The sequence below is a fragment of the Strix aluco genome, chromosome 8 (assembly GCF_031877795.1).
Source record: "Strix aluco isolate bStrAlu1 chromosome 8, bStrAlu1.hap1, whole genome shotgun sequence".
Classification (NCBI taxonomy): Eukaryota; Metazoa; Chordata; class Aves; order Strigiformes; family Strigidae; genus Strix; species Strix aluco.
The window spans coordinates 10,702,668-10,841,863 of record NC_133938.1 but is presented as its reverse complement, the minus strand read 5'-3'; the positions used below and the strand labels follow the sequence as shown (position 1 = coordinate 10,841,863).

The 139,196-nt window shown below is 54.3% G+C and overlaps 5 protein-coding genes across 6 annotated transcripts in view; 2 read left to right on the top strand and 3 right to left on the bottom strand.

The window, feature by feature from the left end:
- Positions 1-61,121, bottom strand: part of PIK3R3 (phosphoinositide-3-kinase regulatory subunit 3) — an 81,840-nt gene extending 20,719 nt beyond the window's left edge. The window contains exons 1-7 of one of the 2 annotated variants that reach the window (XM_074832134.1): positions 61,043-61,121; positions 59,744-60,449; positions 55,172-55,267; positions 54,848-54,925; positions 46,324-46,455; positions 43,265-43,466; positions 42,906-42,991 (exon numbers count right to left, since the gene is read on the bottom strand). In XM_074832134.1, the coding sequence (XP_074688235.1) occupies positions 42,906-42,991; positions 43,265-43,466; positions 46,324-46,455; positions 54,848-54,925; positions 55,172-55,267; positions 59,744-60,059 (910 nt within the window). In that variant the 5' untranslated portion in view covers positions 60,060-60,449; positions 61,043-61,121. Of the gene's footprint in view, positions 1-11,791; positions 12,606-42,905; positions 42,992-43,264; positions 43,467-46,323; positions 46,456-54,847; positions 54,926-55,171; positions 55,268-59,743; positions 60,450-61,042 lie in introns of those variants that run through there. The other variant, XM_074832135.1, reaches the window with a different exon arrangement.
- Positions 61,122-68,086: 6,965 nt separating this feature from the next.
- Positions 68,087-73,191, top strand: TSPAN1 (tetraspanin 1). The gene is made up of 8 exons (XM_074833220.1): positions 68,087-68,126; positions 68,290-68,354; positions 69,526-69,732; positions 70,156-70,230; positions 70,952-71,050; positions 71,434-71,571; positions 72,062-72,145; positions 72,413-73,191. The coding sequence occupies exons 2-8, from the start codon at positions 68,298-68,300 to the stop codon at positions 72,464-72,466; spliced, it is 714 nt and encodes a 237-aa protein (XP_074689321.1). The 5' UTR covers positions 68,087-68,126; positions 68,290-68,297; the 3' UTR covers positions 72,467-73,191.
- Positions 73,192-78,966: 5,775 nt separating this feature from the next.
- On the bottom strand, positions 78,967-95,676 carry POMGNT1 (protein O-linked mannose N-acetylglucosaminyltransferase 1 (beta 1,2-)). Its single transcript, XM_074832133.1, has 22 exons — positions 95,528-95,676; positions 94,313-94,507; positions 91,119-91,227; positions 90,612-90,727; positions 90,248-90,313; positions 89,711-89,824; positions 88,920-89,037; positions 88,523-88,621; positions 87,890-88,017; positions 87,235-87,305; positions 86,854-86,929; positions 85,289-85,372; positions 85,115-85,156; positions 84,840-84,898; positions 84,228-84,300; positions 83,798-83,926; positions 83,342-83,467; positions 83,122-83,186; positions 82,696-82,740; positions 82,387-82,522; positions 81,764-81,873; positions 78,967-81,476 (listed from the first exon to the last, which is right to left on the bottom strand). Exons 2-22 carry the CDS (start codon positions 94,439-94,441, stop codon positions 81,374-81,376), a joined length of 1,998 nt encoding a protein of 665 aa, XP_074688234.1. The 5' UTR covers positions 94,442-94,507; positions 95,528-95,676; the 3' UTR covers positions 78,967-81,373.
- Positions 95,677-95,812: 136 nt separating this feature from the next.
- LURAP1 (leucine rich adaptor protein 1) lies at positions 95,813-102,237 on the top strand. Its single transcript, XM_074832132.1, has 2 exons — positions 95,813-96,082; positions 99,517-102,237. The coding sequence occupies exons 1-2, from the start codon at positions 95,882-95,884 to the stop codon at positions 100,204-100,206; spliced, it is 891 nt and encodes a 296-aa protein (XP_074688233.1). The 5' UTR covers positions 95,813-95,881; the 3' UTR covers positions 100,207-102,237.
- Positions 102,238-109,157: 6,920 nt separating this feature from the next.
- Positions 109,158-121,914, bottom strand: LOC141926815 (uncharacterized). Its single transcript, XM_074833219.1, has 2 exons — positions 120,555-121,914; positions 109,158-110,678 (listed from the first exon to the last, which is right to left on the bottom strand). The coding sequence occupies exons 1-2, from the start codon at positions 121,030-121,032 to the stop codon at positions 110,503-110,505; spliced, it is 654 nt and encodes a 217-aa protein (XP_074689320.1). The 5' UTR covers positions 121,033-121,914; the 3' UTR covers positions 109,158-110,502.
- Between the last annotated feature and the right edge of the window lie 17,282 nt (positions 121,915-139,196).

Sequence of the window (139,196 nt, the reverse complement as noted above, 5' to 3'; positions counted from 1 at the left end):
TGCAGCCCAGAACCTGTGATGACACAAGGGGAGCATTTTGCAATGGCACGGCAAGTTCACTGTAACAAGGCAGCATCCGCCCTACTGCTGTTCTCAGTGTTGGCCCAATGGGTTGCTAGAAAAGACATCCTAAAATAAGTTTTTACTAGTACCTAGTCAGTACTAACCACCCTGTTAGAAATCCTGTGATGTTTCTATGAGAAGCTACAAAGAGCCTTAAAGAATCTACAGCTTTGGGTGAAATTGAAAAAAATCGAGTTTTAGATACCTTACTTGATGAACATTAGAGCACTAAAATCCTACAGTAAAGTAAAATAAGGCTGGCTTGGAGTCAACAGAAATGTTTTCAAGAGCAGCCATGTTTCTTTCCATGTAACTGGGTCCAATTCTAATCTAGCCACAAGCACAACCTTACTTTATCTCAAAACAAGCTCTGATTAGAGTGAATAATCCTGATGGTTTCTTGCCTCCTTTTTCCTGGGAGAGAAAGAACATTGATCTCAAGTGATTAACAGCACAGTGGATCTATCTGTTCCAATAAAGAACTTGCTGTTAGCACCAGATACACAAGCATCCTTCCCCCTATGATGACAGCTAGGACAGCTTTACAGCACAGATCTTTCCAAAACCCAAAAGGCAGCAGCTCAGTTGGACCCTTCCACTCCCGCACGAGCACATTCCCAAGATCAGGTTCAGCCCTCAGTGACCGCCTGGCACACGGTGATGAGAGCAGACTGGCTCTCCCTCACGTACTAGCGGGCACCTCTAGTTTTTCTTTCTTTAGCAACTCTAGTCCCCTCTCTCTAGCTTCCCCAAGCAGCCTAGCTTGAGCTAAATCCCAATCCCAGATCAGTGTCACTTAGAAGGGGGGAAATAAAAAAGAGCTGGTGATGGAGTGGAGGCAGCGGCAGCCAATGCAGGCCAGGCCTGGGATCGGATGTTGCTGACGTCAGGGCCCGGAAGGCTGCCGTGCCGGCTCCAGCAGGTACCTTCAGCTGAGCCGCTCTGCAGAGCTGCAGCGCAGGTCCTTGGAGAGAAAAACCTATTGATTAGGCTTTGCCAAGGTAATTTTTCTGATGCTTTCTTGACTGAGTAGGATTGCTTTTTAAAAAGGCTACTCAAGATTTAACTGACACGATTCCCTGAAATTCAAACTCCCTCCAACACCAAGACAACCAAGCAAGCTGGCAAGTGTCTGAAGTTTAGCACCATTGTATTTTTTTAAAATTAAAGTATCTTGTAGAAAATAGTAGGCTATATTAATCCCAAATTTAACTTCAGCAAAATACACCATGACCTCCATGAGATATGCACTTTTCCCAGTCAGGTTTTGAATCAAAAACTTCACCAGTTTACACGATCTAAGAGCCACCGAGCCCTATGTGTGAGGACTTTCAATGGTACTAATTCAGGAGGAGTGAAAAAAGAAGAGCCTTGGGTCTCCAAGTGCTATATCCCACACAGCATCCAGTCAAGCAGCCTGTTTCTTCTTTGGCTGCAGTATTTGCATACAAGATAAATCTGCCAGTTATTTAAACTCTAATTTGCAGTTTTAAAGCAGATGCCACAGTCTTAAGAATGGCTCCATAACTTATTTCTTCCTGTACCTTCCAAGAGCCGCAGGCCAGATACTTAAAAGCATAGCAGGTTTAAATGCAGTATTAACTCTGTCTTACTGTTCTGAATAATCACAACCACCAAGTACTCTGATAAGGTCAATTTTAAGTCTCTCAGCACTTCCACGAGCTTGTTTACTAGCCTTCTTTCTGATGCCCTCCATCTACTCTCCCTCCACATTGTGACAAGCAGAAAACAGATCAGACAATTTCCGAGATGGTTACCCATCTTCAAAAAGGCTGATGTTCAGTAGATACCTTACAAGCTGTAATATAAAGCTCTAGAAAGTGTCATTACTATGGAAACATGCAAGTAATCCACAGTTAGGCCAGCTAACATTTTAATGACATAGTCCTTAAGGACAGAAGGGTTTTCCCTTTGGAGGTATGGATGAAGCCTTTGAATGAAAATGTAGGCTAGCTTTTTTAAAAATAAAAAATCTCCCCAATCTAACTCCTCTCTGTAGTCTTACTCAATTTCTCAAACACTTTTCTCAATTTCTCTAACACTTTTAAGGCACAGCCTCAAAATCTTTGCCTCCCTCAATGGTCCTGTACTAACAGTCCCTGCTGCACGCAAAATGCCCTCAAGACACCTGAGAAAAAAAAGCATATGCTGAATAGAGGTGCTTTTTGCACACCATCTCCATGAAATTGTGTACTATGTGTGCAAGCCAGAGCAGTAAGGCACCCAAAAACCTTTTGCAGAGATTTTCCAGCTGACAAAGAGGAGGGTCGTGCGCACCTGCTGACAGCAGTTCCTTCCCCACCACTGGCAGGTAAGTTATCTTGGCAGCTCCACATCTCAGCTTGTCAGTTCTCTTGCCAAGACCCCTTTCGCAAAGTACTGAGCACCAATGCCCTTCGAAGCTGCCCTTCCTCAAAGGGCAGCTAACACGCACTGAGAACTCCTCAAGGGACGGAAAAGGAAGCTACTCGATCACATTATTGCTGGCCACAGAACCTCAGGCATGCTCACGTTTTCACTCTCCTCCCCCAAAACAGGCAAGATGCCAAAGAGCAAGACATATTCAAAGAATTGAAGTCTTTCAATATCTCATTACAGAAAACAGCAGACAAGTTGGCAGAAAGCCAGGCAGGCTTCCAATGAAAACACTCCCATTATAGCTTTGCTTGTGTTTCTATGAACTTTCATAAAAACCAACACCTTTAAGAAATATTTCAGTTTTGATTAATTGGCTTTTTTGATAAAGATCTGTTTTGTTTGAAAACTCCCCAGCTATCCAGTCTTCTCCCACACCTCCCAACCACTGTTTCACCTCCTACAGCCTGCCAGACTTCTGCTGCACTCTGTCCTTCACGAGCATCCACAGCTACTGCACAGGTTAAAAGATTATCTGCTATGGGACACCTGCAGAATGGTGGACAACAATGTGCAAAGAAGAGGCTGGCTCAAATTCAGAATTCTTTGGGGCATTTTACAAGCATCTCTCACTACTTTCTTTGCCTGGCTTGTTACTTCACAGGCTGAGACAGAAGAAATGGAAGATGCTCACTGTCAGATAAATGGCACTGGGATCTGACTTCTGTATTATAAAGTAACACAGCACCTCTTCATTCCAGTCTTTGCATGAAGTTGCAAGCCAAAAAAAAAAAATCAACTTCCCAATTATTTTTACTGCTCGGTGAAAAATGGTTTTCCTTTCAACCCAGACCATAGTGTAACAGCTGCAAAGCTACAGCAGTATTAGAGGTTCCATCATTAACAGGGTTGAGATGACTGCCCCAAAGTTAACATGAGGAGGATAAAAAGGATAAGCTCTCTCTTACCTACCAAGCATAATTAGCACACTATTAATAAGCTGGATACATTTTAGAACTTTTGCCATGTTTCACCACTCGAAGATTGTCACTACCCAGCATCACATGCTCAGCTCACTTCAGGAAGGAATAGCTTTATCTCCTAGCCAGTAGGCCCAGGCTTTTACCAACTCTTTGGATGCAAGTCAGCAGCAGACATTTTATTGTCCACGAAAATCTGAAATATTCAATAAGAACAATTGTACTTGTATAAGAGTAAGGAAAACAAAATTTAGCATAAGAGCTACAGTGATCAAGAACAAAGAACTAGTTTTTCATTATGGAAGACGGAGAATGAAGTCAGGCCCAAGCGGTGACACACTATAGCTAGGAGACCTACCAAAGTGAAAAGAAAAAGCCATTTTAAATAAAAACAGCCAAGGGCTGTTTTCCCCAGATATTTCAAAGACTAACCATCCATCCAAGGCATCAGGTACAAACCTCACAGGAGAACCAATTCACAGAAATAATCAGCACCACTGAGAAGTTTGCTGCACAAGAGCCCACTTAAATAATAATAATAATAATACAGCTGTAAATACATGTGATGCTGCTCTAAGCAGCATTTTATTTCAGCTTACCAGTAGCTCACATGTTTCAGATCAGTAGGTAACATTGTTCCCCATGAAGTACCTGTCCTTGTGCTATGTCAAACTATTTTCTAGTTACCAAAGCAGAAATATTTCAAAACCACCTGAACTGCTAACAGAGAGGCATTTAAATCAAGATCAAAAGGTGCACTTCAAATCAACACTCCAGAAGAAATTTGAAGGTAGAACAGTATTCAGAGGAAAACTGTTGTACATTGTGTCATGTACCATCTTTTCTAAGAATCCTGATCCTGAAGGAAGTTCCACTGAGGCAGAAGTCCCAACCCATGCAGTCCCACGCAGTGTGCTCAGCAGAAGCTGAGATTCAGTGCAGGCATGGAGCAGTCTAGCCAGGCTCAGACTGCAGGGCCATTGCTCATGCTGAGATCTCAAGGTGGAACAAAAGAAATGGATTCAATCTCCTCACTCAAGTACGTTGTCATCTTCAAAATATTTCAATGAAATCCATTTCACAACAGCAGTTTTGACTTCTGTCACCATCCCCAAACTTAGTGAGACTATACAGTACCCCTCAAAATGGAAAGGATCTTAAACATTCATTGCATTGATTCAAGCTTCCTCGTATCCTTCAAGAGACTACTTTGGGAGACAGGAGATGAATCAGAGTAAAGATGCCACAAACACCAAAGACTTCTAGTTTGACACTTGGGAGCAGTTCCTTGGAGGGCCAACAATCTAGATTCCTGTAACGACCCCAAGATGACTATACGGGGCAGTGCAGCATGAGTACTGACAGCCTGAGAAATTTAATTGCAATGTACAAATTCAGGTTGTAACAGATAACAGATGAACTTCTCATCCATCTCACCTCTAAAACATTTTCCTGGGGCACGTGTCAGGAGTGTAAGCCCTACTGCCCACGCTCAAAGAAAAACACGCCTGAACAGTGGGCTGTGTTCCCTCATTGCAGCAATTTTTTTCTAGCTCCATTGCAGCAGTTCTGGTTTTGGGGTTTTTTGAGGGGAGGGATGCAAGGAAGGAAAGAATTCCTCCAGAAGCAAAACCGATCATGTGTAGCATCAGATTTTAGGGACTACAGAAGCTGAAATTTAGGATAAGGCTACAGAAGGTAAAAACCCTGAAAAAATGGCTCCTGTGGATATTTTCCTTTCATGGGGAAGAGCAGGAAAGTAACAGAGTAAGTAATAGCTAATGGAAGGAAATAGGAGGTTTATGTTTGGAAGGAGAAAACTGACTTGAAGTACAAGAGTTCAAATGTGACACCAACCCAAAACTGAAGTTATTCTGTAGCGAAAAAACAAACAAGAAAGGGATACTGGTTGATGCTTTTTGATTTGTCCAAACCCACCATTTTTTGTGCTGAGAAACATGACGTTTTTCAAGCGTTTCCTAAATAACCATGTGTCAGATTCAGGGATATCTGGTTTTAGAAGAAGTAACATTCCTATGAACTGCCACTAAAATAACATTTTTCCAGTTCACAAAAACTGGTAGAGAGCCTGGGCGAATATTGGAAACAGTCACAGGTTGAAGCAGTTGAAGCATTTAATCTTTTTCAGAGAGCACTGGATGGAAAGTAGCCATCTCGAGTGTGTCGCCAGACTCAAAGACAGAGAAGAACCTGGATCCTGCTCAGCCACAGGAAAGCTTCAGAGCACCGTGTGCTTCAGCATCAGGATTCACCAGGCAGCTGGTTGGTGTCCAGCAGGGCAGCTGGAGTCTGTTTTGGAAAGTGCTACAGCAGGCACCACTTGCACTCTGCTTCTTTCGAACTGTATGAATTCTTATAAAACTCCCTGTATGTAGCCACTTTTATTCAGGAGAACTAGAAGAACTTAAGGTACTGAAATATATTCATTGAAACATTGCAAAAGTCTGTCTATTGAGTGGAGGACACGGCAAAGATGAAGGACAATGAAAATCTCTTCTAAAGAGGTAACATCCACTCACATTGTTTGGGGACCCAGCACCAGCTCATATGCCTTAGTTTAGATTATGTGGAGAAGCAAATTCTTCCTTACTTAGCTATTATGCAGATTTTAACCTGTCAGAAGAAATGAAATAAAAAACAGAAGAAAAAAGAAAATCTGACTCATTTCCATAGGGGCATTTAGTACATGAGCAGAGTCTGTTCTTTAAGCATTACTCAGCAACCTACTTTACAAAAAAATGAATTTCCAAAAATCTGTCTAGAACACACCTATTGCTTTAATGGGGCCAAAGTTTTACAGCAACCTGTTTCAACACAGTTAACAGTCTTTCTGACAATAATAAAGCCTAAGCTCTAAAACATACAGAGAATACTGATAAAAGTATTCTTTATGCTGCTGTTTTCCAGTGTTCCCTAGTTCTCTGCCCAAAAAGTGACTCATTAAACAACCAACATGAGATGATGTAAGGCACCCAACTGCTTTCAGTACTGGGTGCAGATGCCTACGACCAGCTATGCCTCCCTCTTTTTCCCAAGCTGTAGAGCAAAGATAAGCCTGAATAGCTTCACTCTGGAATAAGATATCATGCAGGCAATGGCAAAGATAGAAGCCAACTCTGCTGCTTGGGAAGATGATACTCCCCAAAAGAAACTCCAAGAAGAGTCTTTTAAACAGGTGAGGTAGAAGGAAGCAACAGTGATTAACTCCTGTCAGGTATAGGCATCATGCAATACCCAAGATTGTTTGGAACAATTGCAGAGAAAACAAAACCTACAGCAAATGCCTTCAAACACATGGTGAAGAGCTTGGTTTCTTCTCACAACGTTCTCCCATGTTTTAGCTTGCATAAACCTCCAGCTTTACAGAACACAGAACTGAACAACTCCCTTCAGCAAGCTTTCCCTCCCCGACTATTTCTACATCATCTGAAAGCCTACTGATAAATAAAAACGTCAGCCTTTTAAAGCAGGCTCTCCCATCTCAAGCAAAGCATCATTTCACTTTATATTAATGATGCTATTTTTTGCATTCATGTATTTAATTGAAAGCTGATGAGTGATATTCTTTAACAGTTAGAGCCATCAAAATGAAAACCAAATGCAAGGAATGCAAAAGCAAGCCTGAAAATGCAACTGGAAATAAAAAATGGTTACAGGAGTCATTAAATAAGAAGGCCAGTAGAGAAATCTAGGTGTCACACAGCATAGAATACAAGCACTTCACATCACTGTCCTCATAGGAGGTGAGACTTCAACTCAAACCATTTTCCAGGTTATGCAGAATACAAGTGACTGAGCCTTATTTATTCCCTGCTCTATCCCAAAACAGTCTACACAAACTTCCTTTCTGTAATAAGGAAACTCTCAATCCCCAACATCTGCTTTTTTGGAAACCTGACTTTCAGCAAGACTTAAATTTGCAATGAAGACAGTTGCTGCCACTAGAACTACCTGTTTTTTTTTTTTTTTAAGACGTGTAGGAGCAGAACTTCGATAAGCTTCTGGAGTCAGCTCAGATAAGCTGAAGGACAATACTGACAATGCCATTAAAATTTGCATCTGTTCTCCCACTGGAAAACTAGTCAGGCATAGATATGTAGTGTTCACCTACATCTGGCTACTGCATACCACAAACCCCATTTGAGAAGCCACATTCAGTTTCCACTATAACATTGATAATGATACAGCATGACTGGTATCTGAGTAAACACTGCCCTTGAGATCAGAACCCTATGTTTTCCAAATTACAATTATAGTATCGCTCCCCTAAAACAAGGGTTGTCAAATTATATGAAAAGAAAATAGAAACTGTAATGAATAAATGCACTTTTTCCCATGAATAGTTGCCTCACTCATAGAATGGCAGTGCTGCTCTTGCAAAGTAGACTAAACTAAGCAGCCTATAGGTTATTGGTGCTCCCCCTTCATTATTAAAAGATTTTGTAACAAAGCATTGTTACAGTTGGTCTCAGCACATGAGGCAAGGAAGAGTAATATTCTTGAAAAAGATGGTTGGATCGAGTTATAAACATGGTTGGTCATATTTGGGCCTAACAGGCTTCAAAAAGGTAAGCTTTCATATAGCTTTAAGACACTTATTCTATTAGCTGCTCATAAATAGACAGAGCCCATTCTACATTAGTAAGCCTACTTCAAACTTGTGGTTTTCTTCATAACCCACACAAATGAAACTAACCTCTAATTTGTAGTTGAGCCAAATATCTTTGCTGACATCTGTGTCTGAAATCCCAGTGGAACACTCTTACTGATTTTCATCCAACTGTGACAAAATGTATTCAGTGATTACACATTTTATCATCAACACAACTGATAATATATCCCAGACCTACAGAGAAAAAGACATTACTTAGTCCTACTTATTAGAAGTGAGGATACATAGGTAGTTATGCTTTAGGTACTCCGGTAACTTTTGCAGTCAATTAACACCCTCCGTTCAAAAACTTAATTTATGGCAGTTAACAACTTTTTGCAGACCTGAACAGATGTCATTAAATAAAAACTAAATTCAATCCAGTAACCTATTTCCTTGTCTTTTCAGACAGCAAGACCCACAGCAAGAACAAACATGTGAGTGAACCACTGACAGTCAATTTCCTCATGTCAGAACCAGCATATGATGCTGCTATGGCCATAATTCTCTAAATTAATCCTGATTAGAAAATTTAGAAGCTACTATGATAGCTATATGTGACTGCAGGTTCCAGATTTGTCTTTAGACACTGGAAGTTATTTAGTTGCACCAAGTATTACTTGCCACATATAAAGCCTACCTTATGCCAGTGATACATTTTGTTATGCATTTATACATGCCAGCAGAAGGAAAAAGTTTTAGGTAACAGGAGTCACGCTGCTGGTTGTCACCACTGTTGCTCCTGTATTAGCTGTACTGCTCTTAAGGCATGCTTTGCAAGGCTGGCAGAACCAAATCCCTGCTTCCACCGCTCTATTTAGGAAAACTGTCCCACATCTATGTTTAGGATGGATTAAAAGATAGCAATCCCTTGTTGCCTGACCCTGCCTCTGCTGAAGTTGGGGGAAACTCATGTGTGAGAGAGGCATCAACTTTATTATTACTTTTGAACTTTTGAGCAAGCCTTCTAGCAGAGAGGCTTCAGGATCTGCTCTGAGCATCCATTTACACCTACAACCCCGGACAGAAAACATGGGCATACTGATAAGCTGGTGCAGGTGCACTGAGGCCTGACAGAAGCTACGGCTGCGCTGCAGGCTGCCTGCCATCGCAGGATTTTATTTCTGCATTATTATTGGGCAACGCTAAGGTGGGTATTAAGACAGCCTGCCAAGATAAATTAAAGGTCTGCTGGCCCGTAACAAGAAACAGTATCCCCAGCCTTGACTTAGAGGTTACGGGTGACACTGTACATTATGTTCACCTTGCTTTTGTCTTCTGCCTGAAGTTCAGACACACTAAAATGTAATCACCAGCAGTCATGCGTGATTTGAGACACTTGGCTCCTGGTATCAGTAGATGCCCAGTCCTGCAGCATAAAGACCAACCAGGGATCTCTTCATGCAAGTTCCGTGAACAAAAGATCGTGCTGCCTCCTTTGGCAGCGGGGACACTCGCTGCATATTGTTAGTTTGTGCGCTGCTGAGAAAACATATTGCCACTATTCAGCTGCTCAGGAACTCCAGCCATCATGCAGGGGAATGCTATACTGAAATCCTTCACAAATTTTTGTTGGAAGCAGGCCAAATGGAGTTGTGGTTGTTAACGGGTTCAAATGCAGTGACTTTATCCCAAGGCATGCTGAGTGTTTAAGCCTTCCAAATAAATATCTCCAAAGTCCCCTTAGGGATGACTTATCATCCCAGACCAGAAAATGCTTTTCCACCCCACCTCTAGATGAGGAAAAAGGAGACCACCTCTGCCACACTCTCCCTTGCCCTGCAATTTAAAAGTTATAGTTCTATGAAATCAGGACATACACATGGGGGTCATCCCATGCATCATTTCCAACTCTGGCCTTTCTAGTTTAAAAAAATGAAAGATAAAGTTAGTGAACGCTTCAGGGATCAGCTTATAGCATTAAGTCCTCTTGCTAACTGGTGTTTGGACTGTGCAGAGCCTTGATCCCTGACAATAGGGCTTCTTCAATGATGGAAATACTAGCATTATTAATGACAGAAGCTGTTTCTTAATGTAAACTTCATAAGGCTGCATGGCTGAATTCCTGCAGAAATACTGGAAAGTTGTTTTCTGACCAGTTCAGTTAGGCCAGCCCCTTTAAGCAGCCTCCTCACACTAAGCCATTCAAGAGGCTTTATTTTTTTTTAATAAAAAAACCTCACACCAATTGTTTTAAGTCACCTACAACGGAACTCGAATTTTTGTTCATTTGAATACAGATACTAACCTCATGAATAGTTAAAAATCAAAAGCATTTACAAGAAAGATATCCTTTGAAATTCACAGAAGCAAACAGATTTGACTGAACTTTATGCTTTCAGGAGTAGCATCTAAAAATAGGTAGTGTCAGCTACGCAGGAATTTAATGAGTAGCGGCCAGTATCGTGCATCTGAGAGATCTGTCCAATTTTTAAAGCATCAGAGTTAACAGAGGAAGTGAGTACAGGTCCTTGAGATCCCAAAATCTCAGAATGATCACCTCCTCCTCTTAATTAAAGAGCCACATACCTATGGAGAGAAAAAAAAAAAAGCTCAGTGCTGAAACAAAGAGACTAAACCACACTTGGAGACACAATCCTCAATTCAAGCAGATTGAAAAGCGCATTTTGAAAGTCTAACAGTACGTGCCACACAAGGTACCACTTAGAAGCGGTTATTTCCTATCAATGTCTCTGCAGACTAAGATTTTTGATGCATATTTTACTGTACCTTCTGGCTGTACAGAACAGAGACCTGAGAACATAAAGGCCCTTCAATTACCTTACTGCTCTCAGCCTATCAGACTCTTACAGGTTAGATACGGTTTCACCAGTACCCATTTATGCTTACTTTAATTCATTACCAAAGAAAGTCTCAACCTCTTCTCCTTGTAAGCCTTCCCTCACTCTTCAGACACAAAAGAAAGTTTCTGTCCTGTCTAAAAACTTCAGGCAAGTGAGGGACAACGCATTTCTCCATCTTCAGCACTGGCAATCCATGGGGGGAAAAAAAAAAAAAAAAGTTGCACCAAAGCCTTTGAACAAGGCTATTAAGCGCTATCAAAGTAACAGTGCCTCCAGGGATGGATTCCAGCCTGTTCCCAAGTATTATCCCCCCTGCACCGAAATCCAGCGACAACACACACCTCATCTGTCAATGCTGGAAGGGAGCTGGCGAGAAAACAGTCTCAGAGACTGTAAAAGCGATTAAACTGGAACTGAATGGAGGTAGGTAAATCACTACCATCAAAGTGTTACAGGCACATAAAGGCACACAGGTGAAGAGGCTAATAAAAACGCTCCTCTAGAAGTGAATACAGCCGAAATATACGGTTTTCAATAAAGGCTTAAAAAAAAGGAGACTCAGGAGAGGGGCTGCAAGCAGCTCTCCTCCTGCCTCCTTCCACCTCTCAAAAGGCGCCATAAATCGCAGTTATCCCCCCACACCCCCAAAAAACAGTATTAAAATACTTTTGCCCAGGAAACAACGGGATCAAGTCCCTGGAAAGTTTATGCAAAGTTTAACTACAGATTATTTTTTTTTCTTTTCCCTCCCCCTCTGCAGATTTCCCTTCCTTTTCCAAACGGAAAAGTCTTCAAGGAGGAGGGAGGACGGGCAGGGGAGAGAAGGCAGGAATGAAAGGCAGCCCCGACCCGCTGCGAGGGGTGCACAGGCAGGCGCACAGGCTTCGGCTCCCTACCTGGAGGGTCCATTTCAATGTAAAAGATCAGCTCAGTGGAATAGGGCATCATCACTTCCCTCCAGTCCGTGTCATCGCGGTCCATATCCCACACCGTGTTGTACATCGCGACAGTCAAGTCCCGGCAGGTTTATAAATAAGAGATTGGCTTTCTCGGCTTTTAATGGAGGGAGAAAAAAAAAAGGGGGAGTGGGGGGAAGCCGAGAAGAATCCACCCCGCTCTAAAATAACACTTCTAGCAAAAAAGAAAAATGATTTTTAAAAATCGTAAAATTAAACTTAATTAAAAAAAAACAAAACCCACCACAGAAGCTACCTCAGCAGCTGCCCTGCAGGAACTAAGACAGGTAGTTATATATAAAATACATAGAGAGAGTGCTTCTTTTTGTTTAAAAAGACACCTTTCCACAGAGAAGCCACTTTCCTGATTTCTCTCTAAAAATCGCCATTTTCGGGGTATTTTTAAAACACCGGTCTGAAAGCAAAACAAAACCCCCACACAAAAGGGGAGGGAGGGTGGGAACAAGCGGAGAAAAAGGGGAGATTTCGGTCTCTGGATGAATTCTTTCCGCCGGCGGAGGAGAAAGGAGAGGGCGGCGGGCAACAATAACGGCGGGCGCGGAGCCCGAGCGGGCGGGCAGCGCTGGGGGCCGCTCGGCCCGCGGTCCCCGCCGGCTCGGTTCAGCTCAGCTCAGCGCTGGGCGGGCAGCCCGCGGCGGCGTCGCCCGCCGTGCCTCGCTGGCAGCCCCGCGCGGTGCAGGCGGCGGCCCCGGGCGGCTCCGGCAGGTCGCAGCCCCGGGCTCTCTGCGGCGCGGCCGGCCCCGCTAGGTTTCATTTTAAGAGGCTCTGAGGGGCCCAACCGTCGCCAACCGCCTCTTGCCGAGGACCAGGCCACGCCCCCCGGGCGCCGCGCGGGAGGGGTCGCCGGGGCGGGGCTTCGCGCCGGCTTTTTAACCCCTTCGAGAAGGACGGAACGGGGGGGGGACACAGTGCGAGCGGGCGGTTCCACGAGGCAGAGGAGGGGGGGGCAAAAAAAGCAGAAGGGGGAAACGTCCGTCTTGACGCCGGCGGGACGTGCCCGGAGAGGAAGCTCGGCACGAAACAAAAACCTATTTCCCCACTTTCCTAAGTTTTACCCGGCTCCCTTTTGCCACTGCGGCCGCCCCTCTCGCCCCCCCAGCGACCGCCCCCCCCCGTCTGAGGAGAGCAGGGGAGGTGGTAGGTCCCTCGCTGGCCTGACGCCAAGGGGCTGCTGCGGCGGAGCACGCGCGGGGGGCGGGGGGAGTCGAGCCCCGTTGCCAGAGCTGCTGCCTTTGTCTGAGGGAGCAGCGAGCGCCGGGATTGGCAGAGGGGCCCAGGCGTTCCACCCAATCAGCGGGCGGCGGAGCCGGCCGGCTCGATGGCGATTGGTCGGCAGCCCCGGTTACTAAGCGGGACAAAGAAAGGCGAGCGCTGAGGCGGAGAGGGGGGACGGGGCTGAGGGGGCGCGGGGGCACCGCCGGCGCCGCACCCCCGGCCCGGGCAGCCCCCGGGCTGGGCCGTGCGGCCCCCGCTACAGCCGGCCCCAGCGCTACCGGTGGGGGAACGCCCCCAACCCACACCGACGGGGCGGGGGGCTGCACCCCCTCGGGCCGGTGCTCCTCAGCGCCGGGCCTACCTGCTAACCTCCAGCCAGGGCCGGCCCCCACCTTCGGGGATGGGGTCTGTAGGAGGGAGCGCGGAGGCCCAGGTCCCGGAGGCCCTGTGCAGGTAGAGCCACTGTCCCCATCTCCGGCTGCGGCCTGGGCTGGCCAACCCCAGCGCACCACCTCCCAGCAGCCTGCCCTGCTGCTGCTGTCAGAAACGTGGGCTCTCTGCCCCTGCCTCACTTCTGTAGGTCCCTGGCAGCTGCTTGCTGAGCATTCCAAATAATAACCTGAGCGTTTCAGAGGGCATCATAACCATCCGCTAACGAGAGTGTGACCCCGGGCAAACCCAGCACTCTTTCTAGGGACATAACCAGGAGAAGGACCAAACCGAACAGCTGCCTCTCACAAGCTTTGGGATAAGTCTGAGCTGCAAACACACCCAGAACTGAACCTCAGCCTGATGGCCAGACCCTGAGCCCACAACCCACAAGCACCGGCGGGAGGTAGAAATGCAGCCAGCTCGGCAGCCAGCTTTGGTCTTAGCACAGCAAAGCATCCTTAAAGAAAGGCAAAATGATAGCTGTTGAGAAATTAAGGAAAAGTCCTTTCTGCAGACTTCCAGCCAGTGTCACAGACACAAGGAGGGACAAGCACCTTGATCTACTGTGGAGATGTCAGGGAACATTAGAAAACCCAGCACTGAAGTTGTCTGCTCTATTTGCACTTTAAAGCATGGAAGAGTTACGAATAATTTCTCCTGACACCAGGTAGAAAGCTCCTGAAAACACTTCTGGCTTAGGTGAACTGAAAGATGACTGCAACACTAATAACTGAAAGGTTATACCCAACGTAAGAATATGTGGGAAGAGCTGGGCGCAGAGCATCTGAAGTTTGCTGATGTATCACAACTTCCATGACAAGCAATTGAGAGCAGTGCTGCTCCAGTAATGGAGCTCCTTGAGTGATGGACAACTGCAGAGGAGCACAGGGCTTTGATTCACATAACTCACTGTAGATAAATTAATTTTATATCCCCATCCACAAACTCCGATTAAGCCATGATAACCAGATACGATTCCTTTTTCTAATTTTTACATTAAATTTCTCAGGCCGATGCAATATATCAGCTTGAGCTTGCTCAAAGTGAAACGCCCCTCCTGAAGCACACCCCCTCCAAGTGAAATTTAAGTTGGTACCGTGGGTACAAACCATCTGCTGCCCACCGACTGTGCGTGAGGCAGGCCTGCAGAGCAGTCCTGCAAGGGTTGGGCAATGGGTGCAGGTGGAGATGCGGACATCTCTTTGCAGACCCCACAGTGCTGAGAAATGGGGCTGCCATCCCTACCACAGCCCCCAAACTTGGATTAGCAGCTCTGGCGGGGGGAGGAAGGAGGGAGGGAGGCTTGGGTTGAAATTCATTTTCCCCCTTCCTGCACCTCATTATAAGTTCCACCCACATAAGACCTAATTACTTGGCTTTTACACTGGCAAAGTGGATTTCGTCCTTGCTGTTTCCCATGGTGGTTGCCTTCATTTTCATGGCGGCACTGATGGTTACAGCTTATTGATGTTTTCACTTTAGTGATTTAAAGCAGAATACATTTTGTTATTAGCACTGGTTTCTTTCATTGCTACTTTAATCAAAGATGCAATTTAAGGCAAAGGATTGTGTGTAATGGTAAACAGTAGGATAATGCCTTGAGAGAACAGAATATTAATGTGTTTTTATTTCTCAAAACTGTGCTTATAATATATCCGGGATTACTTGACTCCCAAAATGCATGCATGGGGTGCTCCCTTTCCTGCCACAGCACCTGCCTTGCAATAGGGTGAGTGGTTGTGTGCATGTGCATGCCGGGGAGGGGGAGAGGGAGGCACATGTGCTGCCTTACACACTGCAAAATCCCCTCTGCCTGCGCATCTCTCCTCCACGGGCACAAAGTTGGAGCATCCAGTATCACAGCAGTGCCCTTGGAGAACAGAAACAAAACTGGGAGCACACTGAGCACTCAGGATGCTCAAGGTCTGACTGAGCGCTAGATCACCCAAAGTTGGGAAAAGCTACATTCAAACACGGAAATAAAATAATGGTGATAATGATAATGCTTGAGCTCGAGAAAGGGTGCCCCATGCTAAGGCTGAAAGGCAAGAAGTGAGCACAGCGTCTGCTGCCTCCCCGATGTCCCCACATCGACAGCCATGCATTCACTCGCTTTCATTTCCTTGGATCTGACAATTTGCATTTCAAGGCAAGATTAAATATTGAAGTTTTGAGCGCTTCCATGTGCTTCAGGAGGAGCCGAACGGACCCACGCTGGAACAGGCTGAACACAGAAAAGCCATTTGTGCCAAACTGCTTGGTTTCCTCTTTGCCGAGCCATGATAATGTGATATCCGACAGCTGAATGTAGGCCACAACAGGCTTTTATAGTTGGAGGGGTGGAGGAGGGAGGGGGACTGAATCCACAGTGCTGCCAGCCAAACGCACTAAAATGATGAGAGATTTTTGGGGCAGGCTGGAGGTTCCTGGCCACTCCCAAGCTCCAGATATTAGCTTCACCATTAGCACGAGCTCAGGGCCTGCTGGAAGGGAGTTTGTAGAAGGTAGAGCTGTGTTTGCCTCGGAAAGGACAACTCCTTGGCTGGCAGTAAATGCTCACAAAATTACTAGCCTTGCGCTGCGCAGACACTGGGATTTGTGGAGTATCTGCCGTAATTGGTGGCCAGCTTCCCAGGGGGCAGCCACATCTTGCAAGTAACAGCACGAGAACAACCAGTTGTGGTAGTTTGGTTTAGTTAATGGATTATTCCTGCCTGTTTCTCACCTCCTGGTGATGAGGAGATGAGGGAAGGCAGGAGGGTTGGTCTTCCTTGGCTCAGACGCTGCCTCTGGGGTCTCAGTGTGGCTCAGTTGCTGTAAGCTAAACCTGAGGCTTGCTGGCAGGAGAAGGGGTCATGGGAAAGACAGGGGTTCATCCTGTCTTCCTGAGCCATCTTTCCCTTGAACTGTACAATCTGATCCCCAAAAATACCCCAGGACCATAAAATGTTTGCCACCAGCTTAAAAGTATTAACCCCTGCAAGGGTGAAGTAGCATCAGTTTCACTCCCCACATCCTCCTGCACCTTCATGTCAAATGTAATGGGCGCTTTTAACAAGGACTGCGCTGCCTCCTCTGTGCTTTAGAGTCATTTTATGTCCTAATAGGCTGCAAAACAGTTGCCTCGCTCCACCCCAGATGCAGCCGCATTTCTGTGGTGAGGGAAAACTCTGGCAAGTGTGCTGAAGTTGGGTGCTTTGGTTTGAAAATTATACATTGCATTAAAAACCTGTATTAAAGAATAATATGCGGTCTGCAAGAACATTCAAATGAAACACTTCAACGTTAGGAAGTGTCTTATTTACAGCTGTCGGAGCAGCTCAGGCCTTCTTCCCTCCCATGTCCACACAACAAGGAAAGAGGTTGAAATAGGGGCTCACGTACGTAAAGGTTGTAGCACAGTGCATGCACACGGGGTTGAACTTGCGAGGAATCATACATTAGGCATTTCCTAACTTAAAAGCACTTGGCTTCACACTGTAAACAAAATTCTTTTAACATAGGAAATAACATTACAAAAAAAAAAAGAATAAGATCTTTTAAATAAATGTCTACAACGTAGGTTATTGCAGCTGGACCTAAAGTATTCCTCGGCAGGGTTTGGACTGGCCTGTCCTCACTGCTCCAGAGATTTCTGCCCCCAAAATTGCCAGGAGTAACGGTCGGGGCCGGAAGTGGAAAGCTGCTCTCCTGCGAGGGGAGAGGAGGTGTGTGTGGCTTTTGCAGCCAGGCAGCGGATGCCAACCCCGTACTCTGCCCAAAGGGTGCCTGGGGAGGGGTGTGCAAGGGGGTGGGCACAGGGGGGGTGAGGGAAAGGACACGCCGTGCTGAGCTGTGCTGAATTGCTGCTTTGGCAGACAGCACCGGGCCAGCTCTTTAGAAAGTTCACGTTCAGTTATTGTTTTGACAGGCTGCCAAAGTTTTCCTGAAGAATGCAGGCAGCAGAAGGGAAATGGCGATTTTCAAACTTTTTTTTTATAACTCAGCCAAACCAGAATGGAATTTCATGGGAAAAACGAAAGGTACATCTCTAGCCTCGGGGCAACGTCGCTGCCAAATTTCAGAGGCTGGCTGCGAACAATGGAGGTGTCAGAGCATCTCCAAAGCAGAGCACACTTGCACGCACTCACACGTGCTTGTGCGCACTCACACTCACACACACATGCTCTCACCCTACACCCAACCCCCCAGAGGACTGACATTAACCCATGGCGCTTAAAAAACCAAAGGAAGTATCCGTGGTGTAAAAGCAGAAGACAAAGCCGGTTTGCAGCTGATGAAAGGTTTGTGGCTTGGCGTTGGAAGGACGCTTAGGTCCTCTCCCCACCCCGATCCTGGCTGGCAGCCAGCTGTGCATGGTGCTTCAGGGACCCCACAGCCATGGGGGGGCCCCCCTCTTTCTCCCCACACACTCTTCACTATGTCAGTCCCAGAGCCGTGGGGTCTTTTTGCAGGTCTTCCTACCCCTAGGAAGGGCAGGTGGTTGCAAGCTCCCCTCCTTCTCCTCCACAGAGGTGGCAGAGCAGCCGGTGAGCTGGGCTCCGGCACTGCGGCACCCCGGGGTCTGCAGGGCCGTGGAACCGGGCGAGGGAGCTGCCAGTTACCTTATATTTTCCAGTACACTAATTTCTCTTGTCATCTTGCCAGTGACAAACAGAGAGAGTTAAACAGAGCAATCCATTAAAGAAGCAGCCTGACAGACCGATTGTTAAGGGTTTCAGCGATCCCCATTTACACTGGCTTGAAAAAAATTTCGCCTCGAGCAGCTCCAATTACAGAATTATCGGACCACACTCCGGTCCCTTTGTGCACTTCACATCTCTGTCATCGTTCCAGGCCTCTCTCTATTTAATCGCTTGGAAATGGTGAGCAAAATGGAAGGAGACTTGTAACAAGTTCAGAGAAATTAGAGTGGAAAAAAGAGGGAGAAAAAAGTCCCCCCCGCCCAGTTCTAATATCCTAAACCAGGACATTTTTGAAATGTAACACTGTAAAGGAATTTAAAATATTTTTCACTTCCTCTATTCATTGCTTTAATGCACTGGAACTACTTGCTCAGATTTTTTTTTTTCCCAAGGAATGTACAATAACCACTTTGTAAATTCCTCAGGTCTGATTTTAAGAAGAACTGTAGAACTTTATTCATGGAGGAAAGAAATAATCCCCAAACCTTCCTGCAATAACTTTCTTTTTAATAAACATGGCAGTGCATGTTTTGATCACAGTCAGTGATGCAAGCAGCAGGAAGAGGAAATCAATGGCATGTCTAGGAAAAGCAAGGTCTCGTCCCTGCTCTGCTGCCATCCCACTTGTTGACCTTCAGGCTGAATTGCCAGCATCGGTTTGAAGGTGGCACTGTTCCCGGTAGGAGGAATTCTGGAAAAACCAGATGAGTGGTCACTTCTGCAAAGGCAAAGTTTGAACTCTGTACATTTGTTATTATTATGAAAAAAACAAACCCAATACACTGTTTTTCCTGCCCTAGGATGCAAAGCTGATGGATTCCCTAACCCTTCAGCTGTGGCTGAGCCAGGCACTGTCCCTATGATGCATCAGCCACGTGATGTGGATGTTATGACCCCAACCAAACATGATCTCATTTTTTTATCTTCCAGCAAACTCTCCTGTTCCTGGCTTCCCGAACGATTTTACAATCCCATAGCTAGTGTTATCCTAGTACTAGTACCCTCGTGCATCCATAACATGCTACCCCACGGTAAGAAAATGCCCCCCTTTTCTTGCAACAGAGATTTATCTAGTTTCACAGGGAGGATAAGTGAGCAAAGCCATCCCTGTGTACTGCTGGGGGGAGGCTGAGATCAAGCTCCAGTGCTAACGCATGAGTGAATGCTGGCTTCACTCTGGCCCTAAACAGAAGGAAGTTTCTCACTGGTGAGTCCCCAGTTCTGCCATGGGCCTCCCTTGTGCCTGTCCCTTTCCCTGGGATGTGGTGGAGCTGACCCATCACTCTTCGGGTCCAGGGAACTTCGGTGCAACGCATCTATACTCAGAACTCTGTCCAGCTACAGCAATGGAGGCTCCCACCCAAGGTTTAAGTGGAGGTCGAAAGTGGGAGAAAAACCCCATAACAACCTAGGGAGCTCTTGCGAGTATTGAAAAGTCATCTCATTTCTTATTAATCTCTTAGGCCAAGAATTCAAACGTCGGCAGTGTGTTGGCTGGGGTTGTTTTCCTTGCAGTTATCCACATGCAATTCATGCCTTGGAAGATGACCCATTTACCATCATGCATTGTTGCTTAGCTACACGCGCTTTCCCTCTAAGTTTTCCCAAATGGAAACATGGCTCTATTTGCTTTGGAGATCATTTTCCCTGGCTTTCTTTGCTTTACAGTAAATAAGTGCAAGAAGAACAGCCTCTGAACGCTAAGCAGGGAAATAAAACAAACAGAACTGTGTAGGGCGATCATTTAAAAACCAGCACAGGCGATGCCTTCCTCATCAAGCCAAGGTGATGGGCAGGGAGGGCTTGAGCAAAGACAGCTTTCAGATCAGCTTCAAGACCTTTTTTTGTCTGTCTTTTGCATTAAGGTTCTTTCCCTGCTGAAGATTTCCAAACCCAAAGGGGGAATTTTGTTGAATAACACTGGTTCCCAAGACAAGAATATTAATTTTCTGGAGGGCAGGTGGACTTTAAGGCACCAAGAACTCACTCCATGTCTCTGTTGCCATGCTTGCCTTGTGCAGTCCTAGGCATCCTCTAGAAACATGCAGGAAAACACCTCCCTCATCCCTCCAAACCACCACACCACTTTGCACCGCCAGATGAGACTTTATCACCATCAAACCCCAAAATTTCACAGATTCACTAAGTCCCAGCTGCAGTGGCATAGCTGTCGGTGGACACATGCTGGCAGATCAGCCACCGCAGCATGAAGTTCAGCTTCCCAGCACACCAGGTAAATCCTTCGGCCATTTGCTGGAAGCCTGAGCCCATCAGTGCCTATGCTGCACAGATGTCCTCCAAACGTGCAACAAATCCAGAGCATTTGGAAGGCATCAGCTTTACTGCCCGTGCAGAGAGGGACTGTGCAGCACATGTGCAGCGCGTCCCCCGCCTCCCGGGAACGTTGGTCTTGCTAAGCATGTGCCTTAGGGCTGAGCTGTGCTGGCACAGTGCTTGCGTCCAGGATTTCCAGATGTCCAGCAGTTCTTTTGTTCCTCAAGGATCAGACAAAACTTGCAACATCTTCATAATTTACGAAGGACAAAACTTTTGGGTAAAAAGGTGACCGGGTCTCTCTCACAACACACAGGTTAGTAGAGAACAAAGTGCAAACCCTTTTATTTCTCAGTGCCAGGAACACGGGCTGGATGTGAGCTCTTTGCAGAGCGTAGGCAAAGCCGGCAGCTGCCGAAGCACTGGGTGCCTGCAGCTTCCAAGAGGAGTGGGACACCCCAAAGGGTGAGCTCTCGCCCTGCCTTCTGCTGACAAAGCATAAAATGTGTATTGTCTCCGAAAAGGGGAGAGACAAAGTAAATAGCGTGATACTGATTACGGGGCCAGCATACTGGTCTAAGGTTTAATACAACAGTTTCCAGGCCAAGAACCTGCCAGAAAGTGAAGAGGGATATTGTACCTATGCAAATCCTGGCCAGTGGGTTAACACATCCTGAACACTGTGTGCTCTGTGAGAGCTGCCAACACCTGAAGAAGCCACCTTTACTGCCCCGCCGCTTGGAAGCTCTTATCTCACTTTGACCAAACATACATAATACAACTTTGTTTTATGTGATACCTCCCAGATGAACAGCCTCTTAAAAGTGCTCTGAGGAATTAAATGAGAGAAAACAGTAGGAGAGGGAGAGGCAGGGGAAGAAGAGAAAATCTTGCTGCTGCCCTACAGGAGGCAAAGTTGGTGGGTACTAAAACCACTAAATAAGGAGTTAGGAGCAATGTCAGACTGAAAGAAGCAAACGGGTGGCCAGGTGCCCTGCCACCAGAGGCACCCCAAGACAGTGGCTCGGTCCCAAAGCAAGTATCCACTTCACTGTCCCCTCTGTCCCTACAGCAAGGATGGGGATGGTGTTGCCAGCAGATGCTGTCCGGGTCTGTGGTGCTCTGGCTAACCTGCCCTACCACCACACACACCAAGCTCAGGCACATCATCCTCTTGCTTATGGCACGGCCCCATGGCCCTGTCTCCCTGCACCGAGTGGGTTTCAGCACAGGCATTTTGGGGAGCCCTGCATGTGATGGGATCAGCCAACGTGTCTTCTCCTTCCCTTTGCTGTTGCATTCCTGCAACTGAGGCCAAATTCTGCTTCTTGCACTTGCCTCTGGTCTCTGTGGTTGATGGGGATATGCCAGATCTCTCTTGCACTGGGCAAAGGGGTAGAGACCTGCTTTTAGGACACATGAGAGTCTCCTAGCTGGAGCCACGGGCTCCTGCTGCAGGCAGTGGCAGGCAGCGGGGCATGGCTGGTGCAGAAGGCAGCAGGAGGACCAGCACAGCCATGCTTAAGGGACTGCAGAGCTCGGTGCCACCATGTTGTCAGAGGGGAGACAGCATGGATGGCCAAGAGCTGCATTTGTCACACCAGCTCACTGCAGGCTGGACACCCGCCTTACGTCCTGGAGCTGAATCAGGCCAAGGGCAGTTTTCATGAATAGAAATCCCTCTGGTTTTATTGTCTTTGAAAGCCTGGAAACACCTGCCTCTTGCTCAGAGAAAGGGCAGACAGGCAGGATAAGGGTCTGGCAGCACCGCCCCTTCATCCCGCTTCCTTCCTGGACACCCTTTGGGGCCCAGCCCCACCGGCACCCGGTGCCCCCCATGGTTGGTTTGGAGTTGGCCCTGTGAAAAATCAAACATCAAAAGGGCTCTTTCAGCAAGGGCTATTTCCACATCAAATGACTACCTCCAGTCCTGAGCCATTGGGGAGAGAGATCTTCATAAAAGGAGAGGGAAAATTAATATTATTTTTCAAAAGTATAATGGGAGGTTTCCACTCCCCAAGCACTCCAGAGTTGGTTTTTGCACAAAGCCAGAATAATTCCAACCCCAAAGAAAGAGAAAAAGAAAAAAACATCAGAGGGGGTTACAAATGCCTGAAAAAACGATTGGTCTGAATAGAAATGTTCACATCACCATCATTTTGGGGGCTGGAGGGGGCTGCCGCTGGGAGACCCTGACTTTTCCATGAGGATGCGTGTCCTCCATCCTCACTTGGAGCAGCAGGGTTGTTCTGGATGCCTGCTCCAGCACAGGGAGCACGGGGAGGTGGGGAGAGCCAGAGATGGGCTGTCAGAGTTGCAAACTGCTGGGAGGGGGAAGGAGAGGACAAAGGGTAGAGAAGATGCTGGTAGCACCCTCTTGGGCAAGTGGACCAGGGGAAAGCCTGCTGCCAGGTGCAACCCTCCTGTGGCTCCATGGAGAGAAAGGCAGCACAAATCCAGCCCAGCAACTGGCCAGCAGTGTGCCTGGACCACGGCATGGGTCTGCCTTGGAAAGGCACCTGCAGCCTCAACATCTTCCTCTTAGAAACATGCCATAGCATCATGGGCGAACCACATCCCAGCAGCCTCGACAGCTAGTTTCTGCTCTGTGGGCATGAGCCGTTGGGCCAGACGGGTGCATAAACAATTATTTGATCACTTCCACTGCAGGAACCAACTTGAAAAATACCTCCAATTCACAAGCTTGCAGCATGCTTCTGAAAAAACAGACTAGGAGCAAGCTCCCACCCTGGAAAATCCCTTGCCTATGTCTGCTTTGCATCCTTTCCCGTGCTGGGAAGGGTTGGGCCAAATGCAGAAGACGCCATGGGGCTGGCAGAGCTACTCTGGGGCAATGTCCCTGGGCTTCTGGGTCAGGGGTGGCAGGGCTTAGCGTCTGGGAGTTGGTCTGTCCTTGGGTGACTTAGTGCCTTGCTTGCTTTCTGCTTCTTGGTCATTCAACAGATAGGGCTGAATCTTTCACCAACACCTACCTCACCTTCCTCTGGACCTCGGGGTGCAAATGTGGAGTGAGGTGTGGAACAGTCCTTGCAGCCCCAAGCCTCACAGTCACCGGTGACATGAGACCCTCAGTGGTTTTCACTTAACAAGTGGGTAGGCAGAAAATCCTTGTGGATAATGGAGAGAAAAATGCAAAACCCAAGGGCTCAGAGAAACTCTTCTGGTTAAGCCAAATCTTGCTTTTTCCCAATGCTTGGAGTTACCCATCCATGAAGAGGGCTGGAGCAGACATCTTCACCATGTAAATCCCACTTAAGCCCTTAAAGAAATGCTTGAGTGGCCCTTCAGGTTCATCTGCTGGCCACTGCAGGGGCAAAGATTTCACATTCACCCAAGAAAGCAGAAAAATCCCCCTGTCTCTCCACCGGAGATTGCAGTTGATGGCTGGAGGGCAGCCATGGGAGAAAGAAGCAGCAAGAGGGTGGCCAGGCAGCGGTTTTTGGGACCATACTGGCATGTACCGAGTGCCCCAGTACCCGTCCTTGCTGGCTTTCCTGCACACCCAGAGCCAAAGCAAGGGGGGTTGACGGCAGATGTAGCTCCTTTCCCCGAGACATCGGCTGCCTCCGGGAAGGTGGGGAAGCCCTGGGAAAGCAGCTTCGTGTGGATGACAGGGGCTGACGTGCAGCGGGTCAGTGCTGGGAAAGCCAAGGGCTGCGCTGGAAACGGGAGACGCCTGCGGCAGATGATTGTGCCAGTAGGATACGGCTGGTTTGCTGCCTGTGGGACTTCAAATGCTCAGCCCAAAACAACTTACTCAGATTTACTGTAAGCGGCAGCCAGGCCATCTATAGCTTGTGGTGAACATACCAGCCCTGCCTGCAGAAAGGGCCGCGGGAGCCAAGCTGGCCCCTTGCCCGGCAGGCTGGAGGAGAGGAGCGGGGGGGCTCTGCAGTCCTGTCTGCCCGCCCCGGCCCGCAGGAACAGCGTTTCCCAGAGTTTGCTGCTGTTTGGTTGGGTGAAGGCATTGAAATTTGGTGGGCTGCTTGCTAGGGAGGCAGCGGACAAGGAATACAAGTGGTGAAACAGGTGTGGGCTCCTGGGTGTGTTTAACACACAGATACACACACATGTGCACACACACACATGCACACACACCGGACCCTGCTCACCCCACTCCGTACTGGCTGGAAACCCCTGGCTGGGGCTGGTTCTCACTATTTCTGCAGTACTCATCTAACTCTGGAGCCCATGGAGTTGCACCCACAGGCACCAGCCCTGCCAGGGCTGAGCAGGGGAGAGGGGCATGCATGGGGATACATACCCCCTCCTGCCTGCAAACCTGTTTCTCTCCATAGCCAGGTCCTGCTGTTCACATCCTGATGGCGCAGAACCACTTGCTACCTCATAACCTGGAAACACAATTGTTTGCCTCTGGTCTGTCCCCCCTCATTTGCGTGCTGGACCTCTTGGGGCACACTCACCTGGGGCTGGGTCGTGAGTGGGAGGAGGAGCTGGAGCAGGGGTGCTGCTGCAGGGATGGGATGCTGGGCTGTGGCCATGGAGCTTGTCATTAGGGATGGCTAATTTTCTGCTCACATTAGGGCTAGGTCACCATAAATTTGGGTCTGCCAGTGAGGAAGGAAACCTGGCTTGCCTTTCTGACCTGTGGTACTGCAATGGCCCCCCTTCCCCTCCTGCTCCTGCAGTGTGCAGTGCTGTTCCAAGGGGAAATTCAGGCAGTTTTTCCCCTGGGAGGAGGCTTTGGGGAAGCCAGTGGCTGGCAGGCATGGCAGAGCACAACCAGAGTTTCTGAGATTCAGAAACACTGTGTAGGTTCAGACAGGAGGGTCCCACCACTGCCCGTGGGCACCATCGCTCAGCCCTGTGCCAAGCAGCAGCTGACAAAGTGTGGCAGAGGCAGGAGCCCTGCACTTTGACTAGGAAAGCAACAATCCTAAGAGGATCTGTCTTCATCACCCAAAAGCTGTGGTGACCAAATCATACTTCCTTGTTCTCCAGCAATAACCCCCATCCCAGCATGGAGCTGGTTGCAAAGTGTCCTCATGTACCTGGTGACATCTGTGGAGCTCACCCACCGCAGGGGACAAACACAGGAGGTGGGCTTGAAACCTGCCTAGATGCCTTCAAGGTGCTAGGGGCACCTTTAATGTAGGATTTCAGGTGATTTCTGGAAGCTGGCATACAGGAGGCTGAAGGATACCACTGACGGGGACCTGCGCCTGCCACCAGAGCTCTACACACACTGTCCCCACCGGGACCCCACAGCCGGAGCAGCTGATTGCCCCAAGACACATCCTGAAGGGCAGCAAACCTCTCGGTGGGTCTGAGACCCACTGGGGGCCAATGTCCTGCCCCGTCAGTGCAGCTGCGGGTTCCGCCGCAGCCAGGGCCATTGTGGCCGCTCGCCCCGCCGCTGCTGACTGCTGCAGCCTGGCACCCGCAGCTCGGCGCAGGCCCCAGCACCAAGTTCGGAAACATATGAGGTGGATTTTCTCTTTCCAGGTGCTTTCTGCCACCCAGCTTAACACTGGATGGTGACGCTGTGAACATTAACCCTGGATGGAGCGCTTACAGCTGCTGCCATGCCCTGGGGAGTCCCCCACCCCCCCATACTGGTTCCACTGCAGCGGCACAGGAGCAGCTGGCTGTGCCAGCAAAGGAAAGGCAGGGAAAGCCCCGACTGTGACAGAAACCGCTTGAACAGCTCAGCAAAGGCACGCAGAGGCCAGGCTGGGCGCTGCTGGCTGGCAGCCGCTCCACCCCGGGGCTTCTGGGGCCGCGGCTGAGCCGGGAAACCCCCCGGCTGCACCCGCCTTCCGGCCTTTGTGCGAGGAGCCGGTGCCGGGGCGGTGGTGGTGGCATGGTGGCCATCGGTGTCACCCTGGCCTGGGCTGCGCTGGAGGCTCACACCCCTCTCTGCTCCCTGGGAGGTGCTGCTGGATGGAGGGAGAGCACGCGAAGTCTGGCTGAGGGGACTCGCCGTCCCCTCCTGTGCAGCCATGCCGGGAGGGAAATATCTGGCACTGCCGGGTTCCCAGAAGTCAGGGGAGGTTTCGGCCCTGGCTCTGCTGTCTCGGCTCACGCTTCCTTCCCGGCTCAGTCTGCAGACCTGGCACTCGGGGCTTAGCGCTGGCGACGCAGGGTGAGACCAAGGGTGTGCAGTCCTTCGGGCCAGACCCTGTGGAGCAGAGCCGGGCTCATGCCAGCGCCAGCGGCTGCTCCAGCCCTTCTCCTGGCCCCTTTCCCATCTGGGCCGTCTTTTCTGGCAGATTGCACTAGCGGGCTGTGGGCTGCCACAGAGATGCTTGTGCTGGCCACACTGTCAGAGCCATGTGCTGCCCGACACCAGCCAGCTCGGTGACATCAGCACACGCTGCATCGTACCCCTGTGCCCCAAAGACTCCCACCAAAATCCCTTAATGGGGCACTGCGGCCCCTGGCAGTGGCGCGAGGTCCCTGTGTTGTGGGATGCCATAGCGGTGTGCTGCAGGGCCAAGGGCTGGGACTTTTGTCTCTCCCCGCCCTGGCGTGGAGGTAAAGCATCCTGTGAGGAAATACTCATAAAGGGATGGACCCTGCTTGCATGCAGCCACAGTGCTGGTACCTACCAGCAGGCATCGGTGCCCTGGGCTCTGAGGACCGATGGGCCTGATCCAGCACAGGCGATGGAGGATATGGCTGCTCTGAGGTGGGGTGGGGGAGTCAGGGGAGCCAGGGGACACTGGTCACGGGTGTTGTGAGCACGGCCGTATCCTGCAGCAGCCTCCTCCCCCCGCCTGCCCCAGCCACCCAGCGCCGGCTGCGGATGTTTTCTGTTCTTGCAAGAAATCCAGCTGAAAACAAGAGGGCCTGCGCCTGCCAGGTGGCTCCTTCAGAGCTCTCTCTTCTGCTCTGCATTTAAACAGCAGTGATTTTTGATTGGAAATGTCCAAATTTTTGCTTTGCACAGGCTCTGATTTTGAAGCCACCAGCACTGAGCTCCCAGGGACCAAGGGGCTCTTGGCACCTACCCCTCTACTGCCTGTCCTGCCTGTGGGACTGGCTTGCCAGAAAAAAATTGAGTCTGGGGCTAAAACATCCAGCTCAAACCTGGTGTGTCTGGGGAGGAGCACTGACCCTGGCCCCCACAGCCTTTCAGCACTAGCTCGGGCTTAACTCTCTCCTCTGTGGGAAGAGTTCAAGCCTTCCAGTTAAATCCGGGAAGGAGTTAGCAAGTCTTTGTGGCAGGCGGATTAGAGGCAGAGGTAAATGCTTCTGCTAAATGTAATCTGGCTGGTTAAAAGCTCAGCCCAGTCTCTATCCCAGCATTGTCTTTGCTTCTTATAAATATAGGAGACACTTATGCAAACGGGTTTTTCCTTTTGCCTATTTAGAGACCCAAGAGATTGGGGAGACCCTGTCACCCTCCTCCTCCTCTCCCCAGGGTGTCATTAGGGTTTATTATCATCCCCCCTCAGTGCCCTCGTGTCTCTGGGATGGGTTTGGCACTGGCAGCCTCTGATCCTGCGGGTGCAGCAGGAGGAGGATTACAGCTCACGGGGCCGTGGGTCAGGGCAGGTGAAGGCAGCAGAAGCTCCCGGCATTGGGGAAATGGGGCTGGGGGCAGAGCCAGGGCCCTCTTTCACCCCACAAGCCGGGGGTTCCTCCACTTCTATGCCTTGGGGAGCCCCCATGGATGGGATGGGGCAGGGGTTTCAGGGAATGAGACCTGGGAGGCTGGGGGCTCTGATCACTGTGAAGCATATAGGAACCCAAAACAAATTAAAAAAAATAATAACTATATAAAAATAGGTAACAGTTACCTAGTTCTCTCTAAAAAACTTTATTCCAGAGCTGGTGGCACTAAGGCAGGTGCAGGAGGGTGGCTCCACCTGTGACCCCTCCTGCCCTGGGCATCCCATGATGCCATCCATGGCAGGAGCATCCCTGGGGGCCCTGTCCCCACCGTCCTCTGCAGGTGACAGAGGACTCACCGGGGAAGGATAACCAGCACCTGTGCACTGGCCCCAGGAGCTTGTAAGTGCCCTGGAGAGGGTCTCTTTTCCCAAGGACTGGAGGGTGTGCAGATGACCTCTCCCTGGGGATTATGGCCAGAGTGGAGGACTCTTGCAGGGAGCACGAGGCAGGCAGGGATCAGGGGTTTACCAGGGATTAAGGTATTTTCCATGCATTTAAACTAGTCATCATGAATCCAGAGCTATCTAGGAATGAGTGACCCGGAGCACAGCACCCAGGGGACAGGGGAGAAGTGGGGGGGAGAAGCTAATACCTGCCCTGGTCCCCCCCTCAAAGCTTGCAGGGGGCAGGGAGAAGATGCTCACAGGCTTGGAAGCCTCCAAAGCCCCAGGGATGATCTGTGGGACTTGATTTGGGGAGAGATGAACATGTGCTGCACAACTCTCGTGAGATGCATGCTGGTGGAGGAGAGGTTGGGGGGCTTGGGGGACACAGCAGCAAGTCCCAGGGGGAGAGCAGAGTGCTGTGCCCTCTCTGGGGCCAGGACAGAGTGGTCCATCCCAGGAGGCATGGGGGCTGGGTGGCTCCAGAGCTTGTTAACCTTAATCCTCCTTGGGATTAATGCTCAGGGGAGCTGGGGACAGTGTTTAAACCTGCAGGAGTGAGCCCTCATGTTGAGCGCAGCACTGCAGCAGGGTCGGGGGGACAGAGGGCACAGGTTAAGGGCAAGGAGAGGAACAGGCAGTCCTGTGGCCTAATCTGTCATATGGCCTCGAATTTTGTGGGCATGTTCCTGGGTCCTGCTCTCCCTGAGAGCAAAGGGATGGGCAGAGTGATGGCCAGCTCCATGCCAGGGTCATGTCTGGCCATGCTGCCCAGCTCCAAGAGGCTGCTGCTGGGTCTGGCTCTGCAGGGCCACTATGGGCTGAACCCCTTGGGATCAGAGCAGCCTAGAGGTGCCAGCCCAAAATGGACACTGTCTGCTCTTGGAAGGATGCTCTTCTGGGGGAATGCCTGCCTGGGATGAAGTCTCTGGGATAAAATCCCTTTCTCGGGCTGAGCTGGCTTCCCTGGGGCTGAGCTTTCAGCCTGGCTCAGAGGAGAGGTGTGAGGATGCTCAGGGATGCTCAGAGAGCACATGCTCCTACCCACACCAGGCTGATCCCAGACTCCAGCAGAGGACCTTCTAGCTTGTGGCATTAGGAGCCACCCCCCTCTGCAGCCACTGGCCATGCTGTGATGCTTGCAAGCCCACGCAGGGACAGAGCAGCCTGCCTGGCATCCCTGCAGAACAGGCTGCCTGTCCTCAGAGCAGCCCCAACCCTAGCACCCATGCAAAGCAAGTACCAAGAGCCCCATGCAACCCACGTCCCAGCCTGCCAGGGACCCCATGCCGGGTCCCCAGCCCCAGCTGAGCTGCAAATGCCACATGGATGCCCTCAGAGGAAGCTCCCATCTCTTCGCAGTGTGGGTGTAGTTCCCTTATGGGCATGCCCTGGTCTGAGCTGTTTTGCCAGGCAGCTGGCTTTGGCATGAAGGTGCCACTGAGTTACACCAATGTCCCCCGGACCCCGAGCACCAAGTACACCTCCTTCACCTCTCTGCAGGCTTGGCCCCTCATGGGAATCCCCTGCCCTGCACCTAATCCAGCCCGTAGCTCTGTGCTCTGGGGCTGGCACCACCCAAACCTGCTGCCTCTCCCAGGGAGATGCCACAGGACATTGTCACCCATCCTGATGCAGCTAGTGGCACCTTGGGCGCCTCTTCAGTGGGGCGGGGTAGGCCTTGCAGGGGCTTCGGGTGCCATGTGCTTGTCCCCTGGGGCAGCAAGACAGAATGGGATGTGCTGTCCTAAGTGGCATCTTAACTAGATCTGATCCAGTCTTGCAAAGCCACAGCGCCTTCAATTCCCTTAGCACTCCAAATCTGCTACTGTGCATCTAAGCGGATTATTTTAAATACCCCATGATGGACTGCTCCTTTGTAATATAATCCAGCCTCGTGTGTCCCATTCCCCTCCTATTTGCTGTGATTTAGCTGCAGCTGTGACAGCTAGAAACCTCCCCAGCTCCCCCTGCTCCCTAGGAAATGTCCCCCTTGTACCAGACCCTTCTCCAAATTTTTCTTTGCCCTGTGCAGCTGGATCCTGGGGATGGTCCCATTGCTTTCACACACCCCTAGCAGGCAGCCTTTGACATCTTGGGGTGAGCACTGGCCATGGGATGTGCTGCTCCAGAGCTGCTTCATCTGCACCCAGAGCTGAGCTCCTGCACTGACATTGCCCCCACCCGCACCTTGGAGCCAGATCCTACCTTGGGTGCTTTCATTCAGAGGGGGATCATGCAGGAGCCCTTTTGGGTGGGTTTTACTGGTTTTCAGGCCTCTTGCTCGAGCTGACTGGCTCTGAGCCATGCCATGAAGTCAGCCAAGTGAGAAAGCATCCTGCCTCCCACTCCGGCTGGAAAGGGGGGTTTGGGGAGGGTGGGGGTCGGCATGGAGCCCACCCAGCCCTGCTCTCGGCAATGGCAAAGAAGCCGCCGCTTTTTCCAAGCGCTTCCCTTTGGGGCTTGTCTGATTAATGAGGGCTTGTTATTTCCAAACTGTTTGAAATCGTGTTTATTTTATCTGCCGCCGGATTCCTCTGACTCAGGGCTCATCGTTAACTGCCAAAGATGAGTGACAGATCCCGCTAATTACAGCTAATGATGGCCTTAAAGGATCTCTGCGCGTGCACGTGTGTTTGTGTGCACACATGCCAAGGGCCATTTATAATTTAAAGTGGGGAGAGTCGTTAGCATAAAACATGCCCGGATTAATTGCAGAGAGCAGCCTCTCCAGGGAGGATGCTCACCGAGAGGTTGTGGTTTCAAGTCCTGGATGCTGAGGATGGTACAGGCTGTGCGGGCAGCAACAGAGTGGTCCCGAGCTGGGTGTCAGCCTGGGGGACATCAAATCAAAGCCACCACATAGGAAATGTTTGGCGCAGAGCCACGGAGCAGCCGGTGGGGACTAGGGGACCCTGACATGTGGCACAGGCATGACTGGCTCAGAGCTGTGTGGGCATGGGTGCTGACACCCACCCCCTGGCAGAGCTATGTGGGGTGTTTTCCAGCTGAGAGGAGCACCGTGCCCAGGAGACCCAGTTGTCCCACAGCTTCTGTGGGAACAGGCAGCGGGAACACTGGGAGGTGCTTTTTATGACCTCCCTGAGGACAAAGTAGCTGCAGGAGCACAACCCCTTACTAGATATCACTAGATATCACCTAGGGGACTGGGCTTAGCAGTGACCCTGCCCTGGGGAGAACTCTCCCCACTTTTATCCTGGGTGATCCAACCCTGGTGACGACTTCTTTGCTTTTACTTTTCTCCCTGTGAGAGAAAGAGGGAGGATGGAGAAGATGAGGCTTTCCCCTCCCCTGGGCTGGAGGATGCAGCATGAGGAGCAGTGGCTGCAGGAGCTCACTGCAACCACCCCGGTGAGGGGACAGGCAGGCAGCAGCTCAGGCAGAGCAGGCATGTCCCATGGAAGGGCTGACTGGGGAACTTCCATGACCAGCACAGTGGGGTTTGTTCCAAGTCCTTCCCTAAACCAGCTCTCCACTTGTCCGGGCTGACTTTCCCCCACCCCTGCAAAGAGGGTGCACAGGGACAGACCCATGTGTCCCCTGGCTCTATCTCCTCTCCCTTCTCCTCAGGGTCTGAGCAATGCCCTCTCCCCTTTCCCAGCCCTGCTGACACAGGTCGTAGAAGAGGCATCCAGAAGGAAACCAAAAGCTGTTCCAGATGGCAAAAGGCTCAGCAGAGCAGAACAACTGCTCCCCAGCCCTTATCTTTCTGCAAACCAAATCCACCCTTCTTGGAAAAAAGTAATTCAAGCTCCTCGGTCTTCCACAGAGCTGGCGAGCGGGAAGAGTGAAGTGCCGGCGCCGGCTCCCTGGGGAGGGGAAGCGCCATCCTGCAAAGTGCTTCTATATCGGTGTCTGCCATGAGAAGGTCTAAATTGGAAATGATGGCAGCAGCAAGCGTCGGGATGCCGAGATGGACTCTGGGGCCAGTGAGAAGGGATTTCAGGGGCTGGATGTGCTCGTCATGGGGGGATGCCTGCCAGCGCAGGACACTGCAGTTCTAATCCCACTAAAAGCTGGGAGGAAATGACTTGGATGAGGGCTTTTGGCTTTCTCACTGAAAAGACCAGATTCAGGTCAAGCCTGATGGCTCGTGAATTTGTCTTGGATCTTTTGAATTGTTCTGGACCCCAAAACACTCAGGTTTCTCTTTCTGAAACACTCCAGATGTTTCAATTTAAGGCTCTTGCAGAAACAGCTGTTGGAGGCTGCGGAGCAGAGCTCCCCTCAGAAATGTGCAACCACTCAACAGTTATGGCTGCTCCCGAAACAGCCCTTCCCCATAGCTTCAAATCCCAGTGTAGCAGGGTCAGGAGGCAACAGCAGAGATGCTCTGGAGAAACCACAGACTGGGAGCGGGAGGCACGGGCTTTGGAGTGAGAGGAGTGCCAGCAATGCTGGGCGCCTGCTTCAGCAGCTCAGCACCACCTTGCTGTGGACCGAGAGCTCTGGCAGTGTTGGTGACCTTGGGGACATCAGTCTGGGCAGTCCATGTCTGTGGTACATGGAGCCATACAGCCCATGGGAAATGGGTGGCTTTGAGGCTGCAGGGTGACTTTGGGGTGTGCAGAGCTGAATGGTCTCTTCCAAGCCAAAGTGAGATGTTTTTCCTCCTGTGCCATGGCCGGGGAAGGTCAGAGCCATCCGAGATGTGAGGTGCCTGACAGGGCAGGCCACCGTGAGGTCCTGGGTCTGGGCACCACGCTGCAATCTGCTTGCTCAGCGGCATGCTGAGCCCTCCCCAAATAACTGCCGCAATCACTGTCACCCAGTGAAAGAGCCCAGTTGCAAAGAAAACAGGGAAGCAGCTGAAAAAATAAAGGCACTGCCATGGCACTGTGCATGCCAGGTTGGGATTGTGGTGGAATTTGAGATGGTGCCGAAGCACGGCCCCGGATGCTCCTCCCACCCCAAGGCAGGAAGGGCCAAAGCAAGATGGAGAAATTAGGGGTGCCAGAGGCCAGTGGAAGGGCACCCTGCTGACAGCACTGAGGATGGGCAGCCAGGACTTGTGGGTCCTCCAGGTACTTGGGAAGAGCAGAGGATGCTTAGCAAGGATGCTGCAGCCACGTCTGTGTGGTGTGAGGTCAAATGGTCTAGCCCCAGCCCCGTGTCTCCTGGGGACGATGTGGCGGCAGGCTGCTCAGTGAGATGCCAGCCTCTGTGGGTACCCCAGCTCCTTCATCACCTGCACCCCTCCCCAAATGTCAGAACTTTCCAAAAGATGGAGGAATCTGCTTGGTGACCCCAAAGCACGTCCACAAGCTCCCAGAGATTTGGTGTAGTCCCCAGGCTCTGACCATGGGGCAGTAACTCTTTCAGCTGAAGGAAAGGATGAGTGGAGATGAACTGGGCAGACACAGTTTTGCTGGGAGAACTGGAAGGTCACTGAGTCTTGAGGTCGGGATAAGAGGCAATGCCAGCACCTGCCTCCCAACCCTGCACGTACTACTGTGAGAGACTGAGAATGCCAAACTCATTGCACCTCTGCCCTGGGCCTCTGGTCATCTCCAGCATCAGCTGGCCTGGGGAGAGCAGCAGGTCATGGCACAGCTCCCTGCCTCTGGCCCTGCCAGTGCAGGCAGGGTGTGGGTGGAGGCAGCAGTCCCTGCCCTATCTGGCAGCCTTTGAGTTTAGCTGTGCAGCATTAGGAGCAGCTCTAGCAGTGGCTGGGTAGGAACAGATACACACAGATAAGGCAACCTGAACCCTGGGGACAGCAAACCAGCTTTGTTAATCCCCGCGCTGATGGAGATGTTATTGTCCCCTTTTCCTCCCCGGCAGCTCGTGTGTGGCCATCAGGCCTGGATCACACAAAGACAAAACCTGCCGCTTGCATGAGTGACCCCTCTCTTCTGGAGCTGCTAAGTGTCCCCCATGTCCCCCTGGGGACACTGCTGGTACAGGGACCCAGCCAGTGCAGGGACACACAGCCTGCATGGGGACAGAGCTGGTGTAGGTGTCCACAGCCACTGTGGGACCCCACAGCCAGTACAGAGAGCTAAGGATGGAGCAGGGACACGTAGCAGGATGGAGACAATATGGGGACAAACAGCCAGGGTGGAGACCTAGCCAATAAAGGGACACGCAGCCAGCATGGGGACCTTGCCAGTCCAGGGGCACAATGCAAGGGATGGAGACCCATGAACAGTGTGGGGACACACATCCAGGACGAGGACCCAGACAGCATGGGGACACATGCAGGGGGGACCTGTAGAGCCCTGGAGCACAGCGATGCTACAGGGCAGAGGATGACCAGCAGTATTGCCCACCCCTCTGATGGCCTGGGCCCCATCTCCATCCCCACATCCCTTCCCGGCTGGCTGCAGCTGGCAGGAGGGTCCAGCACCATGCGGGCACATCGAGGGAGAGAAGCACTGCCAGGTCCCTGCCCTCATCCCCATTGCTGGCATCCTGCCGGCTGCTCGGGGACGGGTGCAGCCCAGTACTCCCCATGCCGTTAGCTCTGGCATGAAAGCGTCTGCCGCAGCGGCAGCCGGGCCTGGCCACGATCTCCACTTCCAGGTAAACAGATGAGGCAAGCGGCTCGCCTTCCCTCCCTGCCCGGCAGCCCCAGCCGCACAGACCCGCCATTCAGCCCCTCCACCCAGCACAAACCCCGCAGTGTTCCAGAGAGGGCTCGTGCTCCCTGGGGGGCACCGGGGGGGACATGCCGTGGCCAGGCAGTTGACACTCAGCCAGGCTGGAGCAGGGCCAATGGGCACAGAAAGAGCTGCTGTGTTTTGGCCAGCTGCTGCCACGCTGGGGTGGGGGCAGAAAGGGCCCCTTGTGTGTGCGGGACCCAGGGGGTGCCCCCATGGCTTGGTCACATCCAGGGTCCCGCAAGGCCGTGGCGGTGATCACTAGTGGGTCTGTGGGCTGGCAGTGAGGAGCTGGGGGTGGGAGCTCGAAGGGGTGAGGGGGTCAGAGGTGGCAGGCAGAGGACCTCAGCCAGCACACTGACATGCATGGTGCTGCTGCTGCCCTGCTGCCATACTATGTATGATACTTTGCAGCCCCAGACTATGTGAGACAAAAGCAGTGGGGGGGGGGGGGGGGGGGGGTGTTCAACAGGGACACATTCAAGTGGTGACAGAGGCAGGAGCAGGAGGCAGCTTGCTTTGGGTGTCACCCTGTAAGCATCCTCCCCAGCGGGTGGGAAGGGTGGACAAGCTCCTGGTATGTTCACCTTGCACTCCCGCATGGTCTTGGCTGGCACAGATGGCAGGTCATGCACTGGAAACGTGCCTGTGGCACTTCTCAACAGGACCACATCAGGCATTTACAAAGATGGGAGAGGAGGGTGCCAGCTCCTGCCCCTCCAGGGCTTTTCTCCCCCTCCAGCCTGCTGCAGTGGGGCTCAGAGGGCTGCTCATCGCTCCAGGGAGCCTAGCACTGAGCTGAGCACATCCCTGCCTCAGCCATGAGCATCCCCACGGTGCCAGGCTGAAGGGGAAAGGGGAAAGCAGGAGGCAGATCCGTGATGCTCCAGCATCCCAACTGTTCCTCCTGCTGCCTCTATCATCTACAAGTGGCCATCAGTGGCTTCGCTGGGGACAATGTCCCCTCTTCCACGTCTGGCACCTTCCTCCCTTGCTGCTCCCCTGAGAAGGTGGCTTTCTTCCCCAAGGAGCACAGGGAAAGCATTTTCCACCACGGCAGATGAAAATGGATTCACAATACAATTTTACCCTAGTACCACTTCAGTGATTTTGATGGAGCCGCTCTGGATGGGTGCTGGTTTGAGCCAGAGGACAGCTGTCGCAGCTTTATAGACCAGGGGTTTCTTATCTGTGTCACCTTTGATTACTGTAATTGAAATCCTGCTCTGATCTGAGCCATGCCTGAACGTTTCTGCTGCCTGTGCGGCTCTCGGCTCGAATGGCAAAATGACGTTAATAGATTTTAAAGCCAGGCAAGGCCTGCGAGAGCATTTCTGCCTGACCTCCCGGATAGCAGCTGACAGTCACCGCTTATCCTGGTCCTGCGCTCAGCTGCTGGCATGGCGCTGCCATCCCCCCCGTGACTCATTTTCCCTCTGGGAAGCACAATTCCTGCCTTTCCCCAGAACTGCTTATGTGTGTGTGCCAGGCCGCTTGCCTCCTCCCACCCCTTTGAAGAAGAGCTGGGATGCTCTCGAGGGATGCTGGGTCCAGGGGTGCTGGTGGGATCACGGAGAGATCAGCCGCCCTTTAGCCCTCCTGCTCCAGCATGAAATCCTCCGTGGGCAGCATTGCCCTTTTTTCTGGCATCTCCTGACCAAAAGGGCAGCAGGGCAACATGCTGCTGCCTGTCTGCTGCCAGGCAGGCTGCAGGGGACAAATGCCACCACGCAGGAGAGGATGCTCCTGGCTTTGATGCCAAGCTGGAAAACCGGCTGTGGCTGGCGGTGTGACCAGCGCTTTGTCACCCTTCCCATCTTCTTTTGTGAAGCCACTGGTGGTGTTTAGCCAGTCACTGGAGCAGAAAGTGTGACTCCAGCCCAGACAGTGTCTGAGGGCAGGAGCCGGGAGGACACATGCGCTGGCACACATGTTCCTGCAGTTTGGCTCGGCGAGCAGCTGGCACAAGGAGGGAGCCAGCCCTGGCTGGGCTGTGACAACAAAGTCAGTGGCTCTGTTGAGGATGGGGAGGGTTTGCTCAGCCAGCCTGGCCTCTGGGAGCTGCCCTCTGGAGCAGACAGGGGTGTCACAGGCGCAAAACCCTGTCCAGAGAGCCCTGCAAACCCCCAGGGCCAAACCCTGGCCACACCACACAACCTCCTTGAACCCTTGGGTTTTCCAGGCCAGCAGCTTTCGCAGCCGTACAGCCGAGAGCTGGCTGGCATGTGGTGACACAGCGGCCTGGGCTTGCACCAGTACAGATCTGACAGAGCCATCCCAAAACTTCAGATGCCAGCAGAAAGAAAGGAAGGCTGCTCAGATGGCAGAGCAGCCCCTGCGCCTCGCTGCTGGCACACACGGAGGCTCCCTCCGAAATCCAGCCAGCCAAGCAGCGGCGTTTCCTCTCTGGCAGCAAAACCCCTGACAGGTCATGGGCTGGCGGCACACACAATGCTTGGGGTTATCCAGCCCGTTATCAGCTCCGGCCACGCAGTGCAGGGAGGAAAAGGGTTTCAATCCCAGCTGAGCCATGTTTCCGCTGGGAGCCGTTCCCCCTGTCACGGGAGAGGGCTGGACCGTGCCATGCTTTCGACACTGGGACCAGTGGAGCAGGGCTGTGGCTGCAATGGGGAGAGAGGGACCTTGGGGCTGGCACCCTGTATCCCCACGGCATTGCCAGGGTCCCTCTTCGTGCCAGGGAAGCTGCTGGTCTCCGAGCAATGCAGTTGCTCCTGCCCCAGCTTTGCCTGGTGGTACTGTGCTGTGGTCTGGGCATGGCCACCTGCAGAGCTTGAGGATGGGAAGGGGATGGAGCTGGTGACCCCCAGGAAAGAGGCTGCCACAGGTGGCAGAGGTCTGGGCTGGCTGAAACATCCCTTGCTGGGTGTCACTGCTGTCTGGCATCCTGGGGCCCTGGAGTGCTGGGAAAATGCCTGCCTGGAGCAGTACAGGCAAAGTGAGAAACCCCACCGGCAAAAGCCACCTCTGCCAGCCAGGAGGGGAAACTGAAGCACAAGGAGATGCCGAGGGTGGCCTCCCATCCCCTTGTCCCTAGGCTGCTGTGGGACTTAAAGCTGACCGGAGGAAGGGGACCATGGCACAGGGTCACTCCTAGTTCTCACTCCTAGTTCCTCAGCACAAAATCACGAGGTGGGGGTATGCCCCAGCCCCTGCTCCAAGCCCTCCCAGCAGTGAGCACGGGGCAGGCAGGGGAGCTGGCAGAGGCACCAGCAAAGGCTGGGCCTGCCACGATGCTGCAATCCACTCCCACTCCATGATTAATTGAACACAGGATAAAATTAGCTGCGGAGGCAGCACCCCTGGGGTCTCCCAGCAGCATCCCACTGCCCACCAGCTGCCTGCAAGTGGGTCAGGCAGTGGTTGTCTCCCAGCTGGGTGCCCTGGGTGCTTGGGGGACCCCCATCCTCTGCTGCAGGTGGGAGCATTGCTCTATGGCACGGTTCTGCACCTCTTGCCTCCCTGCTGCTGCCCATCTCAGAGGCTTTTCCCTCTCCAGATTCACCAGGCTCGGCTGCAGAGCAGCTGGAGAGGCACAAGGCCGCCTTCTGGGACGGCAGGAGTGTGGATCCCTGTCATGTTCCTCCTCACGTCTTCGGGGATCTTTTATTTTTAGCTGCTCTCCCTATCTCTTGTAGCTGGCTAGGCTCTGGCTCTTTCTCCTCCTCCTGCCCCCCCACCCCCCACCCCCCTCCATTAATTTGTTTTCTCTGTATTATTTGCAGATTAGGGGAGGGAGGACCAGATGTCTCGGCACAGGGGACCACTTGGCCATGGCCTCCCCATGCTGCCCTCCATCCAGGGGTTTTTGGTTGTTTTTTTTCCTGGCTATTTTTAACCTCCATCAGCTCCCCATCGGCAGCCCCAAGGGGATAAAACACCAAGGAGTAATGCAAACCGGAGGCACCCTGCAGCTGATGTGCCACGCCAAGCAGTGGGATGCTTGTGGCTGTGCGGGAATGCTTCTGCGCAGGCAGGACAGCACCTGGACATGGTCCCCAGCATGCCAGACAGGTGGGGGTCTGCACCCACCCTAGGCTGGCCCCTCCTGGCAAGCCTTCTGCTCCCTCCTGACCCCCTGCACATCCAAGTCTGCAACCTCTGCTGTGACATGCTGACACATGAGCCAGGGAGAGTGAGAGGATGGGCTTTTCTCTTGGATTCAGAAGAAAGCAAACAGGAAAAAAGTTAATTAAAAACTTCAAAGTCAGATTGGTTTGATGTGGCAGTCCTGCTCGGCAGCGATGCTGTCACAGAGGTGCCTGCGTGGGGCTCAGGCTGGGAAGTGCCCAGCGTGTCACATCAGAAGATGTGATGGGAAATCACCCACCACATCCCTATGGCCTCCATCCCTGCTGGGGTGTTAGGTGCCATGGTGCTGGGCTCAGGGCTGGGCATCTGGGGACCGACCCCACCAGGGACCAGATTTTGGAGCCGCTGGGAGAGTGACTCCATGGGGAGGCCATGCCTCAGTTTCCCTGTGGCATGTGTCTGCTAAACCTGCTCTTTGGAAAGGTGTTTTCAAGGTGCTTGGGCTGGGTGCTGGAGCCTGATCCCCACCCGATGGCATTATACTGGGCTGGGGGTCCTGGGGAAGCAGGGTGTGCCCCTGCCTCAGCAGAGTCCAGCAAAACAACAGTGCCTATCCTGGCGTGAGGAGGGGACCCTGGCACTGCTAGTCCTGTCCCCTCCAGCCACTGCTCTGAAGGAGGAAGAGGACATCTCCCTCACGCGATTCTCACTATTTTCCCCAAAAGGAGTCATAATCCTCTCATTTTCTCCAGAAATCTATGCCACAGGACAGTGACGTTCCTGCCCCCAGTGCTCTGCTGCCTTTCCCTGCCTCCCACCCCTGCTCTTGGAATTTTTTGGTGGTGTTGTTTTTTTTTTCAGAATTCTGTGCTGCATAGTGAGTAAAGGCATCCTGCTGTCTGAGGGCTAACGGCTTGCTGGAGAGATAATAAAGCAAAGGGGAGTAAATTAAAGTGGCTATAAATAGCACCAGGAGAGGAAAAGGAGATGAAGTCATCTTCCTTCAGCTGAGCTGGTATTTGCATCACTTCTTCCCTTTGCTTTCCCCTGCCCCCTCACCCTGCTCGGGAAACAGCTCCCGGCAGGCTCTGGGGTCCTGCTGTGGGCTCTGTGTGCCCCCCTCTGGGTCCCCATGGGGCTGAGGAATGTCCTCGTACCCCTGGTCTGGGGGTGGCTCCCCAGAGCTGGGGGCTTGCTGGAGAGCTCAGCAAGGTGGCCTAAATGCCACTTGGCCCCAGGGTCTGTCCCAGCTTTCCCACTGATCTGTGGCATTGCCTGTGCAAACCAGTGCATGGCCCCATGCAAACTAGTACCTCCAGCACGACCCTAGTGCTGTATCACAGTCACCAGGAAGAGCTTTCAGGAGCCATCATGGACCCATCCCATGCCATTCCCCTTCACATCCCATCTACGGGTGGCTGCAGAGACCCCCCAGGAGCAGTGCCTGTGGGAAGGGATGCCACAAACTCAACAACAGCAAATCCACCCAAGACAGCCCCTCCAGAAACCAGATTTCATAATTTACATTTTTATTCTTGATGATTTTCACATCCAAGCCTCCACCACCAGCCCCAGAACACATAGGAGAGGGAGGACCCCAACACTGCAGGAGCCTCCCCGGGGTTAACAGCCAGCTTCAGACCTCACCCAAAACATGACCCTTGCTGCCAAGGCAGCCGCTGTCCTTGCAGCCCGCAAGTGGCCCCAAAAACCCCCCAAATGCCCCAAACCCCCCCAGCCGCCCGCTCACATGAGGTATATTTATGCCTGAGTCAGAATGAGGTCACACCGCAGTTTCCTCCATGTCAGCTACCGACTCCTATTACTGTGCTATGTGCACACACCCGCCGTGTTATTGCAGGGTATTTATAGCTATTTTACATGTATAATTATAAAACCACAACTCCACACATGCACGAAAATAATCACGGTGCCGGGATGCGGCAGAGCGGGGCCAGGGCGATGGGAGTGGGGCTGGGACATAGACCCCACCGCTAATAATAATTCTTTCCACTTTATATATAGCCCCTTTCATCCACAGCTCTCAAAAACGCTTTGCAGGCATTTAATTAAGCTTCCCAACATCCTAATGTGATGACAGCCAAGTAGTAATATCCTTGCTTTTAGGTATGAAGAGAGGGGAGGTGGCAGGACTTGTCTGAAGTCCTGCAGTGAAGCAGCTTGTGGGGCAGCAAGCCCAGGTGCCCCATGCCCTGCCCCACACTTGTGGGGTACCCACGTGGGGACATGCCCATGGGGGAGATTTTAGCCCAGAAAGGGAATAAGGACCCTGGGATCCTGCCCAACCCCTCTGCTCAGTTTGGGGTGGGGGCAACCGGTGACAACACAGCATCTGGGGACGATAGTGGGGACCCCGGGGACTGCCGGGCTGCAGCTGCCCAACATCTGGATCAGCGGGTGGAAGAGACATACGGATCTCAACAAACTCGTGGGCGAGAGCTCGGGGGAGAGCAATAAATAAGATGACAGGTCTGAAAGGGCTGATTTACGAGGAATATTAAGAATCGTAATCCTGCCTGGCCCGGCCACCCCCCAGGGAGGCAGGGTGATGACAAGGACCCAGATACATCACAAGGAGACAGGATTCACTGGGACCAGCGCTGACATATCTCCAAGCAGGAGGGCTGGAAGCAATTGTGCCTCCTGGGGGTCTGGCCAGCTCTGTGTGGAGACACAGCCGGATCTCGGTGGCTGCCTGGAGATGGGATCCCACAGGGATGGATCTCTGTGGTCCTCAAGGTCTGCGGTTTCTGCTCACTGAGCACCCTTCCTCCCTCCCATGTATGTCCCTGACTGAATGGACTGCTTGCCTCCCATCCTTGGAGTGCTGCAGAGGGCACAAGGGGCATGCACTTTGGTTTTGGACACGGATGGGACATGAGATACCACCAAGAAGCGAGGAGAAGGTGGCCAGCAGAGACCTGGGACTTCAACAACCAGAGCACAAGTAAAGAGCAAAGAGGTGCTGGAGGCAAATGCATGTGTTGGTAATAAAAGGGGCAGAACTGCAGTCCTGGGGGGTGAAGGCTGGGTGGGGTCGTTACCATCTGCAGAAAAACACACGCTCCTGGGTCCTTTCCCACACATGGAGAGGTTGGGAACAAGTGCCCATCCTCATCCCCATCCTGGGGATGCCCCATGGGGGAAGAGCAGTGCATCATTGGACACAGTGCGATTCTGCACGTATGAAAACTAAATGCAAGTCAAAAATCATAAACCTGGATTTGATCCTGTAGCAAGCACCATCCTGCCATTTTATGGTTATGTTGGTATTTTTTTCCTCCCAGACTGCATCCAGATCACTGTTCACCAAAACAAGCTGCGCAGCAGTCCCCAACCAAGAGCACCCACACCTACCGAGCCCCCAAAATGGGGGAGCGGGACCTGCTTGCACCACACTGGGACCAAAGAGCAGCGACACGGACATTAAGCAAGAAAACAGCTGCAAACCTTTTGAGGGGCTGCAAAGAAGTGCCCCAAAACCAGTATCTTTGAGGAGAAAGAAGGGAGGGAAATGGGAACAATGTGCCTGGCCAGGGAGCCAGCACAGCCCGCGCAGCACCACAGGAATGTGGGGACCTTCCTGTCACCACACCCGCCTCTGAAACTGCCCCGCGACCTGCTGCTATCACCTCCCCAAATGTCACTCCCACTGCTCCCCTTCTGCCACCAGCCACACATCTCTTACCAGGGGCTGCTGGCACCTCCGCCGCCTCACTGGCCACAATGAGGGACTCAAGGATCCTTGCACGGAGCTCGGGGCTCGCCTCAGTGCTGTGGGGAGAAAGGGGGGGTCCGTGAGGGTGCCAGCAGCTCAGCCTCCCCAGAGAACCCCACACCCCTGGGACAAGAGCCAGCCACCCCGATGGATGTCTTGTGGTGTGATGTCAGAGCATCACAGTTGGGATGGGGGCTCCCAGCTCCAGCCTCCTCCTTCGGAACACCCTGGGGCTGAGCCCAGCTTTGTTGGGGGCTAGTGTGCCCGTGCCTGGCTGTGGGCAGCCTTCTCTCACCCACCCTGTCCCATGCATGGCAGGGGCACCTCACCTGGCTGCCGCAGGGTGGAGAAGCAGCTCCCCAAAGAGCTCCCCAAGGAGCCGGGGCGAGAGGCGGCTCCGGCGGGTGCCCTGGCAGAGGCGGCAGAAGTGGCGGGCGAGCTGGCGCAGGAGCAGTGCCTGGGGCTGCGGCAGGGCTGGGGGGGCCAGCAGGGCTCTGGCTCGCTGGCCACACTCCTCCAGGCCCGGGGTCTCTGCAGCAGAGGGGAAACAGGAGAAGAAAAGTCAATTTGGGAGGTGGGGGCATCCCCTTGCCTCTCACGGAAGTCCGGCACCTGCCAGCACATGTGGCACAAGCTGTGACAGGTGTCTACTACACACAGAGCCCCACAAAAGACCTGAACTCAACCTCTTCTCCAAAACCCCTGACTGTTTCTTTGCAAGCCATCCATTTCCACAGACAGGCTGTGGGACACAGGGTTACTCCAGAGAGCACAGGGCACTCGGAGGTGATGCCCTGGGGGTCTCAGCCACCTCTTGCCAGCCCCATTTAGCCTCTCACACCACCCCAGATTAGATTGTAGGGTGACATGAGCACATTCTTCCTCTCAGCACAGCCAGGGAGGGAGCATGGGGAGCTGGGCTGCTCATCTGGAGGGTCTGCACCTAAACACTCCTTGCTGCTGCTGCTGCTCCAACAGAGAACAGTGAGAGCTCTGCCCTGCAAAACCATGGAAAAAGCAAAGCAAAGCAGAGGGGGGAAACAGCCACCAGCTGGAAGATCTGCTGAATTTAAAGGCTCAGCCCTCCCCTGCAGTAAAAGCAAGCTGGGAGGGAAAAGGCTTTTTAGGAGAAAAAAAGCTGCCCCTGGGCTGAGAGCTACAGTCATGGCTGCAGCAAGGTCCCTGCAGTCCTCCCAGTGTGGCCTCTCTTGCCCCCTGAAATGCAGCAGCAGGGAGGGCTGATCAGGGGGCAGCTACTTCCAGCGATGATGGAATTGCCCATGTGAATACAAGCAGGCACCTAATTGTGTTGCACATGATGGAGGTGCTGCCGGGACCCCTGTCATGGGCACTCTGAGCAGTCCCACAGCCTCACAGTGTTCTCACCAGCATCCCCCCCATGTCCCTGGTGCCCTCTGGCAGCCTTGGCCAGGGCTCCCCAGTCTTGTGAGCTGTGAGCTCAGCGGCCTGGGACCATGGTCCTGCCCCGGGCACGAGAAACAGCTGCTCTCCAGCCATCCTCCATCCCTCCTTGGCCTGGCCTTTTCATCTGCGGGGGACGGAGAGGTCCCCAGGGCTGTGTTGCTCTCAGCCGTCTTCAAAGCCCGGCTCGGCCCAGGGCTGACTCAGCTCCCCATGGCTCTTTGCACCAGGGCTGAGGCTTGGCCGATGCCCAGCAAGCTCCCGGCATCCATCCTCAGGGCTGAGGTGCACCAGAACCGGAGAGGTGGCGGGTCTGGGGTACCCTCCCGAGCAAGTCTGCAACCCAGCTGGGATAGTGATGGGGTGTTTGTGTGCCCCCGTATCCAACAAGCTGCTCCCACAGGATGTTCGGCTTCACTCCAGACCTCCCCTAACCTGATCGACTGCTTTTTGCACGTTTTTTCACCCAGGGATTGCCGCTGGGGGAAAGTCCACAGCCAAAGGGTGAATTTGGGGATGTTTTCCACCTCTTTTTGCAGGTGGTCAGCTCGCCTTTTTTCCAGCCTGCAGCCTCGAGCAGGGCAGAAGGAGCCTGCTTGCAGGGCAGACTGCCAAAAACCAGCGCTGTCTCCTGAAAGACTTGTATTTTTATTTATTTTTTTTAAAGCCCCAGAGAAATCCCCGTTGGTTTTGCCTCCATTCCTGCCTCCTCCTCCTCCTGCACCCATCGTGCCAGGAGCAGAGCCTGCTCTGGTGCAGGCTGTGGGGAAAGGCACTTCCCTTTGAAGTTGCTTAACGAGGCAACCCAGCTAATTGCTTCCTAATTGCATTTTTATCCTTGGAAGAGAGGCAGCCTTTGATTTCTCCTCTCCCCAATGGGTGAGGGGAAGGCAGTGTTGGTGCCACTGGCCCCGGGTGTATTTCTCCTGGCTCTGTGTCTCTGCGCAGGGCAGGGAGGATGGGGTGTGAGTTATCCTTCATCTTCTTTGTGTGTCCCTCCTGCCTTGTTGGAGGCCACAAAGAGCCTGTGGCCTTTTCCCACAAGGACATAGTAGGAAAAGGCCACTCTGGTCTGGCCACAGGTGATCTTTTGGTGCCTCATAAGGCAGCCAAGAGCATGATCTGCCCAAGCGCTAATCTGGCTTAGAACAGGGAGGTGATGCATGGGGATGGCAGATACTGCAGCAACCAGCAGCTAGACAAGAGCTGCTGCAAAAGGGGAAATCCTGGTTTTGAAGGTGGTGAGAGGTTCAGGTCCTAGCTAAGATGGTGGGGGAGGGCTTGGTGTGTGCCTGGCAATCCCCATGAGGCCTTCAGGCTGGGAGGGGCTGAGTGGCTCTGTGAGGACTCATTTGAAATGGGTTTGGTCCAGGCTGCCCACTGGGATGGACCGTGACTCTACTGACATGGGTATGAGGCCTGTCCTGTTTATTTGAAAAAATTCAAGTAAAACCAAAACTTTGACAGTCTCATACATTTGCACAGTGGCTGGAAAGCTTGCAGGGACCTAAAGGCACTTCCTAGCAGCACTAAGCTGAAAAAGCAGAGAATTTTCTATGCCCATATAAAGCCAAGAGTTAATGAGATTACAGTAAAAATTTCCCAGGCAGCAGAGCCAAAGTATTATAATAATGCTTTCTTCTGGGGCCAGCATCACCCAGCCTTGACAGCCACTCATCCCAGCAGGCAGCACCTCCTCCTCCAGGCACTGCAGTGGGAGAGGGCCATGCTGTGCCCAGGGCAAAGCTGCCACTTTCCTGAAGCATCTCCCCAAAGCTGCCATGCTGCTCCAGTGCAGAGGGGTGCTCCCCACGGTCCTTCTCAGGATCTGCCCTTAGTGCAGCATCAGGCAGGGGATGGGGACAGGAGCCACCCTGGAGATGCTGTGGAGCCTTTCTAGGAGCTTCCCAAAGCTCCTCCAGCCCCTCAAAGGTCCTGGGTGCAGGGGGAGCCCGGCCGTGCTTACCTTGAGCCATGTGGACCAAGTCGCTGTAGAGAGCTGGAGGGATCAGGGGTGATGGGAGCTCCTGGAGGTACCACTTCAGGGCCTCTGCCAGCGTCTGGGCATCGTACAGGTCCATGTCCACAGCCGAGGCGTCTGCAGGGAGAGACCCAGCGGGAACCCTTAGCCCATGGTATTGCGCCTCCAGCACGGAGTGTGGAACTCTTCCATCCCCACAGGTCTTCCTCAGGACATGGGTGGCAATTTCTTTGCCCATGCCCCCATCTCCCAGGTGTGGCAGCCCATGATTTCACTGCCAACCCCTCCCCCCAGCAATTATTCCTGTCCCAGTTTCCACTGACCCTGAGTTCCTTGTGCCCATGGAGAGCACGAGGCAGCGTCTCTGCCTTGTGTGCACTATACATCCAGTGCGTGGGGCAGGGGCTCTCACCATCCCATCAGGGTCCCACTGCAGGATAGCACCCATGGGATGGGTTGAGTGGCTGCCCCAGGCATCCTCGGGCCATCAAGGGCCAGGCGCCATGTGCCAACCCCAGCCCTGGAGGAACTGCTTGGAAAAATACATTCATGGAATGGGGTTATGGTCCCCAGGCAATGCATGTTGCTGAAGGCCCAGTCACCCCCAGAGAGCCCAAATTGCTGTGAGTGCACCCCGAAAGGCAGCTACCCCAGGAAAGGCAGTGAAAGATGCTCCAGGGATGGGCAAAGTGCCGGGGGCAGGTTGGGCCTACCCAGCCTGGGCTTGGGATGGGGGCAGTGCTCTGAGCAGAAATGTCCCACGGTCCAGCAGGAGCCAAAGGGTGGGACACATCCATCTGAGCCCTGCGGCTGGGCCAGTGCAGGGACATTGCTTCACCGGGTCCAGGGCGAAGAGCCCTTTCTGCATCCTTTGGTATTGCCTCATGCGTTTTTCTTGGAGGTCTCTTAGCTGAGCCAGGCCGGGAGGTGGCTGCCCGGAGGGTGACGGTCCCTTTTGCAAAGATCTGGAGGTTTCAAAATCTGGCTTTGATTCGAACTGGAGCCAAACGCAATATTTTGAAATTCTCCTCATAGGAGAAATCTTGGGGCGGCAGGGGGATTATAAAAAAGCCCAAGATATTTGGGATCATTTGAAGTGGTTCGTTTGTAGAAACTAAATTTCTCACTTCTTCTAAATGAGAATATTGAAAAAAGAGCTAATTTTGCACTTTCTTAAAGACTATGTGTCAGGCCCCAAATGGCCTGGTGTGTGCTGACTGAGAAGAAGATGGTGGGCTTGCCCTGCTCTGAGCCCCCTTCCCCTCCCCTCTCTGGGTCTTTACCCCCAAATGCAGCTTTACTGAAATCGGTGCCATACTGGGAGATGCTCCATCTCCCAGCCCAGAATTTTCCAGAAGAAAATGCCTTCAGTCTCCAACCATTTCAGCTGACTGCGTGTGGTCGCGCTCCCTTCTGGAGCAATAAACCCAAAAGAGTGGAGAAAAACTACTTCCTAGGGCAAGGCTTTGGTTGGTGCCTGGCCAGCGGGGCTAGGATGGGGAGCTCCCCGACTCCTGGCAAAGGCTGGTTTTGGGCACCTTGACCTTGATCTCCTCTCCTTGGGGTGTCCCTGCTGTGGGCCAGGGAACGCAAGAGCCTACCCGCCTCCTCCTTTGCCTGATCAGGGACAAGAAGCTGTGGTGTGTCCCTCATGGCCAGTGCCTGCCATTTGGCTCGGAGACCGCAGAGAAAACAGATTGACCAATGCCCCAAGTGAAGCCTTTAACCCAGCTGTTGGAGACACTACCTCATTTTCAGGAGTAAGCACGCGGCTGGCCCGGGAACTGTGCTCCAGGGCAGCATGGGGACAGCTGGGAGAGATGCCACCATGTCGGGGTGGGCAGCCATCCAGTGTGGCCCAAACACGACCTGGGACAAAGGTGGATGCTGTCTTTCTAGCACCCCCCAATGTCACTGCATCACCCCATGGGCCACTCTGCCCTTGGCATGCTCAAGGTGGGCAGGGCTGTGCCAGCTCTCGCCTGCTGCACCCCAGCCCCACTCTGGTCCATGCTGATGCTCACATCTCCCAGCCACACTTCTGGACCTTCTCAGCTGGCCAGAAGGGTTATTTCTACCAGGGTTTGCAGGGGGATGGCAACCAGTTCTCCATTTTTGCTAGCACTTGCCCTGGAGAAATGAGCTGGCAGGTTGGCTCCAGCTGGGCAGGGGGAGGCGAGCGGGGTCAGGGATCCCACAGGATGCTCTAACCCCTCTTTTGGTCTGAAACCCTGCAGTATATGGCTAAAACCCAGGGATGCTGCTGGGGGTTCCCAGAATCTTGTTGCTTGGACAAGCGGCTGCATTGCAGACAGCTGCTCCCATCAGTAGGATGCACTGGGCAAACCCCAAACTCCTTTTCACCCAGGGTGAGCCTGGCTGCTCTCCCCTGCCCACTGCGGAGGTTTCTGCAGTGACCTGTCACTCGCCTTAAGGATGCTGGCGGGGATTGGGGAGAGCAGCCCCAAGCTGTTTCTGTGCAGGGAAGGGGCTGCTGCCAGGCGCTGGCCCCAGGCGATCAGCCCCAGGCTCCACCGTGGCCTAATTAGCTCGTTTGCATCATTAGGCATGGGCTTGGGGGGGTGTTCAAAGGGAAGGCTCAGCTGGTTTCAAAGCAAGACTCAAAAACATCTTTACACTCAGAGAGAAGCGTGATGGGGAGACGAGGGGGATTCACACCCTGCTAATAAGGACTGATTGCTGATGGCACCATTTTCCTTGGCACGTTGGCTAGAAATAGCCATTAGCCTGTTGCCCCCCATCCTCCTGGAGATGCAGTGGCCTTCTCCTGCCCCAGCTCCCCTTCTTCCCCTGGCACTGCCGTGGTGAGTTAGGCTCCCCTTTAGGCTGAGAGCACAAGCTGGGGGGTGCTCCAGGTTGCTCCCCAGCACTGGCTGCACCCCAGCACCTCAGGGAGGCTCAGCCAGCAGCTGGGGAAGGGTTAACTCTGGAGCCTTCCCAGACAATTACTGCCAGCCTGACCCCACTGATGCTGCTCTCTCCTTATCAGAGAGAGATGATAACCAGCTATAAGAAGTTAATGATGCTGCAGGATGAGTCAGTGCTCTCCCGCTGCTCTCCAGATGTTCCCATCCCTTCCCCGGGGGAATGACAGAGGGATTCCATCCGCCTGCCACAAACAGAAGGAGAACACCCCAAAACCCCAATGTCAACCCCATACCGACCTCTCCAGCACACAACCTGCTCGCTGACCCGCTGGCAGAGCAAGCGAGCAGCCAGGGACCAGCAGAGAGCATCCCTTGTCCATGGGGGATGAAAAGCAGGAATAAATTTGGGGCTGGGGAAGGGGTATATGGGATGACCACAGGCCCAGAGAGAAAAGCAATGGGTGCTCCCAGCCTCCTCCCACGGGGATGCCAGACCCCACATCCTAGCCCAGGCAGAGGGGTGCCGGGGCTTTGGGCTGAGTCAGGCTCGACAGGAAACCCCAGGACCTCTCCCGGCAGCTGCAGCCAGCCAGGGAGGCGTGAGTAAGCCCAGAGTTTCGGTAAATGTAGAGGATGTTTAGTCAAGAGGTGGTGAGGAGGAGGTGGTGGGGTTTGCTTTGAAGGAGAAGCTTGAGTGGGTCCTGGTAACCAGCTGTCCCCTGCATGTGGCCACAGGTGACGGCTGCACCCACATCCCCAGCCAGCATGTGGGTGACAGCGTGCAGACCCTGCCCAGCACCCACAGCCCCTCTCACAGCAAGGTGCCGCAGGGTGTCCTACAGGCTAAGCTGGACCTTGGCCGCCAAGTGCTGCCGCAGCGTGATGCTCTTGGGTGCATGGTCCCTCTGGTAGAGGGGCACCCAAACCACCCATACCTGGGGCTGACTTAAATACTGACTGGGGAGTTCCCCTACCCCTTCCAGACAGTCAGCTGGTGCTGCAGGGGTGTCCTTCTCCAGTTCTGGGGGCTATAGCTTCCCACCTGCACAGATGCTGCCTGCACAAGGACCTATACAGCCCCCAGACCCAACCAGGGGTCCTGATTTGAGGCTCCTGGGCATCCCACAGTGGAGGTTTACTGGGGAACTGTGCACCGAATCAGGGAGTATTTCCCCAGCTTTGATGCAGCATCATTGTAATGTCTCTCAGCCAGCCCACTGGTACCTTGTGGTGGGGACTTGGAAGCTGCCAGGACACTGCCTGCCCATGCTCTTGTCAGCCCCAAACACCCTGCCAGCTGGGTTTCACCTCAGCATACCCCCAGCTTGCACTCAGCCAGGGCAGGGGTGCTGGCACCCCCTTTCAAGGGTGCCCAGTGAGGTTGCCTTCCCCCACCTCAGCTTCCCAAGGGCAGTTCCCTTCCTCAGTTTCCCCAGCAGCTACATGAGGGGATGGCAAAAGCTCACCCCCAGTTCACCCCGATGGGTCTGGGAGGGACATCTATGCTGCTGCTGTTTATTTACCCTTCTTTCGTCACCACCAAATATAAGAGATGAGCTCATGCTTCTTGCCAGGCTCTGACAACGCGGGGTTTATTTCTACTGCATGTATAAATAAAAAGCAGCGTGGCAGGCACCAGGGCGCCTTGGATTCAGGAGTAAAGTCATTGTGGTGGGGTTAATAGCTTGGCCAGGGGAAAACAGAGTCCTCGGGGGCCTCCAACCCCCTCTGGCATCCCAGGGATGAGGATGGGGATGCGATCCCACCCTGGGCATCCAGGCAGTGTGAGGCCCCCCCAGGCTGCTCTTCACCCCAGCCCAGCCCTTTCTGCCCAGCAGCAGCTCCCGGCAGCCCCAGTGAAGTCCCGGGGCCCATCACCGCTTGCTAATCCCCACTGAGCCCTGACCTAATTCTTGGGCACGTGAGTGTGTCTCTAGGCAGACTGCTCTGTGCCGAGGCCCCTGATCAAAGCACGCAGGATGGCAGCTCAGGCATGGCACGCCTGGAGACACCCGCTCCAATCCGCCTCACGCTGCCACCGGATTCGCCCCGGCACCCCAGGGTGCAGGCAGCTCCTGCCTGGCCCTGCCAGTGATGGAGGTTTTTCTCAGTGCTGCCTGTGCATCTGGGGAAGTGTCTCAGTATTTGCGTTTGCAGCTGGACCCCAGAGATGGGGTGAGAATACATCACCCCTGGGCACCGGAGGGGCTCGTACACCTCGTGTCCACAGGCACCGGTGACTTTGCAGGTGATTTGCCCCATCCCCTACGTGCCAAGCAGCTCCTGAGCCACACACAGGGGACAGCAGGAGTGCTGGGGGCTGGAAACACTGGGGGTCAGCGTGTGGCCCCTGGCACGATGGGCACAGAGATGCCCCCAGGCCATGAAGCAGCCCTGCAGCTGGGCACTGCAGGGAGCACTGGGGGTAGCTGGGCCAAGTGCTGCACTATGCTGCTGCCATTTAAAGCTCTACTTTCTTCTTCTTTTTCTGCCCATAACTCTTTCCCTGTGGCTGCAGCAGGGCTCCTGGCTGTCTCATCACCTGCAGCCCTTCAGCGAGTTCCCCCAGCCCCGTGCAGGGCTGCAGCTTTTTGTTAAGTCCTTTTTTGGTGCTGCCATGTGACTCCAACTCCCATGTTCAGTGGCGTCCCACAGCCCTGCTCACCTCTCAGGGCATAAGGGTCTGAATTAAACACCAAGTGTCCCAAAACAATTAATTCTTCTCTGGAGCCAGCATAAGCCCAACCACCCTTCGGCCCGTGCTTCTCTCACCAGCCCCATTGGCATCTCAGCTGTGTGGCAGCAGAGGCTCTCAGTTCACTGATCCCCCCCTTTATCAGTGAGTCCTGTCTTTTCTTTCTTTTTTTTTTTCCCCCTATAAATAATTTCTCTTGCATCATCCAACATGGAAATACCAAGTTCGGTGCACAGGCTGTAGCCAGCGGTCAGATGCCACCATCCTGCAGGACGTCACCAGTGCCAGGATGGGGACAGGGTCAGCCCAGGCTGCAGAGCCACATGGAGCTGTGCTGTATCCAAGTCAGCTGTGCCTAACGCTGCCACAGCCCCATGAGGATAGAAAACCTTCATCCCAAAGCCTGGGTGATGTTTGGCTTGGGGGCTGCCCCCTCAGGCTAGGTCCCCCACGGGTAAGGGCTCTGAAGGGGATAGGGAGAGGGTCTGACCAGCACAACTCAGACGGGTGCCTGCGCTGCCTGGCCCCAGGGACACGATGCCCCTGGGCTCCCCGGCACAGCCAGCAGTGCTCTGACTTGTGTGACTCCCAGAGAAGCCTCCTCCTCCTCCCCACTGGAAGTTCAGAATCCCTGTTTTCTCTGACACATTGAGAAAACCAACACCTGAACTTTTCCAGCCCATGCTCCCTTTTCCTTGCATTCTCTAGAGGTTTTTCTGCCACTGCTGCCAAACACCAGCATAATTTGGGTAGTTGCAGGGAAGCTGAAACCCCCGGTGGGAACCTGGTTTTCTCCCCAGCTGAGACACAGTTTGGTTCCTGCTGCCACCAGCCTTGGGTCCGATTTCTCCCAGTTCCCCAAGATGGAGTTTGACTTTTGCAGGCAGGCTGATGGCAGAGATGGAGTGCTGGAAGGATGGACCATCATGAGTGTGGGAGGAAGAGAAACACGACCCTCACCTCTGCCCACTTGCTCATGGGGCATATGCAAACTCCCATTTTTTGACAGAGATGTTTACCCCACCAAATGCAATGAAAGGACTTGTATGGGGGCCAAAGCAGAGTTGCTCTCCTTCCCAGTTTGGGCTCCAGCAGGGCCCTGGGGAAGCACCACTGGGTCTCTGGTGCACAGGAGGCTGTGGGGGGAGCAGGCTGCCAAGCCTGGGCTCTGCCGGGATGCTTGGCCCTGGCAGGAACATCTTCCCCATCCTGTTTGCAGAGCATCCCTCTGGCAGGGCTGAGCACCAGCCCCTCCAGCTGAGAGCTAGCAAACGCATGACATGTCCTACCCCCTCCAGCCAGCTCCGGGGAGTTCTGGCTTTTCCCAGCCCTGGTGTGGGCGCACAGGGCAGTCCCCTAAATTGCCAAATAAAAGAGGTTATTTAGCTCCTAGAGGAGATGGGGGTCACTTGGGGCTGTTGAGGATTTTTCAGGGCTTTCAAATGGTTTGAAAAATAATGACGGCATTTCCCTGCCTGCTGCTGGCTCCTGCAGTGGGATATGAAAACCTGGATGGACCCAGCAGCTGCTCTGCAGCTCCAGCCCAAGCTTCGGCAAGGCCAGTGGGGTTTGCCCCTGGGTTTGGGGGAGTCTCCAGAGGCTGGGCAGGATTTCAGTAGTGACCTCTGCGGTGCTGCCGGGAAGCCCTGTGCCTGCCGGGGATGCTGCACTGGCTGCGCGGGGAGGATGGAGGACTCGTAACTCCTGCGTGCTTGGAAAGCAAAACATCCTTCCATGCTGTTACTGCTGCCCCTGCCCAGCCTGGGCATCAATGCCCAGGGCAGCTGGGGCCGTGGGGATCCATCTCGGGATGGCTTCAGCCGGGAAATCTGGGCCGGGGGACAAGGCCTTGCGAAAGGGCACCCCGCTACTCCTGCCTTCCCCAGCCTGCAGCGGGGGCTTCCCCAGGGGGTGGTGGGGTGCACCGTGCCCTACCATCATGCCCGGGGGAGCAGAGCCCTCCTTGGGCAGCGGGGACGGAGCAGCCCTGGGACCCCCTCCATCTCCTCTCCTTCACCTCTTCCTTCCCCGCAGCCTCGTCCTCCGCCCGGCGGGGACTCGGCTCCCGGTGCGCGGGGGAAGCGATGAGGTCATGTTGCTTAATATAGCGATTTCATCACAGCCCTTCTCCCCGGCAACACGGCCCGGCTGCCGCCGGCTCCCGGCGCTGGCAGAGCCGCCGTGCCCCTCCCCGCCGTGTCCCCCCCCCGCCACCCCACCAGCTCCCGGGATGCCGGGTCCAAGGGCAGGCCGGGGGGTGGGGGGACGGGGGTGGGGGGACGGGGGACGCGGTGCCAGACTCGGGCTGTGGGGGGCTGGACCGTGCCTGGTCCCACAGTGCCGCCCTCTGGGCAGCGCGGCCGGGAGGATGGAGATGCTCGACGCAGCCCCCCCGGCAGATTTGAGCGGCACTCTGGATCCATCACGTCCCCAACGCCTCCGTGCCACCCCAGCCGTGAATTTAGGAACAGGGGTGGGGAGATGGTTTTTCCCTCCTCCCCAGCCTGCTCATCCCCCCCCCCCCCCCCCCGCCCCGAAAAATGCTTCCCATTCTCCTAAAAAATGAACTTTTTCTTCTGCCTTTCATTTTCCGTATTGCACCCACAAGAGGCTTTCTCCTTGCCCCGATTCTCAAATAGAAACCCTAAAGGTTTGCAAAATAAAATATTTTTCTCCCTAACAAAAATAGAGCTTCTAGTGAAGAGACCCAGCCCCATGCCTGCATCCCTCTTGGCAGCATCACACTGGGATATTGGGGGAGCAGAGAGGGGGTCTCACAAGCAGGCAGGGCCTTACAGAGCTGTAATTAGGGCCATAACGAGGTCAGAACCAGTAACCTATCCCCACTGTGCCTTGCCTGGAAGCATCACCTCCACAGCCCCCTTCCTGCCAGAGACATGGGGAGGGATGTGGCTCTGGGACTTACCCGCCAGAAGAGCCTGCTTCAGCTCAGCATCCCCCAGCCCACCTGGACTGGATCTGTAGAGCACCTCGCTGTCGAGACCTGGGGAGCAGTCAGGAGAGAGGGGTCAGTCCTGAGCCCCACATCCTCCCCTCCAATGTAACGGAAGCAGGCAGCGACCGAGACCGCCAAGCTCCCTCACCCTGCCCACACTGCGTAGGTACCAGGGTGTGTGGGGAGAGCTTTGGCTCTAGTGATGCTCTTGGGGCATCTCCAAACACAAGCAGAGCAGGTGGTTGCATGTGCACCCACATATGCCCTGCAGACAGATGCCATGGCTGCCCGTACCTTGTTTTTCCAGCGCCTCGATGAGCCTGGCCACAGTCGGCAGTGCCTGCTCAGGGAGAGTGGGGTGCTCGGTGAGCTCTGCCTGCCCAGGGATCCCTGTGATGGAAAGATGGGAAGAAGGGGCTTGGAAATGCTTGCCTGCACCAATTCCTGTCTCTTTCATCGTCTGCTTCAGGACAGGATCAAGCTGGCACAGCCACAACCAACACTTCAGCTCATGTGTGTCCAATTTTGGAGAACTTCTCTCTTATTTTATCCTCTTTTTGCAGTAAGAGTCACCGTTGGGGGCTCAGCTGCTTGCTGAGATGCAAAGATGTGCTCAGGCATGCGCCCTGTCCCCGGGGAGCATCCCGCCCTGAGCGTGGAGACCCTTCAAGCCAAAATCCCTTCCCCACTTCTCCTCCCATGGCACTGAGACTGGCCCCTCTCATCACCCACAGCCCTTAGTGGCACCAGGCAGGAGCTGGAGGGGAAGTCTGTACCCGGCATGGACATGGCTCCCTGCAGCTCTCACCCACTTGGATTTTCTGGTGTCTACAACAGGGCTGAGCACAAGCCCAGGGAGGACTCAGCCACCCCCAGCCCTTGAGGAGCCCTTCAGCCAAACATGGGCTAGGCTTCCAACAGCACAAATCCCCAGGTGCTGCTGGCTCCTGGGTTTTATAACAAGGACACCTCACCGCAGGCCCTACCAGAGGGGAGCAAACCCCTTGACAGGGGTGAGAGAGGCTCTCCTTACCCCAGGGAATGCTCAGTCTGTCCATCCATCCATCCATCCATCCATCCCTCCATCCATCCATCCATCCATCCCTCCATCCATCCATCCATCCATCCATCCCTCTCTCCCTCCTTATCACCTTGGCTGATAAACCCCTCCATCTATGTGGGTTATACCTGACAGAGACCCTGACAGTGTTGGGATGTCCTCCCACACTCTCTCATTAGTCTAGAACTCTCCCCTGGGAAAGCAGTGGGCAGGCAGGAGCAGGGGACAGTCAGGGGCCACTACCAGCCGCAACACATCAGAACCGTGTGTGACCGCCGGGGTGCAGATGGCATCTGGAAAGGCTGATGTGTCGAGAGCTTTTCTGCCTGTTTTATGTGGTGAGTGGATCTGTTCTGATGGAAATCTATTTTTTAAAATTACAGCAAATTAAATAAAGCCTAAGTGTGACTTTTCTTCCCAGTGAGGTGCACTCCAGCCTCGTTAACTCCAGCATAAGGTTCGTTCTGTCATTGGTTTTTGCTGCCTGGTGGAAGGCAGGGAACCCACATGTGAAGCAGATAAACCCATAATGGTTTTAAGGAATGAAAAAGAAAAAAACAACGGGGCTGTGGGCAGGGCCATAATGAGGCCACACTACCTTTGACCTTTTGCAAAAACAACCTGGCTGCCACAGGTGGATGTAGACTCTCATCTTTGCCACGGTGATGCCCTAGTGCTCCCTGGAGAGCAGGGAGGGATGCAAACCTCCTGCTCATAGGTGGCTGATCTGGTCCCCAGGCATAGCTGAGAACCCTGAGCCTGGTAACAGGGTCCCCCCCCACTGCCCAGTGGAGATGTGTGGGTGCGTTGGGTGGGAATGGTGAAGATTTCCGGGTTTAAAGCAAAGCAGGTGGTTGGGAGCCCATGGAAAATCTCCCCACCACATGGGTCATTTTTTAATTATGGAAAACTGGGTTTTGGCCTCCAAGGCAATGGCTTGGGTAAAGGTGGTAATGGTGAAAAATATCTGTCTGTTTCTCCTTGTTGAAAACAGCAGGAATAGCCCCAAGCTCAGGTTGGAGCTTTAGCCCATCCTCTCCCTTCAGGGTGCCAGGCTGGACCCCAGCATCCTGAGACACTGCTTGGCTCCGACCCCAGGTCAAGCGGAGGTGATGCCTTGCAGTGGTGATGCTGCCTGCCCAGGACAACCAGGCAGGGGCAAAACAGCCGCTGAACTCCTGGGAAGTCCCCTGGGGACTCAGATCCACTGCAGAACCATTTTTAGGGTATTATCTCATTAAAAAAAGACCATTCCTCGCCACAGAGCCAGCCCTGGCTCTGAGACATGGCTGGGAAACGCACCGTCTCTCTCCAATTCAGGGGTCCCCCAAGGGCTTCACCCTGCTCGGGGTGCCTGGGGTCCCCAGCCAGCATCGGGGCTCAGTGGGCACTGAGGGCACGCAGGGCAGTACACCACTGTCACAGAAGAATAAGCATTTGGGCCAACCAAAGCAAGTGTCCCTCAAAACCTTCATCTGGGAATGGAAACAGCACGGGAAGAATTTTCCAAAAAAAGAAAAAAAGGCCCTTCTCTTTCAAGAGCATGCTGGAGATTTTTACTCTAAGGGAAATGCCACCAGCTGGGAGGTTTGGGTTTAAACCAACATAAAACAATACATGCTGCTCTGCTGCTGCAGAAAGACGTGGTCATGGACCACCAGTGTCCCCTGCTGAGACACCCACACACCCTGGCATCGCCCCAGCAAAGGTACCCCACGGAGGGGGACCCCACTACACGGGACTGGGGAGGCATCACCCAGCGTCCCCCTGGACAGTGGTGCTGGACACAAGGCCATGGCCAGACCATGTCCTGCAGATGGCAGCACCCTCCCCAGTCTACCCCCAAAACGTGGTTTTAGTGGGTGTTTCCCTATTAAAAAAAACCCTCAGTTTTATATTTTTTTAAATTTTAAGTTGTTATCCTCTCATGCAGGCACACGCAGGGCTGGGGATCCTACGCTGAGACCTTCCACAGGGGCCAGGCTCTCCAACCAGGCTGTGCTTGCTGCTGGGGACGTCCCTCGATCTGTGGGGTGTCACCATGTCCCCAACACTTGTGGGCAGGGGTCCCTGGGCACATCTCCCAGCCCCTCGGAGAGGAGCACGTACCACCCCCTGCATGGGGCAGGCACAAGGCAATGATGATGGGCAGCAAGGGCAGAAGCAAGAAGGTGGCTTCACGCTTCTCCGTCGTGAAGGGGGCTGGAGAGCCCTTGGGTCTTCTCCTTTCTGATCTGAGTTGTCCCCACTAAGCACCGAGTTTTCTAGGGCTCTGCCTGCCAAACAGCCAGGGGCAGAGGGCTCCTCACACACTGGTGAGTTTGACTGGGAAGGGGGCTCAAAGCCCTTTCTGGCAGGGTAAGCACCCCAAAAAAATGGACTCCTCCCTCCTGCAAAAGCAGCATATAGTTGCTCACTGATCCTCACCAGCGCTGCTGGGACTGTGGCTGCCTGGTTGCACTCAGAGCATTGGCTGGGGAGGAACATCTTTGGATGAGGGGAGACAGAAAGGGGTCCCAGTATCCTTCTCATGCTGCTGGGGGGGGCTGAGCCGCAGGATGTGCATGGCAACACGCAGCGGTGGATGGTGTTGGGGGAAGGAGTTGCCCCACGCCAGCTGAGTCCTCCCATGCTCAGCCCAGGGGCCAGGTGGTCCCTGCCCTCTTAAATCACAGTGGTAAGGGGGCCCTGAGCCATATTTTGGAGGGAGACAGACTCCTCATCAGTGGGTGCTCCTCTAAACCCAGGACCGAGGTATCTCCAATGCCTAGCCAGCCCAGGAGGGAAACAGCTTTTCCGGTTACCACATCTGTACCTTGGTCCCAAACTGGGTGAGGAGTGTGCCGAAGGCACCGGGCCAGCAGCCAGGCAGGTTTTGGGCAGCGGCGGCTAAATGCAGTGCCACTCTCCCAGCTCCAGGCCCACATGGACAGCCATTTCTCCTCCGTCACATCCCAGAGAAGGAGAGCAACATGGCTTTGGCCAGGGTCTCTGGGTCATCCTGGCTGGAAGGGGGCTTTCTTACTTTGCGTCTTTTTTTTTTTAACTTGGGTACATTATGCAACTGCTGTGAAATCCCTCCCAGCCCCAACGCACTTGGCCACGGTAAGTGGCGAGGGCAGAGCCGGCTTCATGAGCTTGGCAGATCCCAGCAGAGAAATGGCTGGAGGCCCCCATGCCAGGAAGAGCTCTGCTGAATATCCCCCCCCACAGCCCTGTGCTGCAGCCCCTGGGGATGGAGGAGCCCCACAGGGACCAACCCCACCACCTTCCAAGATCGTTCCCCATCCCAGCTTGCACAAAGTGACACTGAGGCCGTGAGCTGGCCGGGGGCCAGCGCTTGCCCAGGCACTGAGAGCAGCTGGAATCGGGTGCCGCAGTGGTGGGGAGAAGAGCAGTTAGAAAAAAACATCCCCAGGGACCACCATGGGGTTTTCTGCTCCTCCCTAGGGGGCCAAAGGGCTCCTGCATCTTCTCCCATGCTCTCACAGACACAGATCCCCTTGAACACCCCATGCCAGCACAACAGTCAGCCCGGGATGCTGGCGAGGAACAATCTCTGCGGTATGTTTGGCTGGAGGGGAGCGGTACCCTGGGCATCCCATGCCCCACTTGCGGCTGCCTCGATGCACGAGGGTGAATAATTCCTGGGGCAGCTCCTCCTTCTGGGGCTGGATCCCCATCCCAGTGGACCCCCACCAAGCCACCCCAAATGCAAGCATCCACCCGGGCTCCACACCACCCTCGCCATCTTGCAGGGGTCACCCACCCATGGGCTACCACCTTCCCATGCCCTCAGTACTCACCCCAGGGTGTGGGGGTTCCAGCGGGCGGTGGGGGCAAGGGCCGTGGCCTGGCCTTGGCGGTGGCGGTGACGACACGCGCAGGACCCAGGTATTCCACGTAGGTGCCAGGGAAGTCGCCGCGCTCCTTGGTGCGCTCGTTGAGGCCGTGGAGCCAACCCTGGGGGCTGCGCTCGTCCCCGTCCTTGTAGTCGGGGCTGCTGAGCAGCCCGGCCCTGCTGACCGTCAGCACGTCCCCAGGGCACAGCGCCAGGTCCTCCTCCCGGTCCTTCTGGTACTCATAGAGAGCCCGGTACTGCAGCCCGTCCGAGGAGGCCATGGCGATGGCGTGGTGTGGGTCACGCTGCCCAAATCCCACTGGGCATCGGGGGCCTGGGGTGCCCTCACGGGGCAAGTATGGCTGGGCTGGGGCAATGCAGCGGGGTAGGGGAGCGTTCCTTTCCCTGCGCACTCAGAATAAAAATCTCAGTGTTGGAAAATCTCCGTGTTGGAGAGCAGCTCCTGACCCTTCCAGTCCCAAAATCACTGCAGAGCCACACCGATGCCCCAGGGCTCGGCAGGACTGGCTCAGGTGTGGGTAGGGAGCCTTTTCATCACCAGGGAAAATGGAGGGGAGAAAATGAAGCTAATTGGGGTGCTGGGTACAAACGTGCTGTCCTCTTCTCAGCCCGGTCTCATCCACACGGCGCTGGGGACCTTCTTCTCTCTGCTGGAGAGAAAGGCAGCACGTTAGTGACTAAACCACTGTCTTGACCCCAACCCCACTGCCCTGTCCCCCCATCCCAGTCTCTCGCCAGCGGGGAGAGCCCAGCTGCTCGCTCAGCTCTGGCTTCCCGGGGAGCTCCCGCCAGCAGGACTCGGCTGCTGCACGCAAGGAAAGTACCGGCAAGAGTCTGGAAAGTAGGGCAAGAGATCACACCACGGGCTTTTAAAATAGACATATGTGCTGAGGAACCTCCTGCTGCACACAGCTCCCCTCCGGCAGCTCCAGCCTGGCATTGCTGCACGGAGCTGGCGGATGAAGACGTAGGATTTTTGGGTGGTTTGAGGTTTGGTTTTTTTCTTTCTTCTTTTTTTTTTTTTTTTTTTTGTGCATTTTTAAATATTCCTCTGAGAGAGACATCTTCCTCGGGGGAAGGGGGGAAAGGCTGTGCTGCTGCCGACCCGCTGCCCCCCATCTTCCCGCAGGACCCCACGGAAGAGGGATGGAGGGATGGATGATGAGCAGCAGCCGCGGGGCCATCCGTCTGTCCATCCATCCACCCGCCTTCCACAACCCTCCCACTGCCTCTCCAGCCTTACCGGGCTCGGTGGCTCCCCCGGAGCGGAGAACGAGAGCGGAGCGGAGCCGGTCCGGCCGCCCCGGCTCCGCCGAGCCGCGCTCCGGCGGTGATGTCAGCGTCCCTCCTCCCCCTCCCCGGTAGCCGGGCGCCCCCCCCCGCCGCAACGCGGCGGGGGGGGGGGGGCGCCCGGCTACCGGGGAGGTGGGGAATTGTAGGAGTAGGTGGATGATTTCATCCCCAGATGCAGCATCTCTGCTCCCAAATTGCCTCCTCTGTGGGTTGGGGAGCCACAGATGGGGGGGGCTGGGGGGCGACGCCTTCATCCATCTTTAGGGATGCGAAAGGACAGGGGAGGACCAGCATCCCATGGACCAGCACCTCCACAGCACCCTGCCCAACCCCAGAGGACCCCATCCCTTAGCCAGGCTAGAAAACACCCACTGGACAGGCAGAAGCTGCCATGGAGAATCCCAGCCCAGGGATGCTCCGGTTTCTCACTCTCCTCCTGAGCATTTCCCTAGAAACATCCCCCAGACCCGGGGTAAGGGCTGGGCACCCCGTAAAACAATGCTGGGCGATGCTGCGAGAGCTCCCGCATGCAGTGAGGGTCCCTAAAAATTAACGAGGCAGCAATTAAAATATAATGGGGCAGAACTTGAAGGGGGCTGGTAGGGCTCACGGGGAAAAGGCCAAACTCTGCCACAGCAGGGACACGCAGACATCACCAGCCCGTGACAACAACAGTGCTGTTGCATGCAAAAAGAGCATCAGTTCTCATCTCACTTCCAGCTGGGGGACACCCGTGCTGGGGGTGCCATCTTTGCTGCAGTTTGGGCATCCTAAAAATAGATGGTACCTAAAACACAGGCTCTGGGAAATGCACGCTGGCTGAATCCGGGCCAGCACTGGAGCAGCACAGGGGTGGCACGAGGTCCAAGGGGGCACCCCAGGTGCAGGGAAGGGGCTGAGGAAACTGAGGCACAAAGGCCAGCAGAGCATTGCAGATGTGTGGCCCTTCTCACCCATAATTTAAGCAAACTCCCCTCTCCTTTCCCTGCAGCACATGGTCTGACTGTGCAGGGCAGCAGCAGAATCCTGGGGGATTTCACCCCAGCTGCATTTCCCTGGGCAGCACGCATCCCCCGCTGCCCCGCTCCCCACCCCGGATCCAGCCCAGCTGCTGGCCTTCAGGGACTAAAAGGGCTTTTTCTCTCCCTTATCCCGTTTTTGCTGGCACTGTGCTGCGGCCACAGCTGCTGGGACAGAGTCAGAGTCGGCTGTAAACAGCCAGATGCTGCCCTCCTGAGTTGTGCTTCCCTGCCTGGGGCTGCCCCAGTCATGTCCCCTGTGCCCCATTGGGGACAAAGGGGTTTTGCTGGGTGCCTAAAGCCCTGCTTGATCCCCCAGCCTGTCCCATGAGGGCTGTCAAGGCAAACAGGGCTGAGCACAGTGCCAGCGCTCTAGGGGCTGCCTGGGGAAAGGATTAGAGCTGTCAAGGCTGGTGGGTACATTACCATCTCACATTATCACCCATCCTATCCTAGGATCAATCTTATATACAGGCCAGGAATTAACACAGTCCCAGGGCTCTGGGGTGGGGAAACACCCTGGCATGACACCCACCATCTCCCTTTCCCAGACTGCTGAGTGGGATCCCTCCTTCCCAGGAGTAGGCATTTTCTCCTCCTGAGGGTCCTCACCATCTCCTGCTGGAGCCCTTTGCCCCTCATCCCCAGACAGGGCTGAGCATCACCCCAGCCCTCCCCAGCATGGCCAGCTCCTGTCCCAGGGCTCCTCCTCATTGCTTGCCTCCAGACATCCCCCCCAGAGCAGCCCTCACCCCCCACACCAGCTGTACTGCAGCAGGAACTTTTCCAAAACTCCCCCACCCTGGGCTGCCCCTCACCCTGTGTCATCCCTACAGTGTTAATTTAAATCCCAACCTCACTCCAGCCCGGAGGTGGGCACATCCCCAAGACAAGCAGGGAGTCCTCATGAAGCACCCTATGAATAAGTAAAGGTGCTTCAGGTCTTCACAGCTATTTTTTGAGCAAGCGGAGGAGCTGCCTGTCAGGTCCTGATTAGTTACAGATCCTTCCTCGTTTGCTTAATGAGCAGCACTCATTGCAATGAGAGTGTTGCCTTTGACTTGACTGGCCTTTGCTTTTCTGCAGGATGTGCAGAAGGAGGCATCCTTGCACCCCACATTCCCCTTCAAGTCCCCCTTTGCTCACCATCCGTACAGCCCAGGATGGGGCTACGGTGGGGAAAGCAACACATTTCCTTGCCAGGGTCCCCCTGCCCTGCTGCAAGCCCCTCTTCTCTCCTGTCTGAAGGGACAGCTCTTGGTGGGAGCATGACTGGGGTGTGCTCGGCAGGCACCCACCTTGGCTGCCCATCCCAGCCTTCTCAAAGCAACAGGGGTAGCCCCACTGCTCCCCACTTTTCTTCGGGGGCTGCCCAGCGCCATCCCACCCAGCCCCAGGGTGTGCTGGCTGCACTCGCCTCATGCTTCCCGGTAGCAACCGTGGCAAGTTAGCCACACGGCTGTGAATAAATAGAGCATAAATAGAGTTGTTAATGTGCCCGGCTGGAGTAAGTGAGGCTGTGAAACCAGGCTGAGCCCTTCCCAGCTGGAGAAATCAGAGAGAAACGATGTTTGATTTCTGATGATATTTAGGAGTCGGCTTTTTTGGTTTCATCTCTGTTTTCCCCTTAGGAGAGGGCCATGCTTTGCTTTCTCTTCTCTTCAGGAGCAGAAAAACTCCCTCTCTCTTGGTTTTCTCCCAGGGTGCCAAGGAGTGAGCTCTGGTCTCTGTAGGTTTTGGTTTAGGAAGAGCCAAGTGCTTCTTCAAACAACCTCCCAGCACAGTGCTTGTGGGCAGCTGGGAGCCGCTCGCTCTCACAGCCAAGCTCTGCCACCGCAGTCGAGCTGCCCGGCTGGGCTGGGGGTACCCCCAGCCTGGGGAGGGAGATGCTGAGGAACATAAGGGAAGGCTTGGGGCACTGTCTGGGGCTGGCACTGGGGCTTTCTTGCACCTCTCTGGAGGGTTGAAGCTTCACAGCACCGCAGGTGCCGGGAGCTGCCAGAACGGGTGCTGGCAGAGACACAGCTGTGCCAGCAGGGCATTCCAGCACAGCACCGGGGACCAACGGCCCCTCAATATCGCTTCCCTGGGCACCGAGCCCCGAGCTGGGCCAGGTCCCACACCCTTCCCATGGCAGGAGAAAGCTCCATCAACCAGGCGGCCCTGGCCATCCTCGCTGGCAAGACAACGGCAAAGGCTTTGCAGCCTGGCTCTTGCCTGCTCTCCCCAGAGCATCAGCGCTCAAACACAAGGTTGTCCTGACGTGACCCTGCAGTGCAACCCTCCGCATTCCCAAATCCACCCGGCTTGGCTTTACAGCAGCTGGTGCCTCGGCATGGCTCTTGTTAATTAATTTGGGAGGGATTTGCCGGCCTGGACACATGTGAGAAACAAGAAAATGCTATCTGGAGGGGCGGATGCGGGCAGGCAGCCAGCAGCAGGGCAGGCATGGGGGGACTCACTGCGGGGGGTAAATGCACCACAAGAAGTTCAGCCTGATACACAGGCAGGGAGATGTCATCGAGCCCCTCTTTAATTGCATTATTAACACACAGCTAGAAACAGCATCACGATTAAAATCAGCTACGTAAGGTGCAGGGTCGGATCATTACCCTGAGGGACTCACACCGGGGTGATGCACTGCTGGGACATACTTGCAGCCCCCACTTATCACTCCCAAATTTACACCCTGGGCCCCACATGGCACAGATCATGGCACCAGGTGGGGCAGCTCCTGTTTTTTGGACTCAAGTTGTGGTTTTGCACATGGCCACAGAAATGGGGAGGATTCCCCTGAAGCAGGAGCTGCAGCTGTGGGGAAATCGGTGCGATCCCACTGCCTGGTCCCTCCCAGGGTGGCAGAATTGGTGATTTCCCCAGTTCTCCGGTCAAAATGCTTTGAGTCCTTTCAAAGCTGAGAACTGCAATATTTCATTTTCAAGATGTCAAAAACATGGCTCCTGTAGATTTTTATTTCTCCCCAGCAGGAGGTGGGAACAGCACAAATTTGAAACATTCAGTAAGTCCCATCTGCAAATCCAAAGCCAGGTTCACCTCTGGCACACTGCAGTGCGTCCATCCATCCACCACTCCCCAGGTGACTGGACACTGAACAGACAGCTGGACAGATGCTGTCAGCCCAAAACACACACATGAAAGCCCTTGCAAGGGGCTCACCTGGCTGGGGCTACCCTGAAATCCCACTAATCCTGGGCTGTGCTCGTCTCCATGGTTGGGCCTTCTTGGGGCTTGTTACCTGATGCTTTACCAGGAAGGAAACTGAGGCACAGGGGGGATGTCCCCTGTGCCCGGTTGAGTCCCTGTGGATGGCATTAAGCCAAGCAAGCCCAGCTCAGCACCCACCTGGCCTCCTCACTGGCAGATTGCTCAGGCTAGTTAGCATTTGCTAATTAATACAGAAGGCTGAGCAGGCTCCAGTAAGCCCTGCTGGTAGGAGGGTGCCCCATGCCCCACTGGGTGTGAGATGTTGGTTTAGAGTTCCCCCCACCTATTCCCAAGCAGATGCTTTCTTAGCATCCCAGACTAATTTGCCTGTAGAGAGCAATGGATGGCTGCTCCAAAATGCCTCCTCCTTGAAGCATCCAGCAGCTGCCTGCACGGCCAAGCTGGAGCCCTGGGTAAGAAGGCCCTGATGCAGGGGAGGCCGTGCCCGCAGTGAGCCTGGCTGTTAACTGAGGGTGCCAAGGCCCAGGATTATCAGCAGGGTGGAAATTCAGCACTTGAACACTCAAAATGAGAACAGGAGTGGGAAGAGGTGTGAGGCTGGGAGCAAAGCTTGCAGCTTTTCCTTGAAGAAAAGCCCAGGGATGGGTGCTCGGTGCAGACACCATGGCTGGATCCTGACACCAGGCATGTGTCTGGCTCCTGCGTTCCCCCAGGCAGGGACTAGACGCTGGACTGGGGACAGAGGACTTATGTGGCTTATGGCCACTTTCCTGCTCTCAGCCTCCCAGGACCAGGTCACAGGAGCCATGCAACCCACACCCCGTGAGAGGCATCCCCACGCTCCGGGGAAAGGGATGCTCAGGGTCCAGCCGGGCTGCGTGCAGGGATGAGAACAGCGGGGAGTTGACAGGGCCCTGCCAGGCAGGAGGGATATGGGAATGTCACTGGGCTTGTCCTGCCGTGGTCAGGCCAGGCCTTCCTGGAGAGCCAGAAAGTCCAGCCCTGGCTCCCTAATGGGGCTCAGATGGGTGCCGCTGGGGAGCGGCCAAACCCCAGGCTGCGGCGCCAGGCTCTGGGGAGGTGAGTGGAGGAGCCCATAGCTTGTCCTTTGGTTTTCCCCATGGCTGGGAACGATTGGGAATGAGAGCGAGTATTTATGTATTTGCCAAAAATTATTTTTAGGGTGAGGGGATTACATGCAGTGAATAGGGTCAGACTGGGAGGGAGCAACTTTTGGGAGAGGGGCGATAGGATGGGGGCCTTCATTTGTATTTAGGGAGCATCGGTGCCCCTCTGGGAGAGGGGTGAAGGCTTACCCCCTCACTCTGAGCTGCTTCGTGGCAGCAGTGGGTGGGCAGCTGCTGCAGGGAAGGGCTGAGGCTGCAGGCAGTGAGGGGAAAAGGGTTAAAGCCCCCAGTTCCAGTACAGGTTGCATTAATACCCAGGGTGCCTGGGGGGGTTGAAGGCTTCCCCCAAATACCTCTGGGCTTTGGCTGGAGCTCAACAGGGCTGACTTCATCCTGCTGAAATGTATCATTATGGCCAGGCAGGGAATTTGCTGTGGGGTTCTGGGGGAGCCGGGTGTGGGGCAGAGTGTGATGAGCACCCAGAGCCTGCGTTTCCTGCCTGCTGTTGCAGGACAAGGGCTCCTGCATCACTCCTCAGCTTGATGACAAGCTGAAGGGACACTGTGGGTGCTGGGGAGGGGACCAACATGAGCCCCTGCCCCAAAGGTGCTCTGGATGGCCAAGGACCACCCCCACAGTCAGGCCTGGGGACGCAGCATCCCCCCATGTGCTCTTTGGCTCTCTGCTGCAGCCCCACTCCTTGGGAAACCAGCCCTGTTTCAAAACATCTTTCCAAAGAAAACCACTTTTGGCAGCCCTTAGGCAATAGCAGGTCTCTGCTGACCTGCTCCAGCGCTGGCATCTGTTATGGCTCTCACTGTCCTCTCCTGCCATCACCCTGCTGTGTCTCCGCCGGCAGTAATCTGCCTCCCTTCACAAGAGTTAGGGACGGCCCATACAGCTTTGGCTTCTCCTTTGGCTTGCATGGCCGTTCCCCGGTGGCCTCCTCTGCCTGCTTCTGTTTTGGCCCAGAAGGCTGGAGATCGGGGTTTTGGAGAGATCCCTGCCTGAGCCGCTCCGAGCAGCGGGGCCAGCAGCGCACCCACAGCCCCAGCCTGCGAAGAGACGGGGTGACTCAACCGTGGTCGTGCCGGCAGTGGGTGGCAGAGGGGGGTGGTGACCCGTGGGGCTGCCCATGGCTGGAAAATCCCAAACACAGTGCTCAGCACCGCTGCCCAGCGCCTGTGGAGGAGGGCAGGGGGGTGGCACGACCACCACGGGGTGAAACCCCCCTGTTCCAGGACCAATAACGTTGCCCCCCGAAGTCCCCATCCCAGGGGTCCCAGCCTCCTGCTCCGCGGGGCTCTGTCGGGTGGGGACTCGAGGGGAACACAGGCACGTGTGTGGGCCCCGGGAGGGCTGTCGGCTCCCAGCAGCAGCGGGACCGGGACATACTATCCCGCCCCCCCCCTCGCCAAGAGGCCACGGCGATGGCCGCGGGCAGCAGCCGGCCGGGCTACCCGTGTCCCCCGGGGCGGGCGGCGCTGGCGGCAGAGGGCAGCAAGCTCCCAGGCACCCAGGGACACGCGTGGCTTCGCCACCCCCGGGGGGTGGCCCCGGCGGCCGGATGGGGCGGGGGGGGCTCCGGCGGTGGGGGCGGCCCCCGGGCCACTCCCGCTTAAAGGGCGGCGGCGGCGGGGTGGGGGCAGCAGTGCGGTCAGGGCGGGCTGGGTCGGGGTGCTGGGACCTGCTCTCCGCTCAGGTAGGCTGGGCTCGGCGTTTCGGGGAGTGGGTGCTGTGGGTTCCCCCCCTCTGCCCGTGGGGAGCCCCCAGACTCCCCTGGAGGGGTCTAAGCCCCGCTCGCGGGAGTGCAGTGGCTGTGCCGGGGTGGGGGCTCCCACTAATAACCTCTCTGCTCTCCCCAGGTGCAAAAATGGGGTGCTTCACCTTTATCAAGGTCATGATGATCCTCTTCAACCTGGCCATATTCGTAAGTGCACCCCAGCTGCTGTCTTTGCCGGGGGATCCGAGCCTGGCAGTGTCCCCCCGCTGCCCCGGGAAACTGGGGTGAGGGGCTGGAGTCTGCGGGAGCGGCTCCTGGGGGGTACCCACCCGTGTGGGCTCTCCTGCCCCTCCGTGTCCCTTCTGTGGGAGATGGAGAGGGGGATGTTGGCTGTTGGTGGGACTCATGCTCCTGAGACCCCGGTGGGGTGCGAGATCTGGTTTCTGGCCCCAAGCTGAGGACTTAACCTTGTGGGGGGGGGTCTGTCGCTCTCCAGCTCTGGCCAAAGCCCGGGGGACTGTCCTGGGCTCTGGGGACGGTGACTGTTGCATCAGCCACCAATGTCCCTCCCTGTGCTGAAGGTCTAGTGGAGGGTGGTGGGTGCCCCAGAGTAGTGGGGTTTGCTGGGTCCCTGCCTGGGGGGCCCCATCTCTGTAGGGGAGCAGCCCATGTGCGTGATAGTGACCTGAGGTGTTGGGGCTTTGGGGGTCTCCAGAGCACACACACCCTCTGCTTCCACCCAGGGCAAAGGGTAGTGGGGCTCCTGAGAGCTACCCTGGCTCTGCAGAAGCAGTGGAGCCACCTGGAAGGGGGTGTGGTGGGATGTAGCCTTGGGAAGGGGGGGGTTGCAGAGCCCCCAGGCTCGCCCTGGTGAAACACTCCTTAAAGCTCCTGCCAGGACTTGGGGCTGGTGGGAAAGGTCGAGCGGGTGGAGGGCAGGACTGGGGCAGGGCTGGGGACTGCTCAGCTGCTTCCCTGGGTGAGTGGGCAGCTTCCCCAGACAGAGGAACTTGTGGCAGTGTGATGATGGCCAGTGTCTGAGCTGGCCGTGTGGGTCCGTCTGGGGTCAGGGGGTAGCTGGTGGCGCTGCTGGCTTGACTGCCCTGCATGGGGGTTTCTGCCCTGCTGCTGGCACCAAAACCCCTTGGGCTGGGGAAGGGGGCAGCTGCAACACCTCAGCCGGGGATGTGCTGGTGGTGGGGTGTGTTTGAGGGTAGTGACCTGTGTGACTGCAACACCCTGAGCTGCCCTCAGTGGCCATAAAGTCTTGCTTTGGTACAGCAAAAACTTGCAGAGGGGAGAAATACCTGTCCTAGGACCTTTCCCAAATCCCAGATCTCTGCCTGCCTGGTAGCTGACATTGTCTTTCTCCTCCCAGCTCGGTGGTGGGACCCTCCTGGGAGTTGGCATCTGGGTCACAGTAGATGGAAAGTCATTCCTGGATATATTTGGGGCGCTCTCCTCTAGCGTCCTGCAGGTTGTGAATGTGAGCTACTTCCTCATCGTCATTGGTGCCATCCTGCTGGCGATCGGCTTCCTCGGGTGCTGTGGCGCCCAGAAGGAGAGCAAGTGTCTCCTGATGATGGTATGGACCTGACATCTCCTTATCAAGCCTCATTTGAGCTGGGTCTGTGGTGGGGGAGATCTGAGGGACAGATTTCTCTGTGGAGATGTGCTCCTTGGATGTTTCCATGTGGTGGAAGGCTGGGTGAACCTTGGAAAGAGTGCTTGACCCAAAGTCTGCCCTGGGCAAGGGTGAAAGGGAGCAGAAGCTGGTGCTGAGCAGAGGTTCTCTTGGGGCATGTCTGGAGAGGTCAGCCCCATGCAGACGGAGGGCTGGAGGACCCCAAGGTTGTGCTGTTTCTCCCTTGGAGCAGAGCTGAAGGCAATGAGACAGGGCTGGAACCTTGAGGGAGGATCCTGCTGGTCCTTGGGAAGCAGATGGGTTCCTGGGGGCCTGGTGGACTCTGGCTGTTGCTCTGACCTCCCTCCCCTTGTTGTATCCTAGTTCTTCTCGGTGGTGCTGATCATCTTCATTGCCGAAATTGCTGCTGCTGTGGTGGCTCTGGTCTACACAGGACTTGTGAGTGGCATATCTAAGTCTTGGGTTGGGCTAATGTGGGACCTGCTCTACCCCTTGGGAAAACAGGAGACACTGGGGCTGGCAGTGCTGCCTGTGGATGGGGAAGCTGAGAGGTGGGCACTGCTACAGGAGGAAGGGATGCCAGTCCCTACCAGCACCAGCTACGTGGGCAGGCTGGGGTGGCCTGGCCAGGGTGAGCATGGTGGGACCAGAGATTCCCAATGCCCTAAAGAAATGAGGGTTATGGTACAAGTTTTGCCCACTTCTTTCTTTCAAACCCCTTAGTCCAGTACCAGCCTAGGCTTGACACCTCTCCACCTCTGATGGTAGGAGCCACATAGGAGAGGAAGTTCCTAAGGCTTCATGCTGAGCAAACTCAACCCCTTATTAGGCACCTGAGAAACCACCTGGGGAGAAAGGTGACTGCCTCATTAGGCACGGGAGAAGTCAACCGCAGGGCAAACGTCATTCCTGGCTCCCTCAGTTATGCCGCTTATCAGATGACTCACTGGTCATAAGTGGCTTTGGTGCCATAAAGCACTGGTTAGTGGGGAAGGGGCCAAGCTGTCCTCAGGCCAAAGGGACATGGTGTGATGTGTTCCTGACCATGCTGTGTCTGGTTGGTCTCCTCCCTTATAGACTGAGACAAGTGTGGGGGCTCTTGGCTCTGTGGTGCTCCCCAGGACCTTCTCTGATGGTGTTTCTCTGCCTCTTCTTCCAGGCAGAGACGCTGCTGACAGCCGTGGTGACCCCTCTCCTGAAGGAGAAGTACGGGATGGATAAGAGTCTCACACACATCTGGAATGTCACCATGACAGAGGTGTGCTGAGCCCTGGGGCCCCCACCTGTGGGTCAGGATGCTCCCAGTACAGGCTTGGTGGTGCACACCCGGGTGGGCCAGCAGGATGGGAATGGGGACACCATTGCAATCCTGGATGTGCTGAGCTGCTGCCACCCTGTCAGCTTCCCGGGTGCCTGGGACCTACTAGCTTGGGATACAGTGGTCCCATGGCTGTGGGGAGAGCTGTACATGCTGGAGTGTGGGGAAAAATCCTGGTCCCAAGAAAGCCATTGAGCATTTCCCCTAGAGCTTGGTTTAGCTGCAGCACCCCCTCCATGGGGCAGTGGGGTCCAGACCATGTCTGACCCAGGAGGGAGACCTGCGGGATGATTTCCCCATCGCTTCATCTCTCTCCCTCTTAGGTCCATTGCTGTGGCCTGAATAACTACACAGACTTCACCAATTCCTACTGGCTTGAGGAACATCAAACCTACCCAGCGCCCTGCTGTAAGAACATGGAGCCCTGCAACATCACGGTTGCTGCACAAAGCAATGTCCCGGTATGGACGTACCAGCGGCTCTTCCCTTCTGGCAGAGCCTGGTTTGGGGTGTGCCCTGGCATGGGGAGGGAAACCTGTTCTGTAGCTTCAGCCCCAGCTCTGGACATGGTGGTCCCATGGGCTTTATGTCCTGGAAGATGCTGTGGTGGCCTTGGTTTGTCCGTGGTGGAGACAAGCAAAGCTGCTGCCATTGCTCTGGTCCTAAAGGGAGCTCTGCAGCAGGGAGCATGCCTGGAGCTGAGCACGAACCCAGGCACCATGCTGCCTTTTTGAGCGACTTTCCTGCCTTTTCCCCTCCTCCCCCCACAATACTGTGCTTTGGCCTGAGAAGTGACTGAGATGAGTTGCCCTCTGAAGCTCTTGGACCTTCTCCATGGCCATGCAGCTCTAGGCTGGAGAACTGTACCTCCCTTTTCGGGGATGTTGTGCCCCAGTGCTTGGGGAATCACTACCCTTTGCTCGTCCTCACCTGTGCGGTTGCCTCCTGCAGGGTTGTTTTGATCAGATCTTGGAAGAAATCAAGACTAACGCAGGAGTGGTGGGTGGCGTGGCAGCTGGCATCGCTGCCTTGGAGGTGAGTGCCTGAGCACTGCTGTGCTGCCTCCTCCTTGTACCTGGAGGTGAGCGGTGGGGCTGGGACCAGCCTGGGTGGCCAAGGGGCCACAAGGAGGTGGTGCAGCCCTATGGACCACCATCTGCCCCAGGGTGGCTACTGCACCTTCTTCCCTGGGTACACCTGGCTCTTCTTGTGTGCGCTGGGGGTGGATGCTACAGGCTGTGGCCCAAACCCACGTTGGGGTGGGACACGTAGGGGGGCTGACTCGCCTCTTCCTGCCCACAGATTGCGGCCATGACGGTTTCCATGTACCTGTACTGCCAGCTGGATCAGAAATGACCCCACGAGGCAGGAGGATGATCTGCCCCCCCACCATGCAGGGGTGCGCTGGTGGCGTGCCATGCTCCTGGAGGGACCCCATCGCTCCCTAGGCCTGATGCTGTTCTGTGCACTGTGATTTATAGCTATGTTTTGATCTACTGATCTGGGATCTGTAGAGTTTATGTGTATATTTTTGTACTTATATGGCACACTGAGTTTGTACATAGAGATTTGGGGGGTGTTTGGAAGGGGGCTGTGTAGGGGGAAAGCTGCTTCATCTGTTTGGCCCACGCCAGCAGGAGATAAAGCAGCACAGGGGCTGATCAGGGCTGCTGATCTGGCAGCGGCACAGCGATGTCTTGATGAAACCCTTTCGGCCATGTACTGTACCTCTCCCACCCTGTCTGCACTGTGTCCCCAGGTGGGGGCTGGCCAGTGCCCCCCTGCATCCCTCCACTGAACTGGGGCAAGTGCCCAGTCAAGGTGGTGTAGGTGGTAACTACACCCTCACATGGGGCTGTATCTACCCCTACACCCATTTTCTGACAGCCCTGACCCTGTCACCGTGTTGGCCCCTAGAAGAGGTGCTGGCTGGTCCCTGCCCTGCCCTGGCATGAAGTACAGCCCTGTTGGTCCCTGGCCCTGCAGTGGCCAGGGCTACCCCTTACCCCTTGTCATTTCATGGCTGAGCCCCTCTTCATGCTGTAAAGAAAAAACAAATATATTTTTAATCTTGGATACAATTTATTTTCTGCAGCCTTCAATAAACAGCCTCGCCTTTCCCCCCCTCCATGCCCTGAGCCCCATGCAGGCAGCACAGCCCTGCCCGCAGCCTGCCTGCCCTCCCTCTCTGCGGTTCCTCACCTGCTTGGGTGCTTGGAAACAAGCAGCCCGGTGTTTGCACAACAGCTGGGGAGCAGGGGGGGGGTTACCATTAGCCTTGCAAACCTGTCCTGCCCTCCGCAACAGCCGCTGCTCACTCAGCAACGCAGGTTCACAGACAGAGAAACAGCTTGGCTTGAAAGGCAGGACTGGCCTTTCTTGGGGGGGGGGTGAGGGGGAGCAGGTTCTGCCAGCCCCATCTCTGAGTATCTCCATCCCTCAGCTTTGTCCCACACTGCTCATATGGTGTACCCCCAGTCCCTCTATGTATAGGGATGGTGGGGGATATGGGTGGACTGGGGGGGGTGTTTCCAGCCACTCCCTTTCCCCAGCATCGCTCCCCCCCTGCCTTTGGCACCACCCCACCTTGAGCATCCCCTTGCCGTGCCTCAGTTTCCCCATTTCAAAGGTGAGGCCAAGGTGGGTGGTTTGGGGGGTGGGTGTTGTCAAGGGCAGCTTCACCCCATTTTTGACATGAGGCTCCCTACCTCCCCTTTTGTGGGGCAGAGCACAAGGGCTGTGGGTTAATGGTGGTGAAGGACAGGGTGATTAGCAGCGAGGCAGGAGGCCAGCATGCAAACAGCCTCCCCGTGCACCACCTTGCTCCGTGCCTGCTGTGGCACACCCTTATCAGCTCCTGCACTGGGTACGGGGCTGCACTGGGGCACCACTGTGGGCCCTTGGGGTCTGGCGTCTCCCCAGCACCATCCAGCACGTCAGCAGGAACAGCTGGGTGGCAGCAGGACGGGTGCGGGGACCCGCTCCCCACCCTGGGTGAGTCAGCCCTGGGGACGTGGGTTCTGACCCTGCCCCACGGCAAGGTGTGGGGGAAAACCTGCCAGGAAATGGCCTCCTCTTCCTCCTCCTCGCTGGACGGGTGAAGGTCCCGGTTTCACCATAAACTAGTGACCTCATGGGTGACGTCAGGGCTTTTATTCTGCTTTTCCCACTCTGAGTACGCAGGAGCTGCCTGGAGCCCAGCACTGCCCAGAGCCCTTCCCAGAGGTGTCGTGGTGCCCAGGAGCTGGTTGGCTCAGAGCTGGGCACCATTGGGCACACCTGGTCTGGCCATGTCCCCCTCTGTGTCCTCTTTTTGGGGCTGCCTTGCAAAGCCAGCTCCTGGCAAACACCCTCTTGCCATCACCCCTGTGGGGCCAAGCAGGCTCGGGGGTGATGCCTGGCTGGCTGGAGGCTCCCGGCTTCATACCTCTTCCTGGCTATGGGGTTTCTCCAGGACAGGACAGGCAGTTTCTGTGGTGCTGAATTTTGGCAATAACCCTGCAACCACCAGCTTAGTTCCTCCCCTCCACCTGCTGGGAAAACTCGAAGGACCAGTTTCTCCTCCCGGATACGATTCCTCCCTGTCACCCTTTCCGGCTCTCAGCTCCCCTGGCAGCTGAAGGGCATCAGCAGGGCAGTGGTGGGTAAACCCGGCTGGTGCAGCTGCCCCTGTGCTCCCACTGTGCCCCTGCCCTTCGCTTCTCACTGCCAGGCATTGCTGGAGCTTTTGGGCTCCACAGAGGAGACCCCATCCTGGCTGGTCCCCCACCAGCCCCGGGACACACCCCAGCCCACCACCGTCCCCACCAACCCATGCAGGTGTCACCAGTCATCTCTGCACCTTGTAACCCTTAGACTTGCCTGATTCCCCCAGACTGGCAGCACCCCAAAAAACTGATAGTTGTGCCATTCCAGGCCAAAAAGTCCCTGGGGTCACATGGTAGCAAACAGAAACTTCCTTATTGCCCCCTGGGAAGGTGTCCTTGGACTTGAGATATCCGAGCAGCTGACATGACAGGGTGTGTGTGCTGGGGTGGGGGTTCCTCTTTTTCACCCATGACACAGAATGGGGGAAAAACAAGAGGGTAAAGTCTCCCTAGCAGGGACTACAGGCAGTGGGCAGCACCCTGCCGCCTGCCTGAGCCTGGGTCATTGCTGTCTCTGACCATGCACCCTTCAGTGCTCCCTGGCCATGGGTTGTGCCACCCCCGTGGGCAATAACCCCTGTGTGGGTGCCGACCAGCCTGGCCAGGCGGCACCAGCACAGGCTGAAACCCTCTGGGATGGGCAGAGCCAGTGGGAGCCAAGGGCTGGGCCTGGGGGCAGACTTTGTTTTTCTCCTGAGTTGGGTCTGCCCCTCTCCCGACTGGGGAGGTGATGAGCTGCGCCCTCGCCCTCGGAAGCAGTAAGGAAAGGGCTGGTGTGTATGGTGGAGGCTGGGCTGGGTGGGATGGATCCGGCCCCTCCTGGCAGCCTTTTTCTGGGCAGCATCCTCGTGGGTACAGGGTGGGGAAAACGAGGGGCTGGAGCTCCTGGCCATATGGGGAAGGCAGATTCTGAAGAGCTGCCTTTCACCCCACCAGCAGCCCCATGGGGTGCCTGCACACCCACTGCCCTTCTGTGATGGGTCCTGCACATGGGCCAAAGTGCCAGGTGAATTGCAGGGTGCGTTTGCCACCCGGATCGCCTGCCCCGGGGCACACCGGGCAAAACCCTGCGTGGCAGAGGGGTGTGTGCTGGCAGGGAGCAGGCAGCGCTCAGCGCTTTGGGAAACAGCTGCCTCCTGGGAATTAGCTTTGATGGGGGACAGGGTTGTCATGAGAGGGAGGACGAATCTCAGCTCTTTGGGTTTGTACTGATAAAGGGAGCGAATGGGAAGCAAAAGCAAACTCATCTGGCATCAGCTGCCCAAGGAGCACCCTCGGGGGATTCCCCCGCCCCCCGTCTGCCATAACAGCCTGGCCAGGACGTTCGCAGATCTGGGAGGAGAGGACATCCTCGAAGGGCACAGGCTGACCCAGGGGAAGAAGTGAGGCAATGCACCCGTTCCTCTGCACAGTTTTCCTTCCTGGTTCCCCTCCTCCTCCTCCTCCTCCTCCCTGCTCCAGAGATAAACCATCCTAGGTGCCCACCCAGCCCCAAGGGTGTTTTCTGGGCAGCTCCATGCCCCGGTTATTTGTCGGGATATCAGAGGAGGCGACAGAAGGGCAATTCAAAAAGGCAGCACACAGGAGCTGACATGGAACCTGGGGTGTTAATCATTAACGCTGCACCAGGCAGGACACAGCGTAATAACCATCATGGCAATGATCCCAGGTAGTCAGTTGAAGATTAATTCGTTGCCAGGCTTTGTTGGGTGTGGGCACAGGAGGTGGCAGCCCCATGCCGGGAGGCGCAGCAGGGGATGGGGATGGGGACGGGCTGTGGACAGGGGAGGGACCTCCCACAGGGGGGGCCAAGGGGAGAAGCCAAGCAGAGTCCTTTCCTGGGAACAGTTCAGGCACCTCGGTGTTGCAGGGCTCTTTATAAAGCAGGGAGTGCCGAAAATTTGGGATCAGCTCCCTGAGCTGGGATGAAGGTGGCTTGGGCGCAGCATCATTGCCTCCCTCTCACACAGGGATGGGGACAGGGCCAGCACACACCCTAGGCACTGGCATCCCTCCAGCGCTGAGATTCCTCCATCCGAGAGGACCGTCTCTGTTATCCTGAAGGAAGCTGGCTGGAGGGTGCGTCCCTCCATTTGTGGAGCACAGAGGGATCGATGTGCTATGGGAAGGGTCAGCTTGGACCTTGCCTCCCACATCCCAGCCCATCGTCGGAGCACAGGGATTCCCTGCTCCCCCAGCAGAGAGATCCCCAGAAAAAAAGCATAATGCATAAAAATAACCACCACTAGAAATGATGCAAAATTCCCCTTCCCCCCTCCAAGCTCTGGAAAGGTCAAGTTTCATGCCAAGGCTATTTTGCTTTTGTTTAATTATCAGCCAGCTCCTGGGACATGGAGCAGCCCGGACAGGTTCGCCTTTGTACGGCTGCACAAAGCCGGGGAGGCCGGGCTGCGGGGGGGCTGCGGGGGGCTGTGCAAGACCTGGGAACCGGCAACTTGGGCAACATGTTCCAAGGATGGTTCCTGCGTGGGGCCAAGCCGTGGGAGCCAGTGGGGTTTCCAGGGAGGGCAGGTGATGGCCTAGGTGCCTGCCAGCTCCCAGACACCCCGGGATGCTCCAGCACCTGCGGGCTGAGCCAGGAGGTGAGTGGGACCCTGAGAAAGGGCAGGAAGGGGAGTGACCCAGCTCCTCTAATAAGGAACCTGGGACTGAGCCCCTTCAGGCAGTGAACCTTGGCATCACCATCACCCAGGGGTGACAAGCTGAAGCCCTCCATCAGCCTGGCACAGGCACTCCCTTTCGAGGGGGTTAACCTACTTTTAGCATCATCCCTCCGTTTCAGGAGGGGATGCTCCTATAAGCGCAGCAATTTGCAAATACTGGCTCCTCGAGGCGGGCACGATGCAGTGGGTCTCAAACCTGAGCCCACATCACCCTGCAGGGCTCTGCCCATGGGTATCAGTCCCAGTGGCCAGATCCTCCCCTTGCCCATGGCGCCCTGGCAGGGGCTCAGCGCTGCAGGGCTCGGCCTCGGCGGGAGGTGGATGGGGAGGCTGCCAGGAGGCGAGAACTTGCTGCAGCACCACCAAGCAAAGTCCCTGGGGCTGGGCAAAAAGCCTCTGCCAAGGGGGTGCCCCCCTGAAAGCTGTGCCTGGTCCAGAGGAGGGGGTGGCAGCTACCTAGGAAGAAGCCCAGCCTGGCTGCAGGGATCAGGTTGCAGCTGGTCCGTGCTGGTGGCTGACACTCTCCCATTGTGGTTTTGTTTGGGCCCTGTGGTCTCTGCCCCAGAAATGGGTGTACCCCCAGCCTTCCCACAGCTCCCTGCCTGATGGGGGCCGAAATCTGGGGTGGTCTCTTGGGCTTCCTGCAAAAGGCACCCCCACAGGGCTGACGCAGAGGCTCTGCGACTATTTTTTCTCACAGCAGGACCAAGCCTGCTCCTCGTTTCACTTCGCTTCACCCCTGCCTGCACCCACCCCTGCGGGGAGGAGCGAAGGCTGCTGGGCTGCAGAGGTGGTTTTGCTGGAGGTCCCTCCTGCAGCCCCTGCTTTTGCTTTGCCACCCCCAGCCACAGCCAGGCAGGGGCTGAACAGCTCAGGAGCAATGACATGACCTGAAGTGTCAGGTCTCAGCTGCAGCCACGGCTGGTTAATGGAAGGGGTCTGGTCCCCTCCAGCTACAGGCTGCCTTCTTTCAGCTGTGACCTTGGCCAGGGGCTCTTTCTTCCAAGACCTCATTTCCCTCAAAGGAAAGAAACCCAAATCCACCTGAAATGCAGCCCAGCACTATGGGGCTCAGGCTGGCACCAGGGCTGGCTGCTTGCTGCCCCCAGCCCAGGACAAGCAGCCCCCAAGGGGACATCAAGCCAGGAGCCGAGGGCCACGAGTCTGTATTTCTCGGGGGGTGGCAACTGGAGGTGCTGGTTACACCAAGTGAGAGGCCCTGGGCAGCAGCTCAGAGTTTCTGTCGGTTGCTGAACTGAAGATAAAAGTGATAAAGCTTGAGGAAACGGCTCGCAAACCTGCGCCAGCTGCTCTGGCACCGCACGGCACAGCACAGCTTGGAGGACCTCTGCTGGCACAGGAGCCACAGGGCACAGGGTCACCATTAGCCCACAGCTAGCCCTGCGGTGCACAGGGGCAGAGCAAGACACCAGAGGACAGGGGTCTGTTCTTTTCAGGCAGGTGGCCAGAGCCTGGGACCCCAGTCCTGGGCCATGCACGAGGCCAGCTATGAAACACACGAGGCTCAACAGCTTTGCAATGTTTATTCTTGAAAAAATAATCCGATTCAGAAAGCAGCAAGCCCTGGGGATGCCCACGCACCCAGCCCTACCACGGCCACCACACTGGAGCCTTGCTGGAGGAACGGGGAGGGACGGAGAACAGCACCCACCAGGCCCATTGTGGTGTGCAGAGAGTGGAGCTTGAAGCCCACTGATCAAGTCCAGTCCTGCTGTTGCTGAGAACAGGGAGCCACGGCCCCCTGGTCGCTTCAGGGTGGGCAGGAGAGGAGAGGGGAACTCGTGTTTAGCCATTCCCCAGCCCCAGGAGGAAGCTGAGCCTGAGCCCTGCCAGAGAAGGGAAAGGGGGTGCATTTAGTTTCAGGGAGAAGGGAAACAGGGCCTTGGGAACAGAGATGCCAGGGAAAGGGCATCATGGCAGAGAGCCATGGAAGTTTTTCCAAAGCAGGGTATGGGGAGTGAGCTGCATTCCCCAGGAAGAAGCCAAGTCCCTTTCCCATCAAGCTGAAAGGACCTGCTTTACCCTGAGGGTCAGCGCAGAGGCCTCCTGCCCACAGGCTGCCTGAGCTGAGTCCCAGTGAAGGGCAGTGCTGCAGGTGGCAGAGGTGGGCAGGGTTGAACCCAAGCCCAGTACCACAGTCTCAGGAGTGCCAGCCTGCACCCTCTTGTTCCCTGCTTCTGTCCCATCCCTGCTGCTGGGGCACGCATGCAGGGGACCATGAGGGTCAGAGTCCCTGCAGTCACACTAGAGCTGTGCTGTGTCACAGGAGGCTCAGTTTGGCCAAGGAGGAGCAGATTTCCTGGGTTCACAACTATTCATTCCTATGCTGGGCAAGGGAGAAAGGAGGGTAACAGAGGATGGAGCCAGGGGGTCAAGAGACAAACCTCCCACGACTGCTCCTGCGCAGCTTGGGGGCTGCCAGCTCTCCATGCTGCTTTCCTGCTATCCTCCCCTTCCCACAAGCAATAAATAAATAAGTTAGTGTAGACAGTGAAAAAAATGAAGGGGAAGGGTCCCTGTGACCACAGGGAAAGGGCTGAGAAGCAAATCCTCCTCCCAAGGGCAAGCCAGAGTGCAGCATCCCTGCCCAAGGCTGGAGGATCTGAATCTCTGGGTGCATGGATGAGACAGGGAGGTGGTACTGAGCAAGGGGACCAGGACTACCCCGCGTATGGGGGGACGACACATTAGTACCGAGTAGCTGGGGTGGGAGGGGGCCCTGGGGTCCTTCCTAAGGCACAGGAGAGGGGCCAGGGATCCCCTCCCCCTCCCTCTGCACGAGGGGTCTACCACAGCAGGAGAGCCAGGCTGTCCATCCTGGCTCACCTCACAGCTTCCCTGCTAGCAACGTACCATGGTAAGGGTGGGGATTCAGGAGAAGAAACCCCCTCTGCCTTCAGCAAAAGCTGGGGGTACCTGGCCAGGGAAGAGGGAGAGACAGGGTACGGTACCACAGCCAAGGCCCGCACCAGAGCACAGCACCTCTCGCTCCAGAGGACCCCAGTCCATCCCACCCCTGTGGCCAGAGGGATGCCCGCTGGCTGCTCCCATCTCACTCTGCAAGGCACTTTCACCCCCTCTCCCATGACTCGGGGGGCAGGGCTGCTCCCCACAGAGAAGGTGGGTGAGGATGGTCTGAGCCATAGCACACAGCCTGCTCCACTTCCATCTATAGTCATCTCCAGCTCCCAGAACTGCAGGGAAAGCAAAGGGGCACCTGACCACCCTCGTGCTGGGTACGTGGTGTCCCCTACGTGTCTGCAGCAGGTTCAGCTCCTCTTCAGCATTCCCTTTTGCCTGTGAGCTGGGCTGCACCGGTCGCTGCAGCCCAAGAAGTGAAGCCGGTGTGCGGGGAGATGTCCGACCCAGCGTACAGTCTTCAAGGTGCATCCATAGTGCAGGAGATAGAAGAGATGCTGGAAGATCCTTTCTTCACCACTGCATTCACCACTGGGCACAGAGCCAGCCAGGCAAGAGTTAATAAATAACACCCAGCTGGTAGGCTGCAGCACTTGCCCATGAACATGCTGCCTTCTCAGGACATAGGGTCCAAAAAGGGAAGCAGAGGTGTTTCTCAAGGCCTCCTCTAGCCCCCGGTTGAGCATCTCCTTCCTCCAGCCTTGCCCAGCCAGGGGACAAAAGGAGCAGTGTTAGTAAAGAGTCTGTGTTAAAACAAAAGAAAAAAAAAGTTCCTGGGATGGGGAGTGGCGTATCTACAGGGAAGGACCCTGTCCCTTGTGAGGAGAGGGAGAGCACAATGAGGGGCTGGAGGGAGCCCAAGATCTCATTTTGCAGCCTGAAATGGGAGTCCGTGTCCAGGCACCAGCCTCTGAGAGCTGCTGTCAACTCTGTCTCTGCACCGTGGGGGTCTCTGTCTTTCCCCGGTCCCCTTCGCTTCCCAGCTGCCAGTCTCACGTCTGCTCTGCTGCAGCAACCGCTGGCACTGCCACCGCCCCCTCCTCCTTGGCGGGGGGCTCCATGTAGATTGGTGTCACTGATGAGGGCTTCTTGGACCTGCAGGTGAGGAGGCTGGATGGGAGCAGGCAGGGGTGGTGGTCCCCCTCAGGACCCCACTCCCAACAGCACTGCCTGGCCTTCCTGGCATAATCTCCTTCCCCCTGGAGCATCCTCCAGCCCTGGGCATGTATCCTGTCCCCTCTTCCCACCATACTGATTAAGAAGGGGGGTGGTATGCCCCAGGATTGTGCTGGGACAGAAGTGGATGATGCAGTGTGCGGGGCAGGGGATGGAGCCATGAGGATGGGGGCATTATCTGGATTGCTGTGCCCCCCAATACTCACGAGTAGGGAGAGGCAGGGACCCCCACCACGAGGAAGTGGTTCTTCTTGCGGAAGAGCCGCCACAGCCCCTTGTGGTTCCCGCGGACGTCCAGGTCCCAGATGTGGAGGCACTAGGATGGAGGGGGAGGGGGAGGAAGAGGCATCAGAGCCTGGGGACAGACACCAGGGCTAGTCCTTGTCCCCTGGCAAGGAAAGAGCCACCACCCCTGCCCTCACCGAGACACAGCAGAGGGCTGACCCTCGATTGGGGTGGCGCAGGGCAGCACCCCTCCAGCCACCACCAGTGAGAGGAGAGGGGGAACCCACTCCCATCCCTGCTTCAGGACAGGGGGTTTGATCACCACCTCCAGGTGAGCGATGGAAGCTACCAGACAAGCTCAGGCCCTGGGCTCCCACACAGAGAGGTCACAAAACTTATCTTCTCCACTGAGCCAAGTGTCTGCCCTGGGTGACCCAGCACCTTCCGTAAACATCCAAGAGCTTTAACATCACCCAAGCACAGCAAGAATCCATTTGCTGAACTGTGTCCATACCATGGGCAAACCCAAGAACAAGAGCCAGATGTTTCCTAGCGATGCCGAGACCAGCGCAGAGGTGAGGATGGGCCAGGTCAGGGGCCTCACCTTGGCAAGCTGAGTCCAGGTGGTGAAATCTGCTTCCTGCTCCATCCTGATGAACATGACGTAGACCCTGCCCTCAGTGTCTGGCACGAAGGAGTCCTCACAGGGGTTCTTGCTGTGGTCCAAGACCTCAGCCTCACTGTGGAAATGGAACAGGGGGTGAGAGAGGACCCCACCTCCTCCCTCTCCCCACTGTACTTCAGACAGGCAAGCGGTGGCTGGGGCCTCCAGGGCCACCTCCACCCCTTCTTCTGTCCTGATTGGTTCACCCAGTGTGCCCCGTGGTTTCCCAACCTTACTGCGGGCACCTACCCCAGAAGCCGATGAATTTCAGTCTCGTAGGCATCCTTCCTCAAGCTGTGGAAGGAGAAGACACAGAGATCAGGGCAGAGTCAGACAGTTTGATAAGCAGGGGACATCCCAAGATGATCCAAATTTAAGACTGTCCCAGTGTAACACTAAAAGGCAGGTTGGAGCCAACGAACAGAGAGCAGGGACTGCCATGCATCCTGAGGGATGTGGCAGCAAAAACGTGACCCTTCAACATGTCCACCAGGAACACAGGGTAGCTGAACCCAACCTCACAAAAACCACTGCAAGGACTCCCCAGCAGAGGCCAGGTTGTGGGGGCTGTAGGTTATGGCTGTTCCAGCAGGAAGGATCATGTCCTCAGCACAAGGGGACATGGGTCAGGTCAAGCAACTGTTTCATCCAGATCTTATTCTGACCAGCACTCACCTCTCCACATTTTTAAGCTGGACATTCGGAACTGTGTTGAACTTGTGCTTCTTGAAGTAGGCTTCCTGGGAGTAAGAGAGAGGAGAGGGAAGGAAAACAGGGTTCAGTCAGGAGTCAGCAGTACTTGGAGATCACCTCAAGCATCCCTGCTATCTGGAAAGGTCGCTGAGTCAGAGCTGAGCATCAGGACAGGGCTTGGGGGCTGAGGGAGGTCACTCACATGAAAGTAGCCGTTCATGTTGAGCCCCACGATGCCGAAGTGGTAGGAGCGCGAGATGTCAGGGATGATGCACTCGCGGCCTTTCCGCTGCTCAGGCATCCGCATCCACATGTCCCAGTCCCAGAGCTGGGGAAGGGAAACTGCCACTCACACTCAAGTTTGGGGACATGATTTGGTAGTGTCATCCAGGGACCTTTCTGGTTGCCCACACCAGCTCTAGCCCCTTTGGCCCCAGCCTGCCTGGGCTGTTCCAACCAGCTCCGTGGCTGGTTACGTGGTCCTCAAGTTACTGTCTGTCCCAAATCCATTTTGCTTGGGCATCTTTCCCAGGAGAAGGCTCAGGGAGAGCCTGGGCTCCTCCAAGAGCTGCACCCACAGGGACTGGGTGATGATCAGGGATGGCTGATGGACAGAGATGGGGGTGTGCAGAAGACATGGTCCCTTTCAGGTACTCACCTTCTCAGGGGTTGGCCACTTTGGCTCCAGCTCATCCTTGTACAGGCTCTTCCGGAGCACCCAGCCCAGGCCTGGCATGGTCTCCACACGGTACAGGAGCGAGGGGTCCTCAGCTGTGTGCTCATAGCCCTGCGATGTCACGGGGAGCATTCAGCACTCTGAATGCACCCCTACCCCACCAAAAAAAAGGAGGGATCTTGCTCCACTGAGGCTCCCAGCATAGGGAGCAGGGGACAGTCACCGGGAAGCACATGGCAGGGACAGGACAGTGATTTGCAGAGGCACTTCTGAACAGTGCAGGGCAGACAGACCCATTTAGGATGATAGTGGGGGGGACACCCTGCTTTAAAGACAGAACTTGGACTCCAGCCTGACATGGGAACAGCACAGGGCAGAGGTATCCCTGCTCCACCATCCTTCCCTGACCCACCTGGTCGTTCCAAGCCGAGATGCAGTACAGGCTCTCGTCCTCCTCCAGAAGGTGTATCGACTGGCTCAGAAAGCTGAGGAAAGAGTTGCCCGGTCCCTGGTCAAACATCCTTTCCCTCACACAAACTAAGGCAAATTCTCCATGAGGAGACGAGCCACCCTGAACAGCTGGGACTGTTTAACCCATCTCTTTTGCTGAGGTAGCTGATGCTGGTGTGAGATAGGGGAGGAGCACCCAAGCAAGCTAAGTTGCATCTCACCATGGGCAAGGGACATTGTCTCCTGCTCCATCAGAGTCTCTCTTAAGAAGAAAGAAGAGCCCTGTTAGACACTGTCCCTGTCCTCTTGCTATGGGGCAGTTCCAGCCATGTGTGTACAGAATGGATCAGTGTCCCCAAAAAAGAAAACCAGGAAGAGATCCCAGCCCCTGAAGTCACCCTGCACTGAGCACCAGGACTCAAACCTCTCTGCAGGCAGAGGTCAGTTATAGCTGTTGCTGGGGATGGCTCAGCCTCAGACAGGTGAGCTATAGCATGGCAGGGATCTGGCCTCTCCTGAGCAGCCAGAGAGCTTCTAGGAAATGCCCCACCCAAACAGGGACCCACAGCTTTACCTGAAGAAGTCAACAGAAATGTCAAGGTCTTCCTCCAGAACCACAGCAAATTTAGCATCCTGTAGAGCAAGGAGAATGTCAGAAGGATGGAGAGGAACAGGACAGAACAGAGACACCAAGCAGCATCCCCTGCCTGTGCTGCTCCCTGCCCTAGAAGATTGATTCCAGCTCCTGTGAGATGGGGGTCACAGATGCCACTCTCCCAGGGGAACCCTGAGCTGTCTTGCTCCCATGGGCAAGCAGCTAGACAGGGCGCAGGCAGAGGCCTCACTCACCGGGAACAGGTTGAAGGTTGCAGTCAGACTGGCTTTGTAGTGCTACAAGAAAAGACAGATCATTGCCTGTGTTAGCATCAACCTGGCACAAATGCAGGGCTAAGCCTGCCTCCCTCGAATCCTATCCCAGGTCCCAGGAAATAACTCTCCCAGAGTTTGGGAAAGGTCTCTCACCTGGGAAACTCTGGCATTTTTAATGCTGATGGGAGTGTGCTGGATTCCTGAGAGGCCAAACAGCTCTACGACATCCATCGGCTCCTGCAATGGAAAGGTACAAAGCTCATCAAAAGTGTGGGTCTGGATACATTCTCCCCACCCTCTGCCAGTGGCAGCTCCCTGGGACAACAAAAACATGCCTGTGGGATTTCCTGCATGTGGCTGTCTTCTTGGGGGCAAGTGAGGCTCAAAATGATGCTGTATTGTAGACACTGCAGCAAGGAACTCACCAAACCCTCTTGGCCCTTCAGCCCTTAAGTACTGCCATAAGTTTCTGTTAGCCCAGCTAGTTTGCAGACCCTAAGTTGTATCCAAGAATATCTGAGAGGCCCCAAATTCCCAGTCCCCCATTGACAGTGCAGGAAGAAAACAGGTACAGCCAGGAACACCTACTAGCTGTTTAATGACAAGACCACAATCAACTTCATTTTCTCTCGCAGTTGCCAGGAAAGGGACCTTTCTGACCAAGCACATCTGCACTGGGATCAGAAGTAATACATATTTGGGTTGACATGTCTCCGCCCCAAGAAGGCCCCACCAAGGCCTTCTCCATCCCCTTACTGTCTCCATCCCACCTCCTAGCCACAGAAAAGAGAAGGAGCTCCCATTGCACCAACCATTCCCCCTTTTCCTGGTATCCGCCATGGCGGCACAAGCATCCAGGCTGCCCCCTCGTAGCTGAGGGATGCTGCTCCAGTTGCCATGGCAATGGATGCTGCTATCTTTAACCGCTCTGATGTGCTGCAGTGAGAGCCTGCATAAACAAACCAGCTCCCCCAGCCCCACAGCCTGGCAGTGGTGGGAGAGGCCTGCAAGGGAACGAGACTGTTCCCTTCCCCACCTCCATCACAAGGCAACCAGAGAATACTTCATGGGATGCTGCAGAGATGAGAGCTAGCAAGCTCCTGAGACCTGCTAAGATCCCACATGCCTGTCCCAGAGCACATCCCACTGCCAGAGAGCCAGGGCTTGCAGTGGGATCCTCCAGGGCTTTGTAAGGTTGAGCTGATTAGTAGGTCTTTGCCCTCTAAAGGGCCAGTTCTCCTCTACCTGGCCTCAGCTTTCATGAGCCTGTGAAAACAGACCATTTTGGGTCTCCACCTCTTACTGAGAGTGGAGCTGGACAGGCACGACAGGACTGGTTTGTTCCGCTTCATGCGAGGGAACTGGACAAGAGGTATTACACCCAGGCCCTGCTCAAAGGGCTGGTGACACTCATCAAGCAAGAAAAGAGGATGGGGAGAGTCCAGGATAACCAACTCATTCCTGCACACCAACCCCTTTCTGACATGGGGATGTTAACCCTGGGCTTTGGGAAAGGCCAAGGCAGCTTTATCCACACCCACAGCTTGGCTAAGTTGGCCAACTTTGTGTAGGAGCGGGTGAGGAGCAGTGTGACCCACTGCAGAAGGAAGGGTGAAGGGGCTCATAGCCTGTCACCCACCAAGGACGGAGCCAACACCACATACTCTCAACTGGGGGACCAAGGACCTGGCTACAGGGACCTCTGGGAGTGCTCTCACCTCGTAATACCCATCGATGAAGACTGTGATCATCTGTGGATTGACACCCTGGGCCGACAGCAAGGAGCGCAGCATCCTGGGAAGAGATCAAGGGGCCTGAGCCCAGCACAGCCCCAGTGGGCCCAGGCTGTTCAGCAGAGGGGTATGGATCCCTTGGGGTGGGGGAAAGTGTGCATGATTAGGGAACAGGACCTACTACGCCTGGGCTCTTCCCTTTCCCATGGCCAAGGACCCTGGTTGCTGTCCAAGCAGCTCTGCCCACATTGCTGGTGCAACCCCAGGAGGAGGCTGGATCCTTCCAGCAGGACGAAGGGGAGGGCCTGGGCCATGCCTGGCCTTGTGGCACAAAGCAGAGAAGCCGTGTCCCCTGGAAGAGCTTACCTGTACAGGTAGTTGGGGCGGTTCCCTGCAATAACAGCTACAGGCACATCAAAGACTTTATTGTCTTTGAGCTGGAAGAGAACAACATGTGTGAGTGGGGCTGGGGGAGGCCATGCCAACCTCAGTGAGTAAATGATTCTATGCTACTGAAAGCAGCTGTTAAACAGTGGAACTGAACAGTCCTACCCCTTGCTCAGGACCATGCCGACCATGCAGGACTCCACTCAGCACAGCTGGAAACCCTGCCATCTTCCCCCCTTCACCCCACCTCTGAACCAGCTCCCAAATCCCAATTTTCATCCACTCAGAGACCTTTGTCCAAACCCTTCAGCAGTGTGCCAAGGGCAGCCCAAAGGCCATGATAGCTGCTCTGTCTCCAAACGTACAGGCTCTGCTGCTTATGCTGATGTCTCTAGAGCCATGGTAACCTGGTAGCTCAGGGCAGACATAGGACAAGGGAACTCCCCTTCCCCAGCATGAACTGACCATGTGTATTCACCTTACCTTTGCTGGGGTTAAGAGCTTGCCCAGGGGCAGTTTTCACCACTCAGCTGGTGCTTAAGGACAGGGCTCTGCATCTGAGCTGCAAACACACCTGGTCCAGCCCAGCCCTCCCTCCTGGAGCCTTCCCTGAATACTCTGCCCCTGCACTCACAGGATCAGGGTTGAACTCAATGGGTGTGGGGTCTTTGCAGCTACAGACACTGCCGTAACCTTCTACTTTGCTGCAGAACCTCTTCCGGCGGCGGTTCAGCTCTGTGTCGGGCCAGTGGCACTCAGCATCTGGAGGGACCAAGGAGAAAAAACAGACTGCTCATCCCCACGGCCTCACCTTGTGTGCTCCAGGCTGCACTGCCACATGCACAGCTCTCCCTGGGCTCAGCCATCACCGAGGCAGTCCTTATTACTATGAACAAGCAACACTTCTGGATGCCAGATGTAACCACAGGAGCCATTCAGAAGACATCCCCACCTTACAGCCTCTCTGAGTAGCAATGGGTCATGTTCAAGGCCAACAGCCTGAAAAGACTGGATCAGACCTGGTTTGGAGAGGTGACCAATGGCCAGACCATGTCCCCACTTCCCCACCCTCAGCCTTCTCAACAATCATGCTTGGAATTGCCATGGAAGCAGGAAGATGGGAAGCTGGCCCCATTTTAAAAGTTACCATCCCCATCTCAGACAGCCTTAAATCCATGCTGGGACCTTGCTAACAGATGCATGGCTTTGACTCAAAAACACCAAGAGCAGAGATACCTGGCACCGCAGAGCAGATCTTACTTCCTACCTTCCATGGACGTCAGATGAACTTCTGTCTTCAGCAGCACGGGGTCACCCCATGTCGAGAGGGCGGGTGACTTGGCATGCTTCTCCCCATATACTTCCCCTGGAGCAGGGACACAAGGTCAGGACTGTCAGGAAGGGCCCATCCCCACTGTGTCAAGGCATAACCAGGGGCTGTAGCTCAGGGTGCAGATTGGCATGTTTCCCACTGGCCTCTGGCAAGCTGCTGAGGGGACATGCTCTGCCTCCATCCCCTCCCTCATGCCCAGGAAGGGAGCTGCCACTCTCTATGACTTGCTCCCTGCTCATACAGCACGTTGGGGATGGGCTGGGTTTGTCTTCACCTAGCTCCTCCCAAAAAAAGGAGCCATGGATCATCTCCCAGCCTGTGCAAGACTCACCTCCCTTCTTCCCCACAAATGCCCACATATCTCTCCAGCTCAGGAATGGTGCAACTTGGCTCCCCAGGCTTTTCAGGACATTCTTGGCTGTGTCCTTGAGGTGAAAGGAGCCTTCATCCTGGAAGAAAATACAACCCTGCAGTTGAGGTCTGGCTCCTGATGCAGACAAATAGAGTCTCCCATCAACACCAAAGAGGTACAGGGCCCACTCCTACCCTTGAACCAGTTGAGCCAGAAACCTTCAAGAGCAGGTTCCTAAGGTCTCTATGCCACAAAACCTGCCAGTGGCTCCATCATGACCCACAGAGGAGGTCCTCAGAAGAGTCGCAGACTCCAGTTTCCTCGAGACCAAATTGTTCTCAAACAGGGCCACGTGTTCAGCAACACTTCACACAGCTAAACCCGAAGCCTTGAAGAAGCACAGTGCTGCTCGCACAGCAGCCCAGAGTCCACAGTGTGCCCTGTAAAGCCTGGAACTGGGACCCAGAAAGGTCCTGCCACATCCTTATATCTCCTCATGTCCATTCTCCACCTAACTTCTTGTTTATTGCTGCAGGCTCTGACACATCTGCTTTTTGCTCTCCTACCTCGCTGGGCACACAGCAGTACCTGTAGTAACAAGCGGGGGTGAAAGGACAAGGGAGGTGATCCAGCCAGGGAGGCACAGCCCAGCGGGGATGTGACATTTAGTCCTGGGAATGCCCAATGACATTCAGGAGGCAACTGCCCAGATGAGATTTAGGGTGTCCTGACTCAAGATGACTTTTTCTTTTGACACTACGGTCACATACCTTAATGGTGAAGATCAGGATCCGGCCCCGGGCAACCATGTTGAGGAAAAGTACCATGGCTTCATCTTCATGGGGAGAATAGGTGTCAAAGACCCTCTTGGCCATCACATGACCCTGTTGGTATTCAAACGTCAGGTGCATCTTAAATGCTATATGGCCAGGACATGCAGAGTTATGGAAATCTGTCCTGGAAGCCTCAGTCTCTGAGCAGTGCAATGAGTTACTTTTCTGGTATGCCAGGGAGTTAGTCCCCAGGCAAGCTCAGCCCTCGGGCCTTCACGCATGACATGAAGTGCACTGAGGTCCATGGGACAGCATTACCCAACCTCACAGCTCCTCCCTTGCCTGCTCCCTGAGGACAGCCAGGCAAGCCCAAGAGAGACACTGCAGGGACTCTCTGGGTGACCATGGCGGGCTCTAGAAACTACAAACAAGCACTCAGGGACTTCTCTTTGCCTCATGCACCCTCGAGTTCAAGAGCAAGGACAAGCACTGCCCAGTAAGAAAGACAAATGCAGACACACAGGGATGCTTTACCGTAGCCTGATTTAAGACGATGACATGGATCCCTCTTCCCTGCTCCCGAGCCTCATCTTCCAGGACCTGCAAGTGGAGAAGTGATGAGAATCATATGTCAAAACCTTATTCCCTGCCCATTCAGCACAGCAGAGCCCCTGAACAAGAGGAAAGTCTCTCTCCTGTAACATTTTGGCATGGCAGTGATGAATGCCACAGTAGAATACAACATGGGACAACCTCCAGAGTATTGTAGGCAGAAGTGGGATCACTCCTGACCTCCTTGCCAGCCACTGAAGTGCTCTCACCACTCGCTGCTTGAGGCTTCACCCATTCAGCTCCATCTACCCTCTGCTCACGGGGACAGCCAGCACCCATCACTTACCGTTGTCCCATCCACAGCCACGTAGACCTTCGACCGGCTGGAGTACACCTCGACATCCAAGACCTTCTTGTTGCTGACAGGGTGCCTAGGGACCTCCACATTCAGCATCTCATCATCTATAGGGGAGAAATGCCCAGTCTCAACCAGCCAAGGCCCTTCTGCCTTGTCCCTGCTCGGTGCTAGCCCAGCCTCCAGAAGGTCATGCCCATCAGGTATCCCAGCCCAACAAGCCATGGGTCAGAATCTACAGGGACGGCAGCTAAGGGATATCCAAAACAGCAACAGGTCTGGCCCCAGCTATCCCCACACAGACCTCTGCAGCCAAGTGTCTGAAGCCTTGAGTAAACAGACCAGGAACAGCTTTTTTCTATTAATTTTTGTTAAACTCACATGCACAGACCCATCTTTGATGCTGTAGCTGCTCACAAGTTTGCCCTGACTTAGAGAAATTACTTCCCTTCTTCATGATTTCTGGCTTTCAAAAAAAAGCAAGATGCTGCCTCTCACCATAGTCCTGTGCAGACTCCTCTTCCTCCTCATAAGCAGCTCTCCTGGTGTCCAAGATCAGCTTGATATTCACAATCACAGTCACAAGCAGGAAGAGGACAGCACCTGTCTGCAATGCAGGATGTTTTGCATTAGCAACTTGTAAGTAACAACAACCCCAAGATCAGCCCACTTCCTTGCAGAGGCTGCAGGGCACCCCAGGAGATCTTGCAAGGGATCATAAGCATCTGTCATTTTCCCTGTTTTCTTCTGGGGAAATGCAAAGAGAAGGAAATACAGGTGACCGAGTTTTAGGGTGAAATGCTTTCATCAGCTGGAAAGCGCCGACTTCTTGATACGTGAGAATTAACCCACTTCCAACTTATCTCCTCTTCCAGATCTGCAAACAGATTCCTGCTAAAACATTGCATCAAGGTTGGGGGTCTCTGTAAAGAGTTTGGTAATTCAGAGTTACAGCTCCCACAGTAACCTTAACTTCTGCCTCTCCTGCAGCATCACTGCTCTTGTTTTTCCCTCTGCAACCAGAGGATGTGTTCAGGGTATTCAGATGGAGAGGAGATGCTATGTGACTAAAGCAAGGCAAAGGGAAGCGTCTGCAGAAAACCGCACTGTGCCACAGGCCACAGAGAACAGCCCTCAACCTTACTGTCTGCAGCAAACTTCGAGGCAACCTGTGTGGATGCTGACACAGAGGGCTATGGGAAGGTCCAGGGGCTATGGAGGGGTCCATGGGAAGCCCCAATGTGAGCATCACCATTGCCCATGGCCCTGCTGCTCCGAGACCAAGAGGAAGGAGAAAAGACTACTACATTTCTATAAGAATCTGTAATTTACTTAAATCCATCTTGCTTCTCTCTTCCTCAGTTTCAGTCTTTTTCCTGGTATTTGGACCCAGCGCAAATCAGAAGCTACTCCACATTAAAAAGGCCTTTTCTGAGGCAGAGCCACACAGGAAGACTTGGACCATAAACAGCCCACGTTGGGACATAATCTACTTGCAGGTGTAAGCTGCAAGAGCACGACTGGCCACAGCCAAGAGGATGGTCTCAGAGCTGCAATGCTGGCCTGGGATGTAGGATTGAAAGCCAAGACCTCTGCTGAAGCAATCTGTCTTTACTTGACCCAGGGACCTTTGTAACCCAGGGCCCAGGTGCTTCTTCATGGTGGAAAGGTGACAGCAGCATGTGGTGGCCATGGGGCTCTGCATGGGGACAAAGTCCCTGCCCAGTAGCTACAGCCCTGTCCCAGGGCTGACTCTAGCAGGGAGCCCAAAAGCTGCCCTGGATAGTCAGAGAGCGAGGGAAGGCTTTGCCATTGGATTCAAGACACAAAGCCCTGAGCAGCTGTTACCCTCAAAGCTAACACTGCTGCAGGGCTCCACCACCAGCCTCCATGCCAGGAGGGCCCATCCAGCTCACAGCAGAGCCTCCACTGAGGCCCAAATCTGAGCACTATGTGCTGCTGACAGATTAGTCCCATGGCCCAAAAGCTCTGGCCCCTTGGTCCAGCCACGCTTTGGATGTACCAGATGGTTTCCAGTTTCAGTCATGCAAGCTCAGAGTCCTACTAACCTCCTCAGAGCATCCCAAGACTCAGTGTGGAGATGTCACAGCAACCAAGGGAGAGGGGAGAGGCTGGTGGAGGCTGCTCATAGCCTGGTCCCCCCACAAGGGGATACTGAGACAGGTCTTGGGTGATTTTGAGACTCCTCCCTTGCCCCTCAATCCCCAAACAGCTTGCTTCCTAAAAATGTGTGCCTTTTTCAGTTCTAGGACCCTTGATTCTCTGAGGTCTGGTATGGGATTGAGATCACACACAGGCCTGCCATTGGTGAGAGGCACTAAAAGGATCCCTGTCCTAGATGGCCAGCTACTGCCTCAAGCTATGTGTTGCTGCTATCTCAGCCAAGCAGCCAAACGGGTTCAAGAAGTAACTGAGGAAGAGGAAGACGGAAAACCAGCAATAAGACAACGTGACGATATAAATGTCACTATGGCATTTTGGCTTGTTGATTTGCTGTTGACTCAGGAGTGAGCACCTTTCAGGACCTGTGCACAGAAAGCTTTTAATTAGGCAAGAACAGAGCCTTGGGCTCATGACGAGGAGCTGGCCACCTTACCAACCTGCCCAGACCTTCCACCCTGGTCAGTACTGGAGATGTTGGGGAGCAGCCCTGGTGACCAGAATGAACAAAGCAGCACTAAGCAAGATCAGCAGCTGGGTCTAGCAAGGCTGGCTCAGCCAGAGCTGCTGATAAGAAGCCCAGCTGCTGTAGACCTGGCTACCCCATACCTGCAGCTCTGGTTTAGATCTTCAATTTTCATCTGTTTTAAGCCACAGCAGTGCCATGAAGGACAGAAATGACAGCAGGCAGGCTCTAGCCCATTGCCCCCAGCACTATGAGCAACACCTGCCTGAATGAGGAGGCCTGTCCCCAAGCCCCGAGCACGCCAGGGGACGCAGGACCAAGCAGTCTCCTTCCCCAGGGAGCCCTTGCAAGCCTTCGTGCTCCCAGGCACATGCAAAACCCTCCCCTGCTCCCTCCCACAGCAACCAGCTGCCAGATTTCACGAGCTCTGCTCATCTCAGGAACAGCCCCTTTTCTGCAGCTTGCTGCCATGGGGCCGAACCCTTCCAGTCCTTACATCCCCAGACACCACCCAGGAAACTGGCTCCGCTGAGCATTAGCTGTTTCACAGCTCAGCGACCAGGCCCGCAGCTTTCCCAGATGCCAGCTGCCTCTGGAGCACAAGATCCCATTACCCAGCCCTATTTTCTCTGTCCACCTGTTGTGCCTTATACCAGGCTTGGTTTGCAAACCAAACAGGGCAAGGATGGTTTCCCACTGCAGGCTGAGCCCTGTCGCACTGGGCATGGGTCCAGAACCAGGAGTGGAGGAATCAGTCAGGTTTCTAGCTGCAAGCCTCTCAAGGATATCTGGATAATTGTATCTCCTGCCACAGCCATCCAACAGGTCCATTTGCAGCTGAAAGGAGCTGCTAGACACGGCAGTTTTCCATGCATGAGCACAAAGCCACAGGAGGTAGCTTTCTGGGGGACAAGTTATGCTTCCCCCTGCACGTTAGTCACCCAGACTGCCAACAGACCCACTTCCATCCATGCAGCTGCTCCATAAACTCGTAAATCCTGTAGATTATCCTTCCTAATCCACCGCAGGCCTGCTGGTGACTCACCTGGCACAGCTTCCGCAGCGCACGCTGGTTCATCAGCTTGTATTTCCAGGCAAGGTACCAGCTCCGCTTCTTGTGGGGTTTGATGGCAGGGTTGGGTTTCCACTCGTCCATAGTCATTGGGGCTGGCATGGGGGCAGCCGTGTGGACTGGGGGTCAGGATGTGTGCTGCTCCGCTCTCGTGTCCATCGGGGCTGCCTGCCAGGATGGGATGGGTGCTGGGTGAGGGAGGTGAGTGCCTTCAAACCCTCTCCCCAGCAAAGACAGGGCCTGGCACAAGCATGGCCATGAATGGCACCAAAAGCAAAAGCCCCACAGAGCCTCCCTGCCTGCCAGCACCCCCAGCCCTGCAGGGAGCGAGCCGGGAGGGCAGGCTTGCTGGAAGACTGTAAGCAGGGTGGTGGGAAGCCCTTGAACCCACAGGCCATGAGTTGGCTGCTCCAAGCCAGCCCCTTAGCGAGGCACTGCAGTGCAGTGGGCCCGCTCTCATGCTCTGGAAAAGTGGCCGAGAGGCACAAGCTGGTGATAGGCCCCGTACTGGCAGGCATTATGGAGGTGCCATCACCGGCCATACCTGCCCGCGGGGTCCCTTTGCAGCAGGGCTGCAAAGGAGCACCATCCCCACTAGCGGGGACACAGCCAGCCTAGACATGGGAACTGGAGCTGGGGCATAGTTCTGCTGGGCATCCCAGCACCCCTGGGGCAGAGGGGCTGTGCCCAGGCGAGGCCAGGCCCCCCCACACAACCTGCTGGGCCTGGTGGGGCCAGGGGCCTGGCTGGAGCACAGCTCCCCCGCCAACGGGGCCAGGCAGGGTGGGAAGCACCAGTCACGGGGTGGGGACCCCACAGCAACCACCCAGGGGGAGAGAGAGAAGGAGTGGGGGACCCAGAGCCCTCAGGTGAAGGGCAACGGCACCCCGGCGATGTCGGAGGGCGGGTGTCGCTGAGGGATCCAGACACTCGGGAGCTGGTGGAGGGGGCGGGCAGGGCTGCGGGGAAGGGTCGCGAAGGGGACCCAGGCACGCCGGACGAGGTCAGGGACAGGGAGGGAGAGCCAGGCGCCCACGGACGGAGGCGGCAAGGAGCGGCGGCCCTCCCGGGGCAGCAGCGGGGTGGGGGGGGCCCAGGTGCTTCGGGACCGCGGAGAGCCCGGGCGGGCGGGCGGGCCGGGAACCAGGCGGTGCGGCCCGCGGGGTGGGTGCCAGCCGCGCTACTCACGGTCCGCGCGGAGAGACCGAGGCGGGGCGAGGCTGGGGCGGGCCGGGCCGGGCAGGGCAGGGCAGGGCAGGGCAGGGCTGGGCCCGGCTCGGCGGTGCCGCCGCCCCGCGAACCCTCAGCGCCAGCGGGGCCACGCCGCTTCCGGCGCCGCAGCGACGCCGCGGGGGCGGGGCCAGTACCAGCCCCGCCCCTGTCCCCGCCCCCCGCCGCTCTGCGCTCCCCGGCGGACCTCGCTGGTGCGCGGGGGGGGCCGGGGGCGGGGCCGGCGGGGCGGGGCGGGGCCGGGGCTCGGGCCGGGGTGACAGCGCGGCCGCCGCCCCGCGCGGCCCCGCCGCCGCTGCGCCCCCCACCCGCATGGAGGGCGGCGGGGAGGCGCTGCCCGCCGACCTGCGGGAGCTGGCCAGCAAGGTGGGACGGCGGCCGCCCGCCGGGCTGCTGCGGGGGCTGCGGGCCGAGACCGCCCTCGCACCGCCAGCACCGCCGGCACCGCCGGCACCGGCCCGCGGAGCCCGCTCGCCGCTCGCCGACCGCCTCCGGGCGCTCCGCCTCGAGCTGGTGAGTCCCGCGGCACCGGGGGCACTGCCTGCCACCCCCCTTCCCCGGTAACTGCCCCCCCCCCCCCGACCCCCGGGTAATGCCTGCCACCCGCCGGTAACAGCCCCCTAGTAGTGCCCCGCGCTCTGCCTGCTTTTTGGGGACAACCCTCCGGTTTTGTTCTTTCTTGGAGGGGTTAACAGCCCCCAGCTCATATCCCTCCCTCCGGCCTTTCTCTGCCCTCCGACCCACGCAGCATCCCCCCCCGGAGTCCCACGGACCCCTCCGCCCCCCTCCGTCCTGCCCGCCTCACCCCACGCACCCCCCAGGCTCTGGCTCCGGCGGGGACCGGGGTGTCCCGGGGATCAGGATTTAGGGCAGGGACCTTCGTCAAGGGCATGGTGGCGGGTCCCCCCCCACGGGTGTCACCCCCTGGGTGACAAGGCACAAGCATCACTGGGGGCTTTCCCGGGGTTTGCTTTTTGCTGGGGCTTCTCGGGTGGCTAGTAGAGGGTTGAGCTCCGGTGGCAGCCTTTCCCGGGGACCGTGGGAGTGCCGGTGGCAGCTTTCTCGCCTCCCTCTTTTTGCGGAGGGAGCAAATACCGGCGATGCCTGCGCCTCCGGGAAACGTGGCGAGATTGGGCAATGGGTTCAAGTGCTGCTGGGGGAAGGGACTCTCCCACGCACAGACACGCTAGCGGGAGGGAATGAGCAGCGTTTCCATAGGGAAACAGGCTAAATATGCCAGCAACCCTGCCTGCCACGCGGGGGGCTGCGGACCCACTCAGCCTGAGCCCTTCGCACCCACGCTTTGGCCAGATTGGTATTCCCCATCGGCATAAAAGCTTTCATCTTCCCTCTGCCTTCATCCTCCCTCTGCTTTCATCCTCCCTCTCCGCCGGCTTCCAGGCTGCACTCTGACCTGAGGAGAAAGGTCTGCAGGCCCTGGGTTGCTCAGAGGAGGAGGAGGAGGAGGAAGCAGTGGCGGTGTTTGCCCTGCTCAGGTGCAGGCAGGGTCAGCCCACGTTCTGCAAGGCCTGGCTTTGGCAGCACGTTATGAACCTTGGCTCAGACAGGCTTTTCCTTTCTCTGTCCTGGCTCTTCTCTCCGGACAGTGAAGAAACAGGGACACCTCACACTCAGGTCAACAGCCTGGGAACGGCACCCAAAGCCCAGCATGGGGCTCCCCCCATCTCCCCATCCCCATGAACAGGAACCAAAATCTGTCTGTGTCCCATCCCCACCTCCCCCAGCAGAGACCAGAAAACCCAGTGCTCAGAGGAGAAGCTGGCCTAGGAGTGGGCGGTGGGAGGAGAAGACGGCAAATTCCCACTCTCACCTGGTCCAAGGAGGATGTTTCATCCCAAGGGCTAGATGTCTCGAAGGGAGATGGTGCCTGAAGGGGGAGGGGAGCGGGACCGTATCCCCCTGAGGGATGCTCTTCCCTCTCTGCCTGTCCCTAGAGAGCATGGGAAAGAGCATGATGGTCCCCCCTGCTCCACTGGCCCGTGGGGTCCCCTTTGAAAGAGGGAGGGGGACATTTCTGGATGTAGAGGAGGACAGCATTGCAGGATGCACACGGGGAAACTGAGGCACAGCAGCAGTGCAGGGTGTCGCAGCCTGGAGCAGGGATCCAGGCTGGTCTCCTCAGCCCCCTGCCATGCACTCAGGACTGCTGTTGGCTTCCTCCCCTCTGGATGCTGCTGCTGCCCTGGGTCCGGATGCCGGTGGGCACGGGCTGGGAGCACCATGCGGACTTTGGGATAGTATGGGGTCGTTGTGGTGCACCCATTACCACATCTGGAGGAATATAGGGAGCAGCTGGACCTAGGTCTGCTCCCATGCCGACCTTGATTTGCTGGAGAGGCGTTTATTTGGAGTGCAATGGCAGGGGTCAGGCTGACCTGAAATAGCAGCAAATCAAAGGTTGACTCTTTTCAGCAAACAGTACAGAAAGCGGGGAGCAATTTCCCATCCTCTGCTCTCAGGGTGGCTCCCCTGCATCTCTGACAGACACAGTTCCACGAGGCAGAGAAAAATGGGGAACCCCCCCATCAGGGGTTCCCAGACTTCTTCCTCCCACATCTTCTCCCTGCCAAGGCCAGATGCTTTAGCAGCGCATGCAAAAAAGTCCATTGTAGGCAGTTTTTGAAATAACTTGCCTAGAAAGGAAGTTTCTGCACTTCAAAGCTGGCTCCTGCCCCAGTCTGGGCACATCGCAGCTATTTTTTATTTAAATCCAGCTTGAGGAGTGTGGGGAGGGAATGGGGGGTTGGTGTCGGTTCTCTACAAATCTTTGCCACTTTTTTTGTGTCCTCTGGACTGAGAGGCATCACGTGCCAAAACCCTGGCTGGAGTTTTCCCAGGCTCCTTCCTCAGATGCTTTTATTGCTGCGCTTGCTGTGGGACCGGAGACAGGGGTCTCAAGAGACCGGCGGGTCACCCGTGGGCGGGCGGGTGACTGAGGGTACCGGATGCTGGGGACCGGGTGCTGTGCTTACAAATGATTCCAGGGGACCGCGTGGATTTCCATTGCAGCTTGCTGGGGATTGGGATGGGGTGTGTTTGTGAATGAGCCCGTGGGCATCCATCACTCCCAGGCTGCCTGTACCTGTCTTGCAATGGGTTTCCCTCCCTCTCCCCCCGCCGCCGCTTTATTCCCTTTCCTGGCAAAATATTTGCGTCCTGCGCAGGGGAAATCCAGTGGCTTTCGGCGGCCAGTATCACACAGACAGGAATGTCTTGGCATGCGGGGCTTTCCGTTAGGAAAACAGATGTTTCTGCAGCAACTGAAGTCTTGCAAAGAGCTTCTCCCAGGCTCAGAGGGGCAGAAGTCGGTGAGGCGAGTGGTGTGATCAGCAGTGCCTGTCCCCCACACCATCCTCCCCTGTTCTGGGAGTGATTTGGGTCTCAGGCTCCAAATCATGCTGTGTCACGCTGTCACCAGGCTTGGATCAGACCCTAGAGGGGGGAAATAAATGCATGAAGGGACCCAGCTGAAACAGCCCAAGGAGGTGCTGATGGTGCAGCCAGATCTGAGCAATGTCCTGCCACATTCCTGCCTGGTCCCTCCTGCCCTGCCAGCTGCCTCCCAGGGCTTGGGGGATGCTCTGGGCTCAGATCTGCACCCAGTGCCTCTAGTTCCTTGCTTACCCCTGTCCCCGTAGGAGACAGTGACATAAGTGCCCTAAATTTATTTCCCCGAGGGGGTTGGTGGCCAGTGGGTGCCGTAAGTCATTGGTCCCCGATGGTTGTGTCCCCAGGTCTTGTACGGGGTCCCCTGGGATGATTCCTTGCAAGGTGTTCCCCCACAGCATGCTGTTCATCAGGCAGCTCAGGAGACCTGTGGCCACCATGGTGACACCTCTGCCAGGCTGGGCTGGGACTCAGGGCCCTCAGCCACCGGGGTCACCTCGGTCCTCTCAAAACCCCTGCACTCTCTGTCTCCCTGCCAGGCCTACCTGCGAGCGGTGGACGTGAAGATCCTGCAGCAGCTGGTGGTGGTGAATGAGGGCATCGAGGCGGTGAAGTGGCTGCTGGAGGAGAGGAGCACACTGACCAGCCGGTGCAGCAGCCTGGCCAGCAGCCAGTACAGCCTGGTGGAGAGCCAGGCGGCCTCGCGGCGGGGCAGCTGGGACAGCTTGCAGGACCCCAACGACAAGCTGGACAGCATCTCCGTTGGTAGCTACCTGGACACGTTGGCCGATGACATGGATGAGTATTCCCAAAACGCTGCTGAAACCACCGCCGCATCCACACCGGGCAGAGCCCTGGTCAAGGCAGAGCAGGATTGGGTCAGGATCGACCCTGAGAGGGGTCTTGCAAAGCAAGAGAAGGGCAAAGCGGAGCACGAGTGGCCTCATGTGGACCTCTCCCCACCCGGGCTGCCCCAGGATCACCGGTTTGCTAAGGAGCCCCAGGTGGCCAACGGGTATTTGGGCCAGGAGCCCTCCTCTCAGGAACCAGGCAGAGACACCAAATTGCCATCAGGGGCCGGGGAGAAGCTGGGGAAGGGGAACCTGGGTGCGAAGGCTCGGAAAGCCGAGGCTGACTTTGAGAACTGCAAACTCAACAGCAAACTGCACCTGGAGTACGATGCCCACTGGCGCTGGCTCCAGTCTCAGGACGATGTGACGTTCTTGTAGCCCATAGCTTCACCTTCCCAGTCCAGCTCTCCCAACTGCCCGCTCTGCTTCACTTGTCTCTGCTTGGGGGAGTTTGGGTGGCTGGATGAGGGGGACAGCCTGTCTTGGTGGTGTTGCACTGTTCTTCTGACGCCCCTGTCAGTGTTTGGTGATGTAGCCCTAAGGGAGGGGGTGCCTGACCTGCGGCAAATTTCTGGGAGAGGTGGGTCCCCGTAAATTTAATCCTTTGCTCTGGGTGGTGCTTACAGGTGGCTGGTTACTCCTCTGTTGTCCTTGATGTTGGTGGCGGGGGAGGGTTGGTGGGGAAACCTGAGACAGTGGGACTTCTGGGACCTCTCCCCTCTAATCCTCAGCCTCCTGTCTACAAAAATTGGGGACCCTTCCCCCAAACCAGCTACCCAGAGAGGACAGGAGATGCTCTCACACATCCACAGCTCAGTGGTACCAGCATGCTCAGTGCGAGATGCGGGGCAGGACCATCAGCAGGGTATCCCTGTTGGATGTGCTCATTTTCATCATTGCCTTCAAGGCCAGTGTCCATCCGGGGTAGAGCTGACCTGGGGCACCTGGGGTTTTGCCACAGCACATGGTGGATGCTAAAACCCTCTTACCTGTGGGTGAAGCCCTGCCTGGTTTAAACACCTTTGTGAAACCACTCTGAAGTGTGATCAGGGCAGTCACTGTAGCTGGTCCTGTTGGGCTGGGGAGCCTTTGTCCATGCCCTGAGGAGGAAGGATGATGGTGCAGACTTCTCATCCCAATGTGATTACACAAGGGCAAAAGCGCTGGGTGGGAGATGGAAATCCAGTTCTCCCAATTTGTTTCTGGACTGTCTTCCACCTCGGGACCAGGTCCTGCAGAAACCCCGGGATGTGGCAGCGTACGAGCAGCCTGGCAGAGCCTGCAGGGCTCAGACTCAGAAAGGCTTGTGCTTTCCCCTGACGCAGTGTGATGGGGGCGATGGCTGGGATTCTCCATCTGTGTGATGAATGGCACCAGGTCTCTGTCCCCTACCAGCAACCAGAAACATGAGGCTCCTCTGCTGGGGTGGATTTGCAGCGACCCTGTCCTGGAGACATCTTCTCTGTCCTTTTAGCCTTGGCTTCTGCCTGTGCCTTTTACTGTCCACCCACCATGCCTCCCAGCACACCCCTCACTGGCTTGTAGAGCATGGCTTGCAGCTGGAGCTGTGTGAGAGCTTGGGCAGGGCCTGCTGCCTTCACCAGATGATGCAGGGAAGGTTCTGAGCATCCTGCAGCACCCTGCTTCAAGGAGACGGCTCTTCCATGCGCATCGACAACCCTGGGGGGTCCTGGCTTCACGACCCATGGGTGTGTCTGTCCCCAGGCGAGTGCTGTGACAGCTTTGCTCTTGACATGGTGCCATCGTTCCCATTCCTCTGTGGGTTGCAGCCTAGATCTTTCCTTGTTGGGGTGGTGGGAGTGGGGACAACATCTCCTGATGTCAGTAGGAAGCCAAGAGAGAGGGAGGGCCTGGCTGTGACTCTTTCTAGATGCAAGATGTGAGCTGGCTGTGGTTAGGAAGATGGTCAGGTGCATGACAGGTCCAGCTTTGTGTCTCTGAAGCAGCACCTTCAGTGGAAACTGCCCTCTGTGCCAAGACCCCCAAGCACTCTCCCTTCTCCTGCGAATCCTCAGGACTTCCCTGGATGGACATGGAGAGCAGGACAACGTCCAAAATTCCTGGAGACGGCACCTGACGTGGACTTGGGGGAATCCCAGCAAACTGGGACCAGGTTGCCCTATGCAAGCATCCCATCTGCCTGCTCTGGAGCAGCTGTGCTTGGCTTGACATCGCCTGTGAGCAGCTCGTGGCTTCCTGTGTAGCTCTGCAACTGCTGCTGAGCCACCACGTCCCACAAGGCTGGCTGTTCCCTGCTTTACTTCTAGCCCTGCATGCAATAAATCAGCTGAGGATCCCTGGGGGAGACAGGGTACGTCCTCCAGCGCTGTTAAAATCATTCTCAACAAAAAATAGCTGGCTTAATAAATGGTAGTGTTTCTCCCAGGCCACACTGTCCATGCTTTGTGGAGCTTATGGGGGTTTCTAGAAGAAGGGGAGAGACTCCGGGCTGAAATGCCCTGGAGTTGCTGGCAGCTCTGCAGGCAGGGCAGGTTTAGCCCCAGTCCTGATACAGGCACAGACCATGTGTGTGGGGATCTGTCCCTTCTCACATCAGAGTGGTGACTCATAGAAATCATGCTTCCTGAAGCAGCCGGTTACCAGAGCACATCTGCTGGGACCAAGGATGCTGGTGAGACTGGATCTTTGGGAGATGGGCTTGGCCGAACTGTGTCTCCAGCTAAACAGCAGCTTTACCCTTCCTGTCCCAAATTTCCAAGGAAGATTGTTCTAGGTGTTTGCCAGCCCCATTAGCCATGCTGGGGTCTCTGTTTGCTTCCCTTGTTCTGCAGCCACAGCCTTGGCTCCTGTGGCCTCCTCTACCCGAGACATGCAGGGGGGGGTCTGGGTGTAGGACAGAGACTTCTCCAGCCCAGCCCAGGGCCGGAACAGCCACAGCTCTGATTTCAGGCTTTGGGATTTGCTCCTGGGTGGGTCTATTTAAAACCATTGGAGCTGGTGCTCGTGCAAACATCAGCCTTTCCAAAGAAAACGCAAGTGGCTTATCCAGCCCTGCCATCCCGGCCTCAGCATCCGTTCCGGCTCCTGGCTTTGAAACCGTGAACTTTTGCAGATGGAGAGGTGGATGCTGGAGCCAGTAGGACTTGGTAGGATTTCCCCATTTTCTGCTGGGCTGAGCTAAAAAATAAAATAAAATAAAGAAAACCTTAGAAACAAAATGCCCAGACTATTCCTCCTCCAGACCTAGACTCCGGCAGTCGGACAGCTCTGTATGGCTGCAATGAGCCTTTGCTGGGGCTCCCCTGGGCGTGGACTCTTCAGCCTAGCTTGCAGGAGCCTAAGTTGGCCATAGCCCCAGAATCTGGGTATCCCCCTGAATCCCAGCCCTTGGAGCTGGAGGGGTGGATGAGATCTCAGAGTTTTCCTGCCACCCTCTGCCCTGTGTCTGGGCTGCCTGGGCAAGGGGTCACCCACCTCCAGGCTTTGCCCAGGCACATGCAGAGCCAGCGTGTCCCAAACCTGCCCTGGGGAAACACCCTGGGGACCTTTGTCTTGCTGGAAGGTGGGTGCAGCAATGGGGTGCAGAGCACCCAAGGGTGGGAAACAGTCCGCAGCACAGATCCGCAGCCTCTCTCCTCACTGCTGCCCAGGTAGGAGCAGTCTGCCTGGCCCTGCCTGATGCTGCCCTTGGGCTGTTCTTGGGCTGTTCAGTGCTGGTATCAGGTAAGAAAACAAGCAGATAAAGCAGGCAGGATCTCAGCCAGTGCCAGAAAACACCCACCTCTGTTACAATAAAAACACCAACAAGCCAATTTTTTTTTTTAAAGATATAAACAGAGATTAGACTGTCTTAACGAGGCAGTAAAACACTTTAATAGCTCCCCTTGCTAGTTATTAAAAAGTCCCCTGGGCTTTCCCCTCCCTATGTGCAGCTTGGCTCAAAAGGGCCTGTCCCCTGAGCACTGCAGCCATTTCAACAATTTATGTTAGTTCTTGCAGGCAGGCAGTGTGAAAATAATTTTTTCCTGGGGTGGAGGGGGGGAAGAGGCTGGTCCCCATGGTCAGAGGGGAGGTGGCACCCAGCCCCTCTGCCAACTACTGTGGCCTTTGGTCTGGCAGCCCTGTGGCCCCACACAACCCTACACTTGCTGGCGTGGAGTGCGTTGTTGTGGGGTGTCCTGCGTGGGGAGTGGGTGCAGGGGATATGTGGGTGCAAGTGCAGCCTGCAGGGCTGGATTCTGGCACCCCCACCCTCCTCGGTGCTGGGGGAAATGCTCCCTGTTTTCCCTGTGCCATTCTCTGTGCATCGCTCAGGGATCAGGTGCTGGAAGGCAAACTCCATGTATTGTAGCTGCTTGGGGCTGCTCTAAAATGGGGGCCCTGCACAAGCACAGTCTTCTCTCAGACCTCCCTGCCATGGCTCTGCCTCTGTCACCAGCTGCTCAGAGATGAAAAGATAAGAAAAGGTCCAGATGAAGCAAGTCTAACCCGGGGCTGACATCGTCCTGCTTGTCGGTTCCCCCAAGCTGAGCACAGGCTGCTTTGCTCCCTCGGTTCCCCTCGAGAGAAAGTTTTCAGGCAGAGCAGTGTGATGAAGTGACACAGTGGCAGTGGGGGGGTGTCCCCCAGGCCACCCCAGCCCCTTGGGGAGCAGCGGGCCCATGCACCCCATGGTGCTCTTGTGAGCCTTACCGGGAAGCAGCGCGGTGAGCAGAGTCCTGGGCTTGTGCTGCCTGACCCGTTGCAGGCAGCGTGGGGCAGGAGAGGCCAACAAATGGGGCAGGAAGGGCTGGTCATGGCCGTGAGCCCTGCTCCCAGCCTGCCCTATTTTGGCAGTGGGGATGGTGTCCTGGACAAGGCTGAAGTGCTGGTGCTGGTTGGAGTAAGGAGGTGATCCCCAGGGAGAGCCCCGTGATGCTAAAACCACCTCCAATTCAGGACAGCATTCATTCCCAGTCCTGGGAGACCTGGCACCCAGGCTGACCCATCGTCCAGCTCTCCTTCGGCCAGCACCCCTCACCCAGCCTGCTCCCCATGCCCTGCCCAGGACCCCCCAGTACGGGGTTAAACCAGCCCAGTGGAGGGTTCCTGTGTCTTGAATTTCCAGCTGGTTTCCAGCTTTTCTTTCCCACTGCCCCAGGGTTACAGGTCTCCAAAAGCAGGAACCTCCTACAGGTTTTATGCAAAGAGGCAGCCAGGAGAAGGGAGAGATGTACCCCAGCGCCAGTCTTCTAAGGAAAGGGCATGCTTGCAGCATGTGCTCAACCTCTATTACACACTGGAGAAGCCACACCAAGCAGGGGATGCTCCAACTGCCCAGGGTGGCTCAGGCACCAAGTGGGACTCTTATGGTAACCTCCTGCCTCCACCCCACCCGTGGGACCCCCCAAGAGTCTGCTCTTGGTGTCAGCGGCTGAGTGACCAGGACAAAGCTGGAGCACGAGCCAGGAGCAAGCTGAGCCTCTGGGAAACATCTCACTGGGCTGGCAGCAGGCCAGGCCTTTGCTTTGGAGACTAATCCTTTGGCTTTAGAGCTTCCCGGTGCTCTTTGGGAGTGAAAAACAAGTGTGACTGCTTGGGGCCTCATGGATGTGTGGGCATGGATGGGTGACAAGGACATGCTCAGGGCTTGGTTCCCTGCCTGTGCCCTGCTTCCAGCCCATCCAGGGTGCCAGGAAGGAGCGGTGGCACAGCCCTCCTCTTCCTCCTCCCTGGGTGGTGGGCACCCACCCTGCCCCATCAGGGTCCCCGATGTGACACCTTCTTCCCATTTGTGTGACCCATCACTTGGCAAGAGTCCCCACCTGCCTCCCACACAGGGCAGGGACCTGGGGACACCCCGCTCAGTGCCAGTCCAGGGATGACACCAAAAGCTGCGTGTGCCCAGGAGATATGTGTGCTCCTGCCACCACCTCCTGCCCGCCAGCCCTGCTTCGGTCCCCAGCAGGGAGGGGAAGAAAAATCTGAATTGATCTTCTGAGAAATTAATCTTCTTTCACCGTCTTAGGGCAGCCTGACCTAGAAGAACACCCCTGGGTTTTTTTTTTCCTCCCTGTGGGGTGTTTAAAGGGAAAATGACAGCAAATGTGTCGCAAAGAGGCTGTGGGAGGCAGGGGCCCGGCCTGCAGCAGGGGAACGCAATGCAGGCAGGTTCTGAACAGTTTTAGGCAGGATTTCCCATGCTGCCCTCTCCTGCAATACCCCCTGGTCCCTGGGATCTGGAGAAAATTGCATCTTGTGTGGGCAGTAAACCAGAAACAGTAGAAGGTTAAAAGTTGTGTTGGGTTCCCCCTGGCAGGGTGCAGAGGCAGGGGGACTTTTGGCTGGAGAGACATAAAAGCTGAGCTGCTTAAGGGAGAAATTGCTTGGCAGCTGAGAGGGCAGCAGGGACTGGCAGGGGAGGGCAGGGACGCTGCCTGGCCAGAGCTGATGTCCCCATGCTGCACCTCTCAGGGGGATGTTGGGATCTGTCTCCACTGGGGACACCAGTGGGGAAGGATGGGGAGCAGGACCAGAGGGGGATATCCCCAAATGGGAGCGAAGCAGCTGCAGCACTCGCTGTCCTCTGCAGATGGCTGTGGTCCTGGGGGGAGGACTGGGGCTGGGTGGGGGGACAGCGCTGGCCACTGGGACCGGGACAGGAGGTGGAATATGCCTCTCCCAGGCACCTGCTCCTGCCCCATCACACTTCCTGCTGCCCCATTTCACATCCCTTCTTCCCAGTCCCCTCTGTCCCCAGGGATGAAGCCTGGATGGGTGCAGCCCAGGTAAGGGAAACCAGCCACCCCAGCACCAAAATGACCTTGATAAAACACCAAAGCTCAGGTCTTGGGGGTTACATCCAGGTGTGGAACTTTGTCAGCCTTTAAAGCTAACAGGCTGACCTGCAAAGGGCTCTGCTCCTCCACCGTGGGGCCAGGAGTGCTCTGCCCCTTCCCCACTCCTTCCCTGCCTCAGTTTCCCTCTTATTAAAGGCAGGGGGGATTAGAAAGAAAAGCCACTCTTGAGGGCTTTCTTGTGGCTGTGCTGTGGGGCTCGTTCCCACCCTGTGAGTCTCAGAGCAGAGTGGAGAGGCTGGGCAGCTGCTCCAGTGCTCACCCATACACCTCTGTATGTCTGTCTGTCTGTCTGTCCCTGGCAGAGTGCTGCAACTGGGAGGGGGGTGCAATGCTTGTGGCCTTCTAAAGCCTTCTGCAAAGGGATTTTGTGCCCAGAACCAGCCCCAGCTGGGATCTGTGTCCTGGGAGAGAGGCGATGCTGGGAACTGAAGGGCTTTGAGGCAGATTTTGGGCAGCTGCCCCCGTTTCAGAGGCTCAGCCCTGGGCCTCGGGGCAGGAAGGCGCAGGTGATGTGAGCAGAGGGGATTACGGCTATTTGTTATAAAAAGCACCAGCATCTCTCTCGCCCCTGCTCCCTAAGGCGCTTAGAGGAGGAAAGAGGGACTTAAAGAGCAACCTCCTGCACTGAAGAGGTGCAGGAACTGGAGCAGTTGGAGCAGCCCGGCACCCTCATCCACCCCCTTCCCTCTCAGCATCCCCCAAAACCTGCTCTGGGTAAAGCAGTCCTGGGCACTCCTTCCCACAGATGTTCTCCCTGGGCCCCTTATGTGGGATAGCCAGATCCTCATCCCCTGCTCGGAGGACAAGGAAAGGGCTGGGAGGGGGCAGCCCAGCCCGGAGTTGAGGTCCTGGTGGGTGAGAAGAGCAGATGAGGTTGCTGCCCCATTTGTACCGGCCCCCAAACAACTCTCCCCTTCCCAAATCAGGGGGAAAAGGAGGAAAGCAGATGTTGGATGATGGCAGTGATGCAGGGATGGGGCGATGCAAAGGAAGGTGGTGTGGGAAACTGGTGTCCTCTGTGGTTTTGCCACACACCGGGGTGTGTGGCAGGTTCCAGCAGGGTCAGTAGAGAAAGCAGCTACAGCCATGGGATCCTGCACCACGCCAGTGCCAGCCTGGTTCCTGGCATTGACCAGGCATGACCCTGCGGCTCAGGGAGACGGTCAGTGGTTCCCCCCACCATACACACTGTCATAACATTACCTGGGGGCTCGGTCGGTTTTGGGGATGAACACAGCACCAGGATCTCTCCTTGCATCCCTGCAAAAGAGGACGTTCAAGGGAGATGTCCTGGCTCCAGGAGGCTGAGGAGGGGAGTGCGCCTTCCTCGCCAGCCCTTTCCCAGCCTTGCGCAGCCCAGCAGACCCCGGTGCAGGTGGCCACAGGAGGGAGCTTGACTCCTTCCTTCTCCTCCAGCTTGGAGGACAGTGGTCTGGGGTTGGTGACAGCCACACTGGCCCTGGGTGCGAGCTGCAGCTTGGTGCAGGGATGTCTCCTTGGGGTCAGACTGTGTTATGTGACACCCAAGATGTCTCAGGAAGGGAGCAAGAACCTGGCTGGAGTGGAGACGGCTGCCTCCATTCTCAGGGAAGCCTCCACCTTATTTCCAGCAGCTGGTGGGTGATGGGTCCCCAATGCAGACAAATCACCGAGGCTGTTGCCTGCAGCCGTGAGGGGACCAGTTGTGCCTGGTAAGTGGCATGTCCCCATGGCAAGGACTGGTCCCTTTGAGAGCAGTGCCAGTGCTGGACACATGGTCTCACCATCCCTCCCCAGTAGTGGCTGGGGGGCCCTGGGTGACCCTGATGCCCAGCCTCTAGATGTTGAAAGGGCAGGGGAGCCAGGAAACAAGCCCCCCTCCACCCCATACAATCTCCTGTTCCTCAGGAATCTGGACCTTCCCAGTTTGCCCAGTCCACGGCCAGCTCTGGCAATGCAGCCCTGCTCCCAGGGGCTGACAGACCTGGGATGACCCCCTGGTATCCCCCCGCGTTGTCACAGCATCACTGCCCAGCTCCCCTTGACAGCCCCAGTGCAGGACAGCTGGCAGGTGCCAGAACAGCCGCATTACAAACCCAGGGCCAAAAAAAATGAGAAAAACTATGGTGGCAGCAATGACATATCTGATTGGAAATGGTTAATTATTTAGGGGAGGTCTGTGGTACTGTCCTACTGTTTTTGCTTGCTGCAAAGCTGACAAAGCCCCAGCATGGGACTGCTGGTAATGGCTCTCATTAAAAGCCAACAGAGCAGGATGTTGAAACCTCATCCATTTTCCCTAACTGCTTTCAGAAGGGTAAAATGATCCTCTGGCCCCCGCTATTAGGGGTGTGCTGAGTACCTCAGGCTGGGAAAGGCAGGGCTTGTCTCCTTGAATACAGAGGCAGAAGTTCTGACCGCTTGCCTTTTCCCAGCATCGGGTCTCTGGGCAATCAGTTCAGGAAAGTTCAGGAAAGATGTGGCGATCAAAGGGATCTTCATAAGGAAGAGACACTGGGACCAAGGAATGAGCTTGGCTCATTTATAGCTTCTCTGCTATACAGAGAAATGATTGATCCTGGTTTAAAACCCTGAGCGGGGCAAGAGCTAGCCTTAAAATATCAATGAAATCATCAGGATGCTCCTTTTCCCTCTTGGTTTGGGAGCTTGTCCCCCACCTTGGCTGCTGCTGGCTTCCCTTGAGCCCCTTAAAAAGTGGGAAGCAGGAATCTGCCTGGAGTTAGCGATGGGAAAGGATGCCTTTGGGCAGAGAGAAGGGCAGTTTTGGGTGGCCGTGCCCTGGCAGGGAAGAGAAAGGTACCCAGGGAGACAAGGGAGGTCTCCCCCCTCCACCAGTGCATGCACATGTGGCTGACCCCAGTGCAGGGCCAGCACCCCTCATGGTGGCAGCTAATGTGGGGGTGACGAGGGGGATGGCTATATGGGGATGAATCTGAGAGATGCAGCTATACAGGGGCTATTTTCCCCCATGAAGAGCTAGGGTTTCCTGAAGGTGGGTCCCTGCCCTCCCCTCCAGCAACTTTCCTCAGAGAACAGGGGCATGATGTGTCCCAGCAGGGCTGCTCCCAGTCAGGGGATGCTGGGCTCAACCAGAGCTGGTGGCAGAGGGAAGGTTGTGGCTCTGGCCTGGCCATAGGCATGGGGACGAAGGCTCCCTGGGGAGGTGAGGCTGTCACCCTGCTGTCCCAGAGCCACAGGACATACCTGCTGAAATGGGCTGTGAGCTGGAGCTGCAAAACTAAAGGGAGGAGTGATAGCCTGGGCATGTCATCAATGTACCGGACTGGATTTGGCTCCTACTGACCTTTCAGTGCCTTTCTGCAGCCCATGGCTCACGCTGCAGTCCCAGCTCCCTGCTGCATCCTGGGTCTGTCCCCAGAAATGCAGCCACCCCTGTTTCTCATGCAGCCTTCTTGTCTCCTTCGACCTTTTCACCACCCCATCCCCGTGCTGTGGGACAGCCACACACCAAACGATTGCCCAGCTCCTCTCTGGCACATTTCTCTTGCAAGCTTTGTTTGGTGGGTGTATTTTGCATTTGCTTTTTTTTTTTGCTATTCACAGGAAAGAAAGGGAGGTCATGAACCCATGGGCAGATGTCAGACAGGACTGACAAGCCTGGGAGAAGGGGTGATGCTGCCTGCCCTGGCAAGGTCCTTAGAGGTTGGCAAAACTGGGGTGAGAAGGGCTTTGCTCTGTGGTGCCGGCTCTGCTCATCCCTTCCTCTTGCCATCCAGTCCTGCAATGTGGCTGCTGCGCTGTCCTGCTGCACCATCCAGCTGCTCCAACCCTCCGCTCCATCCCTCTGTTCCATCCTGTTGCTCCATCCTGCCTGACCCAGCCACTGCACCGGTCACGTCTGCTGCGGCAAGTGGCAGGTCTCACCGATGGCAATGACCACGTCCTGGGGTTGGCGGTCCCGGTGCCGCGGTGCCTCGGGCATCTCGCTCATCTCATTGACGCTGTTGCTGATGCAGTTGACGTCACTCTTGTTGCTGTTGTCATCTGGGCTGGGACCGAAGATCCAGTCTGGAGGAAGAAAAATCACAAAACAAGACCCTGGTTACCTCCAGCTGTTCCCAGAATCAAAGCTGGCTGGGAAATCGCTACATCCTACCCCTCGCTCTGGATGTTCACCCCCCAGGAGGGTCCCTTGCCCACCCCTGCCCTTCCAGTCCCCTCCACTCCCCTGGTACCAGGGTCTCTGCTGTTCCCAGCTCTGGACTGGTTTTCAGGCTTCTGGTTTCTGGAAGCCCTCCCATCTTAGGCAGATGAAATCACCCTGTTAATCCCCAAAATGAAAATGAAGTGTCTCCAAAGCGAAGTGTGCATCTGGGCTCTCTGGCAATGTATTTCCTACAGTGGATTTTTGCTGTCAGAAACAGAGGGGATGATTAAATAACTGTGTGACATCCAAGAGGGGCTGGAGGCATGGGCAACATGGCTCATCTGCCACAGGATTGTGTCACAGCCATGCCAGGGCTTCAAACCCTCTCACAACCTTGGGGGTGACCAATCCCCCTCCAAAATACAGTGGTTGATGCTGGATGGTGGTGTGACTGAGATATCCCTTGCAGCACAAGGGGCTGTGGCTCAGTGGAGGCAGGTGGTGCTGCTTCCCAATTATCTATTTTTTTAAAAAAATTGTCTGTTTGGGTGGTGGGAGGCCATGCCCAGCTGTGATGGAAAGGCATCAGCAATGACAAAACCAAAGCTGGGGAAACCCAGGTGAGGAGAGAGGAGCCCCTGGGGCTGGACAGGACCAGGTAGTGGTGGGCAGTGGAGCACTAGGACCCCTCTGCTTCAGCCCTGCTCCCAAAATAAAGCAGAGATGGCTATCAGGAGACAGACAAAAGGACCAGTCTGGTGTAGTTTTTTCTGAGGGACTCCACTTATTTGCCAATAGATCGCTCTCAAGGAATAACATTTCTCTCCTTTGTGGCATGGGGTATTTTCTGTCCCCATGGGGCATTTCAGCTGGAGCTCTTTGGTGAAGGACGGAGGCTGCTTGGTGGAGCAGGGCCAAAGAAATACATTTACAATGAGATGTTGCCTTTTTCATGGGCTGTGGAAACAGGTTTTGCAGCAAAGCTGAGCTGAATGATGGCAAATACCAGGGTGGGATCCCAGGTGTGAAGGGAGAGGAAGATCTAATTTCTTGGGTCAACAGTGGTAGCCAGACATTGCTGCAGGTGTGAGAAGAGACATGGGAATGACCTGTGGTCATCCCTGTGCTTGGTGTGTGCACCATAGTGCACCATAGGTGAAATTTCGGGGCTTTTGTGAAAGCTTGAAAGCTTCCTTTTTTTTTTTTTTTTTAAGAAAACTGAAAAGTTTTGTCATTTTGGTGTAATATTTGATTTTCTTCTTTAGCCTGAAACCATTTGGCCCCACCCTCCCCAAGGTCATGGGGCATGGCTTTCAGGGTGATGCTCATGCTGTGGAGCCAGGGTGGGTGTCCACCCTTGCTATGGGGGCCAGACAGGGAGCGGAGGAGGTTGTGCCCCACTGCCAGCATGGGCTGGCCGGACGTGGGTGCAGGGTCCATGGAGGAGAGAGCTCCCACCATGCTGGGCACAGGCGATGTGTCCAGAGAGTGACTGTTTTTTCTGTTTTTAACTTTTTTGTTCACCTCCATCATGGGGTCTGCTGATTGTGTGATGGGAAGGGCAGGAGAAGAACCAGCACAATCCCCACAGCTACCACGGTGCTGGCAAGAGCGATCAGGGAACTCAACAAAGATGTGGTCCAAAGGCTTTTGAGGAGCCCTGGGTCTGTCCAGAGTCCCACCTGGGGCATTTAGCTTTCACTTGCATGGTCCACAGCCCCCACCTGAGTCTGGGCTCCCCATCACAACCCTTCCCTGAGGAAATCAGCCAAGCCCAGAAGGCTCATTTAGGTATTTTTTCCTTTATAGACTCCATTTTGCTTGGATTTACTGGATTTAGACCAAAGCCAAACACTCCACTGGCTGCTTCCCAGCCTGGCCCTGCAGCCCAGGATGCGTCTACGCCGGCTGGACCTCCCCCCTCCTGCCCCCAAGACCTCCCAGGCTCACACCAGCCCCCGCACAGCTGCTTGGCGTGAGGAGGATCCGGAAGGCAGTAACAAGATTGCCTCCTACAAATACTATTAAAGGTCTTGGCTTGTTTTCCTTGACGTCAGCCATAAAACTCCGGTGGGAGCAGGGGCTGGTCCAGCAGAGAAGAAGAGGAATAACCTGTAGAAAAAGAAGTGATGGGTCCCCAAATATCCTGGGAGCCATCAGATTAGGGTTGCTGTGGGAAGCAAAGAGCAGAGCTTTGCATGCCTGTGAGCAAGAGGAAGTGACATTTGGTGACCAAGCAACGAACCCTTGGTGATATCTGCAGGCACCAGAAGAGCTGGGCATGGTGCTGTGGCACCATGGTAAAGGCAGAAACACAGAGGATGAGTGTTTTGGGAGAGCACTGGGGGGCTCAGCAAAAGCTGTTTCCATGGGAAAATGGCCATGGTGCATGGTCACCAAAGGGGACATGGTTGGCCAGGGTGCCCAGGGAAGGTGGCTTGCGTGAGGCTGCCGCAGCCTAATTCCTGGGTAAGAGTGGGCTGGATTGTACGCGCTAATCCGAACTGCTGCTTCCCTGGGAATTATTTCTGGAGCCTGCTGGATCTAATTACCCGGTAATCTGCAGGAAGATGTAATTAGGCTGTCATTAGAGGGTATTTACTGCGATGCCTTTATGATTTGACTGTGTAAGTAAGGAGTGAAGTAATTACACAATTACACGTTATTTGTGGCCATTTATGGCCTGTAACTTCAGCGTGTTGCCATGTGTGGAAAAGAGGAGTGAGGCCCCATGGGCGGAGGATCTCCTGCCAGCAGGACCCTGGAGAAACAACCATAAAAATGTCAGCGCCCTCTTCTCCCCTGCCAGCTGCCAGCGACCGGCTGTGTCCCAGCTGTGCAAGCTCCTCTCCAACTTCTCCCTCTGGCTACAATCAGCCTGTGGCTGAGAAACGGGTTCCCGCACGGGATGTCTGGGGAGGGACAAGGGGGTAGAGAGATGAAACCTGCACATCTTTGGCCCCAGTGGGATTAAACCTTGCTCTGATGCAGAAGGACCTTTGCAGGGTGTGGGATGCACAACCTCATGTCATGCACAAGCACGTGTTAGAAACCTTGAATAACTAACCCTGCAGGGGGGTGTAATCAGGTAATGGAGGTTGGTGAGGGGCTGGGAGCTGAAGGACAGTGGTGACTGGCTGAAGGCAGCTGAAACCCTTAGCATCACAACAGGTACTTCTCTCTCCATCCCTTATATCTGGCAGGGGGTCTGCATGAGGAACAGACAATGGACACAATTTCCACCAAGAGGAAAATGAAATACTCTTTTGGAGCACAGCCCACGTTCAGGTTCACACAGGCTCCAGCCAGAAGGCAAGCAAAGTCAGGCTGAACCAGGGTACCCAATGAACCTGGGATACCCAAGGGCAGAGCTGGGGCCAGCAGGGGTCCCATGGTGTGCTCCTGGGGCAGTGGCACCCTCAGACCCAGGATAGTCACACTTTGGAGGTAAGAAAAAGCATTGCCTGCCCCTACCCAGCCCCTGGAAGGAGCTTGTAACACATGCTGCAAAATCAGGGCATGCACACGGACATGTATGAATGCCTCAGATAAAAGAGAGGGACAAAGTGACTTTCTCGGCCAGGCTGGAGGAGCAGCATCTAACCCAGAGACACCTCTCCCCACTTGCCAGTGCTGCCAAGGCTCAGGGCGCTTGCTGAAGTGTTGCAGGGCGAAAGGCGAGGTGGAAAGTGCTGAGATGGGGTGAGATCGATAAGAAGCAATTGATCCAAAGCAGCTGGGGAGAGGAGATAGGGTAGACTGGGTAAATCAGAAGCTGTGAAATAGTGTCCCTGAATAGCAGACTGATGTGGAACAAAGTGCCCCTACACCTCCCTGGCTCTGCCTGAGTCTTCAACACCATCCCTGGAAGCAGGACCATTGGGACGTGCTGTGTTTTTTGGGGCAGAAAAACACTGTTCAGGGCTGCCCAGATTTCACAGCATGTTTTACCCTTCCTTGTACTCAGAATACCCTTACAGTGCAGGCAGTGGGGAGCAGCTTCCTGCTGCCTGTGTGCACAGGGCACAGGGATACTCTATGCCCAGTCTCATCCCAGTGGGGTGGCCAGGTCCCCTGCATTCATTGGTGGCAGGGTGGGATGTCCATGAGGCACTTCAACCTCTGGAAAAGAGATGTCCCTAACAGAAGAGCAGAGGGAGGTGGGAGAAAGGGCTGAAATTTAAATGCAAACCGGTGAGTGAGACTTTCACACTCCCTGCAGAGATGGAAACAAGCAACGGAAGGGGAAACACGTTAGATGAACAAACAAACATGCTCTAGTTTTATTTGCTTTAAATGGAGCTGGGTGTGAAAACAGCTACTAAAAAAGCTCTTTTCCCAGCAGCAGGAGCAGAAGCACCTCTTGCTTTGAAACAGGTCCCGATCCAGCAATTGCCTCATGCTTCTGCAGCAAGGCAGGACCAGCTCTGGCCAAAGCATTCCCAACGGACACGAGTTCAAGGGTATCCCTCATGTGTTTGACACGATGCAGCAGTCGCAGCTGGACATTGTATCTGTCTCATTTACAGAACAGACTCTGCTTATTCATTAGCAAAATCAGCAGATATCTCCCAGGTTTGTTCTGCTGGAAAATCTCTGTCTGCCTCTGGCAGTAGTAATTTGTTAGCAAGAAGTACCCCTTTACCCCCAGATTCACATCTTTCTAAATTAACTTGCGGTCAGAGTCTGTTCTTCTTTCCCTGTTTTGCAGAAATTTCTTAGGTTAGCCATGCTGGCAGAGTCAAAGCTGTCCTGCACCCCGAGTAACACAAGCACACTGCTTTGCCAATGGACAGGTAAGGACTGTCTCTCTGCAGAGCTGTCCCTGGCATGAAGGGTCTGGTGCAGAAAGGGGGCAACACAGGAAAGGCATTCGACTAATTACAATATTATCTTAAAAATAGTTTCTCTGCACCTGTATAACCCTGGACAAAGCCTGCATTTGATCCCAGTCCTGTCTGCAGGGCAGCGTGGCTGCTCCAGAGAGCAGGTCTCAGAGAGGTGATGGCTCAGGTGTGGTACGTGGGAGGCAGGGATGCTCCTGGGGGTGGTTAGTTGCTTTTCGCATCCTCCAGCCTTAGGTGTTCACCACAGAGACAAAGCAAAGGCGGCCAGGAGGTGAGGAGCTGTTCTTGGTTTCAGCTCAAGGAAGACCAACACTTGCAGAGGCATAGAAAGGCACAGTCCTCACCCCATGGACTTGACGCAGCCCATTGCTGGACCACACAATGGCAGGAATGGAAACGCCGCTGTGAGATGGTGCATCCCTGAGGTCCAGCCTTGGTTGATCCCTGGCAGTGTGTGGTGGGAGCCATTCCACTGCTTGGGCTTTGTGCTTCAAGGATTTGGCTGAGAATACAGCTGTCCTGCAGTGGGGTCACCTGTACCTGCTTTTTAGAGGGCCAGATCACTGTGGCCACTTGCCCAGCTGACAGCCACAGCCTACAGCCGTGGTGTTGCCAGGGTGGATGTGGGGATGGGGCATCTGCCCGTTATTACACTAGCTGGGAGCGAAAATTAACCTGATGAAATCCATCCTACAGCAGCCACTGCTAGACATCAGCACCCCTAAACATCGGCTAAGGAACCCGTAATGCACCCCCATGGACCGAAAAGGAAACTGAGGCAGGAGTTAGTGTCAGAGGTGGGTTAGCACCGACACAGTCTCTTCTTTCCCAAAACTTTTGGAAACAAATGAATCATCCTCAAAACAGAGCCTGAAAAGAAGATGTTAAGTCTTCTCTGATGGGCCAGAGATTCTATCTGCAATCCCTGCCACAGGCTGAATTATCCTAAGAGCCCTGCGGTTCTGCGTGGGAGCAATTAAAAGCGGATCCCGAGTCCCTGCAGGATCACCCAGCAGCTATTTTCAGCAACGCTACATTCATGCACGGTTTCTTTGTTCAAGGAGACTCTTTCCCAAAGAAGCCTGAAATGTGGCGGGTGGCGATAAGGATGAAAAATAAAAATACAGCTGGTGGGTCAAAAGGGCAAAGAAAAGAAAGACCCCTCTCTAAGAATGACTTAGGGTTTTGAGCAGTCCCGAAGCCATCGACCAGCACAGTCCTGCCAGCATTAGCGAACCTGCCCTGCCTTACCCCAGCTGGGCAGGAAAAGTTTCCTCAAGGTCTCCTCCGGAGAACAGCAACGCAGAGCTGAACCAGGTGACACCAACAAAGGTCTCCTCGCAAAGCATCAGCTCCTACGCAAACCAAGAGCCCCTTCCCGTGTGGTTCCAGTGCAGGCAGCGAGATGCTTTCCCAGGGACCACAAGCAATCTCCATGGCAACAGCTTTGTTTCTAGTCAAACTTCTTTTTCTTCCCCTTTTTTCTCCTTTTTTTTTTTTTTTTTTTTTTTTTTTTTTTGGTGTTTAAATAAGGGCAATATTCAGTGAACTGCTGGGGACGGAGGAGGGAGGGCGGGCTGATTCCCAAGGATTGCAGTAATTAGGTGCTTCGTAGGTTGGCGACAGGCTTGTCATTTGCCCAGCCAGCACTTCGCCGCAGCGCCGTCTCTGGCAGCTTCCCAGTGCTCCCGACTTAAGCTGCTTTCCAAATGCTTCGACCCAATTTGTCTTAACTGGTAGCGGGTTTTGAGCTGCACTCATGCAGGAGCCTTTCTCCTGCCTTGGGGGGCTCGCATCCATCCCCAAGCAGAGAGGTCTGCTGAGTTTTGGGAAAGTTGCAAACATGAGACTTTGTCAGTTTAGAGCAAGCAGGGAGGGACTGGAGAGAAATTAAGGTATTCTGGGCTCTCCCTAGTCAGGTCTCTCCAGGAAGAGCTGAAGAGGGGCTCTTTCAGAGCCCTCTTATCCATATCCAGGTGGTCTGGGGCATGAGGACAGACAGGATCCCCACCCTGGCTGGAGGGGAACTCTGCCTTCCTCCTCTCCAACAATACATTTTTCCCTCTCCTCTGATGCAGCCTCCCATTCTCCACTCCTCTCCACACCACTGGGCATTGCAGCAGCATTCATCTCCCCCTGGGGATGCCTGGACAAGCTCTACTTGTATTTTTAAGAAGCGGCTGCGAGAGAGGTGTCAGTGTCTCAAATACCCATTCAGATTTCGCAGGGGAAGAGCTCGGCAGCATCCTGAGAGCCCCTTTGCCATCCCGAACTGAGCCCAGAGCCCACACGGGTCTGGGTGATGCTTTGACTCCACCAGCCATGTCCTACAAGCTGTTATTGAGGAGTCAAAATCATCCCTGATGTCTGAGTGACTGTTTAAAGTAGCGATTAACTATTCACACTTTAATCTCCCTGAAACAGGCTCCAGCCCTTTGGCATCTTATTTCCTTCTCTCTCCGTATCTTTCTAAATATGATTAGTGCAGAAACACTGATAGCAGAAGTTAGAGCTGCTGCCGAGTATATAAATCCAGGCATTGTGTTAAGGCAACTAATAGACCAGCTTCTTATTTACTATCCCTCGGTCCCTCTGTCCTGTCCCTGAAGTAATTTTATGCAAACTCATTCAAATGCAACCTTTTCTTTAAAGGCTGCTTGCTGCTTGGCAGTGTTAACAAACACAGCTCCATCGGCTCTCCTCCAAGGACTGGCTCATTTAAAGTGTATAAATGGTGTGAAGATGGGCCCAGAGTGCTAAGTAGGGGAAGAGCTGGAGTCAGCCTTCAGCACTGAGGGGTGCTGCTGAAGTTTGGGAAATGCTTCCTCCTCTCTGCCTGGATGGGGTAGAAGCTCACATCTGGATTTCTGATCTTAACTCAGAGAGATGTCACCTCCACCCCGGGCAGGGAGGATGCTCTGCCCTCAGCAAGGGCGTTCAGCTGGGAAAGGGCTTCTTCCGAAGAAAGCGGGCAGTCCCCAGGGCTGTCCCTGTGCCTGTCCAGCCCTGGGATGGCCACAGTGCTGTGAAAGGCTGTGGAAGTCCCTTTGCAAAAGGCTTTGCGAGGGAAGGGGCACCCCACTGACCTTGTCTCTTGGAAAGGCAAAAGCAAAAGGTACCCAAGGTCACCAGGGAGCATTGGTGCTGAGCTGGAAATAGCATGTCAGGGGCACAGGTGCCTCCGAGGGGGGCTTCAGCCTCTCTCCCTGCCCGCAGGGGCATGACATTTATGTGGCTTTTGGTGGTTTTGAGCACCTGCCTCTATGCTCTCCTGCATTAGGGACCCCAGCAATCAGGGCAGGGGTGTCTGCTCTGTGGGGCCACTGCGATTGGACCAGTCCCCACCTCCAAGGGGTTTCTAACCTGGCCTGACCTGGTCCTTTGAGTATCTCAGGACAGGAGTGTGTGTATTTTTAGGTGCTGTCCCTGTCGCCTACCTTTGTTGGGAAGGCAATGCTAAATCAGATGAGCAGGAGAGCTGAAAGACATCACAACCCCAGCAAACTGCTGATTAAGTGTTATATTTAACACTTTAAGACAGTATCTGTTCCCCTCCAGCTGGGGCAAAGAAAGACTCCTCAGCAGCAGCTCCCTACCATTTTCCTGGCTGAGCCTCATGTGAGACCCAAGCACTGCCCCTGCCAGGAGGTTCGACCTTTCTTGTCCCAAATACCTCCTCCTCACAAATAGCCATGTCCCAGATCTGCTGGCCCCTGCCCAGTCATAACCCCCTGCCCAAGGGACTTGGCTTACCCTCCCATCAGCAAGGCATGGGTGCTGCCCACCCACAGGCACCGATTGGAGTTTTGGCTGGTGTGTATCTCCTGCATCCCAGGAGCAGGGAAGTAAAGGGGAATCGTGAATGAACACGTGGATTTTGCTCCAGATGCGTGTGCTCTCCCTCCCACTGCAGAGATGGAGCCTGCAGGGCTTCAGCCCTGGCTGGGGGGCAGGCTCAGAGCAAGGTGTGTGCAAAGGGATTTCAGTCCCACTCCCCTGCAGAGGACATTGCTCCCCAGAGTTTTCAGGGGGGGTATGCACATCTGCAGGAGCCAGGAGCTTAAATTCCTCTGTGGATCCTTCCTGGTCCCCCGTCCAAGCTGGAAAACTGCCACCAGCTCCCTGCAGCAGAGTGCTGTCCCCCAAAAGGACATGGAGAGCTGGATGTAGGGGTATGGGGACCAAAAGTACCAGGGATTCAAAAGGGAATTGAGCACATTTGCACTCCCTGGCATCACCAGCCTTACAAATTACAGAGCAAACAGCAAGAGTATCACTGAGAGCTTGCCATAAGCAGCCAAGCACCTCTGCCTGCGCCTCTGCCTGCTCATGGTAGCTGCAGCCAGCAGTGTTTGTGCTTGTTCCCCAGTGGTGAGGGACCTTGTTCATCAGCAACAGGATGAAACAAAAGAGCCAGGAAGCCAGGAAGTTGATGATTGTGCCAGGTGCTGTACAAGGGAGCCAGACTGCTGAGCTGTGTTTCCTAGGAGTTTGTGGATTCACTGGTGTCTGATAAGGGGTTAAGTTCATATGTCAGCTTTTCATTCACAATGCACTAGCGGGTTGTTACCCTGTGCTCAGGTATCTGTTGCCATGAAACTTTTCCTTTTGGAGACCTCTAATCCAAGCTCAGTTGAAACTGGTCAGTGGATTTTACAATCGTTCGGCAGCACAGCCTTACGCACATACACATTTATACACACACGCACAAGCCTAATTTCTTTAGGGAGGGGGCTAAACCCAAGGATTTTCTCTGGGAAGCTAATCAACATACAGCTCATTTTGGAGAACCCAGCATATCAGATAAAGTCACACTCTTGTAAATGTGAAAGGGTCAAGGCTTGGTCTAAAACCCACCCAAATCAAAGGAGAGATGCCAGCCAGCATCCCCAGGTTTTGCACCAGGCTTTTTTTGACCACATGCACACAATATCTGGTGTCCGCACTCACCTATAAAGTCATGAATGAGGTCCTTGATGAGATGCCCCACTATGGCATATGCCACTGCCACCACCACCAGGGCTGCCATGAGAAGGTAGAGGACGGCCTTGGGTAGAGGAATGGCGTCTCGAGGAGGCGGTTTGTACTCCTTGTAAAGCTGGTCATTGTCTGAGTACGAGTACTGGAACAAGTGGTCTAGGCCAGCTGTGAAGTTGCTGGAGTTCATGGACTGGCTGTTGGACAGGTAGTTGTCCTGCTCGGGGTCCTGGAGGACACTTACCACTGAGCTGGTGGTGGCTTCCACTTGCTGTACCAAGTTCAGAGTCTTGTTAACGCTGGGGAGGATCTGGGAGAGGAAAGTGCTCCAATCTTTGATGGCACTGATGTTGCAAATAATCATAATTGCAATGAGGAAAGAGATCTCCAAGCCCAAGAGATTTAAAAGGGAAAGAAAGAGGCGAGAATTGCGGTGCCTACACCAAACCATGCACAGCAAACTGGGCAGAGAAGGTCTTGCTGGGGTAGGTTTCTCATTTGCAAATTCTTACATGATCCGGTAGGGATGCATCTGTGGTATGTCGGTCCTCACTCCTGTAAATGCCCACAGCAAACCCCTACGGGCATGAAGTTCCTTTGGAAAAAGTAGATGCTGAAATGATTTTGACCGATAACATTTTTGTTCCTCAGCTGCCTCTCCCTGATGCTACTCGTGGATGAAAGCTGGAGAAACAGGATCCTGTAGGTATTTTCAGTCATCTGGAAAGAAAGATAAATTGCCTTTCTCCAGCTTCTTTTCACAGGTGATGGTCCTTGGAGAGACAGAAATCCCCCTTTTGCTGTCCCCCGGACGTGGTCTGGGTAACAGCAGGCGCAAGGTGTGTGGTGCCGTGCCGTGACTCTCCCCGTAACTCTGCCCGAAGCGTCCGCAGAGGAGAATGTATATTCAAAACCCACAAAGTTCAGCTGCTCCCGGTGCACAACAGAGCCAGCAGCACGCAGCTCCTGGCCACACCAGCCTGGCTTTCAGCAACTTCTTTTGCCGGCATCTCCTGATCGATTCCTTTAAAAACAAAATCATAGTCAGAGACGACGACCATGACAGCAGTGAGCCCAGCGCCTGGTCTCCGAAGGGCAGCTGAGACAAGGAGTGGCCACTCTCAGGTTTTGCCTTAAGGACTTTTGCAAGAGAACAGATCTGCTCGCCTGATGCTCCAGCTTGTTTTATTCAGCGCTCGGCTCCCTACAGACCTCCCCGCAAACGGCAACCGATCCAGTGCCGCTGCCAGCCATCTGCGGGGTGTGTGCATGCGTGTGTGTGTGTGTGTGTGTACACTCCTCCCTGTCCTCTTGCCCTCCTGTCCCTTCACCCTACAGCCCCGCTCGCTCTTCCCAGCCGCCTTGGCTACCAGCAGCAAGGGGGATTAGCCGCCGAGAGGTTGGCTCCACAACTCCCAGGCGTGCTGTGAAGCCGGCGATGCGTGGCAGTAGCTTAGGCTCAGTCTCTGCCGCTGCTCCCCGGGGAGTTAATCCTTTCGATGCCAAAAGACCTGCCGTGATCTGGCTGCTGGATCTTCCTGGAGAGGTGGAGGGGAAGGTGGGGAGCAGCCAGACTGTGCGTATGGGTCCGCGTGGGTACACGCATGTGCATGGGGGCACAGCCAGCGTGTCCCAGCGGCAGCCTGGGCTCAGGCAGCGATGGGGACGGGTCTGGTGACCCCTCGGGGGTGACCCTCAGCTCCAGCCCGCCCGCGAGCGCTGAGCACAGCCTTTGTCTGGGAGCTGTGCTGCCGGCAGAGAGAAATCAAATCGCGGGCGCTGCCGGGAGGAGGGCGGACATCATCAATCCCACTGCCAGCATCCTGGGGGAGTGATGCTCCCCACAGCCCTGTTCACCCCTGAGCCTCCGCCCAAAAAAGTTTTGGCAGCAGCCAGATGCCTGATTTGCGGAAAGATCAGAGGGTTTGGAGCTGAGCTCCCTCACCATCTTCCCTCCCTGGTTAGCTGTGTAAACTGGTAAGAACCAGACTGTCCCTGGTCACCCTGATGATGGTTTTAAACTGGTCCAGGTTCCCTACAAACACATCTCCTCCTCCGCCTTGGCAATGGGATTTCACTGGGGAGCTAGCTTGGTTTGAAGGCACTGGGACTTATTTAAAGAGGAGGAAGAGGAAATCTTAGAGAGGGGGAAATTGTCTTTCTATATTTGGAGGTGAAAATAAATCACAGCTCCATTTTTCACATCTACTTTTTTTTTGGTGCAGCTTCCCCATGTAAGAAATAGCTGTCGTGAGGGCAAGGAAATCACCACATTAGGCCTGAATGCAGCCAAATGGAGCTTCTGAGAAATAATAGCAGAAGATTAACTTTTTTTTCGTGTGTGTTACCAGCCAGCAGCAACCCTGCCAGCTGCCTGGGGGTTGGAAGGGTATAGAATAAAATGGCAACATGTCTCCCTTACAATAAAATCACCAGGGCTCAGGTAGGTGATGGACAGATTGCACAGCCCAGGAGCAAAGAAAATGTCGAGGAAAAAGCTTTTTTGCCCCCCTTGGAGTGTGCACAAATCAGGTCACAGTGACTTCTGTCCCCCAGGACTGTTTTACAACATCCCAAAATTTCTTCTCACAAGTGACAGAGCTGTGACTAGTTACAGAAACACGTCTGGGCAGCTGGATGGAGACATATCCTGCAATGGGGCACATCATGATGTCCCTCTGCCCCAGCATTATGAAGCCTGGGGTTGGAGCTGCTCCTCTGTCGCTGGAGCATGAAGCTGTGGGGATGCTTTGAGGACCAGGGCAGGAATCAGGAGCTAAGGGCAAACAGCCCTTCTCTCAGACTCTGAGTCCTGTCACGCCAGATTTTATCCTTCCAAGAGGGAAAATGTGGCAAGATTATTATTTATAAGAACTTTTCAATGCAAGGTGAGTTTCAGGCTCTATGCAGGGGTACAACAGTGTAGTCTGGCTTTGCCCCACCTCAGAGGCATGTCCTTTGGCTGGGGTCCCCAGGAGGAGAGGACAGCCCCCGGGACATGTCCACTGGTCCTTGGAGACTGAAGCTGCTCTGAAGCTGTATTTTCACCGCAGCTGTTTGGTGTTAGCAGTTGCCATGGCACCAGTGCATCAGCCAGAGGGAAAGGGAGAGTGTCTGGTCCAGGCTGAGCCATCCCTGTGGTGTGACCATCCCAGACGGGTTCCCACCATGCTGTACCCCTTTATTCCAAGGAGGGGGTGGAGCCAAGTGATTTGGGACAAAGTATTTGCAAAGGTGTGTGTGCATGGGGAAATTAATCAGAGAAACTGAGGGCAAAAGGGGATGCCGTGGCTCTGGCGGTCTTAAGGTCCTCAGCACCTCCAAGTGCTTTAATCAGACCTGGGTTAGAGTCCACGGGGAGCTTGGTCAGGGTCTCTGCCCCATGTGATATGGGTCAAAACACCATGAACAGAGGAATTCATAGGTAGTGAGGACCAGCCGAATGAACGGCTGAACATGGTTGCAGGTGGGAGACTGCTTCCACACCTATAAAACCAGGGTGACAACAGCCTTTTCCTTCCTGCCATACCCATTAGTCAACTGTTTTTTTCTGATTTAAAAACAAAGGGAGAACGTACTGAGACCTGGCTGACACCTTCCCCTCCCCTCTGCTTCTCAAGTGCCAGTCAAAGTAGCCGCATCGCTCGGCTATTTCTGAGCCTGCACCCCCTGCCCGGTTGGGCCTGTCAGGGGTTCACTGCCTTTGGGCACCCTTGAAAGCTGGGACCCACAGAGCCCAGCTCACAGACCCTGCCTGGACTGCCCGTTGGCTTGGCAGTGTGGATGCTGGTGGCCCCTGTCCTGCTTGCCACAGCCAGCTTGGCACAGCTCCGTCTCCCATGCCTCACACCCGGCTCCCTGGGAAACACATGGCTGTGAATCAGCACATCGGAGGATGAAGCAATCCATCAGCTGGCAGCTCTCTGCTTGCCTGGGGACAGCTGGTGACAGCAGCCCAGACCTTGCTGCAGCGGGACAGAGGGCAGCCCCCCTTGGTTTCCTAGACCTCCACCGAGCACTCTGGGAAGAGGCTGGCAAAGCGCTTGGGGGAGCTCTGAGGTCTGCTGCAGATGCTGAATTCATTAAAGGGTCTTAGGGTAATACCAAAAAAAACCCCCTCCACCTTTTGCATTTCCCTGCAGTGAAAGTAAAGTTGGCCCCTTTCACTTTCATTAACACCCATATCAATTCAAAGTGACTAAATAGATGTTTAATTGTTCATTATACACTCCCTGCATCTCTCATCTGAAAGGGAGGCTTTATTTCCACGATTACGATTTCCATTCCATTACAGAGGGAGAGAGCATGGAGAAATATAAAAGTGTGGATTTTAATAACCTTATATTTCAAACTCTCTGTTATTAAAAAAAAAATGTTTGCATTTGCTATGATGGGGGGAAGATTAAAAGGATTACTGTGGATTCCACTTAGGGAACACTGCTAATGATTTCAATAAATAACTTTAAATAAAAATCACAATCTCCACAATTCCACCCAAATGCCATTTGGCAGAGGGGTTGATTATGGGAGCAAAATGAATGCTGGAATTAGCTGCTTGTCCTAATGCAACTGGACAAATTAAATTTAGGGATACAGACATATCCAATGACACACATACCTCATGCCGAAGAGCGGTGTTTTGGCCCCTGGGAACAAGAACAAATAATATTTTAGTGGATCAGGAAAGGGCTTGTCCCTCATGATGGATGTTGAATGCTTGTTTCAGCTATTTCTTAAGTATTTTTATTTTATGGCTTACTCTCTATGTAACTACAGTCAAAGCACCAGTGTTTTATTTCCATGCAGGCAGGATCAAACTGACTACAGAGACATGCCTTTGATAATGCTGGTGTCCATGCAGAGCTGAAAATCTGCTCTGACACATCACGAGCGATGCCCTGAGCAGTCTGGTTTCTTGTGTGTGACTGGGACCAGATTCCAAGGTTTCTACAGAAGGCGAAACCTGAGGTTGTCCTACAGCCCGGGTGCTACACCATGGCTGGAGATTGGACCCTGCTCCCAGCTCCACTGCTGGCTGCATGGCCTCCTTTGTGACATGTAAGGGATATGGACGCAACAGGCTGGGGATGTGGCAACAACCGGCAGGTGTAAACTGAGCTGTAGGGGTGGAGACCAGTGTAGGAATTCATCACTGTGAAGTGTGTCACAGCATAGGAAGGCTTTGTGTCTCGTCCTGACCGAGAGCTATCCAGAAGTTGGCCAAAAATATAATCAGGAGGTGCAGCTCCTCAGCAGTACGTCCATCTGTACTTTCAAGTGAGACATTCATCTGCCCAAGAGTCATTTTTCAGACTTGAGGTTTGTTTGTGTCTCTCTTCTGTGTTGACTGCCGACATCATACCCTGATCCCCACCAAAGATGTCACTGCACCTCTTCAGCAGAATAGGAATCACAAAGATTTATGCCCTCATTTGGCACAAGGTAAAACAGTCTTCACAGGACTTCTTCAAACCATTCAAATTTTAGCTATGCAGGGTGACATCCCCATTCATATCCAGATGCTAGCTCGTGTGGGCTGCGCAGCTTGTGCCCCAGCCTCTGCAGCCTTCCCACAGATGAGGCATGCTGACCTTCATTCATCCCTGGATGGGTCATATGCGCTTTCCTGCCTCCCTGCCTGGCTCTGCACGGCTGATGCGCTACACTCCAGTGCGGTGACTTCATTTCCAAGCAAATTCCAGACCTGTTTCAAAGTTTTGTCAGCAACCTTCCTGCGTGATAAGAAGCTGTGAAATACAGGCTTATGCTGGATTTCCATTCTCGGCATTGCTCTTGTCCAGCAATTTCTGCTTGTAAAACACAAACAAAAAAGGAACAGCAGCAGTTTTTAGCAGATGAATCAGAGCAAGCTATCTTTATCTATCAATATATAAAAACATCTTTTAAAAAACCCTTTTTTTTGATGCTGTATTGTTCATGCTTCCAAAGCTGAAGAAGTCCAGATTATAATAATAAATGGCATCATGAACATGCCACATTAAGTGCAATGCCTAGGAAGACTCTTCCCTATCTGCTGTCTCCAGTAAACAAAGGGATTTTAATGCTGCGTGCAGCACTATTTCATGGATAGTTTGGCTTATTCAATGGATTTGAGAGGCTGAAGGCATGCACAAGAATATCCAGCATGAAAAGCTCGCTTCATGAAAGAAAGGGGAGCATTTCCCAAGTAAACAAACCCAGGTCTACAGGACTAATTGCAGCAGAGGTGAGGTGGGAAGAGTGAATTACATGTTCTGTTTGCATTCCTAGAAAGCACTGCTTGACCACAGAACAAGTAAAAATAGCTGAAAATTATCTGCAGGGGTTATCTGATGTATATGGGAACAGGAAGTCTTCATTACAACAGGTGGAAAAGTATGGGTTTTTCCAGGTCCCCCTCCACTCACAGCTTTGCTATCCTGAAATCCAGTAAGAAGGTGAGCCAGGCTGTTGACATCCAACACCTCCCAAAGCCTCTCAAAGGGATCTGGAGGGAGAAGCTGGTAGTCTTTACATATTCTATCTTCTCCACTGTCTAAGCTGGACATGTAGAGCTAAAATAAAAAAGTCACCAGCTGTTTCTTTCAAGCAAAATGGAGAAGAAACTGCATGGATGCAGACCCTGTTTGAGTCTCCAGAGAGTTTGAAAGGGCAGGACTGAGTGGTCTGTCCACCTGCTAATGCCTGGGCTCCGGGAGGAAACTTTAAATGTCAGCAACAGTAGAGGTAAGGTAGAGTTGAAGGAATTGAGCAAGGCAAAGAGGAAAACTTACCTGCTTCCCTGAAATACTTCCCCCATCGCAGCTAGAGGTACAGAAATAGAGACCTCCTGAAATGCTAGTTCTCATTCCCCTACAGACACATACATGGGAGTGTGTAGCTCTGCTGTCTGTCCCTCACAAAGTCTCCAGTCTTTTCTCCTCCCAGAACAGGACCTGCTTCTAACATGGGACCTATAAAGTCATGCTGGTATTTGAGGTATGGAGGAAGAGCTGAGTAGGGTTGAGCGTGTGACATGCACCTGGCTTGTCAGGCAGGTTACAAATACACTCTGTGATTCCTAATTAATCTGCCACTGCATCCAAGAGGTGATGCAGTGCTCTCTTCTGCATTGCAGATTGTGCTCCAGCTGTGCCCTTTCCCCACCACCTTTCATAACCCTTACCTGCTATTTCCCAGGCACTCATTCAGCTCGGCATCACAGGGTGCGTTGCATGCCTGATTCATACGTTGCTGCCTGCTTGGGTTGTAGCTGTGTCTGCAGACTGCTCCCGTACTCACAAGTGGGAAACCAATGCCTGGGACCACGTCTTGGCCGTCTCTGTCACACCAGGCGTGCTCACATTAAATATGATGGTAGAGGGGGGCTGTAACATTGGGCTGTGTTTGTCTTCCAGTGGGTACCAGCAGATACAGTGTCCTGAATAAAAGTGGGTAACACTCCTTTTCCTGTGCTCCAAAGCAAAGTGTGCAAATGATGGATCACGGGTGAGAACATCCAGCTGCTATAGGTATGTGGGTGCTGCAATGGAGGAAAGACGCGGGCACAGCCCCTCTGGGCTGAATGTTGAAATTGGATGACAGCACCCCATTTACCCATTCAGGTCAGGCAAGATCAGCCAGCTCCTTGTGAACTGCAGGAGCTCTGGACTGAGTGACAGGAGCATGAAGAAGCTCCAGCTGGACTGAGCTCTGCTATGTCTCAGCAGGGACATTGCCTCGAGCACCCTGTGGTGCTCCAACTCTAGCAGCAACGCTTCTCTTGTCAGCAGCAGACAGTTGTGATTGGCAGTGGCAGCAAAACGCTTGATTACTTTAGGATACGATGAACTCAGGAGCAGAGCCAGCAAAAGTCAATAATATATATTTATCAAGAATGGAAACCACTTTTAACTCACCTGCAACCAGAGGTGTGATTGCACCTCTTCCATCTTTCTATTTTGTGATGAAAGTGCTGCATGCTGTATTTTCCAATCTGCCTGCCTGATGCTACCAAAGATTAATTTAGCTAGGGAAATGTTCCCTTCTAGGAGTTGAAAGCCCAGGAGAAGGCTGAATTAAGACTAAAGGTGTCATTTATAATGAGCAGGGCATGATTTTGTTGTGTGGGCTGTTAACCACACATAGTCCTTTGAGTCCTGTACCTTACTACTATGAAAATATTAAATGCCCACTAATGTTACATCAAATAGTCCACAGCTCACCAAAGCTCTTGGCTTTACAAATGTGGATTGCATTGCTTGGTCTTATGTCTGAACTTGTTTTTCCAGAGATGAAGAAGGTCTCTCACCAGTGAGGGGCTATGCAGACAGTTCTTGTCCTTCAGTGTCGGGTTATAGCTTTTTGTAGTGACTCCAACCTGAGCCTTCTTCACAGCAGTCAGAGTCCACATCTTGCTCTGTCCCGTCAAGCACAGAGAGTTTCCTAGTTCCTTCTTCCCTGGAGCACTCTTTGATGTTTTTGATGGACAGAGTGGTCTATAAATTAGTGCAAAAATGACCTTACACCCTTTATTTCTTCTATCAGAGAGAAGAGAAAAAACTAAGCCACGTCCAACAAGTCCATGCACATTTAGACAATTCAGGAAGAACAGGTGAGAGATGGAGCAACAGCCCCTCTGTTCATGATGGTGCTGAGCTTCAATGAAATTGCACACAGATCTTTTCTCCAGAATGGGACCCTGCTGAAGGTGACCCTGGGATATGATGGGTGAGAGAGCACAGACACTGAGATTTCTGATTCAAAACCAGTTCTGGCTGTGGAGTTATGCCCAAGGAAAGGAAGCCTGACCACATCTGAGATTGTGGGCCTGTAGTTCCCATCCTAGACTATATCTGTCTTTGCTGTTACCCTATGCAACTATTGCCTCCTCATGTCAACAAAGCAAAAGTCTCCCCTTCAAATAGCTGAATGTACTCTGCTCTTCTGTGCATCCCATCCTATTCCCAGACCTGCCTTCCCTGCCCTGAGGCATGCTGCACACCGACTTTCTGGCCTTAGATTTGTTTTGCTGTCGTGTTTTGCCTGCACCAGCCTCTAGGCAGAGAGCAGACAAGCAGTCCTTCATCCACCACTGCTGATGATTTATAACCTTATCAACAGCTCCAGGGCTTCCAGTCACCGTATGGGTTAATGGCTGCTACCAGAAGACTTTGCAGTTTTAGGCTTTCTTTAACAAGTGTCCAACATGCACCTGAAATATAAGTGGCTTTGTTTGATTATTCTTTTGTTCAGCTTGGTCCAAGGTCAAAGCCAAGAACAATACAGAGGAGCAGTAGTAAAACACACAAAAGCCCTCTGCAAACTTCCCTGCAGGGCTCCAAAGCACAAGTGTATTTTTATTCTCCCCACGGCTTTCAGAGGGAAGCTGGGAACAGCATCGCTGTGTCACAGATGGGGAAGCTGAGGCACACAGCAGCTGAGCACCAGATCCCAAACTTATTCAAAACAGGGACTAGATTCTCCTTGGTTTCAGTTGACTTTAATTCACAGAAAGACGGGTGAGATGACCAGTTCGTTCATTATAAACAAGCTTTCTTAACCAAAAACAAGGCTGCTTCTTTAATGAAGGAAAGAAGCAGTACTGGGAGGGAAGGAAGCGTGGCAGTGGAGCTGAGCTGCCACGCCTGTGCAAGCAGGGAGGGGGAAATAGAGAGATCTCATATCTGAGACCCCAGCATTAATTCATATGTTGATGAATGCCATAAATTAGATTGCAATCAGCCTGCATTCTCCAGGGACCTATTCCATGTAACGAGGCAGAGCCGAGTCTGTTCCAAATCCAGAGAACTTCTGGAGACTCCGAGCACGGTTCCTTCCTTCCCCACCCTCAATAAATAAATAACGTTGGAAAAGAGGAAGGTATTAGCTGTGAATGGATTTTAATTGAAGCAATGGTAAATTCATTACATAATCTTTAATTAGCAGAGAAACTTGCTGGAAATGTAATTTACAGGAAACTTGCTCCTTCACTTGGAAGTCACTGGAAGGTCCTAGCAATGAGGCTGAGAAGGGGCTGTGGTCTCTGCAGTCTTGTAAATAATGCATGAAGGCCCAGGATGAAGGCACTTGTCTCTTGGGGTGAAGCCGACAGAACAGGCAAAGGGTCTCACAGCAGATTCAAATCCTGGCACCAGGCAAACATCAGTCCAGCTTCCAGCTGCAGCTGAGAATCAAGCAGGAATAAAAGATTGAAGTCAGATGATGGCTGGGTTTGATGGCCTGAGTCTGTGGTTATCCACCCTTCACACACAGAGAGCCTCTCCAGCTCCTGACCTTATCTTGAAACTCATTGCTTTCTGCAAGCAAGGTGCCCTGTCCTTTTGTTTTATTCAGTCTCCTGAGATCTTACAGATCCTCTCCTCCTGCTGTCCTCCAGGAACCCTGGCCCATGCGGGTCCCAGAGTTCATCTCCTGGTACAGCTGGCTTAGTGAAGGTGGGCTGGGGAGTTCTTTGGAGCAGCGAATAGAGTAGGAAACTGTTGAAACTACTCTTCCTCTTCCAACATGTTCTCCACTGCAGGATGCTCTCTCACCTCAGGACACTTTCAAAGCCCATCACTTTGGGAAGAGGACAGGTCACAGGGATCCTGAGCACATTCTGGGAGCGAATTATGAGTGGTTGAACTGGAGACATCCAGAGGTCTCTTCCAGCCAACATGCCTGTGAGTCTCTGAAACGAAATTATCCTGTCTGGAGCTCCCAGTGAAAGAAATGACTATGAGTCATGAATGGTGATTAAGGACAGCTTTAGGTGCAGAGACGCAGAATAAAATCATAGTGCTTGCTTCTCTGCTCATCTTCTCTCTGTTCATGCTCCACTTCTTGCCTGCTTATGCTAGGATGAAAGCAAGTTTCCTTTCATCTCAATTCCTAGCAGAGCTAGAGTCATCCCAGCAAAGGGAATGTGAGCTGGTTCTACTCCTGAAGTCTGTTGACATGTTGCTAAAAAAAACCCCAATTACTAGGAGAGATGGAAGGGGAAGAAAAGAAATTCTGTCCTTCCATGCTGAAAACTTTGTGGGGTGTAATTGAGAGAGCAAATCTACCTTGGCAAATAATTAGTGCCAGCTGGGAAGAACTAGCCTGATGTATGAATCCCATGTTGGGTTTGATAAATCAGTCATGAGAAACCAAGTCCTTCCCCGGTAATCTGAGGGCACTTCATAAGGAAGCCATGGGCAGAGTGTTCCCTGTGCCCTTTAAATCAAACGTGGTCTGCAGACTTGATGCCAAGTGTGGATAACACATCTCCCATGCCTCAGTTTCTCCTTGATAACAAGGGAATGGCACTGAATTGCTGGGTGTGTAGCACCCAGGTGCATGTGGTTGGAGAGGGGGTAGACCTCAGTACCTCATGCCTGCACACAAGGCCCAACTCTAACCACCTGAGTGTGGGTACGGGGAGGTACCCTACCCCAAAGCTGGGGAGTCCAGTGGGGAGTGTGCTCGTGGGTTGCAGGGAGATCTTGGTTTGGGGTGGCCTTGAAGGACCACTCATGAGACCCAGGGACGGGGTGCTATGGGGATGGATAAGTCCAGCCTCCCTCATTCCCATGAATAAGGGGAATGAAGCAAAGCTGAAAAAAGATGCCTTTCTGGACGCAGCAGGGAGCTCCTGTTTTCTTTCCTCTTCATTAAATACCATGTTTTCCTCTAATGAAGGGGCCATCCAGAGCAATAATGAAACTCTTCTCACATCTCAGTGTTTCAAATGCCACTTCCCCTTCCTGTGCCGAAATGAACCCAGGCTTCAGCAGCTCCGAGGGTGGGCACCTCGCTGCCGCCTCACTGCTTCTCTAGCAAAATAAAAGCAAAATTAGTTCCCCACCAAGAACTGCAAAGCACCCATGCAGGGGGTTGTTTCATTCATCCCTTCTCCCCCTACATCAATAACGCCTTAATCTCCTTCCTGCTGAGCTCTGCCACGTGCTGGCTTGCTGGAGAAGGGCAGCACAGTGCTCCTGTGGGGCTTTAGGGCTGTTTTCTCCCGTCATGGGCTGCCCTGTCAGTCCATGTTGCCCAGCAGGGAGTTACCACTGGGACTCAGATAAATCTGACTGGTCTGCGCTTCGCCTTAGGTCTTGGTTTTGGGTGTGTTTCTATAGGGTATATCATCACTGGAGTATACCATCCCCAGGTATCTGGAAATCTTACATTGCTCAGGTTGCCCAGGACCCCCAGGCACATCTGAGCTGCCCAGCTCTCTGCGGTCCTAACAAGTGTCCCCTCTTTATATTAGAGGTGATTAGATAGAAAGTCCCCTCAAAGCTATGAGCATCCTCACTTCTGTTAAAGGTTCAGCAGCCAGTGCCTGCCTCCTGTGAGAGTCTGGGAGCTGCAGAGAGGCGATGCCCTGCAGAGCAGCATGACCAGCCAGAGGGTCCTTCAGGAGGCAAATATGCCACGTATCCCATCAGCGCCGGGTGTCTGCCCCTCAGATCTTCTCGATTTTGCTCAGGATGAGGCAGCCTCTCTGCTGTGAGGATGGGTAGGGATGACAGCAGCTCCAGGAGTGACTGTGCAGACACAGTGGATGGCCTGTAAGTGTCTCCTCATCTATCATCAACATGAAGTTCAATTACAGCCTATTGGGGTTTTCTCGATTTGCCAGTTAATTAATAAAATCTGCATCACAGATGAGTTCTATTTACATAAGAGCTGAAGAAGGCAAGTCTTCATCTTACTTAATAGCAGTGAATATTCAGATGTCAGATTAACTCATTGCTCTCAGTGCCAAATTGTTACTTACTTGGTTGTATTTTAAAGATACTCTGAATTTCTACTTTCTTATTGTGAAAGAGGCAGTAACAGAATCTTTGTTTTCTTGATTCCTGGTGGTTTTATTGAAACAACTTCCAATAAGCTGCAAAATTCGTTTTGTGTGAAGGTAGGACTCCCTGGCTAGAACAAGAGGTGCCTAAAGAGGCAACGACAGAGACCTATCATATCATGGACAGTACAGACCTGGAAGGGAACGATTGCTGCCCTTTCTTCATAACTAAGTGCTTCTGAAAGGAAGCAAGGAGTAGATCTGATACAGACACCAACAAGTACTTTTTCATGTGAAGGCCAATTGTGTTGCCCATCCTGTTGCCATAGGATGTTGTGGAGGCTGGCATGAGTTCACGAGGGATTTCACAAAATGTCGGTGGATGTTAAACCCCGTGAGCTGAGCATGGCTTCTAGCTGATGATGACCCTTGAACCACAGATCACCAAAGCTGGGAAGACTGGGTCAAGGCCACTTTGTATGTGCCCTATTTCCATTGACTTTTATGCATCTGCTACAGCCACTGAACAAGCTGGGTGGGCCATTGGTCTAAACCCATAAAGCCGTTCCTATGGCAATTTAGTCGATAATATGGAGAAGAGGCAATATGGGTCCTTTTGCTTCTACAGTTGGTGAGAATCAAGCAGATGCATCTGAGAAGGTTGGTATGCAGGAAAATCTTGAGTGATGATGGGTTTTTATCTGCCTTTGAAGTTGTCATGACCAACATTTTAAAGTGAAGACGCTACTAGCTGGTCTACCACTAGCCAGCACAGGAGAGAGCTTCCCTTTGGATATAATTCACATCTGACCTTTATTTGTTAGTGCTTCAGCATTGTCCTTGTCTGATGAGCTTTTTGGAGAACTGAAGAATTAAGAGGCTGTGGAGGTGCCAAAAGAAATTAGGGAATATGATTGGGAAGGAAACCTGGGAAATGAACCTTGCTTTTTAATCAACGTACCAAGCAAAGCAGGGCTAATCAGCATTAATCAAGTAGAGCACTGTTGTTAGATGGAAGCCCTGATTTAGAATAGGGGGCTCTACTAATGACCCAGCAGAATCAGGAGAGTTTTTCCAGCTAGAATTCCATTGCCCAAGACAGTGATTGATCTGCTGAACATGTATTGATCTGCTTTCCCAACTGCACTGCAGCTCGGGCTCTGCAATTGTTTCTCCTTTTTGCAACAGAAGTGCTGGGTGGTCTCCCCTGGAAGTGAGTCACATGGCAGCAACCACAAGCCAAGCAATAAAACAGCATCCAGCGGGAGTGAGGCATTTTTGTTTTCATTATTCAGCCAGCATGTGGGTGTGCATGGCTATGCCCTAGCAGCAGCTGTCATCTTGTAGGCAGAAACCTGCACCCTGCAAGAGCAGGAATTCCCTCGGAGAGCAGCCACCACCCCACAGAGATGCCCAGCAAGCTCTGCAGGTGGTGTGGGGGAGGCCGAACATAGGGATGCTGAAACCAATTCCCTGGGAAGTGCCTTCAGCTCAGCTCTTCCTAAGCCCAAGTTGGACACCTGCAACCTGAGCTACAGTTAAACAGCATGGACAGAAAGGAATGAGTCGTGTGGGTCTGCTTTTACCCCCACAGGGCAGAGATTGCCCCAGAGGGTCCAAGGTGGCCATGTCTACAGTAGTACCTTAGAGAGCCAGGGCACTGTCCCACACTGGTCCTTCCTCTCTCATCATTAGCATGCTCCCCAACACTGCTGTGGTCCATGCCAGTTAACAACCTTCTGGTCAGTGACTGGGCAGAGTTATGAGGGCAGGCAGGCCAGGACTTGTTCCCATGGGACAATATGGATGAAGCCACCCAGCTCTGAGGAGAAGAGCTTTTGGCTAGACCCTCAGATGTGGGCTGTGCCATGGCCGCCTGCCAGAGACCAGAACCAGGCCTGTTTTATTTGGGTAGCTAGAGATCAAGGGGCTGTTGTGTTGGATACTGGTCTTCTGTGTAGCAGGAGCCATTCCCAGACGAAACATGAGTGGGATAAGAGGGACAGCAGAAATTGAGGCATAAACCAGTCAAAGGACCTGCTTGGGGTCAGTGGCAGAGGTATGAGCTCAGTTTTCCTAGGATGTGTCAGGTCCCTCTCCACACCTAACAGGAACCTCCAAGACTGGATTTGACCTTCTGAAGTTGCATCCCATGCTGGCTTTCAGCAAATGATGTGGGTGCTGCCTCTGCCACTCTCATAGTTAATTATTTACAAATGATTACTGCCTGTGCTGTTAAGCCTGGGTATGCGGGCGATAACCTGGAGGCTGAGCGCAGTGGGGAGGCTGAGACACGCTCTGCTTTCCAGATAAGGCAGCTATATTTTTTTGGAGTCCTTGTTCCATTCCATTAGCCAAATCCTCCCCCTGCCTTGCCGTCCCCGATGTTTGAAGTGTCAGGCATGAAAGCAAAGCAAAGTCAATCAGATGTGAGGAGGCCTATTGGAGATAATTGCCAGGCTGTCTCCCTCAGATTTTTCCCTGCTCAACTGGGTCAGCTGGGGAGGGGAACATCATAAAAGTGATGCCACCAACTTCTCTGTGATCTTTTCTTCCTCCTGGGCAGAAATGGGCTGAGAAACATCATCTGAAGAAGCCATGGAAAAAAACAGCTTGTCTTGAGGGAGTCAGGCAGATGGGCCCATCGCCTGCCAGAGAGGAAGGGAGGGCTGTGCAGGCAGTACGGACAGCTATGAATATGTTCAGGAGGCTTTTGAGAGAAAGTTATGGAGAAGTCAAAGTCAGGCTCTTTGCAGGGGAGCATAGTGGGAGAATGAGCAGCAATGGACATCATCTGGAACAAGAGAGGTTCAGACTGATTATATATATCCTCCTTATATGGCACAATTTTTTCCCGTGAGGACAGTCAAGTAGTGGGACAGGTGCCCAGAAGGGCTGTGCAGTCTCTGTCCTTGGAAGATTTTAAGACCTGAGTGGACAAAGCCCTGAAAAACCTGATCTGACCTCAGAGCTGACAAGACTTTGGGCAGGAGGTTGAACTTAGAGACCTCCCGAGCTCCCTTCCAACTTGAATTATCCTGTGACCTTAGGAATACATCCTTCTCAGTGCCTGAGGGGTCAGAGGGAAAGAGGAGGTAGAGGAACTGAGGCTGTACACCAAAGAAAGTGCTTCCAGAAGTAGGGAGAAGTAAGTACAGAGATGCCTTGGTGTGGAAAAGGGAGTTTATCCATCATTGGAGGTTTCTAGAAACAGACTAGACACATGTGGATCAGGACCAGTGTGGACAGACTTAATGTGACCTTGTGTGCCTTCATGTATGAGCCTGGGGCTCTGAGGTGTCATTTCTGCTCTCCAGCCATCCCAGCACTGAGCTGGACCTTCCTGAGGATGAGGGATGCTCCTCTGCCTTTCACCTCCAGCACTCTCTGGATCTTGAGGGTATCGTGCCTTTCCCAAACTCCCTTGACCCTCCCTCTAGGTCTGCTGTCACCCTCACATGTTCTTCCCCCTCAAAATCAGCATCGGCAGTGCTTTCTAGAAACATCCCCAATGCTTCATAGGAATCTCCACATCCCTTTCTAGAAATTATCCTGAGTGCTTTCTAGGAATTTCCCTCATTGCTTTTCCCATTTCTTTCCAGGAATGTCCCAGGACATTTTCCAGGAATGTCTCGTGTTCATTTCTAGTAATTTTGTAGGATGCTTTCTAGGAATTTCTGCTTTGCTTTCTCTGAATGTCCCGCAGTGTTTTCCAGAAACACATCACAAGTTTTCTCATAACTTTCCAGAGCTTTTTCTAGGAAACTCCGTGTTGCTTTCTGGGAGTTTCTCAGGTTGCTTTCCAGGAATATGCCTCTAGCCTTCTAGGATCGTCCCCAGGTACTTTCCAGGAACTTTCAGGAATTTCCAGGAATGTTGCTTTCTAGAAACCTCCCAGATATTTTCTAGACATTTCCCTGCTGTGGTTGCTTTTCAGGAATCTCCCCTCTGCTTTCTAGGAATGTCCCAGGATGTTTTCCAGGAATCTTTCCTTCCCTTTCCTGGAATTTCTCCTTTGCTTTTTTTTGAATTTTCCCAGGATGCTTCCCAGGAATTTCTTGGGTTTCTTCCAAGGAATATCTCAGTATGATTTCTAGGAATTCTCATATTACTTTCCAGGACTTTTAAAGTTTCTTCCTAGGAATTTCCACAATGCTTGCTAGAAATCTCCCCTTTTCTTTCCAGGAATGTTCCATGTTGCTTTCAAGCCATTTCTCATGTTGCTTTCTTGGAATATCCTAGAGTGCTTACCAGGAACTTTGCAAATGTTTTCTCAGAATTTTCTAGGGTTCTTTGTAGGAAGAATTCTTTGCTTTCTAGGAAATTCTTTGCTTCCTAGGAATTTTATGTCGCTTTCTAGGAATTTTATGTCACTTTCAAGGATTTTTCCAGGATGCTTTCTAGGAATCCTAGAAACCCCATTTTTGTTATTTTACTAGATCCCTTCTGCCTTCATGGAAGTCTTTTTGATGCTGTTTTCCCAATATTGGCATGGGGAAGTGGCTGAGGTGGCTCTATGGAGGCATCTTTTCTTTTTTTCCTCTATTGATTTTTGTGTGGAAGTGTGCTTGTTATGGCAGGGGACTACTTCCTTGCTGTGTTCTTGTCATCACTGTCTTTGTGCAGACCACGGAGATGCAGGTTTCTTTCTGTCACTGCTGCCTTTGAGCGCCTCTCCAGCTCCTTTCCTAAGCAAACACCGGTCTGTTGCTTGCTCAGGGATCTGACCATGCCCAGAGCCACTTGCAGTAATTCAGGTGTCAAAGCATCATTTGTTGAAATGGTGCTTAGGCCTTCAAGTTGATGTTGTGAAGAGCCACAATGTCTTCTGCTCTGCCTTAGCAATAAAAACATTGCTGAGGAGGTTTCCTTTCTGCCACACAAAGCAGACGTGGTTGCTTATCACTCCAAGCTGCCGGAGTAAAGTGATCATAAAGCATGCTGAAGAAGGTACCTCGATCAGCAGTGTGAATGATGTGGAAACCAGCAGTTCCTCCTCTCCTAAGGAGGTAATGTGGTTTGCATGTAATGCCTAGAGATGAAAGATGGACTGGAGATTTTAAACCATTAGTGAAATCCCAGTGTTATGAAAGTCAATAGCAAAAGCCAATGAAGGATCCAGAATTGGTACTGTAGTTTTCAAACCTTTGATGTGATGGTGATTTAATGAGTGACCTTGGGTGCAATCTTGGTTTCCCACCAGCTTTGGGCCATGACTAAAATGGCGAGGGCAGCTGTGCCTTCCTCTCTCCTTGTCTCTGTTTGTTTCAGAAGTGTATCAGATCTATTGAAGCTGAAACCTTTTGAGGGTAAAAAAAGAACAGCTTTGACAAAGGTCTCAGTTAAAAAAAAAAGCACTCAAATTCTTGAAAAGTCCCACTTTGACAACCAAGAGTTTTAGTTTCCTAATTTGAAACACCCTCGTTCTGCAATTTAAGCTGATTATTAACAGCATGTTCAGAAGCTACTGAAACAAAACATTTTAATTGGCCCAAACCAGGTGGTTTTATTTTAGTTTTGTTTCATTTTTAATTCACAGAAGCTTGAGATTTTGATCTTTCACCTTCAGCTGAAACAGGAGAGAAAAAAAAATCTCTAGAAGATTTGGGAAGTAAACTCTTTACCCACACTGCTCTTAACGTGTGGAAGAAAGGCTCACATCTTTATGTCTTTGCCTGTTGGTGAGCTCACTAAACCTCTCTCTCCTCCAGATAAATAAGAATTGCAGCTCTCAGCTGGGTGTTGTCTTGCAAGCAAATACACTCAGTTGTGAGCTGAGGAGGCTGAGGCATGGGCACACATCTCTTTCAGCTGCTCTTGTTGGTAGGTGACATCTTGCAGTG

Excerpts from the sequence above, each read along its gene's own strand:
- TSPAN1 (XM_074833220.1), top strand. The coding sequence starts at position 68,298 with ATGGGGTGCTTCACCTTTATCAAGGTCATGATGATCCTCTTCAACCTG. Across the intron at positions 68,355-69,525 it reads TCTTCAACCTGGCCATATTC|CTCGGTGGTGGGACCCTCCT; the intron begins GTAAGTGCACCC and ends TTCTCCTCCCAG. Across the intron at positions 71,051-71,433 it reads GGAATGTCACCATGACAGAG|GTCCATTGCTGTGGCCTGAA; the intron begins GTGTGCTGAGCC and ends TCTCCCTCTTAG.
- POMGNT1 (XM_074832133.1), bottom strand. The coding sequence starts at position 94,441 with ATGCCAGCCCCAATGACTATGGACGAGTGGAAACCCAACCCTGCCATC. Across the intron at positions 91,228-94,312 it reads CGCTGCGGAAGCTGTGCCAG|ACAGGTGCTGTCCTCTTCCT; the intron begins GTGAGTCACCAG and ends CCTGCATTGCAG. Across the intron at positions 82,741-83,121 it reads CAGCTTAAAAATGTGGAGAG|CTTGAGGAAGGATGCCTACG; the intron begins GTGAGTGCTGGT and ends CTCCTTCCACAG.
- LURAP1 (XM_074832132.1), top strand. The coding sequence starts at position 95,882 with ATGGAGGGCGGCGGGGAGGCGCTGCCCGCCGACCTGCGGGAGCTGGCC. Across the intron at positions 96,083-99,516 it reads GGGCGCTCCGCCTCGAGCTG|GCCTACCTGCGAGCGGTGGA; the intron begins GTGAGTCCCGCG and ends TCTCCCTGCCAG.
- LOC141926815 (XM_074833219.1), bottom strand. The coding sequence starts at position 121,032 with ATGGTTTGGTGTAGGCACCGCAATTCTCGCCTCTTTCTTTCCCTTTTA. Across the intron at positions 110,679-120,554 it reads CCTCATTCATGACTTTATAG|ACTGGATCTTCGGTCCCAGC; the intron begins GTGAGTGCGGAC and ends TTCTTCCTCCAG.